Source organism: Staurois parvus, unplaced genomic scaffold, assembly GCF_062004578.1.
Source record: "Staurois parvus isolate SC_StPar_1 unplaced genomic scaffold, SC_StPar_1.0 ptg000151l, whole genome shotgun sequence".
Lineage (NCBI taxonomy): Eukaryota > Metazoa > Chordata > Amphibia > Anura > Ranidae > Staurois > Staurois parvus.
The window spans coordinates 21,558,455-21,702,633 of record NW_028317947.1 but is presented as its reverse complement, the minus strand read 5'-3'; the positions used below and the strand labels follow the sequence as shown (position 1 = coordinate 21,702,633).

The window sequence follows — 144,179 nt, the reverse complement described above, 5'->3', positions numbered from 1 at the left end:
AGCAGTAACACTGAGGCAGCTCTTCTTGTTACTTGCAACTTTTGAGCTGTTTCCTCTCATAGTGATCAGCTAAGAATAGAAAACTGATTGTTTACTACATTCAGTGGACTGCAACAAGCAGTCAGAGTGTAAATAAATACATTTATATATATATATATATATATATATATATATATATATATATATATATATAGTCATCACAGAGGACAAGGGGGCGCTCTTTACGCCTGGAGGAAAAGAAATTTAATCTCCAAACACGGAAAGGTTTCTTCATAGTGAGAGCTGTGAAAATGGAAGAGCTGTGGAATAGACTCCCTCAAGAGTTGGTTCTGGACACATAACTACGTTTTTCCAGCTCAGTGGATTAGCCTGAATTGTTTCCTAGATACACAGAATATAACGGGATACTAACATTTATAGGTAAAGTTGATGCAGGGAATCTCCGATTGACTCTCGGGGGATTAGGAAGGATTTTTTTTCCCTGTAGGAGCAAATTGGATCATGATTTGCTGGGGGTTTTTTTACCTTCCTCTGGATCAACTGTGGGTATAGGATAGCTTTTTTTTTTTAATGGTTGAACTGGATGAACTTTTGTCTTTTTTCAGCCAGACTAACTATGTAACTATATATGTGTGTGTGTTCACATTGGACCCTGAACAAGCACCCCTATTCCCTTGAATGGGTCACAATCCATGGGCACTTCACCTGCCAAAAGCAACAGGGGGTATGATTTCTGTCATGGCTGTGAAACAAAACATCACAGCTTTGACATGTATACACCCCTGGCCACTACCTCTGCAGTTAAAGAGAGTAGCGATAGAGCAACGCACACGCAACCAGCCATCCACATGATGTAAAAGAAAATGTGATTCATCAGACCAGGCCACCTTCTTCCATTGCTCTGTGGTCCAATTCTGATGCTCACATGTACACTGTATGCACTTTTGGCTGTGTATAAGGGTCAGCACCCCAATTGGTCTGCAGCTACACCGCTCCATACACCACAAACTGCAATACCCATTTTTTCTGTTTTCAACTTCAGGGACAAAATATTTACTTGCTGCCTAATATATCCCACCAACTTTTATATGCCATCATAACGAGATAATTGACATTATTTACTTAAACCGTCAGTGGCCATAAAGTTATGGCTGATCAGTGTAACTGTGGATAAGTTTTCCCCAAGTAAAGATAGGCTATAAAGAGAAGGAATCTTAATATAAATATTTGTGGTTGTGTATCTAAATATATGTGTTCACTCATTTAACTGTTCACAGAAGATATAGAGTTGAAGGATTAAAACAAAATACTTAAATAGGAATTAAACTCTGGATGTTCTTCCTAAAAATGGCAGGCAAGGGGCAAATAACTAATCTATAAACTAATATTGTCTATGGCAGTGTTTCTCATCCTTTTTTCAGTCAAGGCACCCTTTAAAATTATGGACAGTCCCAAGGCACCCTGTAAAATGATGGACAGTCTTGAGGCACCCCGTTCTAAAATGTGAAAAACGATTCTAATAGTTTTATATAACGCAGCAACATCCACACATGTAGGACCCCCAACATTGGAGGAGATTTATTCTTCCAAAGCAAATACACTTTTGCACACTGGTACTGACACGTATTCCAGTGTTTCTCTTCTCCGTCAGTTTTTCTCCATCACTGAGCTAATGTGACCCCAGCACTGATGGAGAGGGGCAGGGAGGGTCAAACTAGAATGCTGTGCAGGTAGCTAACATCCTCCTTATCAACTGATGATGTCATTGGTTGTCAGGATGCCGGCGGCTAAAAGGTCATAATGGTGCACAATGAAAACTAAAAGGCAGGCTTGTTCCACCCACTGGTTTGATACAAGTTTTGGGCAATTTTTAGATATTTTGCCAATGCACCCCTGAATAGACCTCAGGGCACCCTAGTTGAAAAAGGCTGGTCTATGGTCATCATGCTCCTGATTTTTTCCTCAACTACTGACTGTGGAGGTGGACATCTTGGTAAAAGATAAGGGCTTTGCATCCTCATGTCAGAGCCTCCAACAAGAAGAACAGTGAGCAAGACATTAGTGACATAACTAAATCTTCCTCTAAATCTGATCTAGCAGTCTGAGGCAGCAGTGCCTTAGATCTCACACTGCAGACACATAACTGCGTTTTTTCAGCTGAAATACAGGACAAAGGGTCAGGGCCGTGGATAAGGTCCTCCTTTATGGGGCCCAGACAGCTGTTTGAATCAGGTGTGGGCAGGAAGGGTGAACGGGCAATTACTGGAACCAATCCTCTGTATGGCTTTTTCTGCAGCAGCTGAAAGCCGGCTTCTTCTCCTCTCTACGTGTGCCTGGACACACAGGGTGGCATGAAGGGGAGTTTAGAGGCAGTAAAGAAAAAAAAACACCTGACACCCCTAGAAGTAGCTTAAAAAACGTCCAGTGTGCATAAGGCCTAAGCTTTTCAGAGCCTCTGCAGTAAAGTACTACATCCAGGTAAAACTGGATCACATTGTGGTTACAAAGGAAGTTACAAGACAGCAAGACACGTCACTTTCAGCTCTGTTCTGCCATTACGCACACCAATAGATCAATGCTGTGCCGATTAATTGTATGCTGATTACAGATTATTGATGGTCTGTTGCTTGTGATTTGTTGCTGAAGAGGGGGCTGGATAAGATCTGGATTAGAAGCCTAAAGTGATTGTAAACCTTTACATATACCCAGTTAAGTGACTAGCCTCATGTGATACACAGAGATTAAACAAATCCTCCAACATAAGTTGTACCTTTTTATCCATTTTATCTCCTCTGCATCCATTCACAGTGCAGAATTTATGCAGTTTGTCTGAGCTTCCAGAAAGCAGGGGGCGGGGAGTTGAACTTACACACTGCACAGCTCACTGAGGAGAGCTCTGAGAGCTGATTGGAGGGAAGGGACACCCCATCCCTTCACACAGCACACAATAACAGAGCTGGAGTTGCTGGAGCTCCCTTTTCTGTCACCTTTTTTCTCTTGGTTTTAGGAAAACTTGTCAGAAATGATTCACGCTGATAGCAGAGGAAGGAGACATCAGACAGAAATGGCACTTAGTGCTCTGAACTGCGACAAGCACACACTATAGAGGATTATGCTTTTTTTTAATATTTCATGTCAGAGGTTTACAACCACTTTAAAGTAACTAAAGCTTAATAGGGAAAAAAAAAAATAATCTTACATAAGTAAGTCTTCTTTTACACTTGCAGATGAAAGGTCACTGCACTAGATGTAGGCAGGATGTAGCTGAAAAGAGAATGCAATCAATAATCAGCACTGAGATGCAACAAATAATGAGATGAAACATAAAATGATTTAATTTAATTGGCAGTTGTGCTTTAGAAAAGCTAATTGTAATTCAGTTATGGTTTACATCTACTCTAAGTATATAAATATAAATTCCAGTATAATCCCAGACATGACTAGTTCTCTTTAAACAGCAAGAAACCCACACGTTTGCAAAGTAATGAGACCTGACAGAAGGTGAAGAACAAGTCATTCAGCACAGAGAAACTCACAAGCATGAAGACATTACTGCGGGATTCTTTGTTTCTGAAATAACCATCTATTTCCAGTATGCCACACTGGAGTCCTGAGCGCTCTATATGTATAACTATCATTCTGGGATCTGCATAACCGCCAAACCATTCACAAATGAAATGCAAAAGAATATGTGTTTTTTTTACACATCCTATCTTCTTTAAGCACAAATTACTATGATCTCACAGCCACCGTGATAAGCACCTGGCATAGAATTGGGAAGCCTCTTAATTATAAGAGGCCATTAAAACTGAAATTACGGAAAAGAGCTGGTAGCAAGGAGCACACCTATTTGGAGCCCCATTAAATAAATCAGACATGATCAGGTCTCCTTAAGACCTCTAAAGTCGTCAAGTTAATGAGCCCCATGCAAGCCCATCATTACATCTGTCTGGGACAACTATTTTACAAGGCAATAATTATTAAATTGCTCAGACTCATGTATCTACCGTGATCAGACCTTTATTTCTGTTTAAGTACAGGCCAGAGTGTGCTTCTTTCATGCAAAAACGCTTTAATTCAAAGCCAGATCCATATTGTGCTCAAATATTGCAGAGATGTGAGCGTCAGGCAGAGTATCACCAGTATATTACATACTAATGCAACAAGAGAATTCTAGAAGTTAACCTATGTTTTGGCTCTTTACATACTAGAGAACTCAAGAATTCTGTAAGGTCATTTCTTAAGTATTTTGTATAAAGGTTATCATCATTCAGAAATCTATACAATATCCATGTATTGGCACCATATACAATATCCATGTATTGGCACCATATACACCATCCATGTATTGGCACAATATACAATATCCATGTATTGGCACCATATACTGTACAATATCCATGTATTGGCACCATATACAACATCCATGTATTGGCACAATATACAATATCCATGTATTGGCACAATATACAATATCCATGTATTGGCAACATATACACCATCCATGTATTGGCACAATATACAATATCCATGTATTGGCACAATATACAATATCCATGCATTGGCAACATATACACCATCCATGTATTGGCACAATATACAATATCCATGTATTGGCACAATATACAATATCCATGCATTGGCAACATAAACACCATCCATGTATTGGCACAATATACAACATCCATGTATTGGCACAATATACAATATCCATGTATTGGCACAATATACAATATCCATGTATTGGCACAATATACAACATCCATGTATTGGCACCATATACAACATCCATGTATTGGCACCATATACAACATCCATGTATTGGCACCATATACAACATCCATGTATTGGCACCATATACAACATCCATGTATTGGCACCATATACAACATCCATTTATTGGCACCATATACAACATCCATGTATTGGCACCATATACAACATCCATGTATTGGCACCATATACAACATCCATGTATTGGCACCATATACAACATCCATGTATTGGCACCATCCTACCCAAGTCCATGAGAAAATAATCCTGAAGCAAACCCAAAGCAAAACCATGACCCACTCAAAACTAAGAGGCAAAGCAAAGCAACCGAGCAGCACCTGAAAGCATATAATATAAACATCTGTATATTCAAAACACTGTGTAAGAAACATCAAAGTCACCATTCAAAGTGCAATATAACACTTAAAAATAAACAGATCCTGTTACAAAAGACTGAAACAATACTATAAGGATCTTGCCTAGACAAATGTAAACTCGAAATAAAGAGAAAGTAAACCAAAATGGTCCAAGGAACACAGATCACCAGCATGGGCTGCGATGTAGTCCACACAACAGTACTACATTGTCTCCCATACTCAAACAGATGGGGACTGAAACTGAAGGCAACTGTCAAAATGAAATAAAATAAGAAGTGATAATACGTAAACACACATTGTGCTATACTGTACTCACAAATAGTTCAGCCCTATGATCCAATATTGAGATGCAGAAAACGGATTACGATGGGCTTTAATATAATAGACCGATGTTCAGAATGGTAACTGAATTAGGACGTAAAGCCAAAGCTAGGAGAAGTAAAGCCAAAGCTAGGTAAAAGCAGAGCAAGGTGGGTAGAAGATTGGGGAGAATTGACCTATGAGCAGTGGATCCGCACCTTAAAATGAGTGGATTTAATATCTTTATTTTCGTCACAAAACCTGACACAGATAATTATAATTCATAGAATATATTATATATCTTGGAAAATGTTCCTATTTGGAGGAGGGGGGTGCGTATCAAAACATTTTGATAAATCCTCCAGATGCATCCCCACACTTGAGACATGATGCATCTGGAGGATTTGTCAAAATGTTTTGGTGATGCCCTAAATTACATACATATTGGGAAGAGGTGGTAGGTACAATACATTCCGTATCTGGGGTCCCTCTTTTTTTGCATCCTAAATTATGCATGTTGGGATTTATAAAACATCAAGCAATTCCCTTCTCAATACAGACAGCAGTGTTGCAGTGCCTTTACCAGGCCAGAAAATCGATTGCCCAGGAATGGATAACTCCCTTACCGCTCTCTCTGTAGAATGGTTAAGTGCGGTGAATAACACATTAGTAAGAGAAAAGCTTGCTTATGCAAGAAGAGGAGGTTTGAGTAAATTTGATAAAGTGTGGAAAGTATGGGTTGAGACCTTAAGGCTGGTACTGGAAATTGGGAATAATAGTTACTGTCTCTTTCATAATATTTTTGTTTTTCAATGTGGGAAGGAAGAAGGAGAAAGAAGGAAGATGGGAGAAGGAGAAAGACGGGAGAAGGAGAAAGACGGGAGAAGGAGAAAGACGGGAGAAGGAGAAAGACGGGAGAAGGAGAAAGACGGGAGAAGGAGAAAGACGGGAGAAGAAGAAAGACGGGAGAAGGAGAAAGACGGAAGAAGGAGAAAGACGGAAGACGGAGAAAGACGGAAGACGGAGAAAGACGGAAAGATGTCAGAAGGAGAAAGAAAAAAGACGGAAGAAGGAGAAAGACGGAAGAAGGAGAAAGACGGAAGACGGAGAAAGACGGAAGACGGAGAAAGACGGAAGAAGGAGAAAGACGGAAGAAGGAGAAAGACGGAAGAAGGAGAAAGACGGAAGAAGGAGAAAGACGGAAGACGGAGAAAGACGGAAGACGGAGAAAGACGGAAGACGGGAAGAAGGAGAAAGACAGAAGAAGGAGAAAGACGGAAGAAGGAGAAAGACGGAAGAAGGAGAAAGACAGAAAGATGTCAGAAGAAGAAAGAAGAAAGACGGAAGAAGGAGAAAGACGGAAGAAGGAGAAAGACGGAAGAAGGAGAAAGACGGAAGATGGAGAAAGACGGAAGAAGGAGAAAGACGGAAGAAGGAGAAAGACGGAAGAAGGAGAAAGACGGAAGAAGGAGAAAGACAGAAAGATGTCAGAAGGAGAAAGAAGAAAGACGGAAGAAGGAGAAAGACGGAAGACGGAGAAAGACGGAAGACGGAGAAAGACGGAAGACGGAGAAAGACGGAAGACGGGAAGAAGGAGAAAGACGGGAAGAAGGAGAAAGACGGAAGAAGGAGAAAGACGGAAGAAGGAGAAAGACAGAAAGATGTCAGAAGGAGAAAGAAGAAAGACGGAAGAAGGAGAAAGACGGAAGAAGGAGAAAGACGGAAGAAGGAGAAAGACGGAAGAAGGAGAAAGACAGAAGAAGGAGAAAGACAGAAAGATGTCAGAAGGAGAAAGAAGAAAGACGGAAGAAGGAGAAAGACGGAAGAAGGAGAAAGACGGAAGAAGGAGAAAGACGGAAGATGGAGAAAGACGGAAGAAGGAGAAAGACGGAAGAAGGAGAAAGACGGAAGACGGAGAAAGACGGAAGACGGGAAGAAGGAGAAAGACGGGAAGAAGGAGAAAGACGGGAAGAAGGAGAAAGACGGGAAGAAGGAGAAAGACGGGAAGAAGGAGAAAGACGGAAGAAGGAGAAAGACGGAAGAAGGAGAAAGACGGAAGAAGGAGAAAGACGGAAGATGGAGAAAGACGGAAGAAGGAGAAAGACGGAAGAAGGAGAAAGACAGAAAGATGTCAGAAGGAGAAAGAAGAAAGACGGAAGAAGGAGAAAGACGGAAGAAGGAGAAAGACGGAAGAAGGAGAAAGACGGAAGAAGGAGAAAGACAGAAGAAGGAGAAAGACAGAAAGATGTCAGAAGGAGAAAGAAGAAAGACGGAAGAAGGAGAAAGACGGAAGAAGGAGAAAGACGGAAGAAGGAGAAAGACGGAAGATGGAGAAAGACGGAAGAAGGAGAAAGACGGAAGAAGGAGAAAGACGGAAGACGGAGAAAGACGGAAGACGGGAAGAAGGAGAAAGACGGGAAGAAGGAGAAAGACGGGAAGAAGGAGAAAGACGGGAAGAAGGAGAAAGACGGAAGAAGGAGAAAGACGGAAGAAGGAGAAAGACGGAAGAAGGAGAAAGACGGAAGATGGAGAAAGACGGAAGAAGGAGAAAGACGGAAGAAAAAGAAAGATGGAAGAAGGAGAAAGACAGAAAGATGTCAGAAGGAGAAAGAAGAAAGACGGAAGAAGGAGAAAGACGGAAGAAGGAGAAAGACGGAAGAAGGAGAAAGACGGAAGAAGGAGAAAGACGGAAGATGGAGAAAGACGGAAGATGGAGAAAGACGGAAGATGGAGAAAGACGGAAGATGGAGAAAGACGGAAGATGGAGAAAGACGGAAGATGGAGAAAGACGGAAGATGGAGAAAGACGGAAGAAGGAGAAAGACGGAAGATGGAGAAAGACGGAAGAAGGAGAAAGACGGAAGAAGGAGAAAGACGGAAGAAGGAGAAAGACAGAAAGATGTCAGAAGGAGAAAGAAGAAAGACGGAAGAAGGAGAAAGACGGAAGAAGGAGAAAGACGGAAGAAGGAGAAAGACGGAAGATGGAGAAAGACGGAAGAAGGAGAAAGACGGAAGAAGGAGAAAGACGGAAGACGGAGAAAGACGGAAGACGGGAAGAAGGAGAAAGACGGGAAGAAGGAGAAAGACGGGAAGAAGGAGAAAGACGGAAGAAGGAGAAAGACGGAAGAAGGAGAAAGACGGAAGAAGGAGAAAGACGGAAGATGGAGAAAGACGGAAGAAGGAGAAAGACGGAAGAAGGAGAAAGACAGAAAGATGTCAGAAGGAGAAAGAAGAAAGACGGAAGAAGGAGAAAGACGGAAGAAGGAGAAAGACGGAAGAAGGAGAAAGACGGAAGAAGGAGAAAGACAGAAGAAGGAGAAAGACAGAAAGATGTCAGAAGGAGAAAGAAGAAAGACGGAAGAAGGAGAAAGACGGAAGATGGAGAAAGACGGAAGAAGGAGAAAGACGGAAGAAGGAGAAAGACGGAAGACGGAGAAAGACGGAAGACGGGAAGAAGGAGAAAGACGGGAAGAAGGAGAAAGACGGGAAGAAGGAGAAAGACGGAAGAAGGAGAAAGACGGAAGAAGGAGAAAGACGGAAGATGGAGAAAGACGGAAGAAGGAGAAAGACGGAAGAAGGAGAAAGACAGAAAGATGTCAGAAGGAGAAAGAAGAAAGACGGAAGAAGGAGAAAGACGGAAGAAGGAGAAAGACGGAAGAAGGAGAAAGACGGAAGAAGGAGAAAGACAGAAGAAGGAGAAAGACAGAAAGATGTCAGAAGGAGAAAGAAGAAAGACGGAAGAAGGAGAAAGACGGAAGAAGGAGAAAGACGGAAGATGGAGAAAGACGGAAGAAGGAGAAAGACGGAAGAAGGAGAAAGACGGAAGACGGAGAAAGACGGAAGACGGGAAGAAGGAGAAAGACGGGAAGAAGGAGAAAGACGGGAAGAAGGAGAAAGACGGGAAGAAGGAGAAAGACGGAAGAAGGAGAAAGACGGAAGAAGGAGAAAGACGGAAGAAGGAGAAAGACGGAAGATGGAGAAAGACGGAAGAAGGAGAAAGACGGAAGAAGGAGAAAGATGGAAGAAGGAGAAAGACAGAAAGATGTCAGAAGGAGAAAGAAGAAAGACGGAAGAAGGAGAAAGACGGAAGAAGGAGAAAGACGGAAGAAGGAGAAAGACGGAAGAAGGAGAAAGACGGAAGATGGAGAAAGACGGAAGATGGAGAAAGACGGAAGATGGAGAAAGACGGAAGATGGAGAAAGACGGAAGATGGAGAAAGACGGAAGAAGGAGAAAGACGGAAGATGGAGAAAGACGGAAGAAGGAGAAAGACGGAAGAAGGAGAAAGACGGAAGAAGGAGAAAGACAGAAAGATGTCAGAAGGAGAAAGAAGAAAGACGGAAGAAGGAGAAAGACGGAAGAAGGAGAAAGACGGAAGAAGGAGAAAGACGGAAGACGGAGAAAGACGGAAGACGGAGAAAGACGGAAGACGGGAAGAAGGAGAAAGACGGAAGAAGGAGAAAGATGGAAGAAGGAGAAAGACAGAAAGATGGAAGAAGGAGAAAGACAGAAAGATGTCAGAAGGAGAAAGAAGAAAGACGGAAGAAGGAGAAAGACGGAAGAAGGAGAAAGACGGAAGAAGGAGAAAGACAGAAGAGGGAGAAAGACAGAAAGATGTCAGAAGGAGAAAGAAGAAAGACGGAAGAAGGAGAAAGACGGAAAAAAGATGGAAGGAGAAAGAAGAAAGACGGAAAAAGAAGAAAGACATAAGACAAAAGAGGAAAAAGAAAAAAGACAGAAGGAAGACGGAAGAAAGACGGAAGAAGGCGAAAGAAGAAAGACGGAAGAAGGCGAAAGAAGAAAGACGGAAGAAGGCGAAAGAAGAAAGACGGAAGAAGGTGAAAGAAGAAAGACGGAAGAAGGAGAACGAAGAAAGACGGAAGAAGGAGAACGAAGAAAGACGGAAGAAGGTGAAAGAAGGTGAAAGAAGAAAGACGGAAGAAGGTGAAAGAAGAAAGACGGGAGAGGGAGAAAGAAGAAGGAGAAAAAGACGACAGAAAGAAGAAGGAGAAAGAAGAAAGACGGAAGAAGGAGAAAGAAGAAAGACGGAAGAGGGAGAAAAAGATGACAGAAAGAAGGAGAAAGACGAAAGACGGAAGAAGGAGAAAGACGGAAGAAGGAGAAAGACGAAAGACGGAAGAAGGAGAAAGACGAAAGACGGAAGAAGGAGAAAGACGAAAGACGGAAGAAGGAGAAAGACGGAAGAAGAAGGAGAAAGACGGAAGAAGAAGGAGAAAGACGGAAGAAGAAGGAGAAAGACGGAAGAAGAAGGAGAAAGGACGGAAGAAGGAGAAAGGACGGAAGAAGGAGAAAGGACGGAAGAAGGAGAAAGGACGGAAGAAGGAGAAAGACAGAAGAAGGAGAAAGACAGAAGAATGTCAGAAGGAGAAAGAAGAAAAGACGGAAGAAGAAGAAGAGGGAAGAAGGAGAAAGATGGAAGAAAGAGAAAGAAGAAAGATGGAAAAAGAAGAAAGACATAAGACGAAAAAAGAAAAAGAAAGAAGACAGAAGGAAGAAGGAAGGAAGCATAAAGAAAAAAAGCTATTTTGGCTACACTTCTCCTGTAGGTCACAGCAGTGCATTTCGTTCTGCACTCCTGTGACCTGTTTTCAGCTGACAGTGGGCTAAAGTCAGCTGTTGGCTGGCGTCACACAGCCAGTCCATGCTCTGAAAAGATCCTGAACATATGGTCAGGATCTAACCAGAAGCCTGGACTGGCACCCAGCTGAGCCTCTCCATGGTCCACTGAGAGCCTGAGCCAGGCTTTTTTTTTCTCCACTTTTTTTGTGTCATACCAGTACAAGCAAAAGAAATAAACATCAGAATGCCTAAACATTTGTAATTGCAACAATTTTCTGGCAAAGTGGTGTATTATCTGACAGAAAACCAGGGGTGCCAATATTTTTGGCCATGACTGTATTTGGATAAGGATAGCAACAGAAATAGCCCAAATGTATCTGAGATGGTATAAAAAGCATACAATTTGGTATGTTGGAATCTGCTATAAAAGAGTTAAACCTGGAGTGTACGTGACTAATTGACCATTGTTCTATCAAAATCAGTTTTCTAATGGGTTTGACCTAATTACAGCTAAAATCAATTTGCACACCATGGTTTAGGTGCCTCCCCTTGTCTTATGCATTCTATTTTTACCAATAGGAGAGAACACAGTGGGGCTCCTTCAAGAAGACCTGTGGACAATTATGAGTAATTTAAATATCACTTGTAAACAGCAGTCCCATCCACAGACCTTGCCCGCCAGATTCCGAAATCAAAGAGCTCTGTAGTGCAAATAGCAACCACCTCCTGGGCATATCAGCTCTGGATCTCTTCTTCTGTGCCTCACTACTGGTGAGACACACATCATATGAATGGGTCAATAGGGCTTTCTGTGGTCCTTGAGAACCCTACAAGAAATGGAAACTGGTGTGTAAGCACCAAGAGATGCCTGCTATTCATCAGAAATTGCATTTATTTAGATTGTAGGCTTGGCAAAACAGGACCCTCCTAAAGCGGTAGTAAGCTTGTTTGAAAAAGGAAATAAAAAATGTTTCCCGCTGCAAGGCAATATCATAATGTACTAGTATGCACTGTATACTAGCAGATTATAAGAGACTTACCTTAGAACGAAACCCTCCAGTGGCATGTTGTCACTGCTGACAGGTCTTCCATCTTCACCTGGTCTTCCTTCTGGGTTCACAGGCTGCGGCTGCTTAAATGGCCGAACACGTCACTCCCACGCATGTGCGCGGGAGTCTCGGCCACAGCACACGGCTCTGAAGGTATGTTGTAGCTTCAGAGCGCATGCACCGATGGTGTCACAGGTTGCTGCTCTGTAGAATATCTTCTAAACGGTGAACATTTACGAGATATTCATTTTACCTACAACTAAGCCTCATTATAAGCTTGCCTGTAGGTACAAATGCACAAAGAGAGTTTCCTACCACTGCCTGTATTGTATCTGCACTCACTCTTAGTAAAGCGCTGCACAAACTGATGGAGCTTTATAAACCATGTATAGAAATAATAATATTTTATTTCCTTGTACATGACCAGTTTTACATTAGAGTGTTACTAAACCCACATCTGTAAAATCAGTCTGTATATGCAGTAAAGCATGCTTGTTCTACTCACTGTGGAACCTAAGAGGTTAATCCTGTGCATTGTGTATAAAAAGGCTGTTTGATTTTGACTTCTCTGATCCTCCCCTTCTTCCAGTGTCCCCCTCTTATCTCCCAATAAAACATATGATGTGGAGTCACTCTGCACATGCTCAGTTTGGTGTGTATTGCTAGAGAGGTTTTTTTTATCTTGGGAGAGTGCATGTGATCACCACAGGGCCAAACAGCACTTTCCAGACAGAGATCGGGGGTTCTGCATCATCCTACAACAGAAAGAAAACTCCTCCTATAAGCTTTAACCAGTGCTCTGCTGGACACTGATAGAAGTCACAAGACTGCTCTAACTGCTGATGAGAAAAGGTATTTAGCAGTTTATATTGACTAAAATAATTGCATTTCCGTGTTGTGTGTACTGTGGGAGACCAGATATAGTGAATGCAGGGTCCAGGGAGACCAGATATAGTGAATGCAGGGTCTGGGGAGACCGGATATAGTGAATGCAGGGTCCGGGGAGATCAGATATAGTGAATGCAGGGTCTGGGGAGACCAGATATAGTGAATGCAGGGTTCAGGGAAACCAGATGTAGTGAATGCAGGGTTCAGGGAGACCGGATATAGTGAATGCAGGGTCCGGGGAGATCAGATATAGTGAATGCAGGGTCTGGGGAGACCAGATATAGTGAATGCAGGGTCCAGGGAAACCAGATGTAGTGAATGCAGGGTTCAAGGAAACCAGATGTAGTGAATGCAGGGTTCAGGGAGACCGGATATAGTGAATGCAGGGTCCGGGGAGACCGGATGTAGTGAATGCAGGGTCCGGGGAGACCAGATGTAGTGAATGCAGGGTTCAGGGAGACTGGATATAGTGAATGCAGGGTTCAGGGAGACCGGATATAGTGAATGCAGGGTCCGGGGAGACCAGATATAGTGAATGCAGGGTCCGGGGAGACCAGATATAGTGAATGCAGAGTCTGGGGAGACCAGACATAGTGAATGCAGAGTCTGGGGAGACCAGATATAGTGAATGCAGGGTCCGGGGTTTAGTAACACTAAGTTAGTGAGTCTTGAGGAAACGGCCAGATGCCTTGATACGTGCAGACCTGATCTACTTGAAGTAAAAGATGTGGGTTTAGTAACATTTTAAGATCTAACTTTTGACCAGCTTGTTTTTGAGTTATTTTTTAATTAATCTGTGCTCTTTAATAGGAGGCCATTAAAAAAAAACAAAAAAACAAAAAGGCAGTCAAATATGATGGTCCTCTTGCAAAGGTTATAATGTTCTCTTTCTGCAGAAAGTTTGGAGTTTAGGCAATATTCTTTATTAGCTAACTTGAATCATTGAAGTTGAACCCCCCCCCCCCCCTGCTGAGTGCCCCCATAGCAAGCATCTTCTTATGGGGGCACTTGTGCGAGTTTGCTCCTGAGCCAGTTCTGTGTGTCTGTGTGTACCTATTATCTCACTGTTGATCTCTCCTTTCTCCTTTATCTGCAGCCTATGAACTTCAGAACTATAAAGCTTCTGTAAGCCTTCCTCTCTAGCTAACCATGTATAAACAAAAAGGAGGAGAGAAAAGTGCCGCTACCTAAGTGTAACATTTATTAAAACGTTTTTTAAAATGAAAAACAATAATTATGTACTTATATAAACAAGGTATTAAAAAGCATATCAGTAAGTCTCCAGCAAGTGGCAAGCTTCCAGGTGGTCAATGGTGAGCAATCCCCTCCGGGTGGATGTGATGTAAGGTGCTTGGAACCAGGGCTTTAACCAGAGGAACACCGGGAAGAGCCAACAGAAGACTTTGTGTGTATATCACACTTCTTGGTGTTCCTCTGGTTAAAGTCCTGGTTCCAAGCACCTCACATCACATCCACCCGGAGGGGCTTACTCACCATTGACCACCTGGGAGGTCACCACCTGCTGGAGACTTACTGATATGCTTTTTAATACCTTGTTTATGTAAGTACATAATTATTGTTTTTCATTTTAAAAAACGTTTTAATAAATGTTACACTTAGGTAGCGGGACTTTTCTTTCCTCCCTTTTGTTTATACATGGTTAGCTAGAGAGGAAGGCTTACAGAAGTTTTATAGTTCTGAAGTTCATAGGTTGATATGCTTTTTAATACCTCCTCCATGCGAGTGCCTAATTATTGATTTTTATTTTCTAAACATGTTTTAATAAATGCTACTGTTAGGTAGCAGTGCTTTTCTCTCCTTTTCATTTATACATTGTTTGCTGGTGGGAGCCTTCCCAGATCCTGCTTGGGAGAGAGACTGCTGATGCTGGCATACTGTGTTTTTATATGGACTTTTTACAAGGACCTAAAATACACTGATCTACTGATCGTGGGTGCAATGCTTTGCAAGCTACTAGTAAAAATAAATAAATGTACTTGTTTTTACCTGCAAAAATATGTGCATTTATTTATTTATTTTACAAAGGTGAACATATCCATTAATACCTTGTATGCTCAGAGCCCTAAACCATCAAGTGAAAGACCCTTATAATGTCTGATTCAAATTTGTAACAAGGCAGGAGAAAAATTCCATGCTGACACCCACGGAGGAGCTTACAGTTCAGGATGACCATGATTTGATCCAAACCCAGTCTGGGGGCAGCTGCAGGCTTGAGATTGCTGTAACTTGAAATCTAGACCAACTGACTTCTAAATCGTGGAGCTACTAAACCCTACAATAGTTTGCCCACCCCTGCTTCTGGGCTACTCTTGTTAAAGAATCTTGGTAAGATTTACCTGGGGAGGGGGCTTTAAATCAGTTTCCCCCTTTCTGGGCACATTATTGGGCACCTCCAACAATAAAAATAGGTGCTCTATATCTGACCAAAAATGAGTACAGTATATGCAAGTCTTTCACTATTAGACACTGTGAGAATGTTATGCGAACACATAGAAGCATGAGAAAAGTAAAAAGGTTAAGACATGGCTATGACGAGATACATTCTTTTAACTCTCTTTTGATTTTACCATCAAATAAGAACATGTGAAATGTCGTTCTATTGCTTGTCCTCTGAAGATGAAAGACTTTTTTTGTACCACATAGGAGACTTTTCTGTGTGATGTTCTGTTTCCTTTTTTTTTTATTCCTCTAATGCAAAATCTCATATTTAAGGTCTGGTATGACCATTGGGTAAGCTAGACTTTGAAACCGAATGGAGAAAAAGAAGAGAAATGCAGACACAGTTGTCATGGTAACTTCAAGCTGAAACAATGTGTCTAACAGATATTAGTATTCTAGTGCCAAAACCCATCTAAAAAATATTCTATAGAAAAGAAGAACTTTCCTTGATCTTCCATGCTAAGATTTTACACAGTAGGAATCCACAAGATTTTACATTTCCATTGAATGGCATTACACAGTGTAGTAAAAAAAAACAAGAAACAACAACCCAAACACACACACACACACACACACACATATACATACATACACACATACGTATATACATACACATATACACACACACATATATGTACATATATATATATATATATATATATATATATATACACATATACATACACATACACACACATAAACACACACATACATAAACACACACATACATACATATACATAAAACACACACATGCATACATATACACACACACACATATACATAAACACACACACACACAGCCATGGTCAGAAATATGGGCACCCTTGCAATTACACATTTTTTTAAATGTTAAGCAGTCTCATGTTTATTTATTTTGTTTGTATCGTTGCAACACAAAAAAGTGTGGAGAAGCAAAAAGCCAAATCTAACATTCCACACAAAACTCCAAATAATGGACTGGTCAAAATTATTGGCACCTTCTCAAAATTGTAAGAAATAATTGTATTCTAAGTTGTTGATGCTCCTGCAATTTGTAACTAAACTCACCTACAGGGGTGGACTGACAACTCATGGGGCCCCCAGGCAATAGGGGATCATGGGGCCCCTGTGTCCTTGCCCAAACTCAAAAAAGCCTATGAAAAAGGTATCAGGGGCATCTCATGGGGCCCCCTACTGACCCCAGACCCTTGCACAGTGCTTGAGTTTCCAAATGGTCAGTCCGCCCCTGCTCACTTATATCAATTAACAGGTGCTGACAATATAGAAATCACACCGGCAACCACTTAAAATGGTGAAAACTATACTCATCCTTCCTTTCTGTTGTGTGTCTCTGTGTGCCACATGGGGCATGGAGAAGAAGAGAGCACAGCAAAGAATTGTCTGAGGATATGAGAAGAAAAAATGTGGAAAAGCATGGACAATCTCAAGGTTACAAGTCCATCTCCAGAGATCTTAATGTTCCTGTGTTCACTGTGTGCAACATTGTCAAAAGGTTTACAGCCCATGGTACTGTAGCCAATCTCCTTGGATGTGGACGAAAGGAAAAAATTGACCAAAGATTGCAACAAAGGATTGTTCGAATGGTGGATAAAGAGCCCCGATCAACTTCCAAACAAATTCAAGCTGACCTTCAGGCACAGGGCACAACTGTGTTAGCTCACACTATACATCGCAATCTATTTGAAAAGGGACGATATGGTAGGAGACCCAGGAGGACCCCACTGCTGACACAGAAACATAAAAAAGCCAGATTGGAGTTTGCCAAAACTTACCTGAGGAAGCCAAAATCATTTTGGAAGAATGTGCTGTGGACCAAGGAAACAAAATTACAGCTTTTTGGTAAAGCCCATCATTCTACTGTTTTCAGAGAAAGCAACAAGGCCTTTAAAGAAAAGAATCCCTACAGTCAAACATGGTGGAGGTTCACTGATGTATTAATGTTGCTTTGCTGCTTCAGGCACTGGATGTCTTGACCGTGTGCATGGCATTATGAAATCTGAAGACTACCAAAGAATTCTGGGGTGCAGCGTGGGGCCCAGTGTCAGAAAGTTTGGTCTCCATCAAAGGTCATGGGTCTTACAGCAGGACAATGGCCCAAAGCACACGTCAAAAAGCACCCAGAAATGGTTTCAGACAAAGCATTGGAGAGTACTGAATTGACCAGCAATGAGTCCTCATCTCAAGCCCATAGAGCTCCTGTGGAGAGACCTCAAAACAGCAGCTGGGAAAAAAAACCCCTTCCAATCTGAGAGACCTGAAGCAGTTGGTAAAAGAAGAGTGCTCCAAAATTCCAGTAGAGAGGTGTAAGAAACTCATTGATAGTTACAGGAAGAGATTGATTTCAGTTATTTTTTTCCAAGGGGTGCGCTACCAAATATTTAAACTAAGGTTTCCAATAATTTTGTCCAGTCCGTTTTTTGGGGTTTTGCGTGGAATGTGTCAGATTTGGCTTGTTGTTTCTCCACATTTTTGGGTCATACCAATACAAACAAAAGAAATAAACACAAAATAATTTTCTGGGTGAAGTAGTACGTCTGACAGGAATGCAGGGGTGCCAATATTTTTGACCATAACTGTATTTAGATAAGGATAGCAACAGTCTAAATAGACCAAATATATCTGAGATGGTATAAAAAGCATACAATTTGGTATTTTGGGATCTGCTATCAAAGAGTTAAACCTGGAGTGTAGTTACGAGTATCTGGCTATTGGGGGATAGAGGGGGTGGATAACACCCAAGAAGATCATAACCAAAAAGGTTGAGTATCTGGACTGTAGTTAAATCTGAAGTGTACTATATTAGGTGCTGGGTCCTTCTTCATCTGGAATCTGTCTAAGGTGACAATTCACAAAGTCACTAACAAGGTGCCCTCACAGCAGTCACTCTTGACATCCACCATGTATTCTAACTAACTTCAGGTGCAATAAAATGTATTCAGGTGAATGGATAAGTACCAACCAGCACTCAGCAAAGTGTGGGCTTCACATTGCCTTCAGATAGTGCTTTTGTAATTCAGTCAATAAGGGGTTGAATTACTAAATATGCAGTTCAGTTTTGGGCACCAATTCACAAAATGAACATTGGGGAACTGGAGAAAGTACAGAGAAGGGCAACCAAACTGACAAGAGGCATGGAGGAGCTCAGCTATGAGCAGGGGCGGACTGACCATTTGGAAACTCGGGTACTGCCCGAGGGCACAGGGTCAGTAGGGGGCCCCATGAGATGCCCCTGGTACCTTTTTCATATGCTTTTTTGAGTTTGGGCAAGGACACAGGGGCCCCATGATCCCCTATTGCCCGGGGGCCCCATGAGTTGTCAGTCCGCCTCTGGCTATGAGGAAAGATTAGAGGAACTGAATTTATTAGTATAATACATAAGGGGGGATATCTCCATGTATAATACATAAGGGGGATATGATCTCCATGTATAATACATAAGGGGGGATATCTCCATGTATAATACATAAGGGGGATATGATCACCATGTATAATACATAAGGGGGGGATATGATCACCATGTATAATACATAAGGGGGGGATATGATCACCATGTATAATACATAAGGGGGGATATGATCTCCATGTATAATACATAAGGGGGGATATGATCACCATGTATAATACATAAGGGGGGAATATGATCACCATGTATAATACATAAGGGGGGATATGATCTCCATGTATAATACATAAGGGGGGATATGATCTCCATGTATAATACATAAGGGGGGATATGATCTCCATGTATAATACATAAATGGGGGATATGATCTCCATGTATAATAAGGAGGGATATGATCTCCATGTATAATACATAAGGGGGGATATGATCTCCATGTATAATACATAAGGGGGATATGATCTCCATGTATAATACATAAGGGGGGATATGATCTCCATGTATAATACATAAGGGGGGATATGATCTCAATGTATAATACATAAGGGGGGATATGATCACCATGTATAATACATAAGGGGGGATATGATCTCCATGTATAATACATAAGGGGGGATATGATCTCAATGTATAATACATAAGGGGGGATATGATCTCCATGTATAATACATAAGGGGGGGATATGATTACCATGTATAATACATAAGGGGGGATATGATCTCCATGTATAATACATAAGGGGGGATATGATCTCCATGTATAATACATAAGGGGAGATATGATCTCCATGTATAATACATAAGGGGGGATATGATCACCGTGTATAATACATAAGGGGGGATATGATCACCGTGTATAATACATAAGGGGGGATATGATCACCATGTATAATAAATAAGGGGGGATATGATCTCCATGTATAATACATAAGGGGGGATATGATCACCATGTATAATAAATAAGGGGGGATATGATCTCCATGTATAAATACATCAGTGGTTCATATAGTGAACTCGGTGTAACACCCTGAGGTCATCACATAGGACAAAGGGGAGCTCTTTACATCTGGAGGAAAAAAAATGTAATCTCCAAACATGGAAAGGTTTCTTCACAGTGAGAGCTGTGAAAATGTGGAATAGACTCCCTCAAGAGCTGGTTCTGGCCAGCTCAGTGAATTGCTTTAAAAAAAGGCCTGGATTCTTTCATAGATACACAGAATATAACTGGATATAACATTTATAGGTAAACTTAATCCAGTGGGATCAGGAAGGAATTTTTTTCCCTCCAGGAGCAAATTGGATCATGCTTTGCTGGGTTTTTTGCCTTCCTCTGGATCAATTGTGGGTGTAGGATTATAACTTTTTATTAATGGTTGAACTGGATGGACTTTTGTCTTTTCTCAGCCAGACTAACTATGTAACTATGTAAAGGCAACCATTTTGCGAGGGAATTTAATCCTGAGCTTAGTGAATGTGGTGACTTTCCATTTGTGCAAGGAAAATAAAAAAACAGCACTTTTGCTTACAAAAGACTGGATAAGAGAAGTCACCAGAGCTTTACCTTATTCACTAAGCTCTTGGGGCAAATAACCTTGCAAAGTGCAACTGCAATTACTAAGTGAACAGCCTATTTGCCTTTAGGAGATCAACTCTTAAAACGTTCACTGAATTTCATTCCTTACCCATGCAGACTACATACAAGGAGAGCATTTAAAATCAGGTTAGAACACCAGCCAGCGCCAGGAAAGAAGTAGATTCCTCATGTGAAAAAGGCATTGAAGAAAAGAGAAAGGAGCCCGTTTGTTCTGTACTTTGTTGAATAAACACAAGCCCCAGTGTACGAGTGTCTACATTTTATAAAATCATCGTTGGAAGTAAGGAGGTAAAAGGCATGCATAAAGAATACATTTTACATTGAAGAATCCATTAGGAGGTTAAAACACAGCGTTTGTGTCTTGCACCTTCTAGTGAATCCTTTATTAGAATATATACATGAGGAATTCACAGACTAGTGACAATGTTAGTTTAGCTGAAATGTCAGGTTCACATTATCACATCAGTATTGAAGCTGAACTCTACGATTTACGCAGATTTAAAAGCTGGTAAAAGTTAGAAAATTACATCAGTATTTAGCTGAAAATCCAATGAAATAAAATATCTATGATGTCACAATTCATAAAAACAAAAACAGTCAGCTTAGAGCTGGCACCCGCAGAAGGAAGAAATGTAGGTGGATATGTCACTGGATACAAAGAAAACAGAGGGCGCACCGGCCTAGTGCATTATCGTAAAAAGGCTAAGTCCTCGAAACGCGTTAGCCTGTTGGAAGTCCATGGTTCCATTTATGGACTTATATGCAGTGTGGATTGGACACCGCTTTTTAGTGTGATGTGCCTTTGACCTGTATCTGAATTGTGAGTACGATACTTACTTTTTATCCTTTCAATAAATATTTTTCATGATAATGCACTAGGCCGGTGCACCCTTGGTTTGTTTTCTTTGGATCCAGTGACTTTGGACTACCCCGGTCCGTTGAGGGCAGCAAGGGGTGCATTTTCCAGAACATCTGAGATGTTACCATAGCCCTGAGTCCATCCCCAAGCGCAGGAGTACAGGAAGGCCTAGAGTAAGAAGAAAGAAGACCTAAACGAAGGGCCGGCATGACAAGGGTTAAAGGGGGTTGGGATAGTCAGAGTCCCATTAGCATAATGGGGAGTTAAAAAATAGTTAAGGAAGGAGTGGGGGGAGCTACAAGAGGTGGTCTTACAGGGTGTGGCAGGGGGTTTTCAGTCTGAAGAGAGTTTTCACAGGGCAAACTTTCCTCCCGCCCGCCCATTGTTTGATGGTTTGTCTTGGTTGTGGTTGTGCCATATTGGTGCTAGGGGATGTCCAGCAGGGTGCAAGGTCCTCGTTGGTTAATGTGGGCACAAGAAAAGGCACTTTGTAGGAACCCGTCTAACTTACGGCTTCCAGATGTTCTGGTGGGGGTATCTGCGGTGGTGTCTCCAAGTCGGTGGTGTTGTGGCTGGAGGCCTAGTTAAGCAGGACGCAGGTATTCGTTTTTCTTGATACCTATTGGGACGTTGAAAGAACGTATGTTTATACTGTGTTTTCTGTTATTTAAAAAATGTTATTATTGATGGTTGTAATAAAAGGCCGGTTTTGGGCCATTAACTCAATTTTATTGTCAGTGTGGTTACTTAGGTTAAGTATGGGGGGTAGGTATTGGTTTAGTGGGACTTACAAGCCACCTTTAGTCCCCTGGTCAAGACTTTGTTGTGTTTTAGATGGATACGTCACATCTGCTCTTCCTCCCATCATGACAGGAGAACTGTAGTGTATGGGTGGGATTGTGGGTGAATACATTGTACATGCAAACAATGCTAGTGAATGGGTCTACAGTTGCAAGAAAAAGTATGTGAACCCCTTGGGATTACGTGGAGTTTCGCATGAATTGGGCATAAAATGTGCTCTGAACGTCATCTAAGTCACAACAATAGAAGAACACAGTCTGCTGAACATAATACTAACAAACATTAGACGTTGCCATGGTTTAATTGCACATAACATGTAAACATTCACAGTGCAGGGAGGAAAAAGTATGTGAACCTTTGGACTTAATAACTGGTTGACCCTCCTTTGGCAGCAATAACCTCAACCAAACGTTTCCTGTAGTTGCAGATCAGACCTGCACAACGATCTGGAGTAATTTTGGACCACTCCTCTTCACAAAGCTGTTTCAGTGTAGCAATATTCTTGGGATGTCTGGTGTGAATCGCTCTCTTAAGGTCATGCCACAGCATTTCAATCGGGTTGAGGTCAGGTCTCTGACTGGGCCACTCCAGAAGGCGTATTCTGTGCTGTTGCAGCCATTATTTTGTTGAATTACTTGTATTCTTTGGGTCATTGTCCTGTTGCATCACCCATCCTCTGCGGAGCTTCAATTGGCGGACAGATGGTCGTACATTTTCCTGCAAAATGTCTTGATAAACTCTGGAATTCATTTTCCCATCAATGACAACAATCCGTCCAGGCCCTGAGGCAGCAAAGCAGCCCCAAACCATGATGCTCCCTCCGCCATGTTTTACAGTGGGGATGAGGTTTTGATGTTGGTGTGCTGTGCCTTTTTTTCTCCACACATAGTGTTGTGTGTTCTTCCCAAACAACTCAATCTTGGTTTCATCTGTCCACAGTATATTTTGCCAGTAGTGCTGTGGAACATCCAGGTGCTCTTTTGCAAACTTCAAACGTGCTGCAATATTCTTTTTGGACAGCAATGGCTTCCTCTGTGGTGTCCTCCCATGTACTCCATTCTTGTTTAATATTTTCCTTATTGTAGATGTGTCAACAAAAATGTTAGCATGTGCCAGAGATTTCTGTAGGTCTTTAGCTGACACTCTGGGATTCTTCTTTACCTCATGCAGCATTCTGCACTGTGCTCTTGCAGTCATTTTTACAGGACGACCACGCCTAGGGAGAGTAGCAACAGTGCTAAACTTTCTCCATTTGTAGACAGTCTGTCTTACCGTGGACACATGAACATCAAGGCTTTTGGAGATACTTTTGTAACCCTTTCCAGCTTCATGCAAGTCAACAATTCTTGATCGTATGTCTTCTGAGAGCTCTTTTCTGCGAGGCATGGTTCACATCAGACAGTGCTTCTTGAAACCAGTAAACCCAAAACAGGTGTGTGTTTTTTAAGGGCAGGACAGCTGTCAGCAAAACATCCAATATCATCACACTGATTGGAGTCAAGGTTGGCTCACTCCTGGCTCCAATTAGCTCTGGGAGAAGTCATTAAGCTAGGGCCTCACATACTTTTTCCTCCCTGCACTGTGAATGTTTACATGTTATGTGTAATTAAACCATGGCAACATCTAATGTTTGTGTAGTATTATGTTCAGCAGACTGTGTTCTTCTATTGTTGTGACTTAGATGACGTTCAGAGCACATTTTATGCCCAATTCATGCAAAACTCTACGTAATCCCAAGGGGTTCACATACTTTTTCTTGCAACTGTATGTACTCGCTCACATCCTCCTCAGTACTCACCCTCATTGTTTCCATTATTTTCCGTGGTGGCCTACCTGCTCCTCAGTCCAATGTCACAAATGGCTGTGCGTAGCAGAGCTTGCACTGAGCCTAGTGCTCATTTGCATAGCCTGCGTCATGATGGACAAAAAGGGAAAAAAGGGAAAGGCAACCCTAGCGCAGATGACCCTGTTATTACGACACAAAATGAGAAATAAAAACCAATACACTCAAATTTGATAAAAAGATACACAGGCAGATCACAAGTGTATGCAGTCCTGGGAAGGGTAATGTCCTCGGTATCCTCATGAGCGCCCCACGTGTGAGCTCAGTGGGTGTACTAAAGCCATCAGTCTTGTGCCTGTACTCCTGGCTGAAATACCCTGGATCAGCTCGAGGGAAAGAAATTGTGCCGGCGTCTGCGTGCCTAAGCAGCATTAGCAGGCTTCTTAGGGAGGCTGGCTGCACTTGTGGTCGTGGGGAACCTCAGATAGCTTCTGCTCAAGAAGAGACACAAGCCACTGCAGGGTAGACCCGGCGTTGTTAGAGAGAGATTAAGTGCGGGAGGGAGCGAAAAAGAGTGAAGTGGCCACATCATACATAAGCAATGGTCTTGTACCCTGAGATGTCCCTATTTTGTGAGACCTTACCTTCTCCCTCCCCCCGTGTTATTTGGGGTAATACGGCTTTATACTTTGTATTTCTATGTATCACTTTTCTTTATGCTGCATTTGATGGGTACACTTATTTGATATACTGTATATACTTACTATTCATGTATGATGTGGCCACTTTGATCTCCCACAGCACACACTACATGGAAATGCAATTATTTTAGTAAATATAAACTGCTAAATACCCTTTCTCATCAGCAGTTAGAGCAGTCTTGTGACTTCTATCAGTGTCCAGCAGAGCACTGGTTAAAGCTTGTAGGGGGAGTTTCCTTTCTTCTCTAGGAGGATGCAGAACCCCTGACCTCTTTCTGAACAGTACTGATTAGCCCTGTGCTGATCACATGCACTCTCCCAAGAAAAAAAAAAACACCTCTCTAGCAATACACACTAAACTGAGCATGTGTAGAAGGGCTATGGGTTAAAGCTTGTAGTAGGAGTTTTCATTCGGCTCTAGGAGGATACAGATACCTGGACCTCTGTCTGGACAGTACCGATCACATGCACTGTCCCATAATTAAAAAAAAACAAAAAACTCTCCATCAATACACACCAAACTGAGCATGTGCAGAGTGACTCCACACATACACTATATTGCCAAAAGTATTGGGACGCCTGACTTTTCATGCACATGAACTTTAACCTCCCTGGCAGTATTCCCGAGTGTAGCTCGGGGTAAAGTTTCAGTATTACAAGCGGTAACCCCGAGCTACACTCGGGCTTACCATGCGGCGCTGCTCCGGATCTCTTCTTCACTTACCTTGTCCTGCGCTCCCGCAATGTCCCTCCTGCAGTGTCCCCGGCAATGTCCTCCGGCTGATGCCGGAATCTCTCTTCTGGGTTCCGTCCCCTGCGAGCGTCGGGACGTACGGGGATGGAGCGGCGGAAAATTTGAAAATGACAAAAAGTGACATTCACTAAAATCACATAGTATAACATTCCTGTATCAAACCATTTCACATACATGTTGTCCCGAATGCTTTGTCCGGCACCCTGCCTACATTTTTACTGTTCTTTCTGCCTGGAAACTGAGAAACGTCCATGGCGTCCAAAAGCGTTCCTTTTGGTCAAAATCAGTTTTAGACCAGCTAGAGAACAGCGATAGTAAATTAGAACCACTTGCAGAATTGTGTGATAATGATTCGTGGGGAAATTCATCATCAGACACTGAAAACGATTCTGCGACTTTGCTCAGCGATGTGCGAACTTGGCGCTCTATTTCAAATTTCATTGTTTTTGGTTTGATTATATTATTGAATTAAATTTATTATTATATTATTATTTTTTTAATGATTATTATTTATTAAATTATAATTTCGTGTTTCAAATTTTATCATACCCGGGATGTTTACTAGACTCTTGTTTTGACAGATTTCAGTGAGTTATTCCTAAAAATTACAGGCCTACAATAAAAAAAACTACATATTTCCATGCAAAAAAAATGTACCGCTTTGAGCACAGAAATATGGACATAATCAGATCGCTAGGGAGGCTACAAGGCATAAAGGGACATGATTAAAAACAAATTCGTAAATGCATTGAAAATCAATGAATCCTTTCTGGAGGTCAGAAAAACGTAAAAAATAAAAGTTTTACCAAGTGCAATTTAAAGGCATAAAAGGGACAGGATTAAAACAAAACTTCGGAAATGCATTGAAAACCAATTAATCCGTTTCACGGGTCAGAAAAAAGTAAAAAAAAGTGTTATCTGTTCAAAACTCTTTATAAAGTGCACTTTAAAGGCATAAAAACTGTACAGGGACAGGTTAAAAAAAAAAAGCTCTTTAAAGGCATAAAGGGACATGATTGAAAAAAAGAATCGTAAATGCATTGAAATGCATTACCAATTGTAATCCAGTCCAGAGGTGAGAAAAAAGTCAAAAAAAGTTTTATCTGTTCAGAAAACTCTTTATAAAGTGCACTTTAAAGGCATAAAAACTGTACAGGGACAGGTTAAAAAAAAAGTTGTAAATGCATTGAAAACCAATTAATCTGTTCGTATTGCAAAAACAATTTGTAAACCGAGGCATTATTTGCAATGGATTTTAATTCGTAAACTGAAAATTACGTTAACCGAGGCGTTTGTAAACCGAGATACGCCTCCTTTCTGGAGGTCAGAAAAACGTAAAAAATAAAAGTTTTACCAAGTGCAATTTAAAGGCATAAAAGGGACAGGATTAAAACAAAACTTCGGAAATGCATTGAAAACCAATTAATCCGTTTCACGGGTCAGAAAAAAGTAAAAAAAAGTGTTATCTGTTCAAAACTCTTTATAAAGTGCTCTTTAAAGGCATAAAGGGACATGATTGAAAAAAAGAATCGTAAATGCATTGAAATGCATTACCAATTGTAATCCAGTCCAGAGGTGAGAAAAAAGTCAAAAAAAGTTTTATCTGTTCAGAAAACTCTTTATAAAGTGCACTTTAAAGGCATAAAAACTGTACAGGGACAGGTTAAAAAAAAAGTTGTAAATGCATTGAAAACCAATTAATCTGTTCGTATTGCAAAAACAATTTGTAAACCGAGGCATTATTTGTAATGGATTTTAATTCGTAAACTGAAAATTACGTTAACCGAGGCGTTTGTAAACCGAGATACGCCTGTACTCGCAAAAGAAAAAAAAAAGTAGTCATCCATTAGAGGGCACTGCAGCGCTGCAAGCAGTCACATTCAGTACAAAGTAGGGCTGCTTATTTCTACAAGGCATCAGACTCTTACTTTACTATTACTTAGTGTACGTATTATTACTTACTACTACTACTACTACTACTACTACTACTACTATATCCCCTGGATTTATACAGCAGATATTGGAAAGTTTTGTTGCTTACTGCTAAGCTAAATCAAAATCTGCAAAACAGAATTATTCCAAGTCATATTTTTTTTTTGTGAGAATTAAAAAAAACAAAAACAAAAAACCACCCAAAACATACACAATCAAATTCTCTAGTACTAAAGCACCCTTGTTCAGATGGACCTTAGGGCCCATTCAGATCTTGGCCCAATGGTTGTTGATTAAGGTATATCTGTTTGCTGAAGGCGATCCGGATTCCCCTATACAGATCTTTCTATCAGTAGAGGGGTCATCGGTGGGAGGAAGGAGGTCCTGATTCCCCTATACAGATCTTTCTATCAGTAGAGGGGTCACCAGCGGGAGGAAGGAGGTCTTGATTCCCCTATACAGATCTTTCTATCACTAGAGGTGTCACTGGTGGGAGGAAGGAGGTCCTGATTCCCCTATACAGATCTTTCTATCACTGGAGGGGTCACCAGCGGAAGGAAGGAGGTCCCGATTCCCCTATACAGATCTTTATATCACTAGAGGGGTCACCGGTGGGAGGAAGGAGGTCCTGATTCCTCTATATAGATCTTTCTATCACTAGGGGGTTCACCGGTGGGAGGAAGGAGGTCCTGATTCCCCTATACAGATCTTTCTATCAGTAGAGGGGTCATCGGTGGGAGGAAGGAGGTCCTGATTCCCCTATACAGATCTTTCTATCACTAGAGGGGTGACCGGTGGGGAGAAGGAGGTCCTGATTCCTCTATATAGATCTTTATATCACTAGAGGGTTCACCGGTGGGAGGAAGGAGGTCCTGATTCCCCTATACAGATCTTTATATCACTAGAGGGTTCACCGGTGGGAGGAAGGAGGTCCTGATTCCCCTATACAGATCTTTATATCACTAGAGGGTTCACCGGTGGGAGGAAGGAGGTCCTGATTCCCCTATACAGATCTTTCTATCACTAGAGGGGTCACCGGCGGGAGGAAGGAGGTCCTGATTCCTCTATATAGATCTTTATATCACTAGAGGGTTCACCGGTGGGAGGAAGGAGGTTCTGATTCCCCTATATAGATTTTTCTATCACTAGAGGGGTCACCGGCGGGAGGAAGGAGGTCCCGATTCCTCTATATAGATCTTTCTATCACTAGAGGGGTCACCGGCGGGAGGAAGGAGGTCCCGATTCCTCTCTATATAGATCTTCAGTCAGACCTCATTTAGAATACAGTGTCCAGTTCTGGAGACCTCACTTGGTCTTTTTTCTGCCATCACTTTTCTCTGTTTCTATGGCATGTTTTTCCCCATTAACCTGCATTGCATCAAGGCAGACCGTTCACATGAATGAGCCTGGCAATGCAGCAAAACATCCAAAACACCAGACATGCACCTATTGTGGCAATGCCGCCCACTGCAGTGCACAGTAATGCACTTTACATGCTGTTGGGCCGCAAATGCTGCATGTCTGTTTTAGGTTAACAAAGGGGTCTCATGCAGGCCATACATGGTTCGACCGAATGATTTTTACCACCGAAAGACAGCTTATTTGTGAGAAAAAAAGACATTAATTTAATATGGGTGCAACATTGCATGACCGCGCAATTGTCAGTTAAAGTAATGCAGCGCCTTATCGCCAAAAATGGCCTGGTCAGGAAGGGGGTGGTAAATCTACTGGAGTGCAAGTGGTTAAAACCTCATTACCGCCCTTCACCGCCTGCCATGAATATTACACAGTGCTGTTCACACAGGAGCGGTAGCGGTAGCGTTGTGTTGTGTCTCCTTTTAAAAATGAAGCAGCATGTTGCTTTCATGAGGCATTGTCAGCCACCTCCATTCATTTCAATGGTATTGCTCTATAAACGCACCTTAACAGCACCCAGAGCATTTATGACGTTGTAGTAAATCATTTATAAATGTTAGCTGGATACGGGGGAGAGGCAATGGAGGCTCCTGTGTCCCAGAATGCACTGGGACATAATAGAGGACTAGGCCCAAGCAGCCGTAGGCACTTCCTGTTTGTACAGAGGAGCTGTGTGGTAACTCCATTTGCTTCTGTGTGAGGTAAAAGCATCAATCCAGTCAGCGATAGAGCCAGCGATAGAGCCAGTGCCAGGCAGGAGCACGAGGCATTGAGCTTTATTGTCAGTGGCAACGTTTTGTGTCAGCAGTTGGCCGGGCCACCCGAGTATCTAAGAGATTAAAGTTTACCAATTCACAAAAATGTCTGCAACCTAACCGCGCCTCAAAGTAGATTCCGTCCTTTCCATCACTTCCCCTTTAAGAACTTCCCACTAGTAAGCCAACACTTCCGTGTTCCCGCCTTTTATCAAGCATCCCGCCATTTATCAAACATCCCGCCATTTATCAAACATCCCGCCATTTATCAAGCATCCCGCCATTTATCAAGCATCCCGCCATTTATCAAGCATCCCGCCATTTCCGCCATTCATCAAGCATCCCGCCATTTCCGCCATTCATCAAGCATCCCGCCATTTCCGCCATTCATCAAGCATCCCGCCATTTCCGCCATTCATCAAGCATCCTGCCATTTATCAAGCATCCCGCCATTTATCAAGCATCCCGCCATTTCCGCCATTTATCAAGCATCCCACCATTTTATCAAGCATCCCGCCATTTCCGCTATTTATCAAGCATCCCACCATTTTATCAAGCATCCCGCCATTTCCGCTATTTATCAAGCATCCCACCATTTCCGCTATTTATCAAGCATCCCGCCATTTCCGCTATTTATCAAGCATCCCGCCATTTCCGCTATTTATCAAGCATCCCGCCATTTCCGCTATTTATCAAGCATCCCACCATTTCCGCTATTTATCAAGCATCCCGCCATTTCCGCCATTTATCAAGCATCCCACCATTTTATCAAGCATCCCGCCATTTCCGCTATTTATCAAGCATCCCACCATTTTATCAAGCATCCCGCCATTTCCGCTATTTATCAAGCATCCCGCCATTTCCGCTATTTATCAAGCATCCTGCCATTTCTACTATTTCTCAAGCATCCCGCCATTTATCAAGCATCCCGCCATTTATCAAGCATCCTGCCATTTCCGCTATTTATCAAGCATCCCGCCATTTATCAAGCATCCCGCCATTTCCGCTATTTATCAAGCATCCCACCATTTTATCAGGCATGCCGCCATTTCTGCTATTTATCAAGCATCCCACCATTTTATCAAGCATCCCGCCATTTCCGCTATTTATCAAGCATCCTGCCATTTATCAAGCATCCCACTATTTCTACCATTTATCAAGCATCCCACTATTTCTACCATTTATCAAGAATTTCCGCCAAGGGCGGACTGACAACTCATGGGGCCCCCGGGCAATAGGGATCATGGGGCCCCTGTGTCCTTGCCCAAACTCAAAAAAGCCTATGAAAAAGGTACCAGGGGCATCTCATGGGGCCCCCTACTGACCCTGGGCCCTCGGGCAGTGCCCGAGTTTCCAAAATGGTCAGTCCGCCCCTGCATCCCACCATTTGTCAAGCATCCCGCCATTTCCGCCATTTATCAAGCATCCCGCCATTTCCGCCATTTATCAAGCATCCCGCCATTTATCAAGCATCCCGCCATTTCCGCCATTTATCAAGCATCCCGCCATTTCCACCATTTATCAAGCATCCCGCCATTTCCAACTTTTCTCAAGCATCCTTGATGTTTTTTAAACACAGCAAAGACATCCTAAATGCTATAAAGACATGAATGCACATGGCTTCTTCCTTCATAATCACACTAACCTTAGGGTCCCGTTCACATCTGGTGACTTGGGGTGGGGGGGTGCAATCACCACATTTCTACTTGAAATTCCAAATCACACCGCAATGGTGACACGTTTCTGTGCCATTCATTTTTAATAGTACCTCAAAACACGGTGCGATATTGCCGTCGCAGGAGATTCTTTCGTGCCACAAGCTTCACGCGATTCTGTTTGCCTCGGCAAAACCGCACCACGCTTGAGGTGCCATTAAAAATGATTGTTACAGGGACACGCATGCCACGTTTTGCCATTGTTGCAGTGCAATTTGGAATGGCTGCAATTCCACCTGCGAGTCCAAATCAGGAGATATGAATGGGGCCTTATACAGGAGGTGTGTTACTAGCCAGATCACCTGGTGAAAAACAGAGGGGAAAAAAAGAAAAGACTAAACAAAAAGAAAAACTAATGCAGCCACCACCATCTAATGATTGGTAAGCTGGAATAGATGACATTTTTGGTTTTGGGTTTAATACCGCTTTAAAAATGTACATTCCAGTCAACAATGAGAAGCGAAGACACCTTCAGGGAGCACAGCCTACCTTGTCCTGCAGACATTTATCCTGGAGTCGCTGAGATCCGTTCCCTTTTGTCACTAACCTGGTACACGTCATGTGACTGCACCAGTGCTGGTTGGGATTTAACCCCTCGCTTACCGGGCACTTCTACCCCCTTCCTGCCCAGGCCAATTTTCAGCTTTCAGCGCTGTTGCACTTTGAATGACAATTACGTGGTCATGCAACACTGTACCCATATGACATATTTAAACAATTTTCCACACAAATAGGAGCTTTCTTTTGGTGGTATTTAATCGGCACTGAGCTTTTTATTTTTTACACTATAAACAAAAAAATGCCAAAAAAATGTGAAAAAAAAGTTTCTTTGTTTCTATTATAAAATTTGCAAACAGGTAAATATTCTCCTTAACTGATGTGCACCGATGAGGCTGCAATTATAGGCAGCACTGATGGGCAGATAGGCAGCACTGATGAGGCGGCACTGGTGGGAATCGATGAAGAGGCACTGATATGAAGCACTGATGGGCACTGATAGGCGGCACTGACAGGCAGCACTGATGAGGTGGCACCGGTGGAAATTTATGAGGAGGCACTGATGATGCTGCACTGATATGCAGAACTGATAGGCAGCATTGATGGGCACAGACAGGCAGCCCTGATGAGGTGGTACTGATGGGAATTGATGAGGAGGCATTGATGATGCTGCACTGATAGGCAGCACAGATGAAGTGGCACTGATGGGCAGCACTGATGGGGTGGCACTGATGGGCAGAACTGATGGGGTGGAATTGATGGGCAGCACTGATGGGAATTGATGAGGAGGCACTGATGATGCTGCCCTGATATGCAGCTGTCAGGGATCGCATCGCCATGCAGCGGTGCGACGGTGACGGATTCCCTCGAGTAGCAGCATAGCAAGTGCGCAGGCGCGGGAGCGTGTGGCCACGCATGAGCGGGAAGCTCGCGCATGCGCAGTAAGCGCCCACGTTACGGCTGGCGGGCTATTTAAATCTGCTGCAATGAAGAGTCATTGCCTTCTGGTCTAAATACGTTCCTGTGCTCAAATTCCTGATTCTGATCCTGATACCTGCTCTTCTGTATAATCGCCTAAGAAAGAACTCCGCCTGCACCGACCCCGGCTATTCCTGATCATTCTCCTGCCTGCTCCTTTTGTACTTATCTGCCCGCTTGTTACTGACCCAGCCTGCCTGACCCTGCTGTATGGTTCTGCCTGCAACTGCACCTGACCTGCGTCTTGCATACCTACTGCTGCACCCACGTTCCTGCACCCGCACCTGGCTTGTGTCCGGATCTCCTGAGTTCAAGCTACCTGTTGACAGCTGCAAAAGCAGCACGGCAATTCGGCCACTCCTGGCTCTGCACCCTTGGCCCTACCACCAGGGACTCTGAGCGGGAGTCGTAAGAGGACGCCTTCTCTCCATTTCAGGCTCCCCAATCCGGTATGTAACAGTCACCCAGTATCCTGCTTCCGCTAGCGGTCTTTTCTGCCTCAGCTGGGTGTACCGGGGGCCGCGACCTGGTTCCAGCCTGCTCCAAGTCCATCCCCACCATCAGGGGCTCTGGTGAACAAGCAGACTGGGACTTAGACCCCGCACCCTGGGAAACCCTAGCTGCGGGTCTAGAGAGCTACCCGCCATAGTCGTGACAGCAGCACTGATGGGCACTACTGATGGGCACTTTTGGGGCTGCAATGATAAGCAGGGCACTGTTAATCAGTGCCCTAATCATCAGTGCAGATGTCCTCTGTGACACTTGCTGGTTATCGACAGTACTTTCCCCACACGGCTCAGCTGTATTCCTCTTAAACAAAACTCAAAATAGTGCTTTATCCTTTAAAACGTTTATTTGCACATTAAAACATAGGAAATGCACTCACATTCCGTAGGTCCATATCTGCACCATGTTTGATGAACATCCAGTAATGTACTAATTAGGCACAAGATGGCAGTATCATCCCCAGCAGCATAAAAACAGTCAAGGCTCCAAAACCGTCACTATACAGAGTATATTGCAAGGCAATGCACGGGCCCTATGTGTAACTGCCATTGCCTACAAGTATGACAATCCAGGAGCAATGTGTGGATTACTACTACCACTATTCCGATGAATGGTAACGTCGTGACGCCACCCGCACGCTCCTCCCCGACGCGTTTCATCACAGATCACGTGACTTTATCAAGGGGGTTTCTGCGAAAGATGCACACGGTGGTCGTTATTTCAAGGAGGGGTCACAGGAGAATGTTTAAATTATTGGACTTTAACCAAATTCATTTTTTGGACAATTAATCCATTTAATTTATTTTTTTGAGTCACTTAGTTTCTGTTTTTGACATCACTTGTTTTATGTATAGATATATGGTTTAGGTATTGTGCATTTTGTGAGATGTAGTGCAGCATATTTTCATTGATATTATTAATTATTTAGCCCACTGAGACATGGGTTGTGTGCACTAGCGGCTACAGTTTATTTAATATTTACATTTGTATTCACCATAGTAAGCGCTTGAGGATTTTCACATTAACCAAGTCAGTTCCCCCCAGTGTCAGAATGTCCCACTATAAGTCGCCGATCGTCACCGTTACTAGAAAAAAAGTTAAAAATTCCAGTATATATACTGCCATTTGTAAACGCTATAATTTTCACGTAAACTAATTAATTTACACGTATTGGGATTTTTTTTTTTTTCAGCAAAGATATGTAGCAGAATACATAATTTATGACGAAAGTAGATTTTTTAAATTTTTTTACTGTACATGTTTAATAGCAAAAAGTCAAAAATATTATTTTTTCTCAAAATTGTCAGTTTTTTTTTTTTTTTTAATAAAAATAATAATGCACAGGCAATCAAATACCACCGATAGAAAGCTCAATTTGTAGAAAAAAAAAAGGACATAAATATAATTTGGGTGCTGCATTGCATGACCACACAATTGTCAGTTAAAGGAACGCAGCGCCGTAACGCATAAAAATGGCCCGGTCAGGAAGGGGGGGGGGGGAAATCCTTTGGTTAAAATAGAATTGTATTGTTTTTGTGCCTGTAGATCTGCTGGGAAATTTCACCCCCACTCCAGAGACAGCAATGAAAATCAGAGGTTTTAGCTCTCACATAATGTCTATCCAAACTACAAACAAAAGGTTTCTGCTGCCATAAAAGATATAAAATAATCAGCATTTTTTGTAAAGATTAAATATAGGCTAAAATGTCTCTTGTAAAAATTCCAAAGAACTCCTTTCAATAGTCCCATGGTCTCATACTAAGCTCATTTACTACCTGGCTTGTCCCCTATTTATATGACAGCAGATGCTCACACCCACACTAGAATTAGAAGCTGACAGATGTTTCGGCATGATCCTAATTACAGGTTCCTTAGTGAAAGGCAGGGAGGGTCGTTATTAACATATGCTGCAGATTCTCTCTGTCCACATTCAGTATTGTTCTTTGAGGTCATTGCAGATCTCAATCCTGGTCTCTTATGCCATGAAAGATATTCTTTTAGCCCCAGTTCACATACAGTGGGGCAAAAAAGTATTTAGTCAGCCACCAATTGTGCACGTTCTCCCACTTAAAAAGATGAGAGAGGCCTGTAATTGGCATCATAGGTAGACCTCAACTATGAGAGACAAAATGAGAAAACAAATCCAGACAATCACATTGGCTGATTTGGAAAGAATGTATTTGCAAATTATGGTGGAAAATAAGTATTTGGTCAATATCAAAAGTTCATCTCAATACTTTGTTATATATCCTTTGTTGGCAATGACAGAGGTCAGACGTTTCCTGTAAGTCTTCACAAGGTTGGCACACACTGTTGCTGGTATGTTGGCCCATTCCTCCATGCAGATCTCCTCTAGAGCAGTGATGTTTTGGGGCTGTCGCTGGGCAACACGGACTTTCAACTCCCTCTAAAGGTTTTCTATGGGGGTTGAGATCTGGAGACTGGCTAGGCCACTCCTTGAAATGCTTACGAAGCCACTCCTTCATTGCCCGGGCGGTATGTTTGGGATCATTGTCATGTTGGAAGACCCAGCCACGTTTCATCTTCAATGCCCTTGCTGATGGGAGGTTTGCACTCAAAATCTCACAATACATGGCCCCATTCATTCTGTCCTGTACATGGATCAGTTGTCCTGGTCCCTTTGCGGAGAAACAGCCCCAAAGCATGATGTTACCACCCCCATGCTTCACAGTAGGTATGTTCTTTGGATGCAACTCAGTATTCTCTCTCCTCCAAACACGACGAGTTGTGTTTCTACCAAACAGTTCTATTTTGGTTTCATCTGACCATATGACATTCTCCCAATCCTCTTCTGGATCATCCAAATGCTCTCTAGCAAACGTCAGACGGGCCCGGACATGTACTGGCTTAAGCAGGGGAACACGTCTGGCACTGCAGGATCTGAGTCCCTGGCGGCGTAGTGTGTTACTGATGGTAGCCTTTGTTACGTTGGTCCCAGCTCTCTGCAGGTCATTCACTAGGTCCCCCCGTGTGGTCCTGGGATTTTTGTTTACCGTTCTTGTGATCATTTTGACCCCACGGGGTGAGATTTTGCGTGGAGCCCCAGATCGAGGGATATTATCAGTGGTCTTGTATGTCTTCCATTTTCTAATTATTGCTCCCACAGTTGATTTGTTCACACCAAGAGGTCAGTGGAGGGATTGGCAGAGAGGGGGTGGAGGACACTGGAGGACAGAGGAGGGATTGGCAGAGAGGGGTGGAGGACACTGAGTGGGGGTCAGTGGGGGGATTGGCAGAGAGGGGTGGAGGACACTGATTGGGGGTCAGTGGAGGGATTGGCAGAGAGGGGTGGAGGACACTGATTAGAAGTCAGTGGAGGGATTGGCAGAGAGGGGTGGAGGACACTGATTGGAGGTCAGTGGAGGGATTGGCAGAGAGGGGTGGAGGACACTGATTGGAGGTCAGTGGAGGGATTGGCAGAGAGGGGTGGAGGACACTGATTGGAAGTCAGTGGAGGGATTGGCAGAGAGGGGTGGAGGACACTGATTGGAGGTCAGTGGAGGGATTGGCAGAGAGGGGTGGAGGACACTGATTGGAGGTCAGTGGAGGGATTGGCAGAGAGGGGTGGAGGACACTGATTGGAATTCAGTGGAGGGATTGTCAGAGAGGGGTGGAGGACACTGAATGGAGGTCAGTGGAGGGATTGGCAGAGAGGGGTGGAGGACACTGAGTGGAGGTCAGTGGAGGGATTGGCAGAGAGGGGTAGCAGACACTGAACGGTTGGTAAGGTGGATGAGCCTGGCAGTAGTATTCATGATGGACTGGAGGGGGGATAGCCTATGTAAAGGTAAGCCAATGAGGAGGGAGTTGCAGTAGTCGAGGCGATATACATACACAGACACACACCTTTACAATCACTTGAAGTTAGAAGCTGATTTGCTATCATGTACAGCTGCACCAGATTCTGATTTGCACCCGTTTTAGTAGATCTCCCCCATCATGATATACAATACATAATGCCATGAAATCCACAATATCCACAGCTGTCTGGATTCCTTTATATATCACCGATAATGAGAAAGGTAAAGTAGTATCAGCTGACAGTATAATAGCTAAAACCTATACATAGGCATTTGCATTTCAATTATAAAAAAAAAAAAAAAGTAATCAGGAACCCACAGTAAGTAACTATAATGTAGGTTTCAATACTCTGTCCGATGGTAAACGGTGGAGAATTATTTTCCATGCTGGGAGGTACTGCACTTTTTCTCGCACAGATGGTTTCTGAAAGGTTCCTGGCTCAGCACGGATGAACATATTAACAATTAATGAATTCATTTAATCGAATTGTTTCATGCCGTAGGATTTTACAAGATCTAATTGATGTCACCACCTCATTCGGAGTATGGCTACTTTTTCACTTTCTTTTCCTTTTGATTTTGGATAGAGTGGAATAAACAACCCTGACAGGTATTTATTGCTGTTCCTGTTATGATGGTCATATACTATACAATCTGATTGTAAAATCTCCATTACATTTTCCAAAACTATAGAATAATAGAAGGATAGGAGGACACACCTAATCTACCTGGTCAATCTGTATCCAATCTGGCAGGCCGTTGCACTACATAGTTGATGGTAGCTCTAAAGTGTTACTAAACCCACAACAGTAAAGTCACTCTGCATATGCAGTAAAGCATGCTTGTTTTACTCACTGTAGAACCTAAGGGGTTAATCGTCTTCACTGTGTAAAAAGGCTGTTTGATCCTGACTTCTCTGATCCTCCCCTTCTCCAAGTGTCCCCCTCTTATCAGCTTACAAGACTTATTGTGTGGAGATACTTTGCACATGCTCAGTTTTATGTGTATTGGTGAAGAGGTTTTTTTTTTCTTGGGAAAGTGCATGTGATCATCACAGGGCCAATCAGCACTGTCCAGACAGAGGTCAGTGGTTCTGCATCCTCCTAGAGCAGAAAGAAAACTCCTCCTACAAGCTTTAACCACTTGGCTACTGGACACTTCTACCTCCTTCCTGCCCAGCAAAAAAAAAAAAAAAAGTTTTTCTTTCTATTATAAAATTTTGCAAATAGGTAATTTTTCTCCTTCACTGATGTGCATTGATGAGGCTGCACTGATAGGCAGCACTGATAGGCACCGATGATGTGGCATGGATAGGCAGCATTGATGGGCACTGATAGGAGGAACTGATAGTCGGCATTGATAGGCGGCACTGATGAGCTGGCACTGATTATGCTGCACTGATAGGCGGCACTGCTGGTCACTGATGGGTGGCACTAATGGGTAGCACTAATGGGTGGCACTGATGGGCACAGGTGGTGGCACTGATGGGCACAGAAGGGCGGCACTGATGGGCACTGATCATCAGTGCCCTGATGATCAATGCCGATCCCTTCGCTGACAATTGCCGATTCTTGGCAGTACTTTCCTCACGCTGTGCTAAGAATTTTTTATTGAATAAAAAGTAGTATACTCACAGAAGAATAAAATCAAAAGGTACATCACAAAAAAGACAGCATGGTCCAATCTCCCTAGATGGTGACTGTTGGGAGACTGTAGGCCTCCAAATGGCTGACGCGTTTCGAGGCACAACATCTTCCTCAGAACCCATGCTGTCCTTTTTGGACCATGCTGTCTTTGTGATGTGCCTTTGATTTTATTCTTTTGTGAGTATACTACTTTTTATTCAATAAATCTCATTTTTAGAAGGTAATGCACTAGGCCCGTGCACCCTCTGTTTCTTTGCGCACACCTCCTGATCTCGCGCCTGCGCAGTAATGACGCTGCACGGCGCAATTTGTTTACAAACAGGTGTCCATATCAGATCTCCACAGCCCCAGGTTACATCCACAGCGCCCGGCTTAAATCCACAGTACTGGAATCCTTTCTTGTTCAAAAATGGCGCCAAAATCCCCACAATTGCGTTACTACTGGTCTCGTAATAACACGAGATTTCGCTATTAGGCATTCCCTAGGACTCATGGGATAGGTGACGGCATTATCCCAGAAGCCCTAGGGAATGCATAATGACGAAGTCACCTAGGTGGCTGGGAACGGAAGTAGAGACTGGATCTCTACAAATAAAATTTATATATATTGCCAAAGTGAAGAATGTTGCCTTTGTCTTTAAAGGAAGAAAGAAAACAATGGCTGGAAGTCCGCTTTAAGCATAGTAAAAGTCATAACTTACACAAGGCTTTGGTCTCCTCTTGTGACCGAGCTGATTGGCCCAGTGCCGTCACGTGTAGTGAATCACATGTTCTTCTGTACTGAAGTACCGGTCATTACCTTTGGCTCTCAGAGTTGCAGGAGAGGGAAGGAAAGTATATGTTGGTGGGGGGTTAAAGCACAACTGTTGCTTTTTTATGAATGGGCTTTAGGACAGGTTTTATCAAAGCAGTCAGGTCCTCTTTGCAGATTGTTAATCCACATGCTGGAACATCTTTTGCCATTGTGTTGTAGTCTATTGTAGTCTAGTGTTCCCAGTCATTAGAACACAGATAAACATGGCATACACTCCCCGAGACAGAACTGTACCTCTATATGTTCAAGATGCCTCTGCATCTTGACTACTTCCAAAGATCCATCCACCATATGTTGCCTGCATTTCGCTTAGAGCCAGAAAATTCAAGGAGAGAAATCATTTGAAAAATGAACAATAAGACCCAGACAATTGTCACCTTCAAGGGATGTGATTATCCCCTATTCCTTGCCAAATGCCCCCTCACCGCATCACAAAGGGAGAGCAGAACAAATGTACAACTCAGTAGACTCCAGATCTAGAAGCCAACAGTGGTTTTCTTAGGTGCATTGGCTTTCAGGCTTCTGAAATTTGTTCTACCCTATATGAGGCAGTAGTGAGAGCCCTGCGTTATGACTTTCACCTCTGTCATAGAATGTTAGGTGAAACTATACAGCCCACTGAATCATTGGCTAGGCCTGTTTACCAAGAGTCACCAATAAAACCATTTGCCCATTGTTGGCCTGCTTATAGCTACCTTCACAACAGAAGATCCAGCCAAATGGGCCAGAGATACGTGCACACTTGGTCCAAATTTGAAGAATCTAGCACAGCTTTTCTCAACCTTTTCATCACAGAGGAACCATAGAAATTACTTTTTTGGTCTCAGGGATGCCCTGCTAAAAATTACTGTATCTAAAGCTCATGATACATTGGTGTGATGGTCATAGGGAAGAATATTCCCTACACTTGTGGTCATTGAGAAGAATTACCCCTTTATAGATAGCAAAAAATATCAATGGTGTCATCGGGAACCTATCTGAGAGGCAGATATTGCTCAAGGAACCCCTAGCAACCTCTGGAGGAACCCCAGGGTTCCATGGAACCTTGGTTGAGAAACCTTGATCTACCAATTCAAAATCCATGCTTCAATAAAGTGCACTAACGGAATCAGTCACATGATCACCACACACATTGACCTATTTTCTCCCCATCGCCATCTTCCCACCTCATCTCTTTAATTTTGGACAATTTCATGCTCCCAACTTTGTGGGAAGAGTTTGGGGATGGCCCCTTCCTGTTCCAACATGAGTGCACAAAGCGAGGCCCATAAAGACATGGATGAGCGAGTTTAGGGTGGAGGAACTTGACTGGCCTGCACAGAGTCCTGACCTCAACCCCATAGAACACCTTTGTGATGAATTAGAGCAGAGACTGTGAGCCAGGCCTCCTCCCCCGACATCAGTGGCTGACCTCACAAATGTACTTCTGGAAGAATGGTCAAACATTCCCATAAACACCCTCCTAAACCTTGTGGATGGCCTTCCCAGAAGAGATGAAGCTGTTATAGCTGCAAAGGGCGGGGCCAACTCAGTATTGAACCCTACGGACTAAGACTGGGAGGTCATTAACTAGTTGCCGACCGCAGATAGATGAATGACGATTGCACTGTGGCCGGCCAGTTCTGGGAGGGCGTCATATGACATCCTCCCAGAAGGCGCTCTCTTGCACGCCCCCGGTGATCTCAGTGATCTCTGTGTCCTACGGACACAGCTGATCAAGTGATGTGGTAAAAGGCCAATCACAGCGGCCTTTTACCACGTGATCAGCCGTGTCCATTGACACGCTGATCACCGGGAAATGCAATTGCCGGTTCTCGGCTGCACTTTCCTCACGCTGTCAGAGCGTGAGGAAAGTACTGCCGAGAACTGGCAGTTGTCAGAGCGAGGATTGGCACCGATCATCAGGGCACTGATGATCAGTGTCCTGATAATCGGTGCCCAGCAGTGCCACCCACCTGTGCCTAGCAGTGTCACCCACCTGTGCCCACCAGTGCCACCCACCAGTGCAGCCCAGAAGTCCTGGCAGTCAGTGCCCAGCAGTGCCGACTATCAGTGTCACCTCATTAGTGCTATCAGTGCCGCCTCATCAACGCACATCAGTGAAGGAGAAAAATTACCTGTTTGCAAAATTTTATAATAGAAACAAACATTTTTTTTGCTCTTTTTTTGTTTATAGCACAAAAAGTAAAAAAAAACACCCAGCGGCGAGTACATACCACCAAAAGAAAGCTCTATTTGTGAGAAAAAAAAAATGATAAAAATGTCATATGGGTACAGTGTCGCATGACCGTGCAATTGTCATTCAAAGTGCGACAGCGCTGAAAGCTGAATATTGGCCTGGGCAGGAAGGGGGTAGAAGTGCCCGGTAAGCGAGGGGTTAAAGTTTACGTGCGTGGAAGGACTGGCGTCCCAATACTTTTGGCAATATGGTGTGTGTTAGTAAAGTGAAATGTAGACGTAAGGGGCACATGGGGGGTAGGGGGGGCAGACGTAGGGGGCACACGGGGGGGGGACAGGGGCAGACATAGGGAGCACACGGGGGGGGGCAGGGGCAGACGTAGGGAGCACACGGGGGGGCAGACGTAGGAGGCACATGGGAAGGATGGGGACAGATGTAGGGGGCACACGGGGGGGGGGGGGGAGACGTAGGGGGCACACGCCTCCTCCAGCAATCAGGACCAGCACTACAGAGGTGACGGCAGAAGATGATCAAAGTCTGCTGAGCACATGGAGCAGAAAATAAAGGGAAGGAACATGGAAGGGGGTGGAGGGCAGGCGGGGGGTGGGGGGGGGACAGATAACATAGGACTGCTAGAAGAGGCAGAGAAAGCAGGAAGAGGGGGGGGGAGGCAGAAGATGATTGGAGGGGGGGGGGAGATGAAAGCATGCACATATGACAGATGACCCAGCAAGGAGAGGGCAGACACAGGAGGGGGGGGGACAGGTGTGGCAGAAATGGGGGGGCTGGAGAAGATGAAGGAACCCTGCTAAAGAGGAGGTGACCAAGGGAGGGGAAAGCTAAAAAAAGGGGGAGGAGAGAGATAAGGAGAGGAGGAGGAGGGGAGGGCAGAGATGAGAGGGGAGGCTTGTTGCAAAACAGCTCTGTGGAAGTGATGACACCAACAGAAAAACCGTCCAATAACTTCCTATGACACCAACAGCGGTAGGAAGAAACGGCACAAGTCCTTCGGTTGGGGGGGCGGCGGTGCGCGGCGTATAGACACAGCACAGGAGGGTGCCGGCTCTGTACACACGGGGCACCTACCGCACATCGCGATCACACGCCGCACACAGGAGGTGACCGAGCGGAGCAGAAGAACAGGAAGGACTGCCACTCACCAACAGGAGGGGGGGGCTGGACTCGGCACCGGCTCACAGGACCGGCTGAACCGAACTTTATACCCAGAAGAAAGGTGGCGGTTGATACACCGGCTGGGGGGTAGAGGAGAGGTTCGCAGAGGAGGGAGGTACACACAAGGAGGAGAGTACTCTGGAGCTTCCTACACCAAGCAGGACTTCCCATCCCAAATATCCAGGACCAAGAAGTCCAGTGACCAGGAGGAGCGCCCCTTTACTACCTCAATGTCCACAAGGGGTGGTCTGCCCCTCCCGCCTGGAAACCAAATGAATATGATGCGAGGACCAAACCCCGGGTTATACCGCCCCCCGCCAGGACCCTATCAGGTAATCTACACCATGCCATCCAACCAGCACCTTCATTATTACTCATTATTACTCATAGCTGCTGCCGCGCTGGACGGAGGGAAGGGGCCGTTCACACTGGCGTTCCATCTGTCCGGTATTCAGCTGTCCCCTGACAAATGAAAAGTGGACACCCATGTATTTCTATGGACTAGCGGATCATTTATTTTATATATGACAGGTACTTATATAGCGCCATCAATATACACTGCGCTGTTCATATACATATATTACTACTACTACTACAGGTACTTATATAGTGCCATCAATATACACCGCGCTGTTCATATACATATATTACTACTACTACAGGTACTTATATAGCGCCATCAATATACACCGCGCTGTTCATATACATATATTACTACTACTACAGGTACTTATATAGCGCCATCAATATACACCGCGCTGTTCATATACATATATTACTACTACTACTACAGGTACTTATATAGCGCCATCAATATACACCGCGCTGTTCATATACATATATTACTACTACTACTACAGGTACTTATATAGCGCCATCAATATACACCGCGCTGTTCATATACATATATTACTACTACTACTACAGGTACTTATATAGTGCCATCAATATACACCGCGCTGTTCATATACATATTACTACTACTACTACTACTACTACAGGTACTTATATAGTGCCATCAATATACACCGCACTGTTCATATACATATATTACTACTACTACAGGTACTTATATAGTGCCATCAATATACACCGCACTGTTCATATACATATATTACTACTACTACTACTACAGGTACTTATATAGTGCCATCAATATACACCGCGCTGTTCATATACATATTACTACTACTACTACTACTACTACAGGTACTTATATAGTGCCATCAATATACACCGCACTGTTCATATACATATATTACTACTACTACAGGTACTTATATAGTGCCATCAATATACACCGCACTGTTCATATACATATATTACTACTACTACTACTACTACAGGTACTTATATAGTGCCATCAATATACACCGCGCTGTTCATATACATATTACTACTACTACTACTACTACTACTACTACAGGTACTTATATAGTGCCATCAATATACACCGCACTGTTCATATACATATATTACTACTACTACAGGTACTTATATAGTGCCATCAATATACACCGCACTGTTCATATACATATATTACTACTACTACTACTACTACAGGTACTTATATAGTGCCATCAATATACACCGCGCTGTTCATATACATATTACTACTACTACTACTACTACTACTACTACAGGTACTTATATAGTGCCATCAATATACACCGCACTGTTCATATACATATATTACTACTACTACAGGTACTTATATAGTGCCATCAATATACACCGCACTGTTCATATACATATATTACTACTACTACAGGTACTTATATAGTGCCATCAATATACACCACACTGTTCATATACATATATTACTACTACTACAGGTACTTATATAGTGCCATCAATATACACCGCACTGTTCATATACATATATTAATACTACTACTACAGGTACTTATATAGTGCCATCAATATACACCGCACTGTTCATATACATATATTACTACTACTACTACAGGTACTTATATAGCGCCATCAATATACACCGCACTGTTCATATACATATATTACTACTACTACAGGTACTTATATAGTGCCATCAATATACACAGCGCTGTTCATATACATATTACTACTACTACAGGTACTTATATAGTGCCATCAATATAGACCGCGCTGTTCATATACATATTACTACTACTACTACTACAGGTACTTATATAGTGCCATCAATATACAACGTGCTGTTCAAAGTACCTATAATAGTAGTAGTAATATATGTATATGAACAGTGCTGTGTATATTGATGGCACTATATATGTACCTGTAGTATTAGTAGTAGTAGTAATATATGTATATGAACAGCGCTGTGTATATTGATGGCGCTATATTATACATGTAGTAGTAGTAATATATGTATAATATAGCGCCATCAATATACACAGCGCTGTTCATATACATATATTACTACTACTACTAATACTACAGGTACATATATAGTGCCATCAATATACACAGCACTGTTCATATACATATATTACTACTACTACTACTACTACATATATAGTGCCATCAATATACACCGCGCTGTTCATATACATATATTACTACTACAGGTACTTATATAGCGCCATCAATATACACCGCACTGTACATATTACTACTACAGGTACATATATAGTGCCATCAATATACACAGCGCTGTTCATATACATATATTACTACTACTACTACTACTACTACAGGTACATATATAGTGCCATCAATATACACAGCACTGTTCATATACATATATTACTACTACTATTATAGGTATCTTGAACAGCGCTGTGTATATTGATGGCGCTATATATGTACCTGTAGTATTAGTAGTAGTAGTAATATATGTATATGAACAGTGCGGTGTATATTGATGGCGCTATATAAGTACCTGTAGTAGTAGTAGTAATATATGTATATGAACAGCGCTGTGTATATTGATTGCACTATATAGGTACCTGTAGTATTAGTAGTAGTAGTAATATATGTATATGAACAGTGCGGTGTATATTGATGGTGCTATATAAGTACCTGTAGTAGTAGTAATATATGTATATGAACAGCGCTGTGTATATTGATGGCGCTATATAAGTACCTGTAGTAGTAGTACCTGTAGTAATATATGTATATGAACAGTGCTGTGTATATTGATGGCGCTATATAAGTACCTGTAGTAGTAATATATGTATATGAACAGCGCGGTGTATATTGATGGCACTATATATGTAGTAGTAGTAGTAGTAGTAGTAATATATGTATATGAACAGTGCTGTGTATATTGATGGCACTATATATGTACCTGTAGTATTAGTAGTAGTATAATATATGTATATGAACAGCGCTGTGTATATTGATGGCGCTATATTATACATATATTACTACTACTACTAATACTACAGGTACATATATAGTGCCATCAATATACACAGCACTGTTCATATACATATATTACTACTACTACTACATATATAGTGCCATCAATATACACAGCACTGTTCATATACATATATTACTACTACTACTACTACTACTACTACTACTTATATAGTGCCATCAATATACACAGCGCTGTTCATATACATATATTACTACTACAGGTACTTATATAGCGCCATCAATATACACAGCGCTGTTCATATACATATATTACTACTACAGGTACTTATATAGCGCCATCAATATACACAGCACTGTTCATATACATATATTACTACTACTATTATAGGTATCTTGAACAGCGCTGTGTATATTGATGGCGCTATATAAGTACCTGTAGTAGTAGTAGTAGTAGTAATATATGTATATGAACAGCGCTGTGTATATTGATGGCACTATATAGGTACCTGTAGTATTAGTAGTAGTAGTAATATATGTATATGAACAGTGCGGTGTATATTGATGGCGCTATATAAGTACCTGTAGTAGTAGTAGTAATATATGTATATGAACAGTGCGGTGTATATTGATGGCGCTATATAAGTACCTGTAGTAGTAGTAGTAATATATGTATATGAACAGTGCGGTGTATATTGATGGCGCTATATAAGTACCTGTAGTAGTAGTAGTAATATATGTATATGAACAGTGCGGTGTATATTGATGGCGCTATATAAGTACCTGTAGTAGTAGTACCTGTAGTAATATATGTATATGAACAGCGCTGTGTATATTGATGGCGCTATATAAGTACCTGTAGTAGTAGTACCTGTAGTAATATATGTATATGAACAGTGCTGTGTATATTGATGGCGCTATATAAGTACCTGTAGTAGTAGTAGTAGTAGTAGTAGTACCTGTAGTAATATATGTATATGAACAGTGCTGTGTATATTGATGGTGCTATATTATACATATATTACTACTACTATTATATTCAAATGAATGGGTGCTTGTGCCCTCACAGATAACAAACTGCACAGATGTGAACCAGGAGTTACTTACATTCATACACATCCTAGGGCCAATTTAGACAAGAGCCAATTACCCTACCAGCATGTCTTTGGCGTGTGAGAGGAAACCGGAGTACCTGGAGGAAACCCACACAGGCAAAGGAAGAACATGCAATCTCCAGGCAGGAGGTCTCATATAGGTGAACCAGGGCTTACACTGTACTAATGACACTGGGCAGGAAGGGGTAAACATCTGGGGTGATCAAAGGGTTAACTGTGTGCTGTTTTACCACGGAGACATGCTGCACAGAGAGATACAAAGCAGCATGTCCATGCTGACAGGAGGGTGACCTGTGCTGTTTACAGACAGGTCTCTCCCCTGTCAGCTTTGCTTACGATCGCCAAGTCCTGGCCCGGACCCAGTGACTGACATCCCCAGCAGCCAGTAGCGGTGCGGGTAGGGCGGCGTGCACGCGTGTGTGCCCCTACCCAGAAATGCAAACCACATATATATATGTGATTTTGCGCAGTCGTGCTGCCCTGTTGCAGTACTTCTTCTATAGGGCGGAGGGCAAGCAGTTAATCATCATTATTTAAATCGCAGCAATAGCTGATGCAGCGTTGTACGAAGTGACGGTAAGGAGTTCTGACAACAATGTCATTTAAATGTATAGGAGAAAAAAATGGGAGATTCCAGTGCAAACCTTTTATTTTTGCTTCAAGCGTATTATAATGTTCTGCCGTATGCTGGCAATAATTAACCCAGAGTTCACATTTAATTATAGGCAGCTTATTGGTTTTTCTTGCCAACTACATGCATGAGCAATAATATCTTCATTATTTTTCTAATGATTGTGCAAGTCATGAGGAGCAAATGATCATTTCCCAAAGTGGGTTCATAGAATGCAGTTCACTATATCCGGTCTCCCCGGACCCTGCGCTCACTATATCCGGTCTCCCCGGACCCTGCGCTCACTATATCCGGTCTCCAACAGTACACACAACATGGAAATGACATTATTTTAGTAACTCTAAACTGCTAAATAACTTTTCTCATCAGCAATCTTGTGACTTCTATAAGTGTTCAGCAGAGCACTGGTGAAAGCTTGTAGGAGCTCTTACTGTCCTATGAGGCTGCATGATCCCTGACCCTTTGTCTGGACAGTGCTGATTGGCCCTGTGCTGATCACACGCACTCTCCCAAAGAAAAAACAAACAAAAAAAACTAGCAATACACACCAAACTGAGCCTGTGCAGATTGCCTCTTAGGGCTCTGTTCTAGCAGCAGATGGACTGGGGACAGTAGAAGAAGGGGAGGATGAGATAAGACATGATCAACCATCCTTTTTACACAATGCAAAGGATTAACCCCTTAGGTTCATGGATGGCACAGGTGACAACCTATCATGGTACCACGCTTGGAGTCACTGAGCTCCTGAGAGCAACCCATTCTTTCACAAATGTTTGTAGAAGCAGTCTGCATGCCTAGGTGATGATTGTATACACCTGTATCCATGGAGGTGATTGATACACCTAAATCCAATGATTTGGAGGGCTGGCCCAATATAGCGTAGGTCTTATCAGGAGATAAGAGGGGGACACTGGGAGAAGGAGAGGATCAGAGAAGTCAGGATCAAACAGCCTTTTTACACAATGCAGAGGATCACCCCTTAGGTTCCACAGTGAGTATGACAAGCATGATTTACTGCATATACAGACTGGTTGTACTGTTGTGGGTTTAGTAACACTTTAAGTAATGAGTGCCCCCATTGACAACTGCACCTATATGTCTACACTTTACACAGAAAACGCATGTATTCTAGAAATCTGCAATACTAATTTCATCAGGGACCTTGGAATCCTGAACTTCCAAAATGCTTACCGGCTGTTGCTAGGAGAAATCTGCGTGCGTGTTTAGCAAGGCAGGGCAATTAACCTTTAATTAAAGCTCCTTTTAGAGCGCACAAAACAACAAATGAACCATTTTTTTGTAAACTGTAAAAGATGAGGTTGTGCTGAGTAAATAGATACCCAACATGTCAAGGCGTGCGCTGGTGAAATGGCAACACACTTCAGTCCCCAGACTTTCCAGAGGCTTTAGAAGCTCCTATCAGTTTACGGTTACAAAAGAGCTCTGGTGCTAGAACAGGGGCCCTCTCTCCGGCGTGCGCGCCAATGTGTAACGTGTACCACAAACAACGTTTTCATGTGTGGGCGCACCCAACATCTGCGGTTTACGTTCATATATGCGTGCATGCAGAGGTGGGGCATGAACATTTTTTTTCTACAATCTTTTTTTCCCCTTAATGTCCCTTATGTGATGAATTTTTTATGACAGGTCCTCATTAACTCCTTGCCCTCCAGAGGATCCCCCTTCCTGACCGGGCCATTTTTTGTGATACGGCGCTGTGTTACTTTAACTGGCATACAACGCTGCACCCAAATGAAAATTCTGTCCTTTTTTCCCACAAATAGAGCTTTCTTTCGATGGTCTTTGATCACCTGTGTGTTTTTAATTTTTTGTACTATAAACAAAACAAGACTGACAATTTTGAAAACAAACAAACAATATTTTGGACTTTTTGCTATTAATCATATCCAGTAAAAGAATTTAAAAAAAAAATCAAATTTCTTAATAAATTTAGGCCAAAATGTATTCTGCGACATATCTTTGCTAGAAAAAAAAAAAATCCCAATACGTGTAAATTAATTGGTTTACGTGAAAGTTATAGCGTCTACAAATGGCGGTATAGATACTGGAATTTATTTATTTATTTTTTTTACTAGTAATGGCGACAATCAGTGACTTATAGCGGGACTGCAGCGGGTATTCTGACACTGGAGTGGAACTGACTCGGTGTCACTGACATCCCCCAATGACACCAATACAGTGATCAGTGCTAATAAAAAGCACTGACACTGTACTAATGACACTGGGCAAAAAAGGGGTTAACATCTGGGGCGATCAAAGGGTTAACTGTGTGCGGGGGGGGGGGAGTTTGCTGTGTGTATGTTTTACAGTGCAAGCACACTGCTTTGTATGGCTCTTCTATGCAGAGCCATACAAAGCAGTATGCAGAAGCTGTCGGGAGAGATCTGTATTGTTTATGGTGATACTCGGCGATTGCCGGGTCATGGCGAGGTGGCCACGACCCAGAGATTGACAGCTGAGGCTGCAAATACCCGGAACTGCAAAAAAATAAAATAATAATAATAAATATATATATATATATATATATATATATATATATATATATATATATATATATATATATATACACATACATACACACATTTTATATATACACACACACACACAATATATATATATATATATATATATATATATATACACACATACATACATATACACATACACACCTGTAGCAGTACTTCTACTATAGGGTGGTGGGCAAGTGGTTAATGAAACAGGGGGCCAAAAGACCCCCGATGTTTACCTGTCCTCCAATAAATGTAATTCAGAGCACACCACACTGCATTACATTCTTTCTCTGCCATGCTGGCTGGGGAAAGTGACACGGGGTCGTGGAAGTCCCCTTTTATACATTGCTTCTGGGTCAGTAAGAAGGGGAGGAGAGCAGACCACTCAGCACTTCCCTGTACCTGGCAGCATACTCCATACCGGTCCTGGGCATGCTAATGGGTACACGCAGCCCAGGATACATGGGGGGGGGGGGGCAGCCTTTACCCCTAAAAAACACAAATGCTGAAAAACTCGTGTTTTTAAAGTGACTTTACACAGCCAACGTTACCAGCGTTATTAAAAACGCCCCGTGTGCATGGAGCCTCACTGCTAAAAAACTCCTCCACAAACCTACCAGTTCTGTTTTTTTTTTGTTTGTTTTTTTCAGCCAAAAAATGCTGATTAAAGCTGATTGGACACATAGGATAACATGCTGGGGAGTTTACTGGCTGAGGGAAAAAAAAAAAAACCGCCACTAGACAAGAACAACCGCTGTAAAAACGTCCGGGGTGCATGAGGACTAACGGATAACTCTTGATTTTATTTTATTATGACTGGAAAACCAAAATATTAAAAAGAAAATAATAATAATAATTCTAGCTGCATATTTGAATGACATTACCTATTTGAATTACTAATCACCAAAAAACCTGCAAACAGTTTCTTGTTCCAGATGATCCCAGTGATAACAATGTGTGTATTATTTGTTCTATATACCCATAGTAGAGACACAATAGTATGCCTTTTGTTTTTTGGGGTGTTTTTTGTGTCCTAACACACTGATACTGTCAGTAACACACTCACAATAAAAGCTTTTTTTATTTTTTTTTATTTTTTAATGCTCTTACCTTAGGCTAGGTTCTCACCTATGCAGTTTGCGATTGATCCATTTCTGCAGTGCTTTTTGCGGCGCATTTTTGTTTTTGCACATGCGTTTTTGATGCGTTTTTTTTGTTGCTAGGCAGATTAAAACGCATCAAATACGCACTATATGCTTTTCTGCAGCGTCTCCATTGAAGTCTATAGAACCAAAAATGCAACATTTTGCATTTAAAAAAGTTCCTGACCCTTTCAAAAAAAAAAACGCACGGGGTGAAAACGCGGAGAGGTGAACGAGAGAGGAAATCATGCTAAATGGACTGCTGTGCGTTTCAATGAGGAAAATGCTTAGGTGTGAACCTAGGGTAAAACACGCTGACTCTGTGGCTAGGTTCACATCTATGTGGCTCTGCGAGTCACATTTGTGTGGGCATGGCAGCCCATTCATGTGCATTTGCGTTTCATGCATGAAAAAAAATTCCTGCGCCATTTCAAAATGCAGCCATTGGGAAATTGTGTTTTTGCACCATGTGATTTTCAGCAATTGAGAACACGCTGTGTGTTCAGGTGCGAGAGGGTTCCATGAAGAATGAAAAGTGCAGCACAGTTTGGCTGTGGGTGGTTGTGGTCGGGGGTGGGGTGCGATTTACACACTGTCCCAGAACCACACGCACAACGGCTAGCCTAAAACTATCACTAAGTCTGGGCTTGAAAATTTGCAACTTTGAAATCGTGCGATAGCACTTTGGTCTTTGCCATGGTGGAGAGTATGGAATCAGAATGTTTGATTGCTCCTGTGGACAGGTGTCTTTTATACAGGTAAAAAAATGAGATTAGCTTCACTCCCTTTAAGAGACTGCTTCTAATCTCAGCTTGTTACCTGTATGAAAGACCCCTGACATCCAGAAATCCTGCTGAATGATAGGGGATCAAATACTTATTTCCCTCATGAACATGCAAATCGGTGCATCATTTGTTAGACATGCATTTCTTTTGAATTTGTTGTTGCTATTCTGTCTCTGTGTTACAATACACCGAAAATTCGATTTTTAGACCGATCATTTCTTTGTGAGTGGGCAAACATTCAAAATCAGCCGGGGATCAAATACTTATTTCCTTCACTGTATATAGGTTGTTGAAACAGAAGCCATGTAGATTTTGGATTGTGAGCTCTTAGCGGCATGTCTGGAGGGGTCTTCGGTTGAACATGTAGCCTTTGAAGAAGGATTATCCATAAAGCAGGCGCTGGAAGCGAAGACGTTAATTTGACTGGAGAGCAGTGGTACTAAGTAGGCCTTTGTTTGATGCCGGAGTCTGAACTTGTCCCGGCAGGTTTGGGGTGGTGTAATGGACTGTAGGAAGACTCTGAAGCTGCAAAGGAGTCAAACTAGGAATATGCTCTTCTAGCTCTCTTAGTTAACTCTACAGCGGGGGGTCAGCAACCAGTAGATCGGGATCTAGCAGTAGATCTTGACCAGGTGACTGGTAGATCATGGTCAGGGCTTGCTGACCCGCCATCCCAGAGCATCAAAGAGAGTGCAGAGGGACTACTTGTAAAGTTGGAGCTGTAGTAGGGAGCAAGAGCCGCATAAGTCGATGTCTCCTCTGTAGTTCTGGCTCCTACACCCGGTCATGGTTGGTGGGTATAGCACCAGCCAAGCATGAGCCATTCAAGTGAATGAGGACGCTCTGCAAGCGCCCTGCAATCTTGTGCTGTACAGCAAACATGGGGTTAAACAGGCAGCAGTGGGCTGCTTTCTCACTGCTTTAACCCCTTGGACCCCGCAGAAGCATGCAGTTGTGGGGCACTTTCAGAGTGGCCCCATTTACTTGAATGGGTCTCGACTGACAGGCAGTAGCACCCACCAAAAGCAGTAAGGCTACATTCACACTAGCCTTGTGTGCAGGCGGCAGAGAGGCGTTTGGGAAGCGTTTTTACCGCTTCCCAAACGCCTCTGCCAACTCTGCACATTACAGCACATGGTGCTGTTCTAACAGGAGCGTTTGCGTCGCGTCGCGGCAAAACAGACGCCTCTGGTCGAGTCAGGAGGCTTTGAAGCCTCCTATTCTCGTCTATGGTGCCGCTCCGCAAACGCCCGGCCGGCGTTTGCGGTGCGGTTGCGACGCGGTTGCGGGGCGTTTGCGGAGCGGTAACACCACTCAAATGCATTATAGGCGTTTGTGGGGCGTTATTAACGCTCGGCAAACGCCTAGCAACCGCCGCTAAACCGCGCATGCGGCGTTTGCGGAGCGTTTGCCGAGCGTTAAAAACGCTCCGCAAACACCGGACCAACGCTTGCCAAACGCTATAGGGGCGTTTGGCAAGCGTTGGCAAAACAGCCTAGTGTGAACGAGCCCTAAGGGGTGTAATTCCTGCATGCATACACCTTTTGGCTGCTGCCTCAGCAGCTGAGGGGGGGTAGGGATTGTGGGTAGTAAAACTGATTCAACCGCAGGGTTTTACTACCCACCAACTCTATATGTGAACAAGCCCTTAGGGTCCCATTGCCGATTGCAGCTAAGGGCTCATTCTTCTGCAAAGTGATCCGAGTGCATTCGACAGGTGGTGAGGATGTGATATGTTGCCTCCTCATTACCCAATTTAAACCCATGATTGCCGTGCAATGCACACGATGGCGACATGGGAGCGCGGCAATGAGAGGTTTAAATCAGGTGTGAGGAGGTGACCCTGGCCCTGTGATCTGTGACTTCTTTTGGGTTGTCCTGTAGTCTCCTGGGACCTGTCACGTGTCCCAGAAGACGACGGGGAGGACAACTTCCACTTATGATCGTAGTGGAAGGTGCCAATCCTTAACGAGGTGCAAGGGACCAATCCTTAAAGCGGAACTTCCCCTTTTGGGTGGAGTTCCGCTTTAAAGTGTTACTAAACCCACAACAGTAAAATCAGTCTGTATATGCAGTAAAGCATGCTTGTTATACTCACTGTGGAACCTAAGGGGTTAATCCTCTGCATTGTGTAAAAAGGCATGTCTTCTCTAATCCTCTCCTACTGTCCTCATTCCATCTGCTGATTGTACAGAGCTCCAGGAGTCACCCTGCACATGCTCTGTTTAGTATGTATTGCTAGATGGATTTTTTTTTCTTTTGGAGGGTGCATGTGATCAGTACAGGGCCAATTGGCACTATCCAGACAGAGGGGTCAGGGGTTATGCAGCCTCATAGGACAGTCAGAACAGAATGTAAAATCCTCCTACAAGCTTTAACCAGTGCTTGGCTGGACACTGATCGAAGTCACAAGACTGCTATATACTGTGGATGAGAAGAGGTATTTAGCAGTTTATATTTACTAAAATAATTGCATTTCCATGTAGTATGTACTGTGGGAGACCAGATATAGTGAACGCAGGGTCCGGGGGAGACCGGATATAGTGAACGCGGGGTCCGGGGGAGACCGGATATAGTGAACGCGGGGTCCGGGGGAGACCGGATATAGTGAACGCGGGGTCCGGGGGAGACCAGATATAGTGAACGCGGGGTCCGGGGGAGACCGGATGTAGTGAACGCGGGGTCCGGGGGAGACCGGATGTAGTGAACGCGGGGTCCGGGGGAGACCGGATATAGTGAACGCGGGGTCCGGGGGAGACCGGATGTAGTGAACGCGGGGTCCGGGGGAGACCGGATGTAGTGAACGCGGGGTCCGGGGGAGACCGGATGTAGTGAACGCGGGGTCCGGGGGAGACCGGATATAGTGAACGCGGGGTCCGGGGGAGACCGGATATAGTGAACGCGGGGTCCGGGGGAGACCGGATATAGTGAACGCGGGGTCCGGGGGAGACCGGATATAGTGAACGCGGGGTCCGGGGGAGACCGGATATAGTGAACGCGGGGTCCGGGGGAGACCGGATATAGTGAACGCGGGGTCCGGGGGAGACCGGATATAGTGAACGCGGGGTCCGGGGGAGACCGGATATAGTGAACGCGGGGTCCGGGGGAGACCGGATATAGTGAACGCGGGGTCCGGGGGAGACCGGATATAGTGAACGCGGGGTCCGGGGGAGACCGGATATAGTGAACGCGGGGTCCGGGGGAGACCGGATATAGTGAACGCGGGGTCCGGGGGAGACCGGATATAGTGAACGCGGGGTCCGGGGGAGACCGGATATAGTGAACGCGGGGTCCGGGGGAGACCGGATATAGTGAACGCGGGGTCCGGGGGAGACCGGATATAGTGAACGCGGGGTCCGGGGGAGACCGGATATAGTGAACGCGGGGTCCGGGGGAGACCGGATATAGTGAACGCGGGGTCCGGGGGAGACCGGATATAGTGAACGCGGGGTCCGGGGGAGACCGGATATAGTGAACGCGGGGTCCGGGGGAGACCGGATATAGTGAACGCGGGGTCCGGGGGAGACCGGATGTAGTGAACGCGGGGTCCGGGGGAGACCGGATGTAGTGAACGCGGGGTCCGGGGGAGACCGGATGTAGTGAACGCGGGGTCCGGGGGAGACCGGATGTAGTGAACGCGGGGTCCGGGGGAGACCGGATGTAGTGAACGCGGGGTCCGGGGGAGACCGGATGTAGTGAACGCGGGGTCCGGGGGAGACCGGATGTAGTGAACGCGGGGTCCGGGGGAGACCGGATGTAGTGAACGCGGGGTCCGGGGGAGACCGGATGTAGTGAACGCGGGGTCCGGGGGAGACCGGATATAGTGAACGCGGGGTCCGGGGGAGACCGGATATAGTGAACGCGGGGTCCGGGGGAGACCGGATATAGTGAACGCGGGGTCCGGGGGAGACCGGATATAGTGAACGCGGGGTCCGGGGGAGACCGGATATAGTGAACGCGGGGTCCGGGGGAGACCGGATATAGTGAACGCGGGGTCCGGGGGAGACCGGATATAGTGAACGCGGGGTCCGGGGGAGACCGGATATAGTGAACGCGGGGTCCGGGGGAGACCGGATATAGTGAACGCGGGGTCCGGGGGAGACCGGATATAGTGAACGCGGGGTCCGGGGGAGACCGGATATAGTGAACGCGGGGTCCGGGGGAGACCGGATATAGTGAACGCGGGGTCCGGGGGAGACCGGATATAGTGAACGCGGGGTCCGGGGGAGACCGGATATAGTGAACGCGGGGTCCGGGGGAGACCGGATATAGTGAACGCGGGGTCCGGGGGAGACCGGATATAGTGAACGCGGGGTCCGGGGGAGACCGGATATAGTGAACGCGGGGTCCGGGGGAGACCGGATATAGTGAACGCGGGGTCCGGGGGAGACCGGATGTAGTGAACGCGGGGTCCGGGGACACCGGATATAGTGAACGCGGGGTCCGGGGACACCGGATATAGTGAACGCGGGGTCCGGGGACACCGGATATAGTGAACGCAGGGTCCGGGGACACCAGATATAGTGAACGCAGGGTCCGGGGACACCAGATATAGTGAACGCAGGGTCCGGGGACACCAGATATAGTGAACGCAGGGTCCGGGGACACCAGATATAGTGAACGCAGGGTCCGGGGACACCAGATATAGTGAACGCAGGGTTCGGGGACACCAGATATAGTGAACGCAGGGTCCGGGGACACCAGATATAGCGAACGCAGGGTCCGGGGACACCAGATATAGCGAACGCAGGGTCCGGGGACACCAGATATAGCGAATGCAGGGTCCGGGGACACCAGATATAGCGAATGCAGGGTCCGGGGACACCAGATATAGCGAATGCAGGGTCCGGGGACACCAGATATAGTGAATGCAGGGTCTGGGGTTTAGTAACACTGTAAGAGTATAGATATACTTAGGGAATATTCGGTTATGTACTTATGTCCTGTAAGTGTTGAACTCTGTATACCACAAGGTGAACGTTACTCGATTTGCATTTAAAAAAGAAAACAAAAATGCATCCACCGCACTGTGAGTCAGTACAGCGGGCCTTTGAGAGCTGGACGTTCGGGTCCCCTATCTATACAATGGATATGTTATACAATGGATGGTCACATTCCCCATCGCTCATATAGTAGCTAGTATGACCCCCTGGCACTGAAGATTTCACTTGTATAATGCTTCTCCTTGGCTCCATACCAGAACTCCCATATGACCATCTCATGACACAGACAGGACAGGGTAGGGCCACCCAGCAGATTAACATTGGCTGTGCTGAAAAGACAAATGCACTCCGCACTTCCAAAGTGCATCACGCCTAAAATCAAAGTGTATTCTGGGCAGGTGAGTGCAGCTTTCCTCTGCCACGGGGACGGTGTACTTGTCTGCCCGGCCCTGACTTTCCTGAAAGGGGTGTCCGTTGTAACAGCCATTACCCAGAAAGCACTGCGCTGCCTTTGGAGAGGAATCTGGTCTTTCCAGCTAGGCAAGATAGGCATGCTGTACACCTGAGCGAGGGGGGAGGGGACTAAAGAACGAAGGGGTGAAGGGAAAAAAAAAAAAAGTGCAAAAACGAGGAGTGAAAGAGAGAAAAAAAAAAAAGGAAGGGACTGGAGGAACAAAAGGTGAGTGCATGCACCACATGCACATGTACTCATCATACCAACCATTAAATGAATCAAACTATTCCCCGTGTTATTCCTCTAGTTGTAGCATGGGTAACAGCAGCCAAAAAAAGACCAATCATCTTCATGAAACACAGAAAGGAAAATTACAAGCAGTATATCGCATGTTTCTAGATAAACTGTGTGTATGTAGAACAGTCACCTGCCTCCTGTTCAGATCAAAGTCTTTGAAATGACTTCCGTGAACAAGCCAGAGCGCTTTTCTATCTTAAAGTGAACCTGTACTACATTTTATACCAGATGATCAGATCACTGAACAAGGGTTGTTTGGGGTATTTACAAAGATATTACCACAAATTTGAGAGAGACTGAGATCGAGAGAGGGATAGAGAGAGAGAGGGATAGAGAGAGAGAGAGGGAGGGATAGAGAGAGAGAGGGATAGAGAGAGAGAGGGATAGAGAGAGAGAGGGATAGAGAGAGAGAGGGATAGAGAGGGGGGAGGGGATAGAGAGAGGGGGGAGGGGATAGAGAGAGGGGGGAGGGGATAGAGAGAGGGGGGGAATAGAGAGAGAGAGAGAGAGAGAGGGGGGGAGGGGGAATAGAGAGAGAGAGAGAGAGAGAAAGAGAGAGAGAGGGGGGGAATAGAGAGAGAGAGAGAGAGGGAGGGGGAATAGAGAGAGAGAGAGAGAGAGAGGGGGAGGGGGGATAAAGAGAGAGGGGGGAGGGGGGATAGAGAGGGGGGGAGGGGGATAGAGAGAGAGAGAGAGAGGGAGGGGGGATAGAGAAAGGGGGGTAGAGAGAGGGAGCAGAGAGAGGGGGGGAGAGAGGAATAGAGAGAGGGGGGTAGAGAGAGAGGGGGGTAGAGAGAGAGGGGGGTAGAGAGAGAGGGGGGATAGAGAGAGAGGGGGGAGATAGGGAGAGCGAGGGGAGGTAGAGAGAGGGGGGTAGAGAGAGGGGGAGGGATAGAGAGGGGGGGGATAGAGAGAGAGGGGGGGGGTAGAGAGAGAGAGGGGGGGGATAGAGAGAGAGGGGGGGTAGAGAGAGAGGGGGGGTAGAGAGAGAGGGGGGGTAGAGAGAGAGGGGGTAGAGAGAGAGAGGGGGGTAGAGAGAGAGAGGGGGGTAGAGAGAGGGGGGAGGGAGAGAGGGGGGGGATCGAGAGAGAGGGATGGAGAGAGAGGGGGGTCTATATATATAATATATATATAGAGAGAGAGAGAGAGCGAGAGAGCGAACGGGATTGAGAGAGAGAGAGAGAGAGATCTCTTTATCAGGGTTAAAGTGGTTCTAAAGGCAGAAGGTGTCTTTACCATAATGCATTGATTGAAGCACAACTCCAGGCAAATTATTTTCTTGCCCGCACTGAGTTAACTGCTCATTTTGTCTAGGGGTGAACACAGAGCCTATATTCAACCAATCCTTCGAAAACTGCGTTCCCTCACGTCCAGTGCTGAACTGCTCCTACCGTCCAGAGCTGGTCTAGACAGCGGTGGGGGGGGTCAGGAGGGACCAGTCTTGTGCTGAGAAGATTGGCAGATTAGGGGGACTATATCTCGGCTCTCTAATCTCCTAGACAATAACGCAGCATGGGAAAAAAAAGTTCTTCTTTAAAGGATAAGTTCACCTTGTGGACAAAAATAATAAATGCATATTTAATTTTGCAGGTAACAAAATCTGCATTTATTATTTTTGTCTACAGGAGGCTGTAAAGCATTGCACCAGTGATTAGTGGATCGCTGGTGCCATGCATGTCTCCTGCAGACCTGTCCGAATATTGCTTGCCATACAGAATGTACAGTCGAGCAGATATACTGACAGGAAGCTTCAGTGAATGACCACAAAGCTCCACAACACCATGGTAGTTCATTGAAAACTACAAGCCCACAGCCGCTAAGGCTGGCAGGACTTGTAGGCAGCCGTGTGGGTGGAGCCCCGCACGGCTGTGCTGTTTTCAAATCTGACAGTTCGGGGAGACTTCTCCCCGTATTATCTGTCAGAGGGAGAGGGCGACGGGTACGGCTATAGGAACATGTTACATGTTCCACACTAAAAACAGGACGAGCATGTAACATGTTCCCAGAGGTGAACTTATCCCTTAATTTATACTCACACAAAATGATAGAAATCTCTCGCTCTATCAGGGAAGACGGTAAAGTGGATAAATAAAAAGCTCTGCGTAAATTGACGGCGCTATATAAATATCCGTAATAAATAAATAAAAGGCAACTAAGTGGGCCAAAGCCGCATGGCAAAATCACTTCTGCCACGTGTCAAAATCTGCACTAAAAATTTGAAGTAACAAGATTTATGTCTCAGCTAAAAATCCACTCATCGCCACCTGCACATAATCCGTATGTACATAACCGATTCCTCTCCATAAAATTTACATTTGCTATGATAAAACTTACATTTGTATGCATGCGATTCCAACTTCTAAGCAGAATTTCCATCGTTCTGGATATAAATCACATATATGAATTTAATTCACATTTGCTTGCATTCAGTTCTCGTCCCTGTTTGGACACAATTCAAAATTTTAGCTGTAAGGAAGAAAAAAAAAAAAAAATCACATATATCAGGGTAACATTTTATGATACACATATATATTATTCTGAGTCATATTTCTAGAATAATTTGGCTTCAAATAAAATTTATGTCTAAGGCATGGCTGTAATAAATTTTTCTTGAGAAATAGTTGCCGTATATAAAATATACTTCACATCATTAATAAAAAAACCGTAATATAGTACAGTGTGTCGTACCAAACCTGATACATTGCTCTCTCTCTCTATATATATATTTATGATTACATTTTTTTAAATTATTTTATTAATTTTTTAAATTTTTCTTTAATTGAAGATATAGTACAACCAAAAACAAGAGTGAAAAGGACGTGCAGGCCTGTGCCTAGTGTAGCAATGACAGGACGCCGCAAAGCACACATTTTTCATGTGACTGTCAAATCACCTACGGACATTTTAAGGGGAAGTCTATCAGTGCAAAGAGGGGTGCGGGGGCAGGGGGCTGCTGCTAGTAGTTATGTTACTCTATATTTCAAGTATCATAATATAGGAAGGAGTATGAAGACCAATTTTTACCATGAGGGCAAAAAAAAAAAAAAATCTCATTTTGCAGTTAAAAATTATTGAAGTTTGTTGTCGCTTATCTGTCAGAAAATGCTGGCTGCCTGGCTTCAATACTTTCTGATTTACCGGCCTAGAACAAGCAGAAAGTCAGAACTCACGACCAACTTACATGATCTGCACAGGTGGCTCAGTAATAAATTGAAGACACTGGATCTGCAAGACAGCCAGGCAATTAGTATTTTCAGAGTTTTGCATTGGCTGATGCAAGGCCCTTATCACATGAGCAGTCGGATGGGGTCCGCCTGTCCATTTACACTCGCTGAAACAAGCAGAAGGGGATCTGTTCCCCTCCATCTGAGCGGATCGGTCAGGGGGCAGTCAGGTATAAACAGACAGCCGGTCCATTTCCATCCATCTGCCCATAGAGGGCTGTGATATTTATTTCAGGTACTTATATAGCGCCATCAATGTATGCCGCGCTTTACATATATATTGTACATTCACATCAGTCCCTAACCCTCAAGGGGCGTACAATCTAAGGTCCCTAACTTACATTCATACATACACATACTAGGGCCAATTTAGACAGGAGCCAATTAACCTACCAGCATGTCTTTGGAGTGTGGGAGGAAACTGGAGTACCTGGAGGAAACCCACGCAGGCACAGGGAGAACATGCAAACTCCAGGCAGGTGGTGCCGTGGTTGGGATTCAAACCAATGACCCGAGTACTGCCAGGCGGAAGTGCTAACCATTTAGCCACTGTGCTGCCCCATTATTTTTATCATTATTTGTATCTTGGTATATTCGCTAGAATACCATCACATTGGGGATCTTTTGCTTTATGTGTTGTTGGGTGGTTATATATTTATAATCACAGTTTTGTCTTTACATTTCTAGTTTCTTATGTCACCTTTTTTTAGTTTCTATTTTATTTATCTTTTTGTGCATTTTTCCTATATGTCTATTATCTGAATAGGATTATCACAGCATTTTTTATTTGTGTGTTCACCATTTCTAGTTGGGTGCGTTTTTTATTATTTATTTATTTCAGGTACTTATATAGCGACATCAATTTACGGAGCACTTTACATATATATTGTACATTCACATCAGTCCCTAACCCTCAAGGGGTGTACAATCTAAGGTCCCTAACTTACATTCATACATACACATACTAGGGACAATTTAGACAGGACCTACCAGCATGTCTTTGGAGTGTGGGAGGAAACTGGAGTTCCCGGAGGAAACCCACACAGGCACAGGGAGAACATGCAAACTCCAGGCAGGTGGTGCCGTGGTTGGGATTCAAACCAACGACCCGAGTACTGCCAGGCGGAAGTGCTAACCATTTAGGCACTGTGCTGCCCAGTCCCTAACCCTCAAGGAGCGTACAATCTAAGGTCCCTAACAGGGGTGGACTGACTATTTGGAAACTCGGGCACTGCCCGAGGTCAGTAGGGGGCCCCCTGAGATGCCCCTGGTACCTTTTTCATAGGCTTTTTTGAGTTTGGGCAAGGACACAGGGGCCCCATGATCCCCTATTGCCCAGGGGCCCATGAGTTGTCAGTCCGCCTCTGGTCCCTAACTCACATTCATACATACACATACTAGAGCTGATTTAGACAGGAGCCAATTAACCTACCAACATGTCTTTGGAGTGTGGGAGGAAACCGGAGGAAACCCACGCAGGCACAGGGAGAACATGCAAACTCCAGGCAGGTGGTGCCGTGGCTGGGATTCAAACCGATGACCCTAGAACTGCCAGGTGGAAGTGCTAACCATTTAGGCACTGTACTGCCCAGGCCCTAACCCTCAAGGGGCGTACAATCTAAGGTGCCTAACTCACATTCATACATACACATACTAGGGACAATTTAGACAGGAGCCAATTCACCTGCCAGAATGTCTTTGGAGTTGGGAGGAAACCGGAGTACCCAGAGGAAACCCACGCAGGCACAGGGAGAACATGCAAACTCCAGGCAGGTGGTGCCATGGCTGGGATTCAAACCAGTGACCCTAGTGCTGCCAGGCAGAAGCGCTAACCATTTAGCCACTGTGTTTTAGATTTATTCATGCTGATATTTCATTTATTATTGCATATCTTTGGGTACAACATTTTTTTTCACTTGTTTCTTTCATTTTTGTTGACTAGGGTTATGTAGTTGACTTTCATTATATATAGGATTAGCGCACTTTTTGTCCCGCTATATAAGCACCTAGAGTAGGTCACACCGTGTGAACAGAGGTTTACAGGACCCAGCATACAGTCCTTGACTGCAAAACCTCCGGGCCGCGTTGCCATAATGTTGTTGTTTGTGTGCGAATCCCATCTGAACGTGTAATCCGCATCCCTCTGTGCATTATATTTTCCATCGCAGCAGGATTCACATTCCTCCGGTTATAATTTATATCTCTGGGTATAATTTCCCTCTCTTGGCAGATAAATCACATTATTTGTGTGCATAATTCAAAAATCTTCATGTGTAAATCACACTGCTTTGCAAATTCTAACCATCTTCAATGTAGAATTCACCGGACGCAATGCAATTTACAATCTGCTGGTGATAAATCATCAGGACATCTGTGTGACACATGCAGACTGTGAATGTAACCAGACGGTTTTTCTTTTTCTTTTTTTGTACAAAAAAAAAGGTCACTACACTTCAAATTGCTTTTATTAGCTGCAGGAGGGACTCTGATAGTTAGACTGTTGAACCCCTTGCCCCCCCCTCCCCCAGAGGATTTACCCCCCCCCTTCCTGACCAGGCCATTTTTTGCGTTACGGCTGTGCGTTACTTTAACTGACAATTACGCGGTCATGCAACGCTGCACCCAAATTACATTTACGTCCTTTTGTTTTCCCCATGAATTGAGCTTTCTTTCGGTGGTATTTAATTGCCTGTGCGTTTTTTTTTTTTGTTTTTTGGTTTTTTTTTTGCGCTATAAACAATATTTTTAATTTTTTTTTTTTTGCGATTATCCATGTCCAGTAAAAAAAAACATAAAAAAAATCAAATTTTGTCATATAATGTATTCTGTGAGGTGAAACAGAAGGCTTGGGTGGTTGAGTTTCGAAATCAATGGTGGCACCATCGCATAACAAAATGAACGAAATTTCGGATTTTCGGAAGAAAATTCGTTCGGACTTTGACCCAGGTATGGCCTGCATAAAATATTTTTTCCTAGCAAAAAGTCGGCCATACATAGGTCAATTCCGAACGAATTTTCTTCAAACAAAACTTCTTAGAAAATATTTTTAAAATTTTGCATCAATGGGTCACAGAAACAGCTGTTTTCATGTAACCATTGAATTTGAGGGATCGGGCATGTTGGAAATGTTTTGAAAAACGAGTGAATTTCACATCAATAATGGGAGAATCGTGTGAGAAATATAAACAAAAAAATGATCTGGAGCTGTGAAAAGAAAATTCTTGGCCACGAGTATTCTTTTCTGTAACAACGCGAGGTGAAATTGAAGGCTTGGTTGGTCGAATTTTGAAATCAATGGTGGCACCATCGGATTACAAAAGGCGCAAAGTTTCCAATTTTCTAAAGAAAATTTGTTCGGAATTCAACTGCATAAAGCGTATTTATTTCAGGTACTTATGCAGGCCATAGATGGGTCGAAAATCGGCCGATTTTTCGGCTGAAAATAAAATCGGCCGATTTTCGGATCATTAGTGGCTATTTGTTCGGCCGTTTTTCGGTATTTTGGCAGATTTTTTTTATCGGTAAAGTTGGAAAAAAAATCAGCCGATTTTGCTGATTGGCCGATTTTTGCGGCAATGATGGTCAAATCGGCCGATTTTTTACCGATAAAAAATCTGCGCATGAGCAGTGACCTGCAAGAGGAAGACAAAAGGAGGAGGAGGGTCCCTGCAGAGTATCTATTTGTTTCCGAATAAAAACATCTGTATCCTAAATGGATACAAATAGATACATTGTTGCAACCGCTATAAATGTCAAAACACTGTCAAAGAAATAGCTCCTCTCTGCAGGGACACTTTTTGCTGGCTGTAGACGGGATGAAAATTGGCCGATTTTTTTTTTTTTTTTTACCATTGCTGGTAACGTCGGCCGCTTGAACAACTGATTTTTCGTTTTTTTTAAAAGAAAAATTGGCCGTTTTTCTCCCTGTCTATGGCCTGCATTATATAGCGTGTCAATTTACTCAGCGCTTTACATATATATTGTACATTCACATCAGTCCCTAACCCTCAAGGGGCGTACAATCTGGGCCATATTCATACTGCAGCTGATCTGAAATTCACTGCAGATGAATCTTTACGGGTTATGGGTTTTATATGACATTGATTGATTGGCCTTTGGTGAGTTTTTTTTAGAAGGTCAGCACTGTGCACAGGTACACAAGGGGGTCAAACACAGCCTCGGGCTGAAGATCATCGTCACCTGGAAGTGAAGCTGTTTGACAGCCAGGAGTGAAGGCAAATGACTGGGCCTTCAGGGCATGACCGGCATGCCTCCTCCATCCTTAATGCAGCCATAAGGCATCGCGCCCTCGATAGCCGAATGAGTGATGTGTTGCTCCATTGCCAGCAAATGAGTTTCTGGAGCATTTCTATCAGTGAGTGAGCAATGCATTGGGAGCAGCTGAGGGCTCTCGTTAGCAAACCTGTTGCTGATGAATTTCGGATCGATCGTATGACACGGCCCATAAGTGCTCTACAGACATCAGTATTGTGCCCGTCCAAGTTGGAGGTAATTATAATGAAATATGAACCTTCTGGGCAAGGGCTAGAGCAGCAAAGGTGAACCTATCCTTTGGCCGGCTATACAGGGGTCGATTTCCCAACGATTTTTCATTTGAAAATCAGACCTGAGTCATTTGAAAATCAGACCTGAGAATAATTGACCAATTTTCGCTCTGTTAGTGGGGCAATGGCACCGGCCGATTTTCGTGGTTCCTCCCCATTTCGTTTATCGGCCATGCTGGAAAATTTGTGAAAAACGACCGATTTTCGAAGTCATTGGTGGCACCATTGGATTACAGAACAACGTTTTTGATTTTCGATCGCAAAATCGTTCGGAATTCGAGCCATGTATGGCCTGCTTTAATGTTTCGTCAATGTCTGTGCAGTGCTGTTCTGTTTTGCGTCAACATGCGTTGTGTTAACCACTTCCAGTCCGGACACTTTCACCCCCTTCCTGCCCAGGCCAATTTTCAGCTTTCAGCGCGATCACTCTTTGAATGACAATTGCGCGGCCATGCAACATTGTACCCATATGAATTTTTTAGCATTTTTTGAGACAGATAAAACTTTATTTTGGTGGTATTTATTCACCACTGGGATTTTTTTTTTTTTTTTTGCTATATAAATAAAAAAGTCCACAAATTTAGAAAAAAAGTGTTTTTTCTTATAAAATTTTGCAAATAAATAATCTTTCTTCATAGATCTTAACCAAATAAATTTTGGCCATCTTTTTCTTTTACAAAGATTTTATTGTAGATGAAGCAGAGATAAACAAACATTTGGGTTACAGATTCAGTGACCATCGAATATGAATTGTACTGAATAAATGGAAACCAATTTAAATCATACATTGATAAAGGCATAAGTGGAAATGAAAAATTTTTCATAAATGCTTCATAAAGACAAGGATAAGGGAAAGAAATAGTGAGGAACTATTAGCGAACCGTTCTGGGTCCATAATGATGTGAGTTCATAAGAAAGTTTTGCTACATCAACATTATACAAAACAAGACAGACACAAAGTAGAACCTTTCCAAGAAGTGAAATCTGTTCCAAACCCTAGGTACCTAAAAGAAGACTGGGGTACATAGATAGTACTGCAAATGTAGCTTATAAAACAGGAAACTCAATCCATAGAATATGATTAAGAGCAGCTTGGAAAGGAGAATAGAAAAGGACAAACAGTAGAGAGACAAGGACAACAACAACAACAATAATAATAAAAAAAACAAAAAAAAAACGAAAGGGACTCCCAGGCAATCACGACAGAATCCATCTTTATATCGATAGAAGGGACTGGTCGAATCTCGAAGGTTGAGCTATATCCAGCCAAGGACGCCATACTTGCAAAAATTTTGTATGGGTGTCCAACAATACGGCCGTCAGTTTTTCATTGACCATTATGAAATTCATCTGGTTTTTGACAGCTTCAAAACTAAGAAGGGGAGTTTTCCAAGCTCTCGCAATTGTCAATTTCGTTGCCACAAATAAGTGTGATGCCAGCTGCCGTTCAGAACGGAGAAGGCCCTCCAATGGTTTAAATAAAAGCGCTTCATACGGATTACGCTTAATGTCTGTGTGAAGCATAGTGCGAAGGAGGGCATACACCCTAATCCATAATCTGTTTACTTTAGGGCAAGTCCACCAGATGTGGGCCATGGTGCCCAATTGTTGACATCCCCGAAAACAGACCGGGGAATATGAAGGTATAAAAGTAGCTAGACGGGCAGGCGTATAGTACCATCGGTAAAGAATTTTATAGGCATTTTCAAGGATAAGAACATTCCTGGAACTCTTAGATAGCGCTTGGGTCATGGTCTGCCAATCCTGTTGGTCTAAAGTCCCCCCTAATTCAGACTGCCAGCGCTGATGATAGGAACCAACCGGAGGTGTTCTACAAGATATAATGGAAGCGTAAATCAAAGAGATCAAACCCGGGGCATGAGGTCTGTGTCTGCACTGACTTTCAAAGGGGGACAAACGATAAGGTCCCGGCTGCGTGCGTATTAATGTGTTGATAAAGTGGCGAAGTTGAAGGTAACCAAAGTGTTCTTGCAGAGGAATGTTATAAGAAGAACGTAAAGTTTCGAAGGTAATTATTCTAGTGGGAGATAGGAGCGAGTGGACATCATAAAAACCATGCGTCTGCCACCAGGCAAACTGTTTGGGATTGTCCTTACCCGGAGGAAATAATGGGTTATGCAATAGACGTAACAGCGGCAAGTGAGGGGAAATAAGGCCAGCTGAATATTTAATAGAATCCCAAAGGCGTAACGAAAGCGTCAGTGTCGGACTAAGGGTAGATGGGCGCTGGGAAATGGGAAGCCATGGCAAAGAGGAGAGCGGTATCGGGTGGGAGTCCATCATATCCACCACCGCCCACAGGGGGAAGTGGTGAGAAGCATGAACATGAGCTAGAGGAGCAATGTTAGCCGCCAAATAGTAAGACTGGAGGTTTGGAACCGACAACCCTCCCATACTCCGTCGCGCAAATAGGATATGTTTGCTATAAATATAAAAGATATACAGTGAGCGCTCTCATAAATGTCAGCAGCTGAAACACTTTAGGCAACCATAATGCCTCAAACACAAACAATCAATCTCAAAACAATAGAGTGCAGCGCTTAAAAAGATGAAAAGTCAATAAGGTGATAGTGTAGTATCCACAATGGTATACTGTAGATATACGGATTCCCACGGCCTCCACTCTGTCAGAATAACAGAAATGCGCACTCACCGGAAACGCATGGGTTATGCGCATGTGTGATCATGCATCACAGGCAATGGGTACATCAGAAGCCAGGCAGCCAGGCATCTCCCTCATGGTGGGTCATCACAGACTCCTAAGACAGGTCCAGGGGGTCCCCTTAAGGTCAGCCAGGTGCGGAAACGCATGGGTTATGCGCATGTGTGATCATGCATCACAGGCAATGGGTACATCAGAAGCCAGGCAGCCAGGCATCTCCCTCATGGTGGGTCATCACAGACTCCTAAGACAGGTCCAGGGGGTCCCCTTAAGGTCAGCCAGGTGCTTCAGGAAAAAAACTCCTCTTAGGATGGCAAAGTGCTTGCTCTTTTCTCATCAGCAGTATATAGCAGTCTTCTGACTTCTATCAGTGTCCAGCAGAGCACGGGTTAAAGCTTGTAGGAGGAGTTTTCATTCTGCTCTAGGAAGATGCAGAACCCCTGACCTCTGTCTTGACAGTGTTGATTGGCCCTGTGCTGATCACATGCACTCCCCCAAGAAAACAAAACCTCTCTAGCAATACACATCAAACTGAGCATGTGACAAAACCATTATATAAATAACTTAGGCTAATACACCTATAAATGAACAATGCAAAACTCGCAGGGTTATGGATATCTCAACCATTCAGTGCGGAGAAAACCAACATCCACCCTGGAATGGAAGAGACAAAACACCCAAAGGTAGGGAATCCCTGAGCAAATCCAGAGTCAAATCTAGAAAGTGGCAGCAGAGATACGCACGTGACGAAGCTATAAATTGGCGGTCAGCTACCAAACATCAAGTCACGGAAGCATCCTGAAAGCGCTGAGCTTGTAGGGTTCGGAGAGCCTGGGCACTACCTTGACTAGGAGGAGATTTACGCGAAGCCTGGGAGCTTCGAAGACGCGTAGGAATTGAAGTCTCCTCACTCTGGGATTGTGGCAGTTCCAGGTTAAGCTCCCGAAAGTGTCGTCGAAGATCCGCTGGCGAGGAGGCCTGGTATTGATGACCTTGGTAGGAGAATGTGAGCTTGAAAGGGAAGCCCCATCTGTACTTGATATCAGCAGATTGAAGAATTTGAAGATAGGGCCTTAGAGTACGGCGTTTAGCAATAACTGGGGACAGGTCTGCAAACAGATGGACAGAGTGACCCTGAAATACCAGAGCCGAGCGGTTCCGAGCCGCCTGTAATAAACGTTCTTTAGTGCGATAAAAGTGGAATTTAATAATGATATCTCTGGGAGGACCCTCTGTAGGCTTGGGTGCTAGAGCTCTATGGATACGGTCAAATTCCAAACGTTCCATGGGAATTTCAGGGGCCAACTCCTGGAAAAAAGCAGTAGCAGTACCCTGCAAATCGGTGATCGCCTCGGGGATTCCGCGGATGCGGAGGTTATCCCTGCGTGCTCTATTCTTAGCATCTTCCAGCTTATCTTTCAAAGTATCCAGCTCAGCGTGTAGATCCTCCACTTCCTGTTCATTGCCCTCCAAAACTGTAGTCGCCAGATCCATGCGCTGCTCTAATTGGTGGGCACGAAGGCCTAGCTCCTTTAGGCCTCTTGCCAGATCAGAAGATAATTTACGTGAGGCAGTTGTAATTTTCTCTCGCACTATAGCACGGAATTTATGTAGCAAGGCTTCGGGATTGTGTTCAAGAGAGTCAGCCATTCCTGACGGAAATTGCCGCTGACTATCGCCATCAGACTCATGGTCACCTGGAAGCTGGGTATTATCATCAGGTTCAGGCGGACTAGGAAGCAGCTTAGCGGCGTGGCCCTGCGGAGGGGAATGCTGTTGGGCCCGATGCTTAAGTTTAGTGCGGGGGGTGCAGTGCATTGTTAAAGGTAGCTCGTTAGATTCCAAGACACTTTCAGACTGTTAAAGTGATACGCTAGGGTGTATAAAGCTCAGTAGCCGAGAGGAATATTTTGGTGGCACGGCACAGAGAGGTCACACTGACATTTTCCTCCTGGCTCGTGTACGTGTCCCCCGCCGGGGAGGTGTTCACAGAAGGTCCATCATGACGCTGCAGCCAGTGAGATGCCGATGGCTATAGCAGCTAAATCGGGTATGTAGGTTAGCAATTGGCTGTCAAACTATATCCCCGGCACCCCTGATTTATCCACATGGGGAGGGGATTTACCACAGGAGCCTCTTCTCCCATTCAGCAGCACTCCTGCCCCTATGCAAATCCCCAGCACTTCCCTGGGATGCTGTGGGGATAAGGCACTATCCATGGGGCCACCAGGAGAATCAGGGGGATCCCCCCAGTCTGTCCCAACAACTGACCTGTCCCCTGGGTCGGATGGGCAGGGCGGCGATGCGGTGATCCAGCGGCGGCGGCGATCCGCCCCAGCCGCGGATTCAGGAAACACCGCGGCTTCACCCGCCGCGGTAGGCCGCAAATCTTGCCGCGCCCCGGCTGCCCGGAGAAAGAGCAGAGTGGCTCAGCACCCCTCCCCTGGCCTCAGACAAGGCTCCGGTGACAGGGGATCCCCAGCCAACGGCCCCCCGTCCCCGGATGGCAACGGATGGGGATTCTGGGTGCCGGAGCTCAAGGGAGGACGTCTGCTCTCGGCGCCATCTTGGACACGCCCCCTTGGCCATCTTTTTAGTAAAAAAAAATAACCCAAATTAGTTTATAACCAAAAATAATTTTTTTTTACATTTTTATTTTATTTTTTTATATTATTATTATTTTTTTTTTTTAAACATACTGTCACCCTAGCAGTACAGTGCCATAGTGCTACTTGTGGGGGGTGAAGGAAATTTTTTTTTTTCTTACACTGATTGCTTTTACACCCATAAAGGCTGTAAAAGCAATCATTTCTCCTCTCTGGCTGCATTCTTGCAGCCATTGAGAACTACTGTGTGAGCTGTGATTGGTCACAGCTTGTCACATGGTACAAGGTTGTTGTGAATAGCTCTGTACCATGTGATCTCAGTGATCATTCACAGATTTCACACGTATTAAGCAATGATGTCAGGAAGTGACATCACTGTTCATATAATCACTGATTGGCCAATCAGCAATCACATGATCGGGACCTCACACAGAGGTCCCGTACAGAGATCAGTGTTCCGCTATGTCTGAAGGACACCAGGCACCGGATTGCGGTGCTGTTCGTTCCCAGAGAGTGCGCACAACCTATAAATATGGGCGCTGTTTATGAACGCCAACCCGCCCCTGCACTGCTCCCGTCTGGCCGTTTATGTACATGGGCCAGACGGGAAGTGGTTAAGGCAGCCCATTCAACACATGCACGAGCCTGGGTTCACTCTGATGTGGTGCGCAATTCACATCGGTTTCTGTGCGATTTCTTCACCGCATCATAATCGCACCCCGTTCATGCGATCCACTGCGGGTGTGTATTTTAAGTTACCCCCCCCCCCCGAAATCAGTTGGCAAAACGTTGTGCGATGTGCAGAATCGGATCGCATATTTTTTTCTGATTCTGATGCAGACAAAAGTATCCTGCACTTTTTTTTGGCGCGGATGCGGTGCGATTTAAACCGTACAGAATGTATGGCTGAAATTGCACCGCACAGAAATCGCATGTGATTTGTACAGGAATGCGAATCACATGCAATTGTACATCATCAGTGTGAACTGAGTGTCCGATTACATCCATCTATCTCCAGGTCAATACAGGTCTGGAATAAATAACAGACTGAAAATGACCGCGTACTTGTGACCAATCTGAGGTGGCCTGATGCAAGCGAACACAAAAACCAACACATGTCCCATTCTGCTCTGAGGCTGCATTCACACTTCAGCATTTTGTAGCTCGAAGCTCCAAAATGCTCAAACTTAAAAAAAACAATTGCATGATGGAGCTTTAACATTCATTTTTGGATGGTGCGGCGATCCATGTTCAAACAGTGATTTCTGGAAGTGTTCCTGAGCCCAGCAGTGATGTCCATCATATAATCACATTTGTTTTTAATGCAGTGCCGTTTGAAGGCTCAAACATCACGGGCATCCAATATTGTATTTGGACCTTGTCCTTTGCACACAGAGATTTCTCCAGATTCTCGGAATCCTTTGATGATATTGTGTTCTGTAGACAGTGCTGTATTTTGTTTTTGTGCTGCCCTAGGCAACACAAAAATCAGGCGGTCAGTTCTCTTCAGGGTCAGTTAGTGTCAGATTGCCCGTCGTACTATAACAGTCCCATTATAAGTTGCTAATCGCCGTCATTATTAGTATTTAAAAGAGAAAAAAAAAAAAAAAAAAAAATATATATATATATATATATATATATATATATATATATATAATATAGTGTATGTATGCATGTATATATATATCAGGGGCAGACTGACTATTTGGAAACTCGGGCAATGCCTGAGGGCCCAGGGTTAGTAGGGGGCCCCATGAGATGTCCCTGGTACCTTTTTCATAGGCTTTTTTGAGTTTGGGAAAGGACACAGGGGCCCCGTGATCCCCTGTTGCCCGAGGGCCCCATGAGTTGTCAGTCCGCCCCTGATATATATATGTATATATATGTGTGTGTGTGTGTGTGTGTGTGTGTGTGTGTATATATGTATATATATATGTGTGTGTGTGTGTGTGTATATGTATATATATATATATATATATGTGTGTGTGTGTGTGTGTGTGTGTATATATATGTGTATGTATGTATGTATATATATTATATATATATATATATATATATATATATATATACACCATAATTTGTAGACGCTATAATTTTCATGCAAACCAATCAATATACACTTATTGTGATTTTCTTACCAATGGAAAAAAACAGAAATCATTTTGGACAAAATTTATAAAGACATTTGTTTTGTTTTGTTTTTTTTTTCGTTTTTTTTTTTTTTTTTTTAGATATGTTTCATAGCAGAAAGTAAAAAAAAATGTTATTCTTTAAATTGTTTGGTCTTTTTCGTTTATATTGCAAAAAATTTAAAAAACACAGTGGTGATCAAATGCCACCAAATGAAAACACTATTTGTGGGGAAAAAAATATCAGTTTCATTTGGGTACAACATTGCATGATCACGCAATTACCACTAAAAGTAGTGCAGTGCTGAATAGAGAAATATGGCCTGGTCATGAAGGGGGTAAAACTTATAATGATAGTAATAAAAGTAAGGAAAACTTTTAATCTTTTTTTAATTTTGGATGGAGTAAGGGAGGGTTATAACAGTTTTTTTTGCCATCTGTGCCCCCATTGGGGAGATTTCCCTTCACTTCTTGTCCCATAATCAAAATCAGAAGTGACCAAAATGTGATATTTCTTTTACTTCAGTTAACAGGACAAACAGAGAGGGTGAATCTCCCTAATAGGGGCACAGACGGCAATAAAATCCTGACAGAGGGTCTAATCCCTCTCCACTCTATCCAATACTAAAATAAAAAGTTTTGCCTTTAGTGACACTTTAAAGTGGAACTCTGCCCAAAGCTCTGTTGTTCACCGGTGTCCCCATTGGCCCCTTTTCACTTCTGCTCTGGGGTCACTGCCCCTGCACTCAGGCGCTCTCAGTAGGTCAGACATGGAGAGGAGATAGTGATGGGTCCTCAGTACAGAGTAGAAATATGACAAGGACACAGACCCTGACTGATCAGTTCTTAGTCTTCTCCCCCTCCCCGCTGGCACCCGGCGATCGCCAAGTATTACCAATGAGGGAGAGAGACTTGTGTATAAACAATACAGATCTCTCCCCTGTCAGCTCCTGCACACTGCTTTGTATGGCTCTGCATAGCAGGCAGGGACCTGAGAAGAGGAAGATCCAGACTGCTCTGTGCAAAACCACTGCACACAGCAGGTAAGTATGATGTTTGTTATTTTAAAAGAACAAAAATTGCCTTTACAATCGCTTTTAATTTTTTTTTTTTTATCACACCATCTTACTTTTTTCTGTGCTGTTCTTTCTTTTCCTGTTTTTATGTCTTTTTCTCTGTGATCCTTTATAATAGAGAGAAATATGAAATGCAGCTCAATAATTTTTAAGGAGGCTGAAGGGAGAACAAGTGGAGAAGCATTTGTTTGCAAATGGGTAATAGCAGAGATCTCTAGTAATAGGGTGAATAAAGTTCAGGAGGACAGTATTTTCAATATGAAGCCAAGATCAAGAACACGGGGACATGGCCTCAGACTTGCAGCAGGAAAGTTTAAAACGAATCTTAGACAGTATTATTTTACTGAAAGAGTTGTCAATGCTTGGAATAGACCAATGTCTAATGTGACGTGTCTCCAGTCTGCTGCAGCTTGTCCCCAGTCACAAAAACTGCAGTCTCTGACCATCTCCTACTGACACACTGCAGTTTCTGACCATCTCCTACTGACACACTGCAGTTTATGACCATCTCCTACTGACACTCTGCAGTCTCTGACCATCTCCTACTAACACTCTGCAGTCTCTGACCATCTCCTACTGACACTCTGCAGTCTCTGACCATCTCCTACTGACACTCTGCAGTCTCTGACCATCTCCTGCTGACACTCTGCAGTCTCTGACCATCTCCTACTGACACTCTGCAGTCTCTGACCATCTCCTACTGACACTCTGCAGTCTCTGACCATCTCCTACTGACACTCTGCAGTCTCTGACCATCTCCTACTGACACTCTGCAATATCTGACCATCTCCCACTGACACTCTGCAGTCTCTGATAGCTTTCTGTAACATTTTAATCGCTGAATATTATGTGTGGCCCTTTGGTGATGTCAGGAGCCTCATTTAAAGTGGAATTCCAAGCACCACCTAACTAATCTTTAAAAGGCTCCCCCCCTCCTCCTAACTTCTATTCTGATTAACCTGTGTAAGAAAGAGCCGTACTTACCTATTTTCATGCTGATCTGCTCACGTGATCTCCCCTGTGTCAGGCAGCTCCAATTGTAGAGGAGAGAGTGTTTCTACAATGGCTAGTAATGCCTGGAAGCATGATTTCACACATAAGCTTCAATGGCCTATCCATGGTTGGCACTCCCTCCTCTCCCCTGCAGCAGCACTGGCTTACACAGGGGAGCCAGATCATGTGAGCAGCCTGAAAATAGGTAAGTGTTATACTTCGGTGGTGCCTAGAATTCCACTTTCACATCAAATAAGTTGACCTGCGCTGGCATAGAGTATGGGTTCTCAACCAGTGGAATGTGTATCCCCAAGGGGTGCTTTTAAAAGGTTCATGGGGTACTTTTGCTTGATAGCCTCCCTGGCGGTATTCCCAAGTGTAGTTTGGGTTAAAGTTTCAGTACCACAAGCGGTAACCCCGAGCTACACTCGGGCTTACCATGCAGCGCTGATGTGCAATTACCTTGTCCTGCGCTTCCGCGATGTCCCTCCTGCAGTGTCCCCGGCAATGTAATCCGGCGGATGCCGGCATCTGTCTTCTGGGTTCCGTCCCCTGCGTCGCCGGGACGTACGGGGGACGGAACAGCGGGAAATTTGAAAATGACAAAAAGTGACATTCACTAAAATCACATAGTAAAACATTACTGTATCAAACCATTTCACATACATTTTGTCCCGAGTGCTTTGTCCTGCGCCCTGCCTGCATTTTTACTGTTCTTTCTGCCTGGAAACTGATAAATGTCCATGGCATCCAAAAAACGTCACTTTAGGTCAAAAGCAGTTTTAGACCAGCTAGAGAACAGTGATAGTAAATCAGAACCACTTGCAGAATTGAGTGATAATGATTCGTGGGGAAATTCCTCATCAGACACTGAAAACGATTTTGTGACTTTGCTGTGCGAACTTGGCGCTCTATTTCAAATTTCAGTGTTTTTGGTTTGATTATATTATTGAATTAAATTTATTATTATTATATTATTTTTTTATGATTATTTATTAAATTATAATTTATGATTTCGTGTTTCAAGTTTTATCCTACCCAGGATGTTTACTAGACTCTTGTTCGGACAGATTTCAGTGAGTTGTTCTTAAGAAATACAGGCCTACAATATAAAACGACAAATTTCCATGCAAAATAATGGTACCGCTTTCAGCACCAAAAATCTGAAATAATCATACCGCCAGGGAGGTTAAAGTAAATTTATATTAACAATTTAGATGTACATGTAAAGCAGGGGTGTCAAACTGGCAGCCCTCCAGTTGTTGCGAAACTACAAGTCCCATCATGCCTCTGCCTTTGGGAGTCATGCTTGTAACTGTCAGTCTTGCAATGCCTCATGGGACTTGTAGTTTGGCAACAGCTGGAGGGCCACCAGTTTGACACCCATGATGTAGAGGTTACTGCAATTTTCTGGTTAGAAACTGCATTGTTTAAAGTCTTTTGACGTTTATCATGTCTGCATTGTGGAGCAGCCACATCTTTGTCTCCCGTCCTCCCTTTCTCCTTCAGGTGTAGTGTTCTCCATCGCTGATCTTATTTTTATGTTTTCTTCCAGAGACCTGGAATGCTTTCTGGAGCTCGGATGCCAGTGCCAGGCATGCCGGTTGGTTCACCCATGATGCCAGGATATGGTGCAGGTTCTCCCATGAGGCCTGCAATGAATCCCATGTTGATTGAACCATTTAGAAAGAGACTTATGGCCCCACAAGGACATCCTCCTGTAGGCGCTCAGAGGAGGGGGTAAGTTATGCAGATGTTTTCTAAATATTCCATTTTATTAGGTCCAATTGCAGTTCATTTTTTTTCAGTTTTGGATAGAGCAGAGAAGAACTAAAATTTTGGTCACGTTTTCATTTCTCTTTGTAATCCCATAGTGAACATTTTTCATCACTTGTCCCTGTGAAAACAGGAAAATAAATGGGCGCACAAGTATAACCAGAGCAGGAAAGTATAGGAAGCAATCTTAAAAAAAAAAAAAAAAAAAAGTAACTCTTCCTTAGTCCATTAAGAGTTGAGCTTTTGTATGTGCCTCAGTTGGAGAGAATTCTTCTCACTTCCTGTCCTGACAAGAGCTTAGGGGAGAGGTCCCTTGTAGAGACACATGACATGGGCTCTATCTATAACCTGCTCTACCCAGAACTAAATAAATATGTATGGCTGGAGTTGGGTCTTAACCACTTCAAGTCCGGACACTTTTACCCCCTTCCTGCCCAGGCCAATTTTCAGCTTTCAGTGCTATCACACTTTAAATGACAATTGCACGGTCATGCAACACTGTACCCATATGAATTTTTTAGCATCTGAGACAGATAAAACTTTATTTTGGTGGTATTTATTCACCGCTGGGATTTTTATTTTTTTGCTATATAAATGAAAAAGTCCAAACATTTTGAAAAAAAACTGTTTTTCTTATAAGATTTTGCAAATATATAAACTTTTCTTCATAAATCTTGGCCAAAATTTATTCATCTATCTTTTTAGTAAAAAAAAAAAAAAAAAAAACCAAATTAGTTGATAACCAAAAATTATAATTTTTCAAAAAATTGTTTTACATTTTTATTTTATTTTTTTTATATTATTATTTATGGGGTTTTTTAAACATACTGTCACCCTAGCAGTACAGTGTCACCATAGTGATGAACATGTGGGGGGTGATGAACATTTTTTTTTTCTTTTTTTACACTGATTGCTTTTAAACCCATAAAGGCTGTAAAAGCAATCATTTCTCCTTCTTTTTGGCTGCATTCTTGCAGCCATTGAGAAATACTGTGAAATCTGTGATTGTGGGGGGTGATGAAGATTTTTATTTTTTTATTTTTTTTACAGATTGCTTTTACACCCATAAAGGCTGTAAAAGCAATCATTTCTCCTTCTCTCTGGCTGCATTCTTGCAGCCATTGAGAAATACTGAGTGAGCTGTTTTTGGTCACAGCTTGTCACATGGTACAAAGCTGTTGTGAATAGTCCTGTACCATGTGACCTCTCTGATCATTCACAGATTTCACAAGTAGTAAGCAATGATGTCAGGAAGTGACATCTTGTTTACTACTGCTCATGTGATCACTGATTGGCCAATCAGTGATCACATGAATCGGGACCTCACACAGAGGTCCCGTACAGCGATTGGTGATCCCAGGGAGCCCGCACAGGCAATAGATGCAGGGGGGATGTTTAGAAATGTCCACCCGCTCCGGCAGTGCTCCCGTCTGGCCGTTTATGTACATGGGCGGGAAGTGGTTAATGTTTTCTGAAATGTTAGATACATTTTACAGAATGATGTCACCAAGCTTTATACATGCTTAATGTTTTTTTAGAATGAAGAGAAGGAAGATGGCTGACAAGGTTCTGCCCCAGAGGGTAGGTTACAGATCGATGCTGATATTAAATGGATCATTTTACGTGATATAAGATACCATCAGGATCAGTGCTGTTGCTTCAGCTTAATCTGTTGAGAGAGGAAAAGTATACAGTTCTGCCTCAGCTGGCTGTCCATTTGCATGAAAGGAAAAGATCTCAATCCAATCACTATAATCTCATATATGCTTTTCATATCTTCGGAAGTTTTAACCCCCTCCTGACCAGGCCATTTTTTTTTAGCGATACAGCGCTGCGTTACTTTAACTGAAAATTGCGCAGTCATGCAGCGCTGTACATAAATGAAATATATGTCCATTTTCTCCCACAAATAGAGCTTTCTTTTGGTGGTATTTGATCACGTGTGCATTTTTTATTTTTTGCGCTATAAAAAAAAAGTGACAATATTGAAACAAAAAACAATATTTTTGACTTTTTGCTATAAAACATATCCAATAAAAAAGTAAAAAAATCAAATTTCGTCATAAATTTAGGCCAAAATGTATTCTGCTTCATGTCTTTGCTAAAACAAAATCCCAATATGTGTAAATTAATTGTTTTACGTGAAACTTAGTGTCTACAAATGGCGGTATATATACTGGAAGCTTTTTTTTTTTATTACTAGTAATGGCGGCGATCAGCAACTTATAGCGAGACTGCGGCGGGCATTCTGACACCTGGGGGGGGGAACTGACTAACTGCCACTGACATCCCCAGTGATATTAATACAGTGATCAGTGCTAATAAAAAGCACTGACACTGTACTAATGACATCGGGCAGGGTTAACTGTGTGCTGTTTTACATTTATGTGCTGTGTGTTTTACTAGGGAGACATGCTGCTTTGTATTTCTCTGCTGTGCAACATGTCCTTGCTGGCAGGAGAGAAGCCTGTGTTGTTAACACACAGGTCTCTCCCCTGTCAGCTTTCCCGGACGATCGCCGAGTGCCAGCGGGGAATCTCCGGGGAATAGTGATGTGTGTAGGGCGGCGCTCGCACGCGCTCCCTACCTGGAAATGCAAATCAGGTGTGTATGTATGTATGTATGTATGTATATATATATATATATATATATATATATATATATATATATATATATATATATATATATGTATATATATATATATGTATGTGTGTGATTTTGCACAGCCCTGCCACCTTGTAGCAGTAGTTCTACCAAAGGGCGGCAGGCAAGCAGTTAAGTATAATACCTGTTAATCCTGCCATTCAGGTCCTTGTTCATGCACTTCCTGTTAAGGATTGACAACTTCCAATTGTGCACCTGAATTGTCACCCTGTTGCATGTTCTCCTGGCAGAGACTTCAAGCGGCTGTGCCAAAACACACAGGCATGGTCCACTGTTGTCAGCCAATCCCAAGCAATGTATAGCTGACACTGTAGACAGAAAGTGGCTGAAGATGCTAAAAAAAAAAAAGACTAAATCAAGTAAAACATGGCATTTTGTTAAACACAGCGCTTTAGCAGACTAGATGTCATTCAGTTATGATTTAGATCTGCTTGAACCCTGGATCAGTTTTGCCTGACAATATGAAATGTTGTTTTAAGTTAATACACTAATATTATATTTCATAACTTCTGTGTATACAGATCCGAGAATTGGTCCCCGAGTCACAGGCATACATGGACCTGTTGGCTTTTGAAAGAAAACTAGACCAGACAATAGCCAGGAAAAGGATGGAGATCCAGGATGCCATCAAAAAGCCCCTGACTGTAAGCAATTCCTGATATTGGGAATTTTGGGGGGTGCATGCCATGTATTACATACTAAATGTAACTGATCTGAGAGGTGATGTTGCTCTCGGTTATCACAGCATTTTTGTTTACATAATGCTCTATGCAGGGGAACTGTATTAAAACTCATGGAGGTCCGACCAGTAAAATTTTCTTCCAACAGAGGTCCAAACCGCCTTTTTTTTTTTTTCAGCCATCTCCTACTGTATATCAAAATCTCTATACTTCAATGTCCTCAGCCCCCACCCACCCCTTTACAGTAAAGCCCCATTACTTTCAGCAGTCCTCAATCCCCCTTCAAATCAACACCCCCACCCCACACTGCTGTCCTCTGCCCCCTTCACATCTCTTACCCACAGCACTGTCCTCTGCCCCTTCACATAACCCCCAGCAGAACTGTGCCCCCTTCACATCCACCCACAACACTGCCTCCCCTTTACATCTCTCCTAACAGCACTGCCCTACCCCCTCACGGCACAGCCCCCCCCTAACAATAGTGTTGTCTGCCCTTTTCACATCAACACCCCCCCCACACACACACACACACACACACAGCACTGTCCCCTTCACACACACACCCCCCCAGTAGTATACTCTGCCCTCTTCACATCAACCCCATGCCCATCTTAACATCCCTACCCCACAGTTCTGTCCTCAGCCCTTTCACATCCCCCCATCACAACAATGCCCCCCTTTACATCTCCCCCTACACAGCATAGCCTCCCTCTTCTCATCAAAAATCCCCCCCCCAAGGTAGTGTTCTCTGCCCTCCTTACATCAACCCCTCCACAGCATTGCCTCCCTCCTCGCATCACAAATCCCCCCCCCCCAAAAGTAGTGTTCTCTGTCCTCTACACATCAACCCCCCCCACAGCACTGCCCCCCTACCATTTACATCACACCCCCCCCCCCACCACCACCACCACCACCACCACCACATGCACACAGGACTGACACTCTTCACATTATGCCTCCTTACCCCCCCCCCCGTTTACATCACACATACAGCCAGAGTAGTGTTTAGTGTCCCCAGCCCCCCTCCACTCTCCTACCTTAGAGCAGAGAGCGGGAGGCAGAGCATTTCTGGATTGGGTATGGGAAGCATATCACATCATTTAATGGAGACACTTCTTTCCCTCCATCCTCCGCCACTGTTATAGCAGCAAAGCGGACAGTAGGGGGCAGAGCATTTCCGGAGTCAGTGTGGAATAACCGCACAGTATTGAACAGAGCGCGGGGGCTGTCATAACATTTCTGCATCGGAATAGAGCACGGGAGCTGCGGGGGTTAACTTTTTGTATTAACCAGCAGCTGATTGGCTGCTAGCACTGCCCTACTTCTAATCAGCCTCTGGGTAACTTAAAAATGTACCCCCCGGCAGCTCCCACACTCAATTCACTGCTGTGCTTCCCGCATCTGAACCAGAAATGTTACGACAGCTCGCGCTCCCGCAATCTGCTCAATATTGTGCTGTTTTTCCACACTCATTCCAGAAATGTTCTGTCTCCTGCTGTCAGCTCTACTGTTATAACAGCTGTGGAGGATGGAGGGGAAAAAAGCAGCTCCTAAATGGCGTGACCGGGACCGGATGAAACAGTGGCTAGGTCCGCATCCGGACCACGGTCCGCCATTTAGTGATGCCGGCTGTATTGCCTCCTCCTCTTATACAGCTGTATGTTCTTTGTAGTACAATAAAAAAGATTAGCTGCAACTGCACAGGGGCCCACAATGTCACTTACAAGACATGTAGGTCAGGCATGTGCCGGGATATCTTAGGATATCTTGCACTGCCACATAGACATGGAGACTGTACACTGCTAAGGCCAGCAAAAAAGAGACATTCTAAATGATGTCGTAATCATTAATTCATTTAATAGGGGTGAGAAGCAAAACTGTTTTGCAGACTGGCCTTTTGCTGACAATATCCCTGTGTTTTTTCCTTTTAAAAACACTGCAAATACCTGTTGAACTGTCATAAAGCCAATGAGCTGCTAACTTCCTGTTTGAGCTGACAACACTGCCTCCGCTACAGTGAAATATCAAGCAGTGCTGTCAGCCCACATTATTTTTCTCTGCTGCAATACAGAACCCCTTCCCCTCTCTGTATCGTCTTAGCATAAGCTGCCACTGTGTTGTCAGCTCGTAGTTACATAGTTAGTCTGGCTGAAAAAAGACAAAAGTCCATCCAGTTCAACCCAAAAAAAAGTTATAATCCTATACCCACCATTGATCCAGAGGAAGGAAAAAAAACCCAGCAAATCATGATCCAATTTGCTCCTACAGGGAAAAAAATTATTTCCTGATTCCCTGAGAGGCAATCGGATATTCCCTGGATCAACTTTACCTGTAAATGTTAGTATCCAGTTATATTCTGTGTATCCAGGAAATAATCCAGGACTTTGTTAAAGCAATCCACTGAGCTGGCCAGAAGCAACTCTTGAGGGAGTCTATTCCACATTTTCACAGCTCTCACTGTGAAGAAACCTTTCCGTGTTTGGAGATTAAATTTATTTTCCTCCAGACGCAAAGAGTGCCCCCTTGTCCTCTGTGTTGATCTCAGGGTGCATAGCTCTACACCGAGTCCACTATATGAACCACTGATGTATTTATACATGTTGATCATATCCCCCCTTATGTATTATACATGGAGATCATATCCCCCCTTATGTATTATACATGGAGATCATATCCCCCCTTATGTATTATACATGGAGATCATATCCCCCCTTATGTATTATACATGGAGATCATATCCCCCCTTATGTATTATATATGGAGATCATATCCCCCTTATGTATTATACATGGAGATCATATCCCCCCTTATGTATTATACATGGAGATCATATCCCCCCTTATGTATTATACATGGAGATCATATCCCCCCTTATGTATTATACATGGAGATCATATCCCCCCTCATGCATTATACATGGTGATCATACCCCCCCCTTATGTATTATACATGGAAATCATATCCCCCTTATGTATTATACATGGAGATCATATCCCCCCTTATGTATTATACATGGCGATCATATCCCCCCTTATGTATTATACATGGAGATCATATCCCTCCTTATATATTATACATGGAGATCATATCCCCCTTATGTATTATACATGGAGATCATATCCCCCCTTATGTATTATACATGGAAATCATATCCCCCTTATGTATTATACATGGAGATCATATCCCCCCTTATGTATTATACATGGTGATCATATCCCCCCTTATGTATTATACATGGAGATATCCCCCCTTATGTATTATACATGGAGATCATATCCCCCCTTATGTATTATACATGGAGATCATATCCCCCCTCATGCATTATACATGGAGATCATATCCCCCCTCATGCATTATACATGGAAATCATATCCCCCTTATGTATTATACATGGAGATCATATCCCCCCTTATGTATTATACATGGAGATCATATCCCCCCTTATGTATTATACATGGAGATCATATCCCCCCTTATGTATTATACATGGAAATCATATCCCCCTTATGTATTATACATGGAGATCATATCCCCCCTTATGTATTATACATGGCGATCATATCCCCCCTTATGTATTATACATGGAGATCATATCCCTCCTTATGTATTATACATGGAGATCATATCCCCCCTTATGTATTATACATGGAGATCATATCCCTCCTTATGTATTATACATTGAGATCATATCCCCCTTATGTATTATACATGGAAATCATATCCCCCTTATGTATTATACATGGAGATCATATCCCCCCTTATGTATTATACATGGTGATCATATCCCCCCTTATGTATTATACATGGAGATATCCCCCCTTATGTATTATACATGGAGATCATATCCCCCCTTATGTATTATACATGGAGATCATATCCCCCTTATGTATTATACATGGAGATCATATCCCTCCTTATGTATTATACATGGAGATCATATCCCTCCTTATGTATTATACATGGAGATCATATCCCCCCCTTATGTATTATACATGGAGATCATATCCCCCCTTATGTATTATACATGGAGATCATATCCCCCCTTATGTATTATACATGGTGATCATATCCCCCCTTATGTATTATACATGGAGATCATATCCCCCCTTATGTATTATACATGGAGATCATATTCCCCCTTATGTATTATACATGGAGATCATATCCCCCCTTATGTATTATACATGGAGATCATATCCCCCCTTATGTATTATACATGGCGATCATATCCCCCCTTATGTATTATACATGGAGATCATATCCCTCCTTATATATTATACATGGAGATCATATCCCCCCTTATGTATTATACATGGAAATCATATCCCCCTTATGTATTATACATGGAGATCATATCCCCCCTTATGTATTATACATGGTGATCATATCCCCCCTTATGTATTATACATGGAGATATCCCCCCTTATGTATTATACATGGAGATCATATCCCCCCTTATGTATTATACATGGAGATCATATCCCCCCTTATGTATTATACATGGAGATCATATCCCCCTTATGTATTATAGATGGAGATCATATCCCTCCTTATGTATTATAGATGGAGATCATATCCCTCCTTATGTATTATACATGGAGATCATATCCCTCCTTATGTATTATACATGGAGATCATATCCCCCCCTTATGTATTATACATGGAGATCATATCCCCCCTTATGTATTATACATGGAGATCATATCCCCCCTTATGTATTATACATGGTGATCATATCCCCCCTTATGTATTATACATGGAGATCATATTCCCCCTTATGTATTATACATGGAGATCATATCCCCCCTTATGTATTATACATGGAGATCATATCCCCCCTTATGTATTATACATGGAGATCATATCCCCCTTATGTATTATACATGGAGATCATATCCCCCTTATGTATTATACATGGAGATCATATCCCCCCTTATGTATTATACATGGAGATCATATACCCCTTATGTATTATATATGGAGATCATATCCCCCCTTATGTATTCTACATGGAGATCATATCCCCCCTTATGTATTCTACATGGAGATCATATCCCCCCCTTATGTATTCTACATGGAGATCATATCCCCCCTTATGTATTATACATGGAGATCATATCCTCCTTATGTATTATACATGGAGATAATATCCCCCCTTATGTATTATACATGGAGATCATATCCCCCCCTTATGTATTATACATGGAGATCATATCCTCCTTATGTATTATATATGGAGATCATATCCCCCCTTATGTATTATACATGGTGATCATATCCCCCCTTATGTATTATACATGGTGATCATATCCCCCCTTATGTATTATACATGGAGATCATATCCCCCCTTATGTATTCTACATGGAGATCATATCCCCCCCTTATGTATTCTACATGGAGATCATATCCCCCCCTTATGTATTATACATGGAGATCATATCCCCCCTTTCAGTTTGGTAGCTCACTACAGAAAGTTAGGAGCACGCTGGATTTCTGGGGGGACCACTTGGTATTTTTCTGTACTTGCATTGTTTTTGAACTGAGTGAACGTGAAGAAATTAATGAGCTTGTATGACCGAGATGTACTGTATTTTTATTTTTTTTTAAATAAAGATTATTGAACAACTGGGATTGGAGTTCTGTTCTAGCAAGTTTACAGCCTAATCCATGTAATCACTTAAATGGTGACTATACAGTGGATGCTGCAGTCTAGCTGCCTGTAAAAAAAAGAAGATCTTCTTGCTGCTTATTAAGTTTTGATGGAGAAGTCAGCTTCTCAATGCAGCCTGGTTGATGTGCTCTGGTTTTAATTCCATTTTTACAAATCTGCCCTCATTATCCAAGACCAAAAGTGAGCCTTTGATCTCCCTGTTGTTTGAGAGGTGGTATAATTGGATGGAGTAGGTGCGGATCTCACAATGACTGAAACATGAGTTTTCTGACAAAGAATTTCCCTCTCCAGCAAAAGCGCAAGCTGAGGATATACATTTCCAACACATTCACTCCTGGGAAACCTGACGGAGATGAAGCCGAGAGAGTCAGTTCCTGGGAGCTGCGGGTTGAAGGAAAACTGCTGGATGATGTGAGTGAGATTATACAATTCGAATGATTTTGACAACGTAAGAAACGCGTGGGCCTTATTCACACAGGAGTCAGACACAGGCAATTGATCATCTTAATTATGCTTTCCAAATGCTTTGCAGAGGAAATTCCTGCTCTTTACACAAATAGCAAACAGTCTAGCATGCGATTATAATGTACAGCGTTGAGCAAACTGTTGGCTCTATATAAATCCTGTATAATAATAATAATTTTTATTTTGTTCCAACCTGCAAAGCTTGCTATCTGCCTTTATTTCAAGGGAAGCACACTGCAAATGTTTTATAAATGCTTCTAAGGTGATTTGTCCTCTTTTGTGTGGCGCTATAACAAGGCTTCTTCCTCAATTTCCTTTTAAAAAAAAAAAAAGCAAGAGCTTCAAAAGGGCTTTCTGATGCGACCAAAGCATACCTTCCAGGCTGTAACTTGTCACTCTTCTAGCCTGTAAAATATGGCCTTTATGGTAGAAATAGGATACAAAGTATAATAGGAATAAATATCAACAATATAAGTAGTGATGGTAGAGCAGATCATATAGACAGGTTTATAGACCATAGTATGGACTGACCATATTATTCATTTTCTAAAAACCAAAATCTTCTGATATATGCAAAAAAATTGAGGAAAAAGTGCGCCAAGAGGAAAATGACACTGATCACATGACTTTGACAGGTCATGGGACAGGGCTTTCCTCCTATCAAGATGTGTGTTCTGCAAGTGTTCTGCAATTCATTGCAAGATATCTGAGATGCTCACAAATTTTTTTTATTAAAACGTAAAATTTCCTCCTATTTCTTAAAGTGGAGTTCCACTCAACCTATCAAAAAATAAAAGGCAGCAGCTACAAAAACTGTAGCTGCTGACTTTTAAAAAAACAGCCACTTACCTGTCCCTCGGTCCCGTGGTGTGTCCCCCGCAGCCCGTTTCACCAGCCGTCCTGTATTCCAGGAGGCCAGCATCTTCAGTGTGGGCACCCGGCTGTGATAGCTTGCGGCTTCACGGCCGGGTGTCCACTGCGCATGCGCAAGTAGCGCTGTGCTTCATGAATGGTCCTGTAGTCTTCTGGGACTTGTCACGAGTCCCAAAAGATGGAAGGGAGGGAGGACACCTTCCGATCGCCGAGCCGACCGGAAGTGGGAGCTGTCAAATCGGGTACCCGCTCCCCCCACCCCCCAAAGGTGCCAATTCTTAATGGGGAGCAATTCTTAAAGCGGAACTTCCCCTTTTGGGTGGAGCTCCCCTTTAACTCAGTGTTTCTCAACTTTTTTTCAGTCAAGGCACCCTTTAAAATTATGGATAATCTCAAGGCACCCTTTAAAATTCTGCCCAAACTCAAGGCACCCCAATCTAAAATGTAAAAAACTATTCTACACACATCCAGTACACCCAACGTTAGAGGTGATTTATTCTTCCAAAGCAAATACACTTTTGTACACTGGTACTGACTAGTATTCCAGGGTGTCTCTCTCATTTTCTCTCCCTCACTCCACTAATGTGACCCCAGTGCTGACGGAGAGGGGCAGTACCCTCCTTATCAACCGATGATGTAGTTGGTTGTTAAGGTGCAGGCAGCTTGAAGGTCATAAAAGTGCGCAATGAAAACCTGTGCCTTTGTGTAACTAAAAGGTAGGATTGATCCACCTGCTGGCTTGTATACTATTTTTGGGCATTTTGCCAAGACACCCCTGAAGAAGCCTGAAGACACCCCTGAAGAAGCCTGAAGGCACCCTGGTTGAGAAAGGCTGCCTTAACTCATGTAACCAACCAATTTACAACAAAGGGAACTGAGTGGTATTTGCATCTATGGTTATACTGCAGTAATGGAGAAGTTGATGAGAACTTAAATAATTTCCTGGTTTACCCTAATGAGTGTTTATTGTCCTTTTTTTGTATTCGCTAATAAAATTAGGGTTGCAAAATCATAAAATGCAGGTGCATAGTGGGATGTCCTGCAAATTACAGATACCACTCTATATTCGAATATAAATGGAGTCTTCTAATTGGCAAAAAAAAATTCCCACAAACCCTATTTTATAAAACACATTTTATTCATTTCAAGCAGTTCTAGACATTGTTGGTTTTGTGGAATTAGCACTGGACACTACACAAAGCAACCTCGGTAAGGACCCCATGGATGTCATGCAGTCATGTTCCTGCAGTAAACCAAGAGGATATCCTGACTGGTCACAGCTTTGCACCTTCATAGGGAAGGATGCAGTTGTAGGGAATTGATATCAGAAGAAGGGCCATGCCAGTAGGGTGGTATCTATGTGCCAATTGAAATCCTTTCCATCGTTAATGAAATGGATGAGGGTATGAAAGCTCCTGCCTTGACTAGGGACCCATTCTGTCTTATTCAGTATCTGAGCAGGATAAGAAGATATCAGCCGTTCTCTAGGTTGGCCTTTCTCAACGATGGTGCCTTGAGGTTTCTTCAGGTGTGCCTTGGCAAAATGTCCAAAAATTGCCCAAAACTTGTATACAAGCCAACGAGTGGAACAAGCCAGCCTTTTAGTCACCCAAAGCCACAGGTTTACATTGTGCACCATTATGACCTTCTAGCTGCAGGTGTCCTGACAACCAATGACATCATCAGTTGATAAGGAGGATGTCAGTTGCCTGCACAGCATCCTATTTTGACCCTCTCCTGCCCCTCTCCATCAGTGCTGGGGTCACATTAGCTCAGTGATGGAGAAAAACTGAGGGAGAAGAGAAACATAGGCATACTAGTCAGTACCAGTGTGCAAACGTGTATTTGCTTTGAAAGAATAAATCACCTCTAATGTTGGGTGTCCTACGGGTGTGGATGTTGCTGCATTATAAAAAATTAATATAGTTTTTCACATTTTAGAATGGGGTGCCTCAAGACTGTCCATAATTTTAAAGGGTGCCTGGACTGAAAAAAATGTTGAGAAACACTGATCTAGGTGGTCTGGAGAGTCATTGATCAGTATGATGGTATAACAGTCAGATTTTTCCTGTATTTTCACAGCCAAGTAAGCAGAAGAGGAAGTTCTCTTCATTCTTTAAAAGCCTTGTTATCGAGCTGGAAAAAGATCTGTATGGACCAGACAACCACCTGGTTGAGGTGAGTAAAATAACTGGAAGTTCTATTCTTAAATCCCAAGCACAAAGCATCACATGCATATTTAATAAAAGAACTTTGTTCAATAAATCACTGAATACAAAAAAAGACACTTTTTACCATCTTAGTGAGGCTTGGTTTATATTACAGACAAAGACTTACATCTTGAAAAATGCCACGCTATCTCCTCTGCTAAATTGTACCAGTTCTGCACATGATAATATAATACACCAATGAAAGTCCATGTAGATGCTAAAGTGTTGCAAATAAGAACAAAAGAAAGCGCACCAACCTTGCGCACTACCTCAGCGATAAAAGCGATTTTATTACAATAGGATGTATACTCATAAACATAGCATATAATACACAAAAGCATAAAATGTCCAAGCGTGGATCATAAGAGTTCAAGTAGCGTGCGAATCTCTCTGGAAGGGAGACTCTCTGTATAAGGGTGACGCGTTTCGAAGGGAGATCCCTTCTTCCTCAAAGCACAAACGTAGCAGTACAAAAGGCATATAATGTCTCAGAGCTCTGAGGAAGAAGGTATCTCCCTTCGAAACGCGTCAGCCTTGTACGGAGAGTCTCCCTTTCAGTGGGATTCGCACGCTACTTGAACTCTTGTGATCCACGCTTGGACAGTATATGCTTTTGTGACATTATATGCTTTTGTACTGCTATGTTTGTGAATATACATCCCATTTTAATAAAATCGCTTTTATCGCTGAGGTAATGCGCAAGGTTGGTGCGCTTTCTTTTGTTCTTATTTGCAGTACTTGTCAGGCTTTCCCAGCCTTACTAAAGGGCTGCACAACCTTTGATCCTTTTGTTGGACGAGTTTACACGGAGGTCAATCAATCCACCTATTCCTGATCTGGGTCTCTGAGCGCAGGAGATGCTAAAGTGTTTCTTTCCTTCACTTCCAGTCGTGTGAAAAGGTTGTCCCCAGGACAGTAAGTGGTGGTGGTGGTGGGATCTCTCTAGCAGAGTCTCCAAGAGCAGTAAAACCTGAAAGGGGTTCTAATCCTTCCCAACTAAAAATAAAAGGTTTGCCTAAAGATACATTTTAACCAACAAATAAAACAATGCAGAGTGTAATTGGACCAACAGAAGCCTCCTTGCATTGAGATTAACCATTTCAATACCGGGCAATTTACCCCCTTCCCTCCCAGGCCATTTTTCAGATTTCAGCGCTCTCACACTTTGAATGACAATTGCGCGGTCATACAACATTGTACCCAAACTAAAATTTTATCATTTTCTTCACACAACTAGAGCTTTCTTTTGGTGGTATTTAATCACTGCCGGGGATTTTTATTTTTTGCTAAATTAACAAAAAAGACCGACAATTTTGAAAAAAAAACACGTTTTTCTTTGTTTCTATTATAAAAGTTTGCAAATAAATAATTTGTTCTTCATAAATTTAGGCCGAGATGTATTCTGCTACATGTCTTTGGTGAAAATAACCCAAATTAGGATGTATTTTTTAGTTTGTAGGAAAGTTTTATAGAGTTCACAAACTATGGTATAGATCTGAATATTGATCAATCCTGAAGTACTGACAGCCAATCTAATTTCTTGAGGTCCAAGAATGTCAGAACAGTACAGATATCCCCCAAATGACCACTTTTTGCAAAGTAGACATTCCGACGTACTTCATAAGAGGCATGGCGAGTTTTTTGAAGTTGTATTTTTTTGTCATAATTTTTCGGAAAATTAAAAAATTACAAAAATTATTTTCACTATTTTTTTTTACATACTGTCACCAGTGCAGTACAGCGTCATCATATAACTGGCATGGCGGTGATCAGGGACACTGACAGTATGAAAAAAAATATATAATTTTTTTTAAAATATTTTTAATTTTTTATTACATTTCTTTTCTTTTTTTTAAGATTTTTTTTGTATTTCACTATGACCAAAGTAGTACAATGTTACCATACTTTGGGGAAGTTATCAGTATTTTTTTTTTTTTTTACACAATTTGCTTATAGCAAAGAATTACTTTGCTATAAGCAAGCATTTACCTGAATGACATTGATTCATTCAGGGTTTTTTTTTTTTTTTTTTTGTGCTTAGCTATGATTTGGCCACGGCTAATCACATGACACAGCTGAGCTGTGATTGGCCCAGCTTGTGCATGTGATCGCTGTGACCATTCACAGCTAGGCACACTAGTATACAATGGATGGCATGAATGAAGCCATCGATTGTATACAACTGTCATGTGACCTGCTGTGATTGGTTACAGCAGGTCACATGGTACTGGCAACGGGGCCAGTACTCCGATCTGTCATCGGCCGTGTCCGAGGTACATGGCCGTTGACAGATCGCGCTGCTGCGTGGCTCTGCAGGCGTGCAAATTGTGCATGCTCGGGATGCATGCTCGAGTGGTACACCAGCTCATGCCATACCCCCTGCATACGTATAACGGGGGAGGTGCATCCAAAAGCAAAAGCTTACAAAAAAGAAAGGATACAGCACCTCAATGGCTAATGGACAGGATATATTTATTGGACGTAAAATATGACAATGCACATCCCCTCACCGCCCGCCCAAAAACCACCCCCAAAGAAAACCCCTCCAGAAGGCACAGCTCCACCCCAGCAATTTTTTTAGGGCGGGCGGTAGGGAGAGGGAATGTATGGGGATGTGCATTGTCATTTTTTACGTCCAATAAATATATCCTGTTCATTAGCCATTGAGGTGCTGTATCCTTTCTTTTTTATGATTCCATTACACCAAGCCTCTTATTCCATATCCTGACAAACCCCACTTGCCCTATCCTTTCCTCCCTTATCTGAGGATATAGTGTTACAGCATTTTCATTTTTGAGAAAAAAAAAATGAAAACTGAAACTATGAAGCTTAAAGTGGTTGTAAAGTCTCAAGGCTTTTTACCTTCATGCATTCTATACATGAAGGTAAAACCTTCTGTGTGCAGCAGCTATCCCAGCTCCCTCAATACTTACCTGAGCCTCATCACTATCCAGCGATATGAATGACAGCCTCAGCTGTCCTGGGTCTCTGCCTTCTCATTGGCTGAGATAGCAAGCGGGAGCCATTGGCCCCCGCTGCTGTCAATCGCCACCAGTCAGCCAATGAGGAGAGAGAGGGGGTTGGGGCTAAGCCGCTGCTCCGTATGTGAATGGACATATGGAGCAGCGAGTGCCCCCATAGCAAGCTACTTGCTGTGGGGGCACTTGACAGAAGGGAGGGGCCAGGAGAGCCTGCAGGGGACCCCAGCAGAGGAGGATCCAGGATGCTCTGTGCAAAACCATTACACACAGCAGGTAAGTATAGCCTGTTTGTTATTAAAAAAAAAAAAAAAATACCTTTAGATTTGCGTTAACACCTCATGTTACCCTCTGGGTGGAACTTTCTCAGTTGTATGTACTGAATTAATTCCCTTTTTTGTGTCTGTACTTTTATTGCTAATACTGAAAAAAAGATGGTTAACCATAAAATAGTTTATGTGGGTATTACTAAGCAGCAGTGTCAGTGCTCTCGTGTCTGTTTTGTTTGATTGACAGAGCAATTTTTTTATACATAGAGCAAAAATAAACCTGTGACATTAGTGAGGAAATCAGAATGATGTGTACATTATCTAAATACATTTTTACAAGAAAACTCCTCTCCCTCCAGTGGCACAGAATGGCAAGCACTCAGGAAACAGATGGATTCCAGGTGAAGAGACCTGGGGACGTGAATGTGAAATGCACCTTGCTTCTAATGCTGGACCACCAAGTAAGTGCACGGAGATGAGATTTTGCAGAGTTAAAAAAAAATAAATCCATCCTGTTGTAATAACCAGACCAATATCCAATGCTGTTTTTTCTGGCACAGATTAGGGGCAAAGCTAAAGTGCAACTCCAGCCATTTTTTTATCATTTACAAAAGTTTCTAACATGCTGATAAGTAGAAGGAGCAGCGTGGCATATAGATTAGTTTATTAGTCTGCTGCTTCTCCATTCACTATCCAATCACAAGCTTAGGCAAGGGGCAAGATTTGGTTGTGTTACTTAAACCCACTCTGTCCTACAAGATCATAATAGTTACATAGTTAGTCTGGCTGAAAAAAGATACAAGTCCATCCAGTTCAACCATTAAAAAAAAAAAGAAAGTTATAATCCTATACCCACAGTTGATCCAGAGGAAGGCAAAAAAACCCAGAAAAGCATGTTCCAATTTGCTCCTGCAGGAGAAAAAAATTCCTTCCTGATCCCCCGAGAGGCAATCAGATATTCCCTGGATCAACTTTACCTATAAATGTTAGTATCCAGTTATATTCTGTGTATCTAGGAAAGAATCCAGGACTTTTTTAAAGCAATCCACTGAGCTGGCCAGAACCAACTCTTGAGGGAGTCTATTCCACATTTTCACAGCTCTCACTATGGAGAAGCTTTTCTGTGTTTGGAGATTAAATCTGTTTTCCTCCAGACATAAAGAGTGCCCCCTTGTCCTCTGTGATGACCTCAGGGTGAAAATCTCTACACCGAGTTCACTATATGAACCACTGATGTATTTATACATGTTGATCATATCCCCCCTTATGTATTATACATGGAGATCATATCCCCCCTTATGTATTATACATGGTGATCATATCCCCCCCTTATGTATTATACATGGAGATCATATCCCCCTTATGTATTATACATGGTGATCATATCCCCCCTTATGTATTATACATGGAGATCATATCCCCCTTATGTATTATACATGGTGATCATATCCCCCTTATGTATTATACATGGTGATCATATCCCCCTTATGTATTATACATGGAGATCATATCCCCCCTATGTATTATACATGGTGATCATATCCCCCTTATGTATTATACATGGAGATCATATCCCCCCTTATGTATTATACATGGAGATCATATCCCCCCCTTATGTATTATACATGGAGATCATATCCCCCTTATGTATTATACATGGAGATCATATCCCCCCCTTATGTATTATACATGGAGATCATATCCCCCCCTTATGTATTATACATGGAGATAATATCCCCCCTTATGTATTATACATGGTGATCATATCCCCCTTTATGTATTATACACGGAGATCATATCCCCCCTTATGTATTATACATGGTGATCATATCCCCCTTTATGTATTGAGGTGTAAATCTTCAGTTATTTGTTTATTATTGTTCTACGTTTCATAAGTCAATGGAGGCACATAGCACAATCACTTGGCTTTGCATTGACCATGGTATATGGGGGAAACAAAGAATTCCAATAGTGGTACAAATCCGGAATATAACCCCATGTCATTTAACTTGCTGGTAACTTTGCAAAACAGAAATAACAGTCGGAGTAGAGATGGCCTGTAAATAAACCTCTGTACTTGTCTTTTATATATATAATGAGAATATATTTTATTCAAGGAGTAAAAGTTGAATAAAACTGATTGTCTAAGTAGTGTGTAGCGAAGATAATACAAAATCTGGATACAATCCGTTCCTTATTAATGCCTTCCATTGTGCTTTGGCAGCCTCCCCAGTATAAATTGGACACCCGCCTGGCTCGGCTCCTGGGTGTTCACACTCAGACCCGTGCCAACATCATGCAAGCTCTGTGGCTGTACATCAAGAATAACAAGCTTCAGGACAGCCATGAGAAGGAGTACATCAACTGTAACCGATACTTCAGGCAGGTAGGAAACAATTGAGACTGCAGCAGCAGGGGCAACTCTCCATTTGTTATGGAATGACAAGCCCGAGCATGCGTGTAGGGCCTTCCCATGTGTCCATCGCCAAAACGAATACATTTGTGTGTACCTATGCATTCCTCACACCTCTTGACATTTCATAGTCTTCCGTAACCTTCCTGATTCATTTTATCTCTAGGTATACACTTCATAAATACTTTGCTTGTATAGATATATTATTTTTTAAACTTCGCAATAAATATGCACACAAATATACTGAATTTGCTCAGTTTTGTGTTTATCCTTTTTTGGTTCTTACAAACACAGATCTTTAACTGCATCCGAATGAGGTTCTCTGACATCCCCATGAAACTGGCAAGTCTCTTGCAGCACCCGGATCCCATAATAATTAACCACACCATTAGGTGAGTAAGGACCACTTCGGTGAAAGAACTGCACGTTTGTTTATGGCACAATGATAATAATGCTCATAAATCTGTAAAAGTTTAGAATGTTATTAGAAATGAGCATATATAAAATGAAACTAGTATGGTGATGACTGCTGATTTCCTGCCCATTCATAATGCCAACTGCCACCTTTATGCCTCCCTTAAAGTGAACCTGTGCTTCGCCCAAACCAGACAAAGCAATGGGTTTACTGTCATTTATCTAACCCAGAATAGACCTACCTTCATTTTGTGTTCCTAGCACTGATCAGAGTGGTAAACAAAATAAAGGTAAATATATGTTGCTGGGAGGAATAAAGCAAACCTTTTGTGTCCTGAACCACTTCCTGTCTGGCCCATGTACATAAACGGCCGGACGGGAGCAGTGCAGGGGTGGGCGGCCGTTTATAAACGTCCTCCCCGCTTCCCTGCTTGTGCGCACTCCTCAGGACACAGCGGAACACCGATCGCTGTATGGGACCTCTGTGTGAGGTCCCGATCATGTGATTACTGATTGGCCAATCAGTGATCACATGAATATAGTAGTAAGCAAGATGTCACTTCCTGACATCATTGCTTACTACTAGTGAAATCTGTGAATGATCACAGAGATCACATGGTACAGGGCTATTCACAACAGCCTTGTACCATGTGACAAGCTGTGACCAAAAACAGCTCACACAGTATTTCTCAATGGCTACAAAAATGCAGCCAGAGAGGAGAAATTATTGCTTTTACAGCCTTTATGGGTGTAAAAGCAATCAGTGTAAAAAAAATAAAAAAATAAAAATCTTCATTACCCCCCACAAGTAGTACAGTGTCACCACAGTGTCACTGTGGTGACACTGTACTGCTAGGGTGACAGTATGTTAAAAAATAAATAATAATATAAAAAAATAAAATAAAAATGTAAAACAAAAATTTTAAAATGTATAATTTTTGGTTATAAACTAATTTGGGTTTTTTTTTTGTTACTAAAAAGGTAACTGAATACATTGTGGCCAAAATGTATGAAGAAAGATTGTTTATTTGCAAAATTGTATAAGAAAAACACTTTTTAAAAAAATAATTTTGGACTTTTTCATTTATATAGCAAACAAAATAAAAATCCCAGTGGTGAATAAATACCACCAAAATAAAGTTTTATCTGTCTCAAAAAAATGCAAAAAAATCCATATGGGTGCAGTGTTGCATGACCGCGCAATTGTCATTCAAAGTGTGAAAGCACTGGAAGCTGAAAATTGGCCTGGGCAGGAAGGGGGTAAAAGTGTCCGGACTTGAAGTGATTAAAGCAGATCTCCATCCAAGAGGGGACATTCCACTTTAAAGACTGGAGAGTGGGGGGAGCGGGTACCTGAAATTGACAGGTACCCGCTGCCACTTCTGCTGCGATCGTCTAGACAATCAATAGCCAATGTTGTCACCCCCTTCTCCGTAGTCTTCTGGGACACGTGACAGAAGACTACGGGACCATTCAGAAAGCGCAGCGGTACTCGCGGATGTGCAGTGTGCACCCAGCTGTGAAGCCGCAAGCTGTCACAACCAGGTGCCCATACTGAAGATGTCGGCGCCAGGAACACCGGATGGCCGGTGAAATGGGTTGCGGGGAGGACACCGCGGGATCGAGGTACAGGTGAGTGTCTGTTTTTTAAAAATCCGCAACTACAGTTTTTACAGTGTGACTGGAACTCCACTTTAAATGGGAAAAGCACCACTTTGCTAAAAGCTGCATTCATACTTGAGCGAATTATAGCTTGAAGCTCCAAAAAACTTAAACAATCAATTGTTCTGTATGGTGCCTGTTTGTGCGATCAGGTGTGAACAGGGACCATAGAGAACAATTGACTTTTTAAGTTTTTTGGAGCTTCAAGCTACAAATCACTCAAGTGTGAATGCAGCCTTAAAGTAGACCTTACATCTGTCTTTCAGCCCCTGTTACCTGGAAGTGATACAAAACACAGGAAGAAAGATGTGAAAAAATACCTTACACCTTGATTTCTGGTGCAATTACCAAGGCTAGGGCTATGTCAGTGGGCCTTCTCGGGGGGTCCTGGGAAAGCTAATCTCATGAGGTTGTGATCCTGGGCAGTCCTGGAGCACTTCTAATGTAAACCTATCACTTCTATACAACTGAAGAACTAATTTTTTTCCTCTCTATGTAACTCATGTACACAGTGGAGGCCCTAAACCTAAGTACATGCAACCTGAGCAAAAGTTAAAGCTCTTTCATGTTCCCCAGTTAGTGTGTCAGGGATGGCTGAGGAGGTGGTCATACTTCAGAAAGGTGGGTAATGTACACATTCAGCCTAGTTTTGGGCATTCCTGGGTTTGCCTTTTTGTGGCACACCTGCTGGTGCCTGCAAGCAATACGCATGGCAGTTCCAAAATGCATTAAAACCCCCTCTAATGAAAAAACCAAATACAGTGTCTGGCTTCCCTACCATTCTCTTTTACAGCATTGTGTTTATTACCAAAGTACAGCTGTGCTTTAATTCAACACTACTGAGTACTATAGACAAACATGCAAAGTGAACCGTGAAAGACGGGCAATACTATATATCCTTCCCTCATTTTATAAGACAGATGTCTTATTGTGATGGAGATTATGGGCTGCAGTGCCTTCTGTTGTAGGAAGCACACGCTGTATGTTTGTGTAGGGGATTCTCCTATTTCCACAACGCTTTCTAGAAACCCAACTGCAATCCACATAAAACCTTTACACATGAAAGAAAGATTTCCCAGATTAATCAGCTTCAGATTGGTATATGGAGAAAAAAAACACCAGCCTACTGCTTACTAAACAACAGGAAGCATATGTGCTTTTAAAGAAGTGAAACTTCATGCTTAAATTTCAACACGTTTCCCTCTGACAGGCAACATATGCTCAGCTTGGCGCAGCATTGATTTGTACTAAAATGACTTCCCGTTAGGATTATCCAGATCTGGTTTGTTAAGCTAAAGCTTTGACGGGGTATAATATACCTGGGGATGACACTTGTACACTTGTACTGTATGGTGTGCATGATATCTGCTCATCTTTTTTTTTTTTTTTACACCCTTAAAGGGAAGTCTTTGTTCAAGGAACATACATTCAGCATTATTAACTATGCCACCAAAATAAGTATGTTCTGTAAATTGCCTCCAGCATTGTTCCTGATTCTCCTTGCTGGAGGCTGCCGTTTTGCTAAAGCCCAAAGCCCCTGAGCAGCATTAAATCTTTAGACTTTCAGCAGATCGGCCTCTAGTGGCTCTGATTTTAGGCACAATGCTGGAAAATAGAGAACAAATGAGCATGTGCAGAGCAGGGTGAGACAGTGTACTACTGGATTTTCTTTTCAATATTTTTATTAGATTTTTGGTATTTTTGGTAAATTTTTAAGTATAAAGTACAGTTTCAACTGCATAAAAATGCATAAACAGTATCATAAATACAAGGAACAGTCGATAACTATCGTGTGCAAACGTCACATGGTTAGAGTAGATAATGTTCAAATCAACTTATCAAGAAATACTAATATCTTCCAAACTAAGGGACATACCTCCTTTAGTTCAGACCTACCTCCCTCTCTCTCTCTCTCCCTCTCTTCCTGGTCTCTCTCCCTCTCTTCCTGGTCTCTCTCCCTCTCTTCCCAGTGTCTCTCTCTCTCTCTCCCTCCTTCTCCCTCTCTTACCAGTATATCTCTCTCTCTCCCTCCCTCTCTTCCCGGTGTCTCCCCCCCCCCTCTCTCTTTCTCTTTCTCACCTCCCCCCTCTCTCTCTCTCTTTCTCACCTCTCCCCTCTCTCTCTCCTCTCTCTTTCCTCTCTCTCCCCTCTCTCTTTCCCTCCACTCTCTCTCTCTCTCCTCCCTCCTTCTCTCTCCCCCCTCTCCCCTGCCTTTCTCCCCCTCTCTCTCGCTCCCCCCCCTTCCTCCCCCCTCTCTCTCTCCCTCCCTCCCTCTCTCCCCCCCCTCCCTCTCCCCCCCTCTCTCTCTCTCCCCTCCCTCTCGCTCCCCCCTCCCCCCTCTCTCTCCCCCTCCCCTCTCTCCCCCCCTTCCCCTCTCCCCTTCCCCTCTCTCCCCCTCCCTTCTGCCCTCTCTCTCTCCCCCTTCTGCCCCCCCTCTCTCTCTCCCTTCTGCCCTCTCTCTCTCCCTTCTGCCCTCTCTCTCTCCCTTCCGCCCCCCCCTCTCTCTCTCTCTCTCCCTCTCCCTTCTGCCCTCTCTCTCTCCCTTCCGCCCTCTCTCTCTCTCTCTCTCTCTCTCTCCCTTCCGCCCTCTCTCTCTCTCTGCTTTCTATCCTATTTGTATTGTATTCCCCATAAACTACACCTTTAGCCTAAAGAATATTAGAAAATTTCAAGAGCAGAGATATCCCTACATTGTTATAAATACAGCGACCCTTAACATCTAGATTGTAGCCTCTTTTCTCCTAGGGGAATGCACTAATCCTTCTATATGAAAACATTGTATTGCTGCCTTTTTATGCTATATAGTTCACATATGGTTACATGAGTACTCGGCTGATGCTATTTAAATAAAGAATTTATGAAGGAAAATAAAATCAAATCATCAACATCTTTATTAGGTCTTACTAAAAGCCACAATCAGGAATCAAAACACTAATGAACATTCCACAGCCATATACCCACACATTCTGGAGATGAGAGTGAGACACAGGTTGGAAGTAGTCCATCTGCTTCTGGCATGAAATGTCCTGAAGGTAGGATAGAAATGGCGCCCTGCCTGACTGTGATGCCTTCCTAATAGCTCTAATACTTTTTGAGCCACCAGCATGGGATAAATCTGACTCCACTTGCATGTTCCGAGTCTTTGACTCAGAATACACCAAAAAAGGATTATCTTGCCAGTCAACTAGAGGTCATCAAGTTATATTCCAGAGGACAGTAATTCATTATCTTATTACTAGTTTCTGGTCAGTAACTCAGAAAGTAGTGAAGACAAAACATGATCATCACAGCCAGGCGACTAGCATTTTCTCCAGGAGAAACTAGCAGTGGCAGCCTATATATTTATCTCCTGACAGGTTCCTATTAAAGTATTAACGTATCAAAAGCTTCTATATACCGTCACCCACTCAAAACTGAAATATCATGATTTATAAGGCTCCTTGCGAGTAGTTATTCTATATGAATCAATTTGTTTTTAATGCTTTGATTTACCCTTTTGGTTTAGTGTGGACCCTAACGATCAGAAGAAGACAGCGTGTTATGACATTGATGTTGAGGTGGATGACCCTTTAAAGGCCCAAATGAGCAACTTTCTTCAATCAACTACTAACCAGCAGGAGATCGCCAACCTGGATGTTAAGGTCAGATTTACTCACAGTCTGCTAATTTTGTTAAACTACACTATATTGCCAAACGTATTGGTCGGTCTGCCTTTACACGCACATGAACTTTAATAGCATCCCAGTCTTAGTCCTTAGGGTTCAATATTGAGTTGGCCCCGCCCTTTGCAGCTATAACAGCTTCAACTGTTCTGGGAAGGCCGTCCACAAGGTTTAGGAGGGTGTCTATGGGAAGGTTTGACCATTCTTCCAGATGTACATTTGTGAGGTGAGGCACTGATGTCGGATGAGAAGGTCTGACTCACAGTCTCCACTCTAATTCATCTCAAAGGTGTTCTATGGGGTTGAGGTCAGGACTCTGCAGGCCAGTCAAGTTCCTCCACCCCAAACTTGCTCATCCATGTCTGTATGGACCTTGCTTTGTGCACTGGTGCGCAGTCATGTTGGAACAGGAAGGGGCCATCCCCAAACTCTTACCACAAAGTTGGGGGCATGAAATTGTCCACAATGTCTTGGTATGCTGACGCCTTAAGAGTTCCCTTCACTGGAACTAGGGGGCCAAGCCCAACCCCTAAAAAACAACCCCACACCATAATCCCCACTCCACCAAACTTTACACTTAGCACAATGCAATCAGGCAAGTACTGTTCTCCTGGCAACTGCCAAACCCAGACACATCCATAGGATTGCCAGACAGAGAAGTGTGATTGGTCACTCCAGGGAACACATATCCACTGCTCTAGAGTCCTGTGGCAGCGTGCTTTACACCACGGCATCTGACACTTTGCATTGCACTTGGTGATGTAAGGCTTGGATGCAGCTACTCGGCCATGGAAACCCATTCCATGAAGCTCTCTACACACTGTTGTTGGGCTAATCTGAAGGCCACATTTAGTTTGGAGGTCTTTAACTATTGACTCTGCAGACAGTTGGTGACTTCTGTGCACTTCAGCCACTGACCCCACTCTGTCATTTTACGTGGCCTACCACTTGGTGGCTGAGTTGATGTTGTTCCCAGTTGCTTCCACTTTGTTATAATACCACTAACAGTTGACCGTGGAATATTTAGTAGCCAGGAAATGTCACGGATGGACTTATTGCACAGGTGGCAACCTATCACGGTACCACACTTGGAGTCACTGAGCTCCTGAGAGTGACCCATTCTTTCACAAATGTTTGTAGAGGCAGTCTGCATGCCTAGGTGCTTGATTGTATACACCTGTGGCCATGGAGGTGATTGGAACACCTGAATCCAATGATTTGGAGGGCGGGGACAATACTTTTGGCAATATAGTGTATGTCAAGTTTGTTGAAAGGAGAATTAGGTAGCCGTCAAGCAAGTTTCCTCTTAGGCTACTTGTCATTTGATACACAAAAGAAATATGTTGATGACAGAGCATTTGCATTAATTGTACCAACTACTTTTCACCATAATTTCAGTACATAGAAAATGTTGACTGCTGCTTTTATTTTAAAATATTCCAGTCTGACATCTTGCAAAGTGATTTAGTGTCTCAGATAACCTATGTCACTTTATACTTACCGTGTGGTTTTTTGTTTTTTCTTGTTTTTATAGATTCATGAGACGATTGAATCCATCAACCATCTGAAGACACAGAGGGATTTCATGTTAAGCTTTAGCAACAGCCCTCAGGAATTTATACAAGACTGGCTAAAATCTCAAAGCAGGGATCTCAAGGTGATTTGCATCATAAAGGCAAATTACATAGAAGGGGAGGATAAAGAAGGACAAATTAGCTTTCTGTGAACATGAAACATTTTGGTTGTCTGAAAAATCCAAACTTAGCAAAATGTCATCATTGGAATAGGATCTGTGTACTGCCCCTGGGTCCGTCTCAGGATCACTCACAGCAGACTATTACCCTTTTGTGAGGCCATTGACGTTTAGAAGCCCTGACAAACTGTAGTAGCGGCAGTGCGGTTCAGTCAACTAGACTAACTCTGTAACTAATTTGCCCACCAAACAATCTTTATATATTTCTTTAAGGACATATACGGCCTTTATTTGGTTCACAGTTTTAATAAAAACGTTGTTTTGTTTTGAATTTAGGCAGACAAATGCACAAAATATGTGATTATATTCTAAAATGAATTAATCCTTTTTCTTATTACTGGAATCGTATCTGACCATTTGGGCTCATTCACACAAGTAGTTTTGGGCAGCATTGCTCAATGCAAGAACAGGGTAATTTTCCATATGCCTTTTTGCTTAATTTCACAGCAACACTAGGGGGCTGATTTACTGAAGGCAAATAGACTGAGCACTGCAAGTGCAGTTGCTCCAGAGCTTAGTAAATGAGGTAAAGCTTCACTTTGCAAAGAAAACCCAATCATGCAAGGAGATTAAAAAAAACAGCATTTTTGCTTGCACATGATTGAATGATAGAAATCAGCAGAGCTTTCCCTCAGATCTAGATCAGTGTTTCTCAACCTTTTTTAAGTCAAGGCACCCTTTAATATTATGGACAGTCTTGAGGCACCCTTTAATATTATGGACAGTCTTGAGGCACCCTTTAATATTATGGACAGTCTTGAGGCACCCTTTAATATTATGGACAGTCTTGAGGCACCCTTTAATATTATGGACAGTCTTGAGGCACCCTTTAAAATTATGGACAGTCTTGAGGCACTCTTTAAAATTATGGACAGTCTTGAGGCACCCTTTAAAATTATGGACAGTCTTGAGGCACCCTTTAAAATTATGGACAGTCTTGAGGCACCCTTTAAAATTATGGACAGTCTTGAGGCACCCTATTCTGAAATGGGGTGCCTCCAGACTGTCAATAATTTTACAAGGGCACCGCATTCTAAAATGTGAAAAACTATGTGACCCCAGCACTGATGGAGAGGGGCTGGGGAGGGTCAAACTAGGATGCTGTGCAGGCAGCTGACATCCTCCTTATCAAATGATGATGTTGTTGGTTGTTAGGAATCCGACACTAGAAGGTTGTAATGGTGCACAATGAAAACCTGTGGCTTTGTGTAACTAAAAGGTAGGCTTGTTCCATCACTGGCTTGTATACAAAGTTTGGGCAATTTTTAGACATTTTGCCAAGGCACCCCTGAAGAAACCTCAAGCCACCCTGGGGTGAGAAAGGCTGATCTAGAGCAACTGCACTTGCAGTGCACAGTATATTTGGATTTAGTAATTCAGCCCCTGTGTAATGCTGAAAAACAGTAGGACATGTAACATCACATTTTGATGGGCTGTAACGCATTACAACACACTGCAGTACATATGAATTGCATACAAGTTGGAAAACAATTAGCACTGCAATTCCTTTTAATAAAGCCTGGTAGCACACATTCAAAACATAGACCAGGGTGGAGGTTATACACACAATTTATTTATTTAAGGTACTTGTATAGTGCCATCAATTTATGCAGCGCTTTACATATATATTGTACATTCGCATCAGTCCCTAACCCTAAAGGGGTGTACAATCTAAGGTCCCTAACTTACATTCATTCTAGGGCCAATTTAGACAGGATCCAATTAACCTAACAGCATGTCTTGTTATGTGGCATGAGTGGCCCCTTACAGTATTAACCACTTGCAGTCCTCCCTATAGCAGAAATACTGCTACAGGGCAGCAGGGGTGCACAAAAACACATATATAGATGATTTTGCAGTTCCAGATAGGGGGCACACACCCTACCCATGGCGCCATTCTCTGCCTCGTTGTCAATCACCGGGTCCCGGCCGATGATTACTCTCCAGCATACGGTGATCGCCGAGTAATATCGACGGGGTAGAGAACTGTATGTAAACAATACAGTTCTCTCCCGTCAGTTCCTGCACACTGCTTTGTATGGCTCTGCATAGCAGAGCCATACAAAGCAGTGTGATTACAGTGAAACACACAGACACAGCACATAATGTGAAACAGCACACAGTTAACCCTTTGATCGCCTCAGATGTTAACCCATTCCTGCCCAGTGCCATTAGTACAGTGTCAGTGCTTTTTATTAGCACTGATCACTGTATTGGTGTCACTGGGGATGTCAGTGACACCATTTCCGTTCCCCCCAGTGTCAGAATGCCTAGTCCCGCTATAGGTCGCTGATCACTGCTATTACTAGTAAAAAAAAAAAATCCCAGTATATATACCGCCATTTGTGAACGCTATAACTTTCACATAAACCAATTAATTTACACGTATTGGGATTTTTTTTTCCAGCAAACACGTAGTAGAATAAATTTTGGCCTAAATTTATGAGGAAATTTTGTTTTTTTTTTAATTTTTTTACTGGACATGTTTAATAGCAAAAAGTCAAAAATATTGTTTTTTTTTCTCAAAAATTGTCAGTCTTTTTTTTTTTTTTCTTTTTTTAAACCGCGCAAAAAATAAAAAACGCACAGGTGATCAAATACTACCAAAAGAAAGCTCTATTCGTTGGAAAAAAATTACATAAATTTAATTTGGGTGCAGCGTTGCATGCCCGCGCAATTGCCAGTTAAAATAAAGCAGCACCGTATCGCAAAAAATGGCCTGGTCAGGAAGGGGGGTAAATCCTCTGGAGAGCAAGTGGTTAAACAGGAGCACACTGCAGGCTGAAGGCTTATTCTGTGAATGAATTAGGGTTGCCACCTCATGCCTTTAAAACCGAACACATATTAATGACACAGGTTCTGAGGCCAATTTTTTGCAGATAAGGCAATAATGCAGGCCATAGATGGGTCAAAAATCGTCTGATTGTCGCACTGTTAATGGGTTAATTGGTCGGCCGTTTTTCTGGATTTTGTCACATTTTTTTGATCATTAAAGTTGGAAAAAAATCGTCCGATTTTGCCGATCGCCCAATTTTCGCGGCAATGATGGGCAGATCGACTGATCTTTTTACCAATAAAAATCTGCACATGAGCCGTGACCTGCAAGAAAAAGAAGAAGAAAAAGAAGAGGAGGAAGAAGAAGAGAAAGAAGAATTCCAGTCCGCTATTATATTTGACATTAAAAAGTATTGCGGTTGCAACATTGTATCTATTTGTATCCGAAAAAACATCTGTATCCGAAATGGATACAAATAGATACAATGTTGCAACTGCAATACTTTTTAATGTCAAATATAATAGCGGAGCTCTCTGCAGGGACAGAAGTAATTAAATGCCGGCCGTAGACAGGAAGAAAATCGGACGATTTTTTTTTTTTTTTACTCTTGGTGGTAATGTTGGTTGAACGACCGATTTTTCGTTTTTTTTGTTAAAAAAATGGCCGGTTTTTTCCCCATCTATGGCCTGCATTAGTGAATTTAATTACCACCTTAATCACAGAACCTGTGTCATTAATATGTGTTCGGTATTAAAGGGATGAGGTGGCAACCCTAGAATGAATCCTCCAGCGTACATGATCAATATGTCTGACATATAGCTGTCATTAAATGATTGGTCTGACAGGTGGCATCCATGCAAACTGTTACTATCTGTTGAAGAGGTGACATAGATAAACATACCTTCAGCACAGGTCATCACTCAGGAGGATGTTAAGCAACAAATTGCAGGCATGAAAGGGGTTAAAAGCACAGACATGTTGTGAAATTTAGCATCATCATTAATCCTGTCGGGCTGATATCACATGGGTAATTCTGTCGCTAGCAACAGATTGCTAGCGGCAGGATCACCAAAAAGGCTGCCTATCTGTACATGTGTAGTCGCTCCCTCTGTCACTGGCTCAGATGCTGCTGAATATCAATTACGAACGATGGGAACAACATCTCACTGCCTCAGCTACAAAGAGAGTGATTCCATAGAGACAGACACAGCCTCCTGGTGATACTGCCACTGCTGATTTTGACAAATTGTTATCTGCAGGATCACTGGTGACAGTCGCCGCTCTGTCATCAGCCTTACAAGTAACACTTGCGTTCTGTGTCATGAAAGCGCTTTTAGTAGAAAAGGTATCATTTTTTTTTCCTAATATGACCACTATGGTGTTATGTTATGTAGTCACTTTACACAAAAAAAGTGCTTAATTAATTTTTTTGATGACCTTCTTTCATTCTGTATTCTGTATATCTTGGTGCAGCTCCCTACAGTTATCCTACACCTCCTATTCAGGCATTTGTAAACCTGAAGGAGGCGGTGTCAACCTGTTCATAAAAACATTAATTCAATTATATTTTTGAAAGGTCCTGTGATTAACTGGTGCAGCTTATATAATATCTTTTTGCAAATTGAAGGTTGGCTTAATACAGCCTACAGATGATAAAATGAAAGTTATTTAAATCATATATTATTTATAAACCATGCACTGTAATTAAGAGATGATGTACTTCCAGATTATGACTGATGTGATGGGAAATCCAGAGGAAGAGAGACATTCAGAATTCTACGAACAGCCATGGGCTCAGGAGGCCGTGGGAAGATATGTTTTCTTCAAGGTCTGGTTTTCTTATTCTCTCTTCTTTTACCCTACATCCATTTCCAACTACGTTTCCTACCAACTGCTTCCTTTTCAAGAAATGAGCAGACTTGGCTGAAAGGGGACATGTTTCATGTCAACATGGTTTGACCCATTTTCTAAATGAAGAATGATATTTCAGTTGTACCGTGGTAGTAGCTGCGTTATGAAAGCCAAAGGCTTCCAATCTGATGCATTGCTGGAGTATTGATATGTATAGAAGCCTGTATCATGTTCCATATGTGTTTGTATGTAAATTCCGAACTTCAGGCAAGCAGCTTGACACTCCACAAGGTGAGATCTTGCATGGTGCACCAGACCTAGGGACACTGACAGTTGTTTTGTGTTTCTTCCATTTGCGAATGATTGCACCAACTGTTGTCACCTTCTCACCAAGCTGCTTGGCGATCGTTTTGTATCCCAGTCCAGCCTTGTGTAGGTCTACAATCTTGTCCCTGACATCCTTGGATAGCTCTTTGGTCTTTGCCATGGTGGAGAGCTTGGAATCTGATTGTTTGATTGCTCCTGTGGACAGGTGCCTTTTATACAGGTAAGAAAATGAGATTAGCAGCACTCCCTTTAAGAGACTGCTTCTAATCTCAGCTTGATACCTGTATGAAAGACAGCTGGTAGCCAGAAATCCTGCTGAATGATAGGGGATCAAACGGGGGGACTGACCATTTGGAAACTCGGGCACTGCCCGAGGGCCCAGGGTCAGTAGGGGGCCCCATGAGTTGCCCCTGGTACCTTTTTCATAGGCTTTTTTGAGTTTGGGCAAGGACACAGTGGCCCCATGATCCCCTATTGCCCGGGGGCCCCATGAGTTGTCAGTCTGCCCCTGGTATCAAATACTTATTTCCCTCATGAACATGCAAATCAGTGCATCATTTGTTAGACATGCATTTCTTTTGAATTTTTTGTTGCTATTCTGTTTCGATTTTTAGACTGATCATTTCTTTGTGAGTGGGCAAACATCCATAATCAGCAAGTGATCAAATACTTATTTCCTTCACTGTAAATATACCGATGAAATACATGTATGGGAGCTGTTTTACAAGCCAAAGGATTTGTATTTTTGCCCATTTAGTTCTAAGATTTACACAGTACAACTACGTCTGGCAGAACAGGGGACCTGAATTTTCTCTGCTGTAGTTTATTAACACTTCCATAGCGCTTCTCCCACTCCAAAAATGTAAAATGTTTAAACAAAAGGAGATATCCATCTATAAATCAGGTAGAGACTTCGCAAATATTGATGGGCACTGGCTTCAAATCCAACTAAATAAAAAAGAAGAGCCATATGTACAGTACAGGGCTGTCTTCTGATGTGCCATTTATAAAAGTCTATATTTAATTACAATTCTTTTAATGTGGATCTAAACAAGCAAGTTAAGGTTTTTCCTCTACATTTCCACTCTCCAACATAACACTTATGTGAATAAAAGCTAAAAACCATTTAGATGACTACCTATACGCCTGTATCACCAATGCTTGAATGCCATATAAAGCAAGAATCCAGCCCTATAGGCTGTAGAGGGAGCCAAAGTAATCGATGCATATGAGTTTTATTAAATGGTTACTTCACCTTTGCTAAAAAAACTGCCTATGCGGGTAAGAGGTGTCTGTAGATAGAAACAAACTGGAAGCTCTGACTAAAGTTGAATAATGCCCTTGCTATAGGTGTAGGCCATTTATGGACCTCCTGAAGCCTGACTGGAATACTCCCAGGACGTTGCTAAGTGAGGCCTAGTCATTACTGCTCACCTTCACTACCACAGGAGTGAGCTTTCAAATGCTGAGCTCTGAGTCACTGAATCAGGAGAGAGAGAGCATGTGAGGAAGGTGAATCAGAAAAAAAGATCACTCCCGTGATGGAGGAGGTGAGCAGTAATAACTAGGCCTCACTTAGCAATGTCCTAACAACATCCAGTAGGGAGCCTTCCCTGCTGGCAGAACACACAGATTACTGCTGGTGGCTGTAGCCGCCGGCAGTAATCACATGCAAACATTTTGACAGGCTGGTTGCGAGGAATCAATTTCAGTACAATCAGCCTACCCATAGATGGATCGAATCTTGGCTGGTCCCTGGGTGGGGGTAAATCCTCTGGAGGGGAAGTGGTTAACTTTGGTTTTCCTTTGTTAATCTTGATTTTATTATTGTTTACTGGGACCTGAGTACCTTGTTTCATTCATTTCATGTATAATATGTTTTTGAAATGACATGATCCTTAGAGAAGTGGTTGTTCCACCCATAGATTTTTTTCTTCTCATTGTCAGTATACAAATCCCTCTGCAGGAGGCAGTATAACCAAACAGTATCTAAATTCCTGTGTCCCTCAATGGATGAGAAATAAAAATCTTATTATTTATGCATCTCATTATTAATCTGAGTTGTACATTTTCTGCTCTCATGTTCCAGGTTCAGCAGCGGAGACAAGAGCTTGAGCAAGTTCTAGGAATACGTCTGACATGAGCTCGGTCTGGAGCAGCCTGTACTTCAGATTCACGTGCCTTAATATACATGTTATTCTACATACTGTCACCTTAGAAAAGCTGTGTTTCAGTCCTCAGGTACGATAAATGTTAGCTGCCTTTCCATTTACCAAAACTATGCAAAATCCTGTCTCTAGAAACATAAAGAAGAGGTTGTACTAAGCCTCAAACTTCACAGTAGAAACCTTACTTATACAAATTGAAAAGTAATACAAAGGGGGGGATTCACTAAAACTGGAGCACTCACACTCTGGTGCAGCTGTGTATGGTAGCCAGTCAGCTTTTACTTCAGTTTGTCCATTTAATCCTTAGTCCTCATGCACACGGGACCAGGGGCGGACTGACAACTAATGGGGCCCCCGGGCAATAGGGGATCATGGGGCCCCTGTGTCCTTGGTCAAACTCAAAAAAGCCTATGAAAAAGGTACCAGGGGCATCTCATGGGGCCCCCTACTGACCCTGGGCCCTCGGGCAGTGCCCGAGTTTCCAAATGGTCAGCCCGCCCCTGCACGGGACGTTTTGATAACACTGGTAACATTAGCTGTGTAAAGGCATGTTAAAAACAAGAGTTTTTAGTGTTTTTGCATTAGCGTTTAGCAGCATTTTTCCACTTTGCGTTTTAAAAAAAATGTATTTTGGTCAAAAAATGTCCAAAAATGCTGGTTTGCAGTGTTTTGCCGCGTTCTTCAGCATTAGAGCATTTTACAGCTAAAAAACTCCTCTAGAACCCACTAGTCCTGGGTTTTTTTCCAGCCAAAAAATGTTGATTCCAGTCTATGTGTGCATGAACACATAGGATCCCATGCTGGGGGGTTTACTAGCTGTATAAAAAAAGGTCAAAAGCCAAAAACAGCTGCTGTAAAAATGTCCCGTGTGCATGAGGACTAAGCAATAAAACTTGGAAGCTGATTGGTTTCTATGCCGAGCTGCACAAGATCTTGCATTCTCTGGCTTTAGTAAATAAGCCCCCTATTCTATTTTGACCTTAAATCCGTGTCTTGCAATATGGCTGCACAGCATACGAATGTTCATCTCCAAACCGATGATGTCATTCTGGGTTTGCTGTCTCTGTTAGGCCTGCTAAGTTCTTCCTCGTCCCCTCATCAGCTTACAGAGCAGACTTGTGCACCGCAAGCCTGATTTACTCCTCATGCACACTTGACGTTTTGATAACACTGGTAACGTTAGCTGTGTACTCACATTAAAAAACGTTTTTCAGCTTTTTGCATTAGCATTTTTCCGCGTTTGTTTTTTAGCGTTTTTTTTTGTCAAAAAAGTCCAAAAATTTCGGTGTGCAGTGTTTTGCTGTGTTCAAGTGTTTTTACGGCTGAAAAACTCCTCTAGAAACCAACTAGTTTTGTTTTTTTTTTCCAGCCACAAAACATCCCAGCCAAAAAACGCTGATTACAGTCTATGTGTGCATAGACACATAGGATAACATGCTGGGGGGTTTACTGGCTGTAGAAAAAAATGCCAAAACACCAAAAAATACTGGTTACAGTCTGTGTGCATGGACACATAGGATAACATGCTGGGAGGTTTACTGGCTGTAGAAAAAACGCCAAACGGCAAAAAATACTGATTCCAGTCTGTGTGCATGGACACATAGGATAACAGGCTGGAGGGTTTACTGGCTGTAGAAAAAACCGTCAAACGCCAAAAACAGCCGCTGTAAAAACATCCAGTGTGCATGAGGACTCAAAGTTTTAGCTGGTGAGGTAGTTCAGTATGTAATGTAATATTTCTGGTAATCATTGAATCACTCTGCCCAGCTGGGCTTTTATTCTGGAGTTGTTTTTTAATTAAACATGAAAACTGATTTTACCACTATACATCAACTCCACATTGCGTATGGTGCGCAATGTTTTCATTAGAAAACTTGGAAAGCCACAATTGCCATAATGCCGAATATATGAGGCTGTGCTAATGTGTGACAAAACAGCCCCCGTACCCTTTTCCTTTAAATTATTTCTCAGGAATTTTCCTATTCAAATAATGCCAACTTAATTAAATCCAGTACTTGACATTTATTTTTCAATATAAAGCAGTAGTAGCATTTCAGTCAGTTTTTAGCGTAGTTTTAGGATTTGTATTTTTGATGTTTTCTGTATGCAAAGTGTACTATTTGCACTATATGGTGGGGAAGGGGTTTAAAGCTTCTTTTTAATGGTACTGCTGGGGAAGGATCTCTGCTTCCTGAGAATTACAAGGTTAGGAGTTTTATTACATGTTCTTTTTTTTTTTTATTTCTAAGGTGACCATTTTGTTATAGTCCTTCATATGCAACTTGTTATGAATACTTATGAATACCTTTGCACTAAGTTTTTGCGAATTTCCAGCAGTGATGTTTTGCCAGAAGGTAGGAATAGCCAGATCACTGCTGGTGACATTGTAGCCTTTGCTGTGTTTGCAATTATTACATGCCCCTCCCAGAAAAAAGTGGAAATGGGGAGGTACATGCTGTGAATCTGCTGCGCAAAATGCTGAATGTGCAACTTGCAACCTGGAGCCATACTGTTTGTATCTCAGGGTGTGTTTGCTATTGATATATGCAGGTGCAAATTCATGACTTTGGACCAAATAAGAATCCAAAAAAGCCATGAGATTATTTCATAGGTTTAAACGATTTTGTACTTCGTTCTTTTACATATGGCAGACTATGTAACACCGTTGGTGGGTGTACTGCAATAGAATAGCTATGCTGCTTCTAGACAGGAAACAAAGAGACCCGATTTTAAATTCATTTCGGAGTATCATACACGCCTGGAGCCGATAGGTATTGTGCTGGGACAGGGGTGTCAAACTGGCAGCCCTCCAGCTATTGCAAAACTACAAGTCCCATCATGCTCTGGCTTTTGGGAGTCATGCTTGTAACTGTCAATCTTGCAATGCCTCATGGGACTTGTAGTTTGCCAACAGCTGGAGGGCTGCCAGTTTGACACCCGTGCCAGGAATAATCCAAGTCCATGAAAATAAGGGCACTCGGTAAGCCTATAGGATAGGGAAATTTACACATACAAAAAAGTAGAAGACTGCAAACTTAGTTTGCCATGCCAACCAAACTGATTTCTGATGCCATTTTTTCAATAGATTTGAAAATGAAAGAATCTTATTATGGTGTCCTTTTATGAAACTGAGATCAGCGGCATTCCTAAGGATCGTTGCTGATCTCAGATCATTAGTGGTTTAGGAAACAGATGATCAGCGGAGAAAATGTTCTCCGCTGATCATCTCAGCACACAGATGGCCAGTGAAGGGCTGACATCGCTCCTTCATACACTGCCAGTCTGTGTTCTCCCTCCATATTCTCCAGCCCAGAGGTGGAGAATCGGGGGAACCACAAACGTAGCTATGCTGCTTCTAGACAGGAAACAAAGAGACCCGATTTTTAAATTCATTTCGGAGTATCAAACACTGCTGGAGCCAATAGGTATTGTGCTGGGACAGGGGTGCCAAACTGGCGGCCCTCCAGCTTTTGCAAAACTACAAGTCCCATCATGCTTCTGCCTTTGGGAGTCATGCTTGTAACTGTCAATCTTGCAATGCCTCATGGGACTTTTTGTAGTTTGCCAACAGTTGGAGGGCTGTTAGTTTGACACCCGTGCTAGGAATAATCCAAGTCCATGAAAATAGGTGGAGAATCGGGGGAACCGCAAACGTAGCAGCGGTAAGTTACAGCTGTTTAGTAAACTGTGTTTGACTGATCTTACTGTAATCTCACGAGATTATAGTAACAGCAGCCGTTTTCCAGCGGTCAAAGCGTTTGTAGATCGCTTCTCTCCTCATTCGGAGAAGCAATCTACATCGCTTCATAAAAAGGCATTCAGAAAACTGTCTCCTCTGAGAATGCCAGAGAACTGAACAGCGGTCAGGACACCTATGTACTATCAGTCAGAAGTGTCAAACTGGGGTCTTCCTGCTGTTACGGAACTACAGATCCCATGAGGCATTGCAGGGCTGACACTTGAACGCAGGACTTCTAAAGGCAGGGGCATGATGGGACTGTAGTTTCTCAGCAGCTGGAGGGCTGCAGATTGACACCTGTGAGTTAAACCGTTACTTCTCCAAAATGCAACCTATGAGGATAAAAGTATGAGAGCTGCCATTGCCATTCATTTCTAAAGGTATTGGTTTCAGAGCTGCAATGTTTTATTCCTGGCTGCACTACCTAGCAAGTCAGACTTAAAGCAATCATGCAGCCAGGAGCATGGATAAAGCTGCCCCTGCATACCCTTTTTCCAAGTCGATGACTAATGCCGATATCACACAAGCGATGTGTTGCTTGCAGAAAAATCACAGAGGAGAGGCTTCCATCTTGCAAGTCCAGCTGGTGATGGGGAGACTTTATAACAGGTAAATTGTCTGCTCTCAGCAATGGGTTTGCTCATGTGCCATGGTCCTATATAGTGAAGCCAGGATCAATCAGCAGCCCATGTTGTCATATTGTATGACAAAATGACACTAAACAATATAATTAGGCCTCATACAGACTGCGCTTCAAAAAAAAAAAATGCTGTTACAGGACCTAACTTCTGCTTGTTCAGTTAAGCTTTGGCAATGAAAGCTGATTGGTGAGCCTGATTTTGCACTCTCCAGCTTTAGTAAATAAACCCCTGTAGGCAGCTACAGGCAGGAAAAAGCCCACCAGGAGAGGAGCTGAAGACCATAAAAAACATGGTCGCATCTAGCGTTTATGCATTCCAGGAGCCAGGGTAAATTAATATTCTGGCCAATAGAATACATTAACTCTCCAGCGCTCGATGCGCCTGAATGTGTGCGCCAAACGCAGCTTTTACCGTGTTTTTTTAAGCAACTTTTTTCTGGCAGGTGTTCTGTCGTTCAGAGGGACTTAGACACCCTGTGTGCATAGGGCCAGATTCTCCCAAAATAGTTCATACATGTCTACTAGTTAATGGGACTGTAATCTAGTTTTCATGAAAAATTGTTTCTTTGGTGTTTTTCTGCCTCCTTGTAACATCCTCTATGAGCTCCCAAACCTCTTCTTTTCTAACTTCCCTTTGTTTGGGACAAGGAGTGTGCTGGTCTATGAACACTAGTCCCATCTCAGAAGCAAGCAAATGGGGCTGGCTGCATTCCCAGACAGTGGAGACCATGGACAGTCTCCCTCTAAAATCAGATCTCAGAAGGCTGTGTGCAACAGAAGGTATTTTTTGAGCTGAGCATACATGCATGAAAATATATATATTTTTTTTTTTGACCAGTTTAGTGTCACTTTAAAGCAGTATTAAACCCAAAAGCAAATATTTATTATATTGCAGCTTGCCAGTTTGTAGCTGCGATGGCTGCTTTAGTTCTTTTTTAAGGCTTTTTTTTTTTCCTTTTATTTTCACCTGGTGATCTGACCAGTAAGTCTGTTTTTCAACAGCACAAGATGTCCTGTGGAGGTAGCAGTTAGGAGGATAAGACAACCTGCTGATAGGGGGTGTTATAATGGACAGCTTTTATGTAAAACTAATCTTAAAAGGAACAAAACTGTTGCTGTAACTGCATATAAAGTGTTAGCTAGAGTTTGGCTTCAGTTTGTTAGTGCAGAACTGTGTTTCAGTTGAGGCACCCCATTCTAAAATGCGAAAAATTATTCTAATAGTTCTATAGAACGCAGCAACATCCACACATGTAGGACCCCCAACATTAGAGGTGATTTATTCTTCCAAAGCAAATACACTTTTACACACTGGTCCTGACTAGTATTCCCATTGCTTCTCTTCACTGTCAGCTAATGTGACCCCAGTGCTAATGGAAAGGGGCAAACATGGATGATGCTGCATAATATATAGCGAGAGATATTAGAGATAATAAAATATCTCTATCAATGACGTCATTGGTTATTAGGACGCCAGCAGCTAGAAGGTTGTAATGGTGCACAACCTGTGGCTTTGTGTAACTACAATGCAGGCTTGATCAACCCACTGGCTTGTATACAATTTAAGTATTGTGCCAGGGCACTGTGTTAGTTTATTAAATGTGCTCATCCATCCAACACGTCTCTTCCCCCATACTGACAATACTGCTGTCCAAAGGTGTCTCTGAGCTCCTTCGTCCAGAATGGAGGCACTCTAATACAGGAGGTGTATTACTGGCCAGGTCACTGGGTGAAAACAGGGGAAAAAGTCTAAAAACAAAAAAAACTAATGCAGCTACAACCTTTACAGATTGGTAAGCCACAATATATTACACTCTTTGTTTTGAGTGTAATACTGCTTTATTTTTTTAAGGTGTACTCCTTAACCCCTTTGTGCAGGCACCTTCTAGCTCTTTAAGGGTTTCAGAAGCTGGGGTGGGGTTTTAGGGTCATGTGACCACCGTGGTTCGCTGTCACGGAAGTCACATGCTCGGGAAAGGTCCCGATCGAAAGAGGAGATCGGGACCTTTCCGTGAGTACCGGACATGAGTGCTGGGAGCGCGCAGGGCGTGCGCTCTCAGCACGTTTTTCTTAATTGCACACAAATGTGCAACGGCTCAGCATCAAGACCCAGACGCCAGGAAGGCCGCACATTTGTGTGCGGCCGACACCACGAGGTTAAGGATGATTATCCCCCATTGGCCTGCTCTCACATTTTCCTGGTCCCAAGCATGCCTTATTCATCACCACTTTCAGACAGGCCACAGGGATTCCTGCTTCTGTGCTCTCTAAATGCCCAGTGATCTGTACAGTACCCAAGACTACCCTCCGCAAGGAGGCCAGGGCATGATACAGAGCGATCACATTAGTCAACCAACCATTCTCAGACAGTATGGATTACCTAGAGAGAGTATGCCATTCTTTGCATGTCCTTGTGTGTCTTTCCAGAGTTTGCATGATAAAAAAAAAAAGACACCGCTAATAAAAATGGCAGTTTTCATACTTGCAACCTCACAAGTCCACAACAAAAGAAATCAGCCATCTTGTGTAGGCAGATAGCTGCCTTTAAAGTAGGCAATCCTTTAAATAAATAAAGGAGGCAGTATGAAGCTCTGTGGAATATGACCCTATCACTGTGGACAAGGACCAATTTCCAGTACAATTAATATATGTAGGTGAGATCTTATCACAAAGCCTGTAAAACGTGCCTTGGTAACAAGCATCGAAAGCACGGCTCCTCAGGAAATGTGTTGAATGGTAGTAGGCATTCTCATGTGTTTTCCTACCAGCCTCTTGTTGGCCTGTTCCACATAACTACAATTTTGTCAGCTCTGAGCAAAAGAAAAAAAAATTGCAATAAAATTGTAGGCTAGGAAAGGCATCTGGTGCAGCCACATGGAACAACTAACATTACGTAGATATAGGACATGAAATGACTGCAGGCAACTGTCTAGAAGCAGTGGGTACAAGAAATAATCACAGAACATTTGTATCGACGTCTTTAATACATTGTGTAGTTTACATAGCTGTGGGAGTGGGGACCAAATGTGTATAATAAATATTTCTGGATGTCTGCAAAAACTGTTGGATGTTTTAACAAATAAAAGCTTTTGTCTTTTTTTTACTTGTTCTGTTCTTTATTAAAAACAGATCACAGAATGTTATTAATGTTACAAAAAGAAATGCCATTTTTAGTTTACCGATTACTGAAAACAATACCCAAACCCATTCCCTCTTACATACTGCCTTACCATCTACAGTGATCATTTGGACACCTACCTTAAAAGTAAACCTCTCCTAACAAGGGGCTGCCATTGTTAACCTCCTCTGACAATAGTAGCTTTCATATTGTAACGCTGACCCATTGGCTTCAAGATGTTTGGGCCTATTTACTAAAAGAGTCAAGAATCTTCACACAAATTGTGACACTCTTCAATCACCTAATCATGTGCAGTTGAAAACAAGTAAACAGGATTTGCTTTTTTTATTTGACTGGGTAATGGAAGTGAATATTCAGACAATATATTGTGTCTCCATGAGTCAGTGCCCTGGAACAAACATGCAAATCAGGAAATCAGCAGTCCTTATCTGAATACCTTTTCCAGGTCAACAATGGCTGCCTGTATATTTCACTCATGATCGGTTTCCTTTTGAATATGATTACTGGGGCACAGACTGAAAATGACTGACTTTTGCAATGATGCTAAAAACTTAGCATTGATACGAGATTCCTTTTAAGGTAAGTAAAAGGAAACCTGTGAAAAACCTAAACAAGCTAAAACGTGATAGCAGAGGCCGTCAGCTTCCCCTCCCAGTGCCCACAGCGTATGCCATCTACTACAAATAGGATTCAAAGTTTCCCATGGGTTTGCTTTACAATAACTCCCCCCTGGCTGCTTGAACGTTACAGAATGGTGACAAGAGTCTTCAAGTGATGTTTCACCCAGGCTGCACAATCATAAGACAGCAGTTGTACACAGACACACAAAATGGACTGCTGACGTCTTCCAGGGATTTGCTGATGCCATTGTTATTTCCATAGTTTCTTTATAGACATATTCTTTTCACTGTCTTTCTGCATCACCTGAAAAAGAGAATGAAAGCTTTAGTTATAGGTACCAAAATGTTTCCCAAGAGGAAGTTTATTATTAATTTCAGGTACTTATATAGCGCCGCCCATTTACACAGCGCTGTACATTCACATCATTCCCTAACCCTCAAGGGGCGTACAATCTAAGGTCCCTAACTTGCATTCATACATACTAGGGACAATTTAGACCTACCAGCATGTCTTTGGAGTGTGGGAGGAAACTGGAGTACCCGGAGGAAACCCACGCAGGCACAGGGAGAACATGCAAACTCCAGGCAGGTGGTGCCGTGGTTGGGAATCGAACCTACGACCCTAGTACTGCCAGGCGGAAGTGCTAACCATTTAACCACTGTGCTGCCCAGTTAGTTCCCGCTTTAACACTCCCCCTTCCCCAAGCAGAATTTATTCCTCTTTAAATTGTTAGCCCTGCCACCATTCCAGCCTAGGCCAGAAAGATGTGTACATGCTTCTGCGAGAGCACGCCAGAGCTGGCTGCCTGCACGCAGCTGAAGAGGACCAAGATGGCGGCATGGGACCCAATGTGTGGCACCAGAACAGAGAAATGCAGCAGGACAACACTGGATTTGTTGTGCAGGAGAATATGTGCTTTGAAGAGCACTACAGGTAATTGGGGGGGAAAAAAAAATGGGTGGGGGGGGCATGCGTTTAGTACCACTTCTAGATGGCAAGAGATTTACAGTCCAAAACAGCTGAAGTCCCTCCTTTACAGATTGGTGATTAGAGATGGGATGGTCATAATTTGTGCTGAGGGCACAAGGGTGACCTTACCTATTGTTGATACTATAAAGCAATACCAGCAATGAGCAACCTGTTACACTTCATAGGGTTCACATTATGGCTACAACTTTTTAAGCTGCCAAACAAACCCTTTTGCCGACAGTGGTATGTACCAAGAATATTGTCCAGGGATAAGGCACTAATGGCAAAATGGTTTGGTTAGTTGTTAATAAACCTTTATAGTTACAAATTATCATACCTTTGCTACAGCCATTTCAAAGTCTTCTTGTGTGACGTGTACTCTCCTCTCCCGTAATGCATACATCCCAGCCTCTGTACACACACCCTGAAACCACATTAGTATGTTACACAGATCAGCGGGCATCATTAGGGCACACATTTTATTATATAACCTGAAGGTGAGTGCAGCATGATTGAGCTATTATCAATTATTAGCACCCCTGGAGTGGCAGCAGTCACTTTCATTATTTCCTCCGAAACCCAGAAAATATATAACCAACGTGGGAATTTTTCCCATTTAGTAGCGTGCAGTAACAGCTCTGAAGATGGGAGTCTTCTCACGAAACGCGTTGGCTTGATACCGGTCTTGTCGTTACTCTCAATAATGCCTCTAATCTACCAAATGTGCATTCTTTTGGATATTGGGTGCTCCTTTTTTTCTACTATTCCAAGAATACTGTGGAAATGACGCCAAGGCCGTACCGGAAAGGCAGCAATATCGCCAATATCCACCATTGGGTACAACTGACTGGAGGGACTTCCCCCAACCCAGCTACGCAACCACCCAGCTATGACCAGTGAATGATTCAGTCAGTGCAGCTCAGTCTTCAGCACAAATAAGCTATCAGGCAGGCAAATCCTGTTATTTTGCACAATGGTATTTAACCCCTAGACGCTGAGCGCAAGCAAATATGCAGCCTCTCAGCGTCTGGGCCTTGACAACGAGTGCCCGCATATTTGCGTGCCATTAGAAAATACATATGTGCTGAGTGTGAGCAATCCCAGCACATATGTCCGTGACTCACAGAAAGGTCCTGATCTCCCCTTGCGATCGGGACCTTTTCCGATCATGTGACAGTGAATAACGGCAGTCACATGACCCTAAAACCCCGCCCGCCTCCTGAAACTCTTAAAGGGTCGGGAGGCGCTAGCGCAAAGGGGTTAAGTGATGTCTGGAATGAAAAAATGTCCCAATAGCATTTGAGACTCAGCGATTCCCAAATTGTGGTGTTGGTGCCATGGTTTTGTTAATAGACATCGAACACTGAATGGTACTGGAACTAAAAGGAATTGCATTAGGAAACTAAAAAAAAAAAAAAAAAAAAAAAGTAGCTTCCTGCATCCAGGCACTATAGTGACTCAAGTATTTTTTTTTTTTATATGCAGAGAACACCCGACTCTCAAGAGAATCTGTTCCAACAACTGGTGCTAGAAGCTATCCCTACTCCCCCGCCCCCAACAGTAGCGTCAGAGCAGCTAGGCCTGGGAGACAAAGATCATTTAGTTTGGTGTCAGTTTCCAATTTTTTTTCTTCCTTACATCAATTACATTTTGTGACTTTAGCATTTTACTAGATAGCATTCTATAGAATGACTGCGGATATAGCAGACTGTTCTGCTTTAATCTCTACATATAAGGATACTGTCATTCTTCCGGAGGTTCCCTTTAATCACTAAGAATCTGGCCTGTTATTAATTATAGGAGGACACCGTAAACTCTGTACAACTCCCAGCAATACTTGGACTGGAATGAAAAGCTTTCAATTCCCACTAGCATTGAAGATTCAGGGATTCTCAAAATGTGGTTTTGGTGTGATGTTTTGGAAATGGGTGTTGAACACAGAATGGTCCGGGGGGTAAAGGATTGCACAATAATTTCCACATCTGGTTCCCAGTACTCAGGCTCCATTATGGAACTCTGGGCAGCAACTAGTGCTAGAAAAATCCATCTGCTCCCCATTATTCTATTGTCTACAAGACCTGGGTTCTGGCCCAAAGACACGTCACCAGGCCTTGCTTCCACACCGTACAATGCAAGTCTCTTTACTTATTAAGTGCAGACTTACCTTCACCTCGGCCCCGGATGCGCCAGGCATCAATTCGGCAATCTTGCGCAGGTTGATGCCGCGAGTCAGATTCATTTTGCGGGAATGGATTTTGAGGATGTCCAAACGAGCCTGCATGAAGGACAGATCATTGAAAGGCAGTCTTTGCCAATACACAGCTTTAATTAATCAAAGCTTCCCACTTAAAAGCTTGAAGGATTGAACACTAGGCAAAATGATTTCATGTTTTCCTGCAAACCAATTGTGTAACTCAGAAATTCTGATGTGTTAGTGCGGCACCAATGCTGCCAAAAAGACCCAAGTAAAGCACATAAATCTGATTATCATTTCAAAAATAGAGTCTTCTCCTATCTTGTTGACTCCAAAGAGACTGACTACAGAGGCAAGCTCTGAAATCACAGCCAGACATAGGCACACATAGGAGGGAGTCAGTCTTCTGCAGAGACAAACTCCATTTCTATAAAGGGATCTTATGTCTGGAACTGATTCAATGTGAGTGGTTGCTTTTAGCTTCGTATGAAGAACGGCAACAATGAGGCTAAACTGAGTGGAAAGACCATTTTCCTTGGGTACATCAGCGGCATCATTGCTGCACATTACAAGCAGACAGCTCTACACATTTCCAAAAATGCAACACTAAAGTCCATTTTAAAGCAAAGGTGAGCAGGTCCAATTTACGTTCAGGAGCCAGTCAGTCCAGGCTAGGAGCTAGAAGTTAAATTTTAATGCAGACCAATGCTCAACAAAATGGCTATGTTCAACTTTGTTCTGCAAGATTAAAGCGGAGTTCCACCCAACAGAGGAAACTCCAATTTAATGTTTTGTCCCCCGCTCCTCATTAAGGATTGGCACCTTGGGGGGAGCGGGTACCCAAATTTGACAGGTACCCGCTCCCACTCCGATCGCCTAGGTCACGGGTGTCAAACTGGTGGCCTTCCAGCTGTTGCCAAACTAAGTCCCATGAGGCTTTACAAGATTGACAGATGCAAGCATGACTCCCAAAGGCAGAAGCATGATGGGACTTGTTTCGCAGCAGCTGGAGGGCTGCCAGTTTGACACCCCTGGCCTAGGCAATGGGAAGCGGAAGTTTTCCTCCCTCCCTGTAGCATTCTGGGACCCGTGACAGGTCCTAGAAGACTACGGGGCCATTCACAAAAGCGCAGCGCTTCTTGTGCATGCGCAGTGGGCACCCGGCTGTGAAGCCGCAAGCTGTCACAGCCAGGAAACCACACTGAAGATGCCGGTGCTAGGGAGAGAAGACGGCCGGAGAAACCAGCCATGGCGAGGACACCACTGGACTGAGGGACAGGTAAGTGTCTGTATTTTAAAAGTCAGCAGCTACAGTTTTTGTAGCTGCTTTTTTTTTTTTTCCAGCTGTAACTCCGCTTTAAATTTTTAACTATAGAATAATAATGTATATTTTATGCATGTTGCCTTTCAATAAAACATTTAACTAAGATCCACTGCCTGAAAGTATTAATAAGAATCTCATGGAACCAAGTTAGACGGTATAGCTGTTGATTAATCAGTTCTACCTGAACATCAGTTCCCAAAGAGCAGAGGTCATGTTTTAAATACTGTTCTGGCACCGATCATGGGACACGAAGTTCCCTTCAGCGCTTCCCTAAACATTCCTAATATCTTGCAGACGGATTGAACAGTCATTATTAAGATTATACTAGAGGTCTGATGTGAGAAAATGATCTTCCAGAAAGTGCAGCTAAATTAAGAAAGAAAAAAAAAAACTGCTAAATAACTGAAATGGCAAATTAAGTTGAAGAAAATCAGCAAGGGATTAAATTGAAAACATGCATGAGTCTCTTAATCTAATTTATTACCTCCTCGTTAGGAGGAGGGAACTCAATTTTCCTGTCAATACGACCAGGACGCAGGAGAGCCGAGTCCAAGATGTCAATTCTGTTTGTTGCCATGATGACCTGAGAAAAAAGTAACAGATTCAAATAATGACATTCTTATTACACATTTAAAAATGCATTTGCAGCCGATTTAAGCTTCTTTTTCCATACATGAAGATCACTACCTTATCAATCTAACACATCTTTTCTCCAGCTTTGACTGGTATCCATCTAGTAACAGAGAGGTCCCCAATTTACAGTACCTCTACCTGCAATTTCAGATTGTTCCACAATGCCAGATTTCACCCATATGTTGCATTGCAAGCAAAAGAAAAACAGAACCCAGGACAAAAAAACAAACAAAAAACATTTAGTAACTGCATGCACTGTACTTACACCCCCTTAAAAAAGATTTTTTTTTAATCATATTTATCTAGGCGCATGCCGCATTGATCCGATAATGCATTTGTCCTCCACTGGCTCTAAAGGTGAGAACTGAGCAATCAGACACTGCTGATCACTCAGTTCTGTCTGGCACTCCGAGCAGAGACCCTCAGTCACCACTGTCTGCACTGAACCGCTGGGCTGTGAAGGGAGTGAGAACAGCGCGTGCCGTTCCAGACATTTGGGTGGATCCTGACTTTAAAATTCGGGATCATTCCCCAGCCTTGACTGGCTGAGTGACATCAGCTGACAGTGGACTATAGCTCACTGACGGCTGAAAACGGATCACAGGAGTGCAGATACAATTGCACTCGTGATCCACAGCAAGCTTTGGCTGTACGTCTCCTTGAAGAAAGCAGAGTATGTGTGGCTAAGATTGGGTGCATTAAATTAAACATGAGTAGGAAAAGCACATGTTCACGTTGAGGACATTTATTAAAGAATAAGTTTACCTCTTGCCAAAATATAATAAATACCAATTTTTTTGCAGGTAAAAAAAAATGTGCATTTATTTTATTTTGTTGCAGGAGCCTGTAAAAGCATTGCACCAGGGATCAGCAGATTGCTGGTGCCATGGAGGACTCCTGCAAACCTGGCAGTCTATCAGCTTGCCTGTACGGGATTGTACAGGCAAGCAGATATACTAACAGGAACTAATACAGTGCTCCACAGTGCCACGGTAGTTCATAGAGTACAAGCGGACAGCTGCTAAGGATGTTGGAACTTGTAGTTCATCCATTCACAGAACGCTGTGAATAAATAGCGTGGCCATGTGGGCAGAGCGGTTTTCAAAAAGTGACAGCTAGTACAGAAACCTTCTCTCCGTACTGTTGTCACAGGGAGGAAAGGGAGGGGGGGTGTTGAGCTGCGTAGCAGGTGGAACATTTAACATGTTCCCAAAGGTCAACTTATCCTTTAAGACCCACTGTTATCTCTGTCCATCTAATCTACCTTGATATTCTTGGTTGCCTCAAAGCCATCCAGCTGATTCAGCAGCTCAAGCATTGTACGCTGGACCTCGCTATCACCACCAGACCCGCCTTCTAACCGCGAAGATCCAATAGAATCAATCTCATCCATGAAGATAATTGAGGGAGCATGTTCACGAGCCATTACGAAGAGTTCACGCACCATGCGAGCTCCTGCAAATGTACAATATGGGTTAGTATACAAGCCTACACGCTAACCTGATCGTCAACAGCGCATTTGTTTTTTTTTTCTAGTATATTTTGAAAGTTTTGTACTTTTACTTCCAATGACCTGCCAACTGAGAAAATGGATTACATCATTTCTTTTTCATCCAGACATTTGCTACTACCCAGTAGTAGTTGTCCCTGACTTCACCCTCTGTCTTGACCCCTGTGGAATATGTCAAGGATTCTGGCCTCTACAGTGACTGAGAAATATAGGAAAATGGCAGGTGGTTCAACTTGTCAGCATCCACACAAGTATTGGAACCTTTTCTGGTTTACTCTGCATTTCTGGGCTCAGTTAGAATCCCCTCACTTTCCGTCACGACAATGGCTAAAACTGACAGTTAATAGGGGGCAAGCTGCACTATGATGCTGACAACAGCTCTAGCTTTGCCCTACTAGAATTAAAAAAAATAAAAAAATTGTCTGTATGATGACTGGTGTGGAGAAACCTAACATTGTTTTCCTCCTGACTCCAGAATGATGACATTTTTCCAAGATTGCACCTTTCAAACCAGGTCACATGTCAGGAGCCCAATTACACTTTTTTATTATATGGTTCCAATGATTGGGTATGTCGTTGTACCTTCTCCAATGAACTTCTGTACAAGTTCAGATCCTGATACACGAATAAATGTGCAGTCTGTGTGATGAGCAACTGCACGGGCCAGTAGAGTCTTCCCTGTACCAGGTGGCCCATAAAGCAACACTCCCTGTAGGAAGAAAGTATAAAGAAAATGTAACCAAGAGTTGGCAATAAAAACGAATGTCAAAATTTTAGGGTAAAGTACAAACCTTAGGCTGGGCAATGCCCAGGGCCTCAAACAGCTCTGGATGTTTCACAGGCAGCTCAATAACTTCCTTAATTTCTTTGATTTGCTTATCCAAGCCACCAATCATTTCATAGGTGGAGTCTGGAACTTTCTCAACCATCATCAGTGACACCAATGGATCCACCTTGTTGGGTAGAATCTTATGAAGGGTGTAACTGTCATTCCTCAGAGCTACTCTGCAATTTGGTGTTACCTACGGAGAGCTTGGGGTCAGTAATATAGTAAATATGTTATCATACCATCATTTTGATCCCTCTAAAATACTCACATCATTGATGTCAATATTCTTATCAATATCGACCACAAACTTCCCTTCTGGGTGGACCTAGAAGAAGACAACAATACGGGCAGATATATGGATAGTTCACATGACAAAGGACAGAATTAGGCTGAGAAGATTAGACTGCCTACCTTGACCAGCACCTTCTTTTTATCCATTGCTCTGACCACCTCGCCCACATAGGAGCCCTGTTCCTGAAGCAACTGCAGTTCTTCACGCAGAAGACGTACTAAAAAGAGTGCATAAAAGTAGTTTACAACTTCTCGATATTAGCAACCTTAAGTCCAACATATGATTTTGAGTTGGCACCTCATACCTGAAAAACAGGGGTGTGCAAATTGTGCGATTTTACATCTGCCAGGCATTTTAAGGCAAAAAAACCTTCCATTGTCACTAACAAAATCCTTAGAGGCAACAGCTGTAATTCAGTTTTGAAGACCTGAGGCTAGTGGCTCCCAATATCCATCAGCTTTGCCTCAATCGTGTTAAACTGACTGCATTTAAGAATACAGATGTAACAATGCTCATCAAAAAGCAGCGCCTAAAGGATATCTACAGTTTATTCATTTATACGTATTAATAAATATTACTAATATGTTGTTTGGGCTGTCTGCTTAGTATTTATACTCACGGACTAAAAATATTGCAGCCTCTAGGTTGCTTATACGGATACCCAGGCAGTAGTGCTTTAATACACAGGCCAATACATTTTATACTTCAATATTTTTATTAAAAAACTGGAGAAAGTATTATACAGAAAAATAGGAACCATATCCCACCTACATGGTGAGTTGTGGAGCCAATACATTTTAATAACACAGCACAGTGGCTAAATGGTTAGCACTTCCGCTTGGCAGTAATAGGGTCATTGGTTCGAATCCCAACCACGGCACCACCTTCCTGGAGTTTGCATGTTCTCCCTGTGCCTGCGTGGGTTTCCTCTGGGTATTCCAGTTTCCTCCCACACTCCAAAGACATGCTGGTAGGTTAATTGGATCCTGTTTAAATTGGCCCTAGTATGTGTATGAATGAATGTAAGTTAGGGACTGTAGATTGTATGCCCCTTGAGGGTTAGGGACTGATGTGAATGTACGAGATTATATATATATATATATATATATATATATATATATATATATATATATATATATATACACACATATACATATACACACACACACACACACATATATATATACATACATACATACATACATACACACGTAAAGCGCTGTGTAAATTGACAGCGCTATATAAACACTTATTAGCTTTCCTTTTAAAACACCAAAATTGGAAGAAAAAAAAAAGCAGCCCTCCATGAAAAGTTTGCTATACACTCCATATCAAATATTAAACCCATGCAGATATTGCAATGTAAAATTAACATTTGTATTCAGGAGGCGACCAGGTGGAACAAAACACGTAACCAGACGTGTTGACCCCATTCACATTATGTCCTTTAATGCACAGGTTTTCTAAGGTTTTTAATGCAACTAAATTTACATCGGTGCAGGGCTTTGGCTAAAAAGTCCCATGTCCTTTTTCAAATCAGTTGACTGGCATTAGAAGGGTTTTCAATAGGAATGGCAGCACAGGGAAGTATTAGAACCCCTGTCAAGTTTTTATTGCTTCTGGGTCTCTGTTGGGTAGCTTAACCCTCACCAAGAAAGTAAAATAATCTTTAGACTTGCTATCAGAACAAAAGATTATTATTTTTTTTTTTTTTAACATTTTTAATAAACTTAAATATTACAAAATTCAATGATCACATCATTCAACAAAACAAAGAAAAACTTTCCCTTTACTCATTGCACCCAAAGTCACCCTACCCAATCCTAATCGTACCCACCCAATTTTACCTGTTTTTCACAGTTCCTTCCATTCCTCTATTAATCTCAGGATCTCCCTTCTCTTCCTCCCTATCTTCCTACCTCCCGTTTCCCATCTTTTTCCTCTTTTTTTCCTCCCTTTTCTTCCCCTTTCATTTCACCTTCTTTTCCTTCTCTTCTTTTTACACATGACCTTTCTTTTCATCAATCCTACCAATTCAGCATATTTATTTGATCTTTTAAACCCATCCCACTTTTCCCATCTTTTTTTTAAATCTCTCCAATCCGTCTTCTTCAATATAGTTACATAGTCTGGCTGAAAAAAGACAAAAGTCCACCCAGTTCAACCATAGAAAAAAAAAAGTTATAATCCTATACCCACAGTTGATCCAGAGGAAGGCAAAAAAAAACCAGCAGAGCATGACCCAATTTGCTCCTGCAGGGAAAAAAATTCCTTCCCGATCCCCCGAGAGGCAATTGGAAATTCCCTGGATCAACTTTACCAATAAATGTTAGTATCCAGTTATATTCTGTGTATCTAGGAAAGAATCCAGGCCTTTTTTGAAGCATCCTATAAATTTACCCGTTTTATCCAATCTTTTATTTTCGGTACCTCCGGCTCCTGCCAGTATTTGTGTATCAATTCCTTTGCTGCATTAGGTGGAATATCAACAGATTTTTATATTTTTCTACAGTAACCTCAGTTATATGAAATGAGCATATGCCCAGATCTTTCAAGATAGTAGTCCCCAGAATCTCTTGCAGAACAAAAGATTATTTTTCAATGGGACTATTTTTTCTGCGAATACTGAGAGAGGAAGATCCTCACTTTGCAGAGATTTCCTCTCACTATCTGTTGTATCTCCAGGACAGATAAGGACGTAAAAATTTCCCCAAAAGGGACACAGACAGCAAGAAATTAGCATACAAGGGGTTCTAATCCTTCCCTAATCTATCCCAAACTCAAAGAGCTTTGGCTACATACAGTTGAAAAAAAACTGTTGCTAATCGTTTTCTTAATGTATCCTTGTTTTGCAATGCAGATGAGACCGATTTTCACACATTTACCATGTAAGTGGACAGGCATTATACTGTCACTATGTTACTTTACAGCAGCAGAGAAGGCATTTCTGAATAAAGATGAATTGGTATAGAAAATGTGTTCCATTGTTTCTGCTAACAGAGTTGATATATCTCCTGAAAGTACTGCTGAAGAAGGGGGTATATCTAAAAAGCGTGTCCTGAAATTCTGAATGTTAGTGAAAATTAAAAAAAAATGTTTTACAAACTGTACTCAATTGTTTTTATTGAACATGCACCAATAGGGTTCCAATCACCTCAAGCATAGATCTCCTCTAAGATACTCCAACAATGTTGCCTTGTCTGCTCTAGGTCACAGGGGCTGTCACTAACAGCATTTCTTCCACAGCAAATTATCAATGCTTTCCAGGTAGACGTCATGTTGTCAGATGACAATCCTGGGTGAGCAAGGTCACACTACTACTTATCCTGTGACCAGCCAGAACACCATAAGGGGCTTACTGGGCTAGAAAGACAGAGGCCACTTCCTAGTCTGCCTGCAGCGCATTGATGGCATTCTCCCTTTCTGGTAGACACTGAAAAACGGTGCTAAAAAGGTATAGTCACTTTTACTGCATTTTAACAGTAAAAGATTTTTTTTTCCAAAAAAGGGTTTTAATTGTACTATTGCTGTATAGTGAGACATCAAGATCACATTCCTGTAGACGTTATACTTTAATAAAAAAAGAAAAACAACAATTTATCAAGAATCAAATTTACAGAGTAACCCCTTGACGCCGACAGTACACAAATATGTGGCCTCTCGGCGGCTTGGCTTTGACGCCGAGTGGTCACATATTTGTGTACCATTTGAAAACACATGTGCCGAGAGCGCGCGCCCTGCACGCTCCCAGCACATATGTCGGTGTCTCACGGAAAGTTCCCGATCTCTCCTTGCGATCGGGAACTTTTCCGATCATGTGACAGCAAATCACGGTGATCACGACCCTAAAACCATGCCCAGCCTCCCGGAATCTGAAACCTCTTAAAGGGCTGGGAGGCACCGGCGTGAAGAGTTAAAGAGGAGTTCCACTCACCCTGTCAAAAAAATATAAACGTCAGCAGCTACAAAAACTGTAGCTGCTGACTTTTAAAAAACAGCCACTTACCTGTCCCTCGGTGAGCCCGTTTCACCATCTTCAGTGTGGGCACCCGGCTGTGACAGCTTGCGGCTTCACAGCCGGGTACCCACTGCACATGCGCAACTAGCACTGCGCTTCATGAATGGTCCTGTAGTCTTCTGGGACCTGTCACGTACCAAAAGACTACAGGGAGGGAGGATACCTTCAGCTTCTGATCGCCTAGACCAGGGGTCTGCAACCTTTAAGACATAAAGAGCCACTTGGACCCGTTTCCGAGAGGGAAAAAAAGACTGGGAGCCGCAAAACCATTGCAACATTTAAAACAAATCCGACACTGCATATATTGCAAAAAGCGCTCTGGTCATGAAGGGGGTTTAAGGGCCCAGTAAGCAAAGGGTTAATCAGGGCCACAGTGTATCATCACAATCATAGCCTTAGACGATCCGACCGGAAGTGGGAGCGGGTACCTGTCAAATTTGGGTACCTGCCACCCCCAGAGGTGCCAATCCTTAATGGGAAGCGAGGGAGCAGTCCTTACTATGGAACTTCCCCTTTTGGGTGGAGCTCAGCTTTAATAAGCTGTTCCCCATTTAATAAATAGAAAAAAAAAAAAAAAAAAAAAGCTGTGTAATGTGGAATAAAAACTGGGTTTACCTTTAGCATTCAGCTCATTTCTTTGAGCTTGAAGACGTCTTAAATTTTGACTTTTTTCATTGACAACCAACTAGAGAAAGAGAAATGGTTATAAAAGACACCTTAGGGGCCCATTAGTCTGCCACCCACCAAAACAAAGGTTCTACAGCAGGAAAGGTCGAGTAGACCTACAGACACAACTTTAAAATAATGCTTTCCCCACATATATTCTGCTTTGCGTCAGATTTCCCTTTAACAAAACTTATCTAGTGTATGCACACGGACAATGACAGGTGACAACACACAGAGAGAGAAAAGGAAGGGATTTAAAACACTCCTTGAGAATTCTGCTTACTATCCAAGACAATGGTGTGACATTGAAGAGCCTTACCTGAAGATCCTCAATTTTCGACAAATAATACTGGCGTAAGCCACTGCCGCCACGCGACTCATCCATATCCATCTGTTACAGACAGGAAGCGTAGGTCAGAATAACATCAGAATAAATGTCAGGTAGAAGTAAACTCTATGCACAATTATTACAGCCTATATATTTGTTTGTATATAAAACTCAAGGAAAGCCTGATGTTCCATGGTGGTATATCACATTGATGGATTGTTAATCTATACACTGGGGACAGAAAAAAAAAAGACAACTAGATATTTGCATTGGATTCAAAACAGTTTATAATACCTGGGGGGTTCAGGATTAATATTTATCAATCTGCTATTAAACTACACAACTCATACGTGTACGAATTTGTGTTCCTAACGTATGTGTATATCTATTCAGTTGTATCCGACTCTTAGGAATTCTATGGGATAGATCTCTAAAGCCAAAGCAGACACAGACAGAGCTTTCTTTAATGGTAATTGAACACTTTATGATACAAAAAAAAAAAAAAAAAAAAAAAGGCCCTAGTTTCACACATAGTGTATACAGTGCAGGAGTCAGGACTATGATGCTGGCTGATTTTAGTGGTCAGGAGTTCCTGCCCCTTAAGGTGGTGGTCAGTGTGGAGTGCACCTTTAAAATGTTGGTGGTCAATGATGTGTGCCCCCTTAAGTGCTGATTCACAGGTGTGGTGCAGATTGAAGCTCAGGTTTCACACCTAATTGACACAGTAGCTGTTCACCGATTCATGTCAGGTTCAGATCAGGATTTTATCCTATTCACACACATATGCGGTTTAGAAACAGTTCCCATAGAAGTCAATAGCCCATAATCCACACCTGAACCTGACTGCACTGCTCAGAAATGAGACTTGACTCTTTTAAACTGCACTGAACCTGCACCAGACATATGTAAACAGGCAACATAGGAAGCCATGGTATTTCACATGTCATGCGGATTGGATGCGGTTCAAACTGCATCCAATCCGCAGATATATGTGAACGGGCACTTAGCCTGGGTTCACACTGAATTCGGAATTCGTTTCTGTGCCATTGGGCTGGTGGAAGCCCAGGTGCCGGGATGTGGTTTCTGGATGCCAGGGATGTGTCAAGCCCTGATACACCCCCCATATAATATACATCTCTCCCCCTCCTCTATATACACACTGGGTCTAGTCCCCCCTTCCCTCTGTATACACACTTGTCCTGTCCTCCCCCTCTATATACACCCCAGGTCTGGTCCTCAGTGTGAGAGTGAGAGAGAGAGAGAGAGAGAGAGAGAGAGAGAGAGAGAGAGAGAGTGAGTGTACACACACACACACACACACACACACATATATACACACACCTCAAGAAATTAAAGGAACACTTTTTAATCAGAGTATAGCATCAAGTCAATGAAACTCTTGGGATATGGATCTGGTCAGTTAAGTAGCAGAGGGGATTGTTAATCAGTTTCAGCTGCTTTGGTGTTATTGAAATTAACAACAGGTACACTAGATGGGCAAAAATGAAACAACCCCCAAAACAGGAATGCTTTTACATGTGGAGGCCACTGACATTTTTTTCCCTACTCATCTTTTCTGACTGTTGTTCACTAGTTTTGCATTTGGCTAGGGTCAGTGTCACTACTGGTAGCATGAGGTGATATCTGGACCCTACAGAGGTTGCACAGGCAGTCCAACTCCTCCAGGATAGCACATCAATACGTGTCATTGCCAGAAGATTTGTTGTGTCTCCCAGCACAGTCTCAAGAGCATGGAGGAGATTCCAGGAGACAGGCAGTTATGCAGGCCATAGATGGGCCTTTTATTTGCCGAACTGTCGGCCGACAAATGAAAAATCGGCCGATTTTTTGTGCGGATGAAAATTTGGCCGATAAACGCCCCATCTATGGCCTGCATTACTCTAGGAAAGCTGTAAAAGGTCCCTAACCCATCAGCAGGACCGGTATCTGCTCCTTTGTGCAAGGAGGAACAGGATGAGCACTGCCAGAGCCCTACAAAATGACCTCCAGCAGGCCACTGGTGTGAATGTCTCTTAAACCAGACTTCATGAGGGTGGCCTGAGGGCCCAACGTCCTCTAGTGAACCCTGTCCTCACTGCCCGGCACCAAAGAGCTCGATTGGCATTTGCCACTGAACACCAGAATTGGCAGGTCCACCACTGGCTTCCTGTGCTTTTCACAGATGAGAGCAGGTTCACCCTGAGCACATGTGACAGACGTGAAAGGGTCTGGAGAAGCCGTGGAGAACGTTCTGCAGCCTGTAACATCGTTCAGCATGACCATTGGTGGTGGGTCAGTGATGGTCTGGGGAGGCATATCCATGGAGGGACACACAGACCTCTACAGGCTAGACAACGGAACCCTGACTTTGATTTTCGGGGTGTCTTTGAATTCAGTCCTCTGTAGGTTGATAATTTTCATTTCCATCAAACAATGGGGTGTCCTCATGTTTCTAACACATTACCCCGTCCATATCAGTATAGAGATCCAGCAGGAGATTTTCCCCATTGAGATCTGATGTGTTTTCAAAGTCTTCCTTTAATTTTTCTGAGCAGTGTATGTACATATATTTATATATTATACACAAACACACAGAGACATACATTGCAGTTGATGTGGGAGGCCAGGCAGATAAAGAAGGAGCACATTTGTCCCAGATCCACCGCTCCCCAGGGTACAGCAGGTGAACATACAGCCCAGGCAGCTCCTCTGTTCTGTCCTCCACCGCATCACAACTCCTGCAGGGAGTACTGCCAGTCCTCCTGCTCCATCAGATGGAGGTCACACAGGGCAGCACACAGGCCGCCAGGTCCCCACCTCAGCCCCCACCGACCCCTTCACCAGCTTGGCGGCAATGTGGCTCGGTCATGATGGGCAGCAGAAGTGGCAACAGAGCTCCCCCAGAGGGAAAGCTGTTCATCCTTGGACCCTGCATGGGCATTGACCACCTCAGTAAAGGAGCTCGGCTACCCCCGACTATGTCATTCACACTGGGCCAGATATAGGACTCCAGCCCCGCCTACTGCCTGCTTCCAGGGAAACTATGGAGACCAGCAAGAGAGAGAGAAGGATCGGTCGCCCTGTGCCCGGAGCTGCATGCAAAAGGACTAGGGAGTTGCTAGCGGCAATGATTTCTGGTCACCATGGCAACCTAGCACCTGGGATATATGGAGCCATGTGATTTTACAAGTGCTCTGTTTTTTTGGATCCTTCCTCCCCTCTGTTGCTATGGTAAAAACGCATCACATGGCACTCATATGTGAACACACAGAATCCTACTTAACTGCTTCCCCACCGCCCTATAGCAGAAATACTGCTACAGGGCTGTGCAAAATCATATATATATATACACACACACACATACACACACACACACACACACAAACGTGATTTGCACTTCTGGGTAGGGGGCGCGTGCATGCTGCCCTAGGTGGCTACAGATGACGATCACCAGGTCCCGGCCAGAGATTCCCCACTGGCACCCAGCGATCGCCGAGTAACACTGACAGGGGAGAGACCTGTATGTAAACAACACAGGTCTCTACTGCCAGCAAGGACATGCTGCTTTGTATCTCTCTGCACAGCATGTCTCCCTAGTAAAACACAAACAGTTAACCCATTCCTGCCCAGTGTCATTAGTACAGTGTCCGTGCTTTTTATTAGCACTGATCACTGTATTGGTGTCACTGGGGATATCTGTGGCGGTTAGTTCCCCCCCAGTGTCAGAATGCCCGCCGCAGTCCTTCTATAAGTCCCTAATCGCCGCCATTACTAGTGAACGCCATTACTTTTACTTAAGCCAATTAATTTACACATATTGGGCTTTGGGGGTTTTTTTTTAGCAAAGACATGGAGCAGAATACATTTTGGTCTAAATTTATGACAACATTTAATTTTTTTTCTACTGGACATGTTTAATAGCAAAAAGTCAAAAATATTGTTTTTTTCCCCTCAAAATTGTCCGTCTTTCTTTGCTTATAGCGCAACAAATAACTGCACAGGCGATCACATACCACCGAAAGAAAGCTCTATTTGTGAGGGGAAAGATAAATTTATGTACAGCGCTGCATGACCGCGGAATTGTCAGATAAAGTGACGCAGCGCAAAAAATGGCCTGGTCAGGAAGGGGGGGAAATCCTCAGGAGGGTTAATCTTAACGTTACTCTATAGCAGGGGTCCCCAGACTGTGGCCCTTTGCTTTCTTCTATCCAGCCCTTGGGGCACTTTTCCTTCCACTGATAGGAAGCACTGTTCCTCCCACTGACACCAATGATGGGACACTGTTCCTCCCCACTGACCACCAAGCCTAGAGTACTGTTTACTCCCACTAACACCGGGGCATTTTCTACACCCACAATCCGGCCCCCCTGAAGTTTGAAGGGCAGTAAACTGGCCCTTTATTTCAAACATTTGGAGACCCCTGATCTATAGTATGTGAGTTTGGAACGGATCGCTACGAACTTGCAAATGACCCTTTTTAAAAACACACTACAGTTGGATGGCGTGTGTGTGTGAACCCCCTCCATAGGAACACCTACTATGAGGCCTGTCCAGCAGATCTGTGTGAACCCCCCCATAGGAACATATACCATGGGGCCTGTCCTGCGGATCTGTGCAAACCCCTTCCATAGGAACGCATACCATGGGGCCTGTCCTGCAGATCTGCGTGAACCCCCTCCATAGGAACACATACCATGGGGCCTGTCCTGCAGATCTGTGAACCCCCTCCATAGGAACACATACCATGGGGCCTGTCCTGCAGATCTGTGTGAACCCCCTCCATAGGAACACATACCATGGGGCCTGTCCTGCAGATCTGTGAACCCCCTCCATAGGAACACATACCATGGGGCCTGTCCTGCAGATCTGTGTGAACCCCCTCCATAGGAACACATACCATGGGGCCTGTCCTGCAGATCTGTGTGAACCCCCTCCATAGGAACACATACCATGGGGCCTGTCCTGCAGATCTGTGAACCCCCTCCATAGGAACACATACCATGGGGCCTGTCCTGCAGATCTGTGTGAACCCCCTCCATAGGAACATATACCATGGGGCCTGTCCTGCAGATCTGTGAACCCCCTCCATAGGAACACATACCATGGGGCCTGTCCTGCAGATCTGTGTGAACCCCCTCCATAGGAACACATACCATGAGGCCTGTCCTGCAGATCTGTGAACCCCCTCCATAGGAACACATACCATGGGGCCTGTCCTGCAGATCTGTGAACCCCCTCCATAGGAACACATACCATGGGGCCTGTCCTGCAGATCTGTGTGAACCCCCTCCATAGGAACACATACCATGGGGCCTGTCCTGCAGATCTGTGAACCCCCTCCATAGGAACACATACCATGGGGCCTGTCCTGCAGATCTGTGAACCCCCTCCATAGGAACACATACCATGGGGCCTGTCCTGCAGATCTGTGTGAACCCCCTCCATAGGAACACATACCATGGGGCCTGTCCTGCAGATCTGTGTGAACCCCCTCCATAGGAACATATACCATGGGGCCTGTCCTGCAGATCTGTGTGAACCCCCTCCATAGGAACACATACCATGGGGCCTGTCCTGCAGATCTGTGTGAACCCCCTCCATAGGAACACATACCATGGGGCCTGTCCTGCGGATCTGTGTAAACATCACAAATCACATGGGTGTGAATCAGAGCTAAAATAGCATTCCAACAGTAATGCTCACTATTATGAAGTCCACAGATTCCATTCAATATCTGGAGATCCTGCCATGAAGAATCCTTACTCAGCCACTTCCTGTTATGGGGTGACAACGCTCTCCTGACTGCTCCTCTACGTTGTCACCCCATCCTCTGATGCAGGCTACAAGCGGCCATTCCAGCACCTTACACAGCCATCGCTCATAGTTGTCTCCCTCCATGCAGCCATCCCTGGAGGACACATACACAGGAAGGGGCTGCAAAGACCATGCAGGAGATCTGAGGGGGAACAAAGAGCGAATACATGTAATGGGGACTGTCTGTCCTTCAGCTGTGCTCCGAGGACCGGCATGACTGCTGGGATCTGTAGTTCCACAGCATCCATGTGTCCCCAGGAAGCCCCTGTGTCTGTAGCACACCGAGCACAGGGAGGTAGGCCCACTACAGACCGGGAGGCACATCCGGCACACCACCCCACAGCTCTCATCAGGAAAACAGCCGCATATTACCCGTACCTGCTCCACCGCTTCCCCCGCCATCTTGTAATCGCCCGGCGGAGCCATTCTGTGCCTCACCGTGACTCAGGACCGGAAACGGGACTTCGACTATTCGGCTCCTGACGTACTTCCGGCCTCCCCGCATTAACCATAGACATTTCCCTACAGCCAGACTGTCGATGTGAGGAGCCGAGCTGACACAGCGTCTCCTAATGTACGGAGGTGGAACTAGCGAGAGGCTCCCCTCTGCCCTCACCTTTATACATCTCTATATGTCAGCCTTCCCTTCACACTGCCTTGAAAAAGTATTCATACCCAGGGGCGGACTGACCATTCAAGCACTCCGGCACTGCCTGAGGGCCCAGGGTCAGAAGGGGGCCCCATGAGATGCCCCTAGTACCTTTCATTGGCTTTTTCATAGGCTTTTTTGGGTGTGGGCGAGGACACAGGGGCCCCATAATCCCCTATTGCCCGGGGGCCCCATGAGTTGTCAGTCCGCCCCTGGTCATACCCCTTGACACGTAAATGTATTTTATTGGGCTTTTATGTGATAGACCAACACAAAGTGGCCCATAATTGTGAAGTGGAAGGAAAATGATAATTGGTTTCTAAAATTTTTTACAAATATCTGAAAAGTGTGGTGTGCATTTGTATCCAGCCCCCTTTACTCTGATACCCCTAACTAAAATCTAGTGGAGCCAAGTGCCTTCAGAAGTCATTAATTAGTAAATAGAGTCCACCTGTGTGTAATTTAATCTCAGTATAAATACAGCTGTTCTGTGAAGCCCTCAGAGGTTTGTTAGAGAACATTAGTGAACAAACAGCATCATGAAGGCCAAGGAACACACCACACAGGTCAGGGATAAAGTTGTGGATAAGTTTAAAGCAGGGCCAGACTATAAAAAAAATCTCCCAAGCTTTGAACATCTCACAGATCACTGCTCAATCCATCTTCCGAAAATAGAAAGAGTATGGCACAACTGCAAACCTACCAGGACATGGCCGTCCACCTAAACTGACAGGCAGGGCAAGGATAGCATTCATCAGAGAAGCAGCCGAGAGGTCCATGGGAACTCTGGAGGAGCTGCAGACATCCACAGCTCAGGTGGGAGAATCTGTCCACAGGACAACTATTAGTCGTGCACTCTACAAATCTGTCCTTTATGGAAGAGTGGCAAGAAGAAAGCCATTGTTGCAAGAAAGCCATAAGAAGTCCCCAATTGCAGTTTGTGAGAAGCCATGTAGGGGACACAGCAAACATGGAAGAAGGGGCTCTGGTCAGAGAAAACCAAAATGGAACTTTTTGGTCTAAATTCAAAACACTATGTGTGTGCATGTCTCCGTAGTAAAACACACACAGCACACGATCGCCGAGTAACACTGACAGAGGAGAGATTTGTGTGTAAACAACACAGGTCTCTACTGCCAGCAAGGACATGCTGCTGTGCATTTCTCTGCACAGCATGTCTCCCTAGTAAAACACACATAGTACACAGTTAACCCTTTGATTGCCCCAGATGTTCACCCCTTCCTGCCCAGTGTCATTAGTACAGTGTCCATGCTTTTTATTATCACTGATCACTGTATTGGTGTCACTGGGGATGTCAGTGGCAGTTAGTCAGTTCCCCCCCCCAGTGTCAGAATGCCCGCCGCAGTCCCTCTATAAATCACTGATCGCCACCATTACTAGTAAAATAAAAATAAAAATTCCAGTATATATATATACCACCGTTTGTAAACGCTATAACTTTCACGTAAACCAACTAATTTACACATATTGGGATTGTTGCAGAATACATTTTGGCCTAAATTTATGAAAAAATTTGATTTTTTAATTTTTTTATTTGACATGTTTTATAGCAAAAAGTCAAAAATATATATATTTTTTCAAAGTTGTCAGTCTTTTTTTGTTTATAGTGCAAAAAAACGCAGAGATGATCAAATGCCACTGAAAGAAAGCTCAATTCGTGGGGAAAAAAAGGACGTAAATTTAATTTATGTACAGCGTTGCATGACCGTGCAATTGTCAGTTAAAGTAACGCAGCACCATATAGCAAAAAATGGCCTGGTCAGGAAGGGGGGGGGGGAATCCTCTGGAAGTGGTTAACTACCAGGGGTGGACTGACCATTTGGAAACTCGGGCACTGCCCGAGGGCCCGGGTCAGTAGGGGGCCCCATGAGATGCCCCTGGTACATTTTTCATAGGCTTTTTTGAGTTTGGGCAAGGACACAGGGGCCCCATGATCCCCTATTGCCTGGGGGCCCCATGAGTTGTCAGTCCACCCCTGTTAACTACTATTGGCATAGTATGTCAAGGACTGACATTGTAGAGATTAGCAAAGGTGCCTCCAGGTTACAGATGAGATTATGAAACAATTATAATGACATATACAGTAATCAGCCGTTATGGCCTCCCCTGTGTCACATGGAATCACATGATCCTCCATACCTGGGAGAACTTATTTCCTTTAGCTCCCAGCTTTGTAAATGATGGTGATGGAGCAAAAGTGAAGGGGGAAGTATGAGCTGGAGTCGAATTAAAGAGGCACTGTCACCTTACCGAAAAAGGGCAAAAAGACAAAGTTTGTGTGAGTCACATGATCTGTGACGCAACGCGTCTGGCAGAGCCTGGTGTTTGGCCTATTCTAATTTATAGGTCAACACTCAAGGTGAGCAGGGAATGGGGCCACAATTCAAGCACGGCGTTGAATATTTCTGGATGATAGCACAACATATGTTGGACTGGACTGTTATTATCTCACAATTTTCTTTGGACTGTCACCGCATGTTTTTTAGAGCTTATGTTTTCACTATATGAGGAGGTAACGCATCACTTTTTTTTTTCATAGTTTGTGTAAAGCTCAGCCCCCCAATCACTCACCTCTCCAGTCCTCCACATCGCTCCATCCTCTGTCGCATACACAGCTTCTATATTGCTGTTTACTTTCATTTTGTAAGGACCAGGACTTTTTTTCAATGAGAATGTAGGGGAATGCAGTTCCACCACCTCCAGCACTAAATGTATGTAATGGAAAGGGGTGCTGGTGTGTTGTGAAGGCTCTATCGTTTCTGGATGCTGGGGGATCTATTGTCGTTGGAGGGGATCTATGTTTGCATGGGGGTCTATTATGCTGGTGGGGGGTCCTTTGTTGCTAGGGGGTCTTATGTTGTTGGGGGTCAATTGTTGCTGCTAGGGATCTATTGCTGAGGGAATGTTGTTGGCTGCTGGAAGGTCTATTGATGCTGGCTGCTGCAAGAGCTGTTGTTGCTGCCAGGGTTCTATTGTTGCTTGGGTGTTTTTTTGTTGCAGGGGTCCATTGTTCCTGGAGGGCGTCTATTGTTGCAGGGGGATTTATTATTGCTGTAGGGGGTCTATTGTTGCTGGAGGGGGGCTTATATTGCTGGGGGTCAATTGTTGCTGATAGGGATCTATTGCTGAGGGATTGTTGCTGGCTGCTGGAGTGTCTATTGATGCTGACTGCTGGGAGTTCTGCTGTTGCTGCTGGGGTTCTATTGTTGCTGGGGTGTTTCTTTTTGCTGCAGGGGTCCATTGTTCCTGGAGGGGGTCTATTGTTGTAGGGGGATATTTAGTTTCTTGGGGGTGGCATCTATTTTTGCTGGGTGCAGGGGTCTATTTTACGGCTTTTATTGTTTTCATTTACAAATTCCATACAAATTGCTTAGCACCAAAAAATGATACTTTGTTCTGTATTCTCTACAAGGGGCAGTACTGGGAGGTGGGTAGGGGGTGGAACCAAGGGATGGTGCTCAGAGTTTGGTAGTGGGCGGAGACAAAGGGTGACACTGAAGGGGGGAGTACCTGCACCTGTTCTCTGAGAAAAAAAGCCCTGGTAAGGACTACATATCCTATGGTACCTTGTTGCCTGCTGACTCCGCCCCCTGAAACTCCTCCTCTCAGCACCTCTGTAGTTCCGAAGGCAGGCTCCGTGAAGGATGTGACACAGCAGTGCCTATTCACAAGGGCATAATAATTACATGTCACAGAATTCAAGGAAGTAAATGTGTGGGAGTCTTCTCAAAGTAAGTTTATAAACTTCAAGACTGTTCAGATAACTAGGAGGAGGCTAGAAATAATTAAAATACAATGTGTAAATTAATATATAATTTTTACATTTTGGCCATAGATACGCTTTAAAAAAAGTTAACACAAAATGGCTTATTGTGGTACGTTCTGTTACTGTAGTGTATTACCCCCCAGTCACTTGGCCCCATCGTTGTGTCATTGGGGAATCGTGCCCCATCATTGGTGTCATTGGGAGGAATTGTGCCCCATCATTGGTGTTTTTGGGCCCATTTGTTGGTGCCATTGGGCGGAACTGTGCCCCATCATTGGTATCATTGGGAGGAATTGTGCCCCATCATTGGTGTTTTGGGGCCCATTTGTTAGTGCCATTGGGCGGAACTGTGCCCCATCGTTGGGGTCATTGGGAGGAATTGTGCCCCATCATTGGTGTTTTTGGGCCCAATTGTTGGTGCCATTAGGCTTATTGTGGTACGTTCTGTTACTGTAGTGTATTACCCCCCAGTCACTTCGCCCCATCGTTGTGTCATTGGGGAATCGTGCCCCATCATTGGTGTCATTGGGAGGAATTGTGCCCCATCATTGATGTTTTTGGGCCCATTTGTTGGTGCCATTGGGCGGAACTGTGCCCCATCATTGGTGTCATTGGGAGGAATTGTGCCCCATCATTGGTGTTTTGGGGCCAATTTGTTAGTGCCATTGGGCAGAACTGTGCCCCATCGTTAGGGTCATTGGGAGGAATTGTGCTCCATCATTGGTGTTTTTGGGCCCAATTGTTGGTGCCATTGGGCGGAACTGTGCCCCATCATTGGTGTCATTGGGAGGAATTGTGCCCATTCATTGGTGTCATTGGGAGGAATTGCACCTCTTCATTGGTGTCAGTTGGGGGGAATTATACCCCATTGTTGGTGTCAGTGGATAAATTAGTGCTCCAAAGGCCAGATAAAAGGAAGCAAAGGGCCGCATCTGGCCCCCCGGGCTACAGTTTGGAGACCACTGAATTAGAATATTAATTGAAACAGTTTTTGTTCATTATTCATAAAGTAACAAGTAAAGGCAACACTAAAATAGATGCTGGCTGGTGGTGGAACCACAATATAAGTTCCCAGAGACTGAAATAAACAGAGCTGTTAATTACAGATGAAGACTGGGTTGAGACCATAGCAGAAGCTGTTGTGATTTTACAGTGGAGTTCACATAAGGATTTGGGCGGCCATGAGATGACAGCAGAGTGACGGAGAGGAGCCCAGGTTGGGTGACATGCCGAGGACAGCATCGGGCAGGATGTACCTGTGTAGTTTTGTGTTCTGCTGTCTGGGGAGTTATGTCTTTGGAGCTGAAGCAGGTAAGTCAAGACTGAGGATTTCATTCAGGATTATATTCAGCAAAATGCCACTGTGGTCCAAAACCCTGAGCATCAGAAGAGGAGAAGGCTGCACTATACCTATAATCTTTAGAATACGCGTCTCCTTTGACTTTGATTTTTTGTCAGTTTTCTGGATATATCAAGGCTCTTTCCACCATGAGTCAAGGTGATAATCCTGTAGGGCAGGGGTCTCCAAAATTTTTAAACAAAGGGCCAGTTTACTGTTTTTCAGACTCTGAGTGGGCCAGTCTGTCAGTGTGAGTAGAAAATGCCCTGGCGTCAATGGGAATAAACAATACCCCATCGTTGGTGTCATAAAGAGGACTTGTGTCCCATCATTGGTATCAGGGGAAGGAATAATGCCCCATCTTTGGTGTCAGTGGGAGAAATAGTGCCCCATTGTTGACGTCAGTGGGAGGAATAGTGCCCCATCATTGGTATCAGTGGGAGGAATAGTGCCCCATCATTGATATCAGTGGGAGGAATAGTGCCCCATCATTGGTATCAGTGGGAGGAATAGTGCCCCACCATTGGTATCAGTGGGAGGAATAGTGCCACACCATTGGTATCAGTGGGAGGAATAGTGCCCCATCATTGGTATCTGTGAGAGGAATAGCGCCCCATCATTGGTATCAGTGGGAGGAATAGTGCCCCATCATTGGTATCAGTGGGGGGAATAGTGCCCCCTCATTGGTATCAGTGGGAGGAATAGTGCCCCGTTATTGGTATCAGTGGGGGGAATAGTGCCCCATCATTGGTGTCAGTGGGGGGAATAGTGCCCCGTCATTGGTATCAGTGGGAGGAACAGTGCCCCAACATTGGTGTCAGTGGGGGGAATAGTGCCCCATCATTGGTATCAGTGGGAGGAATAGTGCCCCATCATTGGTATCTGTGAGAGGAATAGTGCCCCATCGTTGGTATCATTGGGAGAAATAGTGCCACATCATTGGTATCAGTGAGAGGAATAATGCCTCATCGTTGGTGTCAGTGGGACGAATTGTGCCACATTGTTGGTATCAGTGGGAGGAATTGTGCCCCATCATTGGCTTCATGGAATGGAATAATGCCCTGCTGTTGGTGTCAGTGGGAGGAATAGTGCCCCATCGTTGGTATCATTGGGAGGAATAGTGCCCCATCATTGGTATCAGTGAGAGGAATAATGCCCCATCGTTTGTGTCAGTGGGACAAATTGTGCCCCATTGTTGGTATCAGTGGGAGGAGTAATGCCCCATTGTTGATGTCAGTGGGAGGAATTTTGCCCCATTGTTGATGGAAAGGAATATTATCCTAGATTGTAAGCCCCAAGGAGCAGGGCCCTCCTATCCCACTTGTATTGAACTGTATTGTTGCTGTATTGTCTCCCATTATATTGTAAAGCGCTGAGCAAACTGTTGGCGCTATATAAATCCTGTATAATCTTACTGTTGATGTCAATGGGAGAAATAGTGCTCCATCGGTGGTATCGGGGTAAGGAATAGTGCCTCATTCCTTATATCAGGGGAAGAAATAATGCCACATCATTGGTGTCAGTGGGAGGAATTGTTCCCTCTTGTTGAGGTCATTGGGAGTAATAGTGCCCCAAGGGCCGGATATAGGCAGGCAAAGAGCAACATTCAGCCCCCAGGTCACAGTTCGGAGACCACTGCTGTAGGGGAAGATGATGACCTTCTTCAATGGCTTTATGTCACAATGGATAGGACAGCTTTGGGGGTAAATATAGCTTCAGAACCAGGATGGATGAATACAACGGCAATAAAATAAACAACAAACCTATAGCCTTTTTTAATTAATGTGATCACGTTCATGTAAGTCTTATTATTAACTCTTAGTGTCC

The 144,179-nt window shown here is 43.3% G+C and overlaps 3 protein-coding genes across 3 annotated transcripts; 2 read left to right on the top strand and 1 right to left on the bottom strand.

The window, feature by feature from the left end:
• The first annotated feature begins 5,548 nt into the window (after positions 1–5,548).
• Positions 5,549–17,399, top strand: LOC149464610 (uncharacterized). Its single transcript, XM_089674707.1, has 2 exons — positions 5,549–5,604; positions 16,781–17,399. Exons 1-2 carry the CDS (start codon positions 5,549–5,551, stop codon positions 17,397–17,399), a joined length of 675 nt encoding a protein of 224 aa, XP_089530833.1.
• Positions 17,400–42,483: 25,084 nt separating this feature from the next.
• On the top strand, positions 42,484–117,343 carry SMARCD2 (SWI/SNF related BAF chromatin remodeling complex subunit D2). The gene is made up of 13 exons (XM_089674633.1): positions 42,484–43,083; positions 76,805–76,989; positions 78,564–78,606; positions 80,211–80,333; positions 86,332–86,451; positions 89,461–89,556; positions 93,195–93,296; positions 95,060–95,221; positions 95,543–95,640; positions 100,830–100,965; positions 102,521–102,643; positions 107,242–107,343; positions 109,783–117,343. Exons 1-13 carry the CDS (start codon positions 42,982–42,984, stop codon positions 109,834–109,836), a joined length of 1,446 nt encoding a protein of 481 aa, XP_089530759.1. The 5' UTR covers positions 42,484–42,981; the 3' UTR covers positions 109,837–117,343.
• PSMC5 (proteasome 26S subunit, ATPase 5) lies at positions 117,206–137,093 on the bottom strand. The gene is made up of 12 exons (XM_089674634.1): positions 136,956–137,093; positions 130,755–130,826; positions 130,385–130,454; positions 125,871–125,968; positions 125,728–125,784; positions 125,422–125,652; positions 125,213–125,339; positions 124,385–124,575; positions 122,972–123,070; positions 121,134–121,244; positions 119,307–119,393; positions 117,206–118,303 (listed from the first exon to the last, which is right to left on the bottom strand). Exons 1-12 carry the CDS (start codon positions 137,001–137,003, stop codon positions 118,250–118,252), a joined length of 1,245 nt encoding a protein of 414 aa, XP_089530760.1. The 5' UTR covers positions 137,004–137,093; the 3' UTR covers positions 117,206–118,249.
• Between the last annotated feature and the right edge of the window lie 7,086 nt (positions 137,094–144,179).

What these genes read in the sequence shown, in the direction of transcription:
- LOC149464610 (XM_089674707.1), top strand. Translation starts at nt 5,549, where the DNA reads ATGGTAACTGAATTAGGACGTAAAGCCAAAGCTAGGAGAAGTAAAGCC. An exon ending in AGAAGTAAAGCCAAAGCTAG is followed by an intron (nt 5,605 to 16,780) that starts GTAAAAGCAGAG and finishes TGGGGCATGGAG; the next exon opens with AAGAAGAGAGCACAGCAAAG.
- SMARCD2 (XM_089674633.1), top strand. Translation starts at nt 42,982, where the DNA reads ATGTCCACAAGGGGTGGTCTGCCCCTCCCGCCTGGAAACCAAATGAAT. An exon ending in GTAGGCGCTCAGAGGAGGGG is followed by an intron (nt 76,990 to 78,563) that starts GTAAGTTATGCA and finishes ATGTTTTTTTAG; the next exon opens with AATGAAGAGAAGGAAGATGG. An exon ending in GTAACCGATACTTCAGGCAG is followed by an intron (nt 95,222 to 95,542) that starts GTAGGAAACAAT and finishes TTACAAACACAG; the next exon opens with ATCTTTAACTGCATCCGAAT.
- PSMC5 (XM_089674634.1), bottom strand. Translation starts at nt 137,003, where the DNA reads ATGGCTCCGCCGGGCGATTACAAGATGGCGGGGGAAGCGGTGGAGCAG. An exon ending in ACAGAAGTTCATTGGAGAAG is followed by an intron (nt 124,576 to 125,212) that starts GTACAACGACAT and finishes GTACATTTGCAG; the next exon opens with GAGCTCGCATGGTGCGTGAA. An exon ending in AGGCAACCAAGAATATCAAG is followed by an intron (nt 123,071 to 124,384) that starts GTAGATTAGATG and finishes CTTTTTTCTCAG; the next exon opens with GTCATCATGGCAACAAACAG.